At 41.9% G+C, this 144,179-nt stretch overlaps 3 protein-coding genes, 1 long non-coding RNA gene and 2 pseudogenes across 9 annotated transcripts; 2 read left to right on the top strand and 4 right to left on the bottom strand.

Annotated features, from left to right (window-relative positions):
• Positions 1 to 18,969: 18,969 nt before the first annotated feature.
• On the bottom strand, positions 18,970 to 38,941 carry LOC140498840 (uncharacterized). Its single transcript, XM_072599629.1, has 4 exons — positions 38,750 to 38,941; positions 29,188 to 29,314; positions 28,649 to 28,741; positions 18,970 to 24,099 (listed from the first exon to the last, which is right to left on the bottom strand). Exons 1-4 carry the CDS (start codon positions 38,771 to 38,773, stop codon positions 21,911 to 21,913), a joined length of 2,433 nt encoding a protein of 810 aa, XP_072455730.1. The 5' UTR covers positions 38,774 to 38,941; the 3' UTR covers positions 18,970 to 21,910.
• Positions 38,912 to 61,379, top strand: LOC140498842 (uncharacterized). 2 transcript variants are annotated; one of them, XR_011965189.1, is made up of 4 exons: positions 38,912 to 39,415; positions 39,583 to 39,771; positions 40,154 to 40,341; positions 56,867 to 61,379. It is a non-coding gene; the product is annotated as an uncharacterized lncRNA (long non-coding RNA). The 2 variants fall into 2 exon arrangements; XR_011965190.1 differs by having other exon boundaries at positions 58,823 to 61,379.
• Positions 53,307 to 66,010, bottom strand: LOC140498839 (uncharacterized). 4 transcript variants are annotated; one of them, XM_072599626.1, is made up of 5 exons: positions 65,912 to 66,010; positions 65,192 to 65,373; positions 61,908 to 62,034; positions 61,374 to 61,466; positions 53,307 to 55,959 (listed from the first exon to the last, which is right to left on the bottom strand). In XM_072599626.1, the coding sequence occupies exons 2-5, from the start codon at positions 65,225 to 65,227 to the stop codon at positions 53,726 to 53,728; spliced, it is 2,490 nt and encodes an 829-aa protein (XP_072455727.1). In that variant the 5' UTR covers positions 65,228 to 65,373; positions 65,912 to 66,010; the 3' UTR covers positions 53,307 to 53,725. The 4 variants fall into 4 exon arrangements, with proteins under 4 accessions (XP_072455727.1, XP_072455726.1, XP_072455728.1 ...); XM_072599625.1 differs by having other exon boundaries at positions 65,192 to 65,253; positions 65,912 to 66,004; XM_072599627.1 differs by having other exon boundaries at positions 65,192 to 65,253; positions 65,895 to 65,972.
• Positions 66,011 to 72,030: 6,020 nt separating this feature from the next.
• LOC140498838 (uncharacterized) lies at positions 72,031 to 104,570 on the bottom strand. 2 transcript variants are annotated; one of them, XM_072599622.1, is made up of 5 exons: positions 101,392 to 104,570; positions 101,033 to 101,095; positions 87,117 to 87,243; positions 86,509 to 86,601; positions 72,031 to 76,246 (listed from the first exon to the last, which is right to left on the bottom strand). In XM_072599622.1, the coding sequence occupies exons 2-5, from the start codon at positions 101,066 to 101,068 to the stop codon at positions 73,497 to 73,499; spliced, it is 3,006 nt and encodes a 1,001-aa protein (XP_072455723.1). In that variant the 5' UTR covers positions 101,069 to 101,095; positions 101,392 to 104,570; the 3' UTR covers positions 72,031 to 73,496. The 2 variants fall into 2 exon arrangements, with proteins under 2 accessions (XP_072455723.1, XP_072455724.1); XM_072599623.1 differs by having other exon boundaries at positions 101,784 to 101,953.
• A 10,572-nt stretch (positions 104,571 to 115,142) lies between these two features.
• LOC140498841 (uncharacterized) lies at positions 115,143 to 133,136 on the bottom strand (annotated as a pseudogene).
• Positions 133,137 to 139,716: 6,580 nt separating this feature from the next.
• Positions 139,717 to 140,236, top strand: LOC140498035 (translationally-controlled tumor protein homolog pseudogene; annotated as a pseudogene).
• Positions 140,237 to 144,179: the final 3,943 nt, after the last annotated feature.

A 144,179-nucleotide genomic window follows, 5' to 3' on the forward strand; every position in this document is an offset into this window, starting at 1 on the left:
GTTTTTGAGTCTTTCTATCTGAAAGAAATTAAAAAAGTCAGTATCATTTGCCTCTTGAGCCCTCCCTGCCCCCATTATACAGATAGTTTTTCCTTCTGCTTTCTAAAAAGAACAATTACCTTCTAAGCCTATTTTCTGAATATTCTGCAATTTTCATCAAATAAAAAAAATCCCTACCCCAAGTTTATATAAATTATTACTAATAAAAACTACCCCTCATTTATATTTTGGGGTTGATACCCTGGATTATGGTATACATAACTTATTCCAGCCATATTGTGAATCTCTCTTTTCTACTTTTTTAGCAAAAACTAATTTTATTTTAACCTTTAACATCTATATTCATCAAGAATCCTCCACACAAAGGCATCCTCTGATGCCCCATTTTGAAGGTTATGGAAGTGAAGCACCAACTCTGGCAAGATGTACAGCACTGGAAAGATGTCACCTACGGTGTCAGTGACAGACCAAATCTGTGATCCAAAGACCAACCTCACTGATCACTGCCAGGTGTATCTCCATGCAGCTGGTATTTATTTTGGCCACAGCACTGACTGAGACAAGAAACAGAAGAAGTGGTTCTCAGTCTCATAAGTCCACTTTCACTTTGGCACTGACATCAAAGGAAAGGGCACAATGTGGGCTAACAGTCACAGTTTTTAGGCTATCAGCAAACTTCAATTTGATGTAAGTATGCTAAAGGTGAGATTCTTATGTAACTAACAGGGAGTGAACATACTTCTGGAGAAGCTGACTCATATCAGTCTGGGTATTCTTGCTATAAACAAGATAAAAGAATGAAAAAAATTACAGTTGGATGAAATGATGGTTTCAAAGGTACTACCTGAATGGGCAAAAAAATGTGGTGGAGTGGGTTTTAGAATGTAGTCCCAAATGACGGAAAACATAATTCAACACATATTAGAGTACTAAGTATTTGCAAAGAGTTCATCATGAAAATAATTGCAGCTTACACATCAACATCGGTTTCTAAAGATAAAGCGATAGGAAAAGTCTATGAAGAACTTGGTAATACCCTTCATATGCTGATACTTAGGGACTTCCATGCAAAGGTAGAAAAAGGTGAGGCTTGGAAGAAATCTAGGGGAAAGTATGATTCAGGAATGGAATAGGATACAATACATATTTCTATATTGCCTACTGTGCACCAAGTACTGTGATAAGGACATTTGCAGGTATTATATCATTTTATCCTCACAACAATATTGAGAGAGGCAGGGGCTATTATTGTTCCCATTTTAAAGTTAAATAAATAAACTGAGACAAATGGAATTTAGGTTACTTGCCCAGGATTACACAGCTAGATAGTGTCTGAGGTTGGATTTGACCAGAGGTCTTCCTGACTCCAGGTCCAGCTGTTTATCTAGTCTGCCACCAGGGGATAGACACTGCCTTGTAGTTGACAAAGAAGCCTCTTCTCATGTATCTTCATAATGAATCCTTTCTTCACATAAGAAACAGGACATGAAGGGCACCAAATATCATCAAGAATGAAACTGCTTATGTTTTAACAGACAGAACAACTGTTATAGACATAAAAGCCATCCCTGAGTCAGATATCTGAGCACAGCTAGACCACTGACTTGTCAGATCGAAGATCAGAATTTATAACAGAGAATAATGAGAAATAAGATGTGGTGTATTATTTAAACATTTAATCCTGAATTATTTCAATGAGTTATTAAAAATAAAAATGGGAAATGGACAATAGAAATAATATTAAAATTACCACAATAATTTCATCTAGAGATTAGAACAATGTAAATTAATTTATACGTAATAAAACTGGAAGAGCCGAGATATAGCACCTTTATAAGCAAAAATCTGAATAACTTTCCAAATGGACAAAAATGGCTCTAAAAGTAAACCTGAGGACAGGATATAAATTTATTTTTAAAATCTTACAAAGAAAGATGATGGATAATTATGAACAGTATTGTCACATAAAGGAGAGAAGTGGTGGAGGGTAAAACTAGACAAAAAAAACTTGGAAAGATATCCAACTGAGCAAAGTCATCCCAAAGACATTAAAGGATGATAATGAAAAGACTGCAAGCAGGAATAAAAGGAAAAATATCTGAAAAAAATAATTTCAATGAATTGTTTTCTCTACCAAGGACAGTGGAACTACTACACTTGGACCCCAACATCATGATCTTGAGGTCTTTAGAGAGGAAGCAAATTGAGATGAGGAAAGCAGCCACATTAGACCAAGTACTAAAGGGATCCATGTTATAAGGGAATATGATTTTGAAGTCATTGAGGAACCAATATGTAAAAGATTTGAAGGAGAACAAAGGCATAGAAAAAAATCTGGACTCATTAATATAAAAAAAAATGATTCAGAAAACCATTAATACAGAATCAATCCGTACAAAATCTTTACGAGGATCTACATACAAATTGAGGGCATCCTCTATGATGATACCAGGGAACACGCAGGCTTACACAAGAATGCATTATATTTATTGTTTATTGATTACAAAAATGGTTTTAATTTGATAAAACAAAATGCCACCTTAAAGAGCTTTTTCACAGCAAGATGCTTCCAATCTACATATTAAAGCCATTCAAGATTACTTGGAACATATGATAACAAATAATAAGAACTAATTTTACAGTTAATTAAAATAGTAATATAAATGATATAACTGAATAACAAATAATATGACTGATATAAATAGTAATAAAACAACTATCCAGTGAGTCTTTGTAATAAACATCAGGTGAGGTATAAAATAGGGAGATACATATTCTCCAAAAGTACTCAGCACAGGGATGGAGGAAATCTAGCACAAAGTCCAGCTCAAAGTGGGATTCCCTGGACATGGTGAGGACTTCCAGATGTTCCAGTTTGCAGATGACATTGTGTTGAATGCATCAAGCACTGAGATATTGCAGAGCTTTTGGGAAGAAATCTGTAATCACTAAAGGGAATTTGGCCTCTCCATCCACGTAGGAAAAGACTAACTGGATGAAGAATGTCTACTGCCCACATCTCAACATGTTTCGAATAGACACAATACAGCGTTTGCCCAATAGCATGTACATCTGGCTCAGAGTACAAATGGACTGTTCTGGACCCAGAGCTGATGAGAAGAGAAAGAAGAAAGCAGGAAGACGACTGCTTTGGGAAACTGAAAAGTTCTTTTATAGACTCCAAGTTTCCTATGAAAATAAAGGCACAAGTTTTCAATGCAGACATTTTACTACTGCTGATATTTGGCATCAAAATGTCAAATACCACTGTTTTTGATGAACTAAAAATATAACAGAGGGCAACCACAAAGCATTTTGTAGCTGTAAGTAGGCTAGAATACAAAATCAGTAAGGAAGTGCTCAGGGCCTGCCTTGAGCTGTCGCCTGGAGCTTACCTCTCCAACTGCTTTACCTGTCTTCCAATGGTTCCGGCCCCCTCCTGTGGGGGAGGGGAATGACCAAACAGTGCACTCGAGGAGCTGCTTACTGCACTTTATTGCTTACCCCCGTCCTCCCGACCTTCCTGTGTTCCCCCTTATATACCCTGCCATAGCTCCTCACCCCCAGGCGTCTCCGGGCTCACCGGGGGGCCATGGTCCAGAGCTTGGCCCTCTACAAGGAAGTTGGGAGAACAAGAGTAAAAGATGTCATCAAGGAACTGTATCACCATGAAGAGAAAATGAACTAATCATGTACAAGAGGCAAGGATGACAGGCAGACAACCAAAATGCTCCTCTGCTATCTTTCTGAATCGATGCTAACACAGGTAGATTTGCGTATTAATTAACAATACAGACGTTGTTAATACAGTTCTTTTTTTTCTGTTTTACCCCTTTCTGGGTCAGGCATTAGGATGACATTCGTCTTACAAAATAAGCTTGAAAGAATGCTTTCTTTCTCAATTACTGAAAATAATGTGGAGAGAATAGGAATTAAGTTTTAAATATGTAACAATTCTCCTGTATCTTATTGACTGGGGAAATGATTAAAACACTTGCATATAAATTTAATGCAGGGTTCTCAACCAAGGGTCCATAGACCCAGATATGTCTGTGAACCAGGTTGGGAAAAAAAATTGCATCTTTGTTTTCACTAACCTTTAACTGAAATTTAGCAATTCCACCAATTATTTAAAAGTATTCTGAGACAGGGTCCATTAGTTTCACCAGACTGCCAAAGGACATGACACAAAAAGGTTAAGAATCCATGATATGATAGAATATTATTGTATAAATGGGAAGAGTTTGGAAAGATGTTCTATGAGCTAATGCAGTGAAGCAAACAGTGCCAAGAAAACAATATATGCAATGAATATAACAACACGAACGAAAAGAACAAAAAATATATATAATCCAGCTGACCAAACTTGGCCCTGCAAAAGAGCTGAGGAAATGCACCTCCTTCCCTGAAGTGCAGGACTATTTGTATGATCTCTGTCAAGAAACCCCAAGTGCGATCATGGAAAATTAGACACAACTGAAAAATGACTCAATGACAAATGTTATTACCCTTTCAGAACTAACAATAATAATGGCTAACTTTTGCAAAAACATTTTCGTTTTCAACATTCACTTATATATAAGATTTTGAGTTCTAAACTTTTCCTCCTCTCCAAGGCAGCATGCAATGTGATTTAGGCTATATGTGTATAGTCAGATTAAACATATTTCCACATTGGATGGTTGGTTGTTGTCCTTGGTCTTCAAAGAGGACCAAAATGACATCACCATGATAAAGTGAAATTTCAGTGTGTCTGACTGTGGCTGATCAGATCAATCTGAGCTCGGAATGCTCTACCCCAGGTTGGGTACAAATGGTCCGTGTGAATATTTGGGGTGGGTATCCCAAATTTGCACATCCTGCATTTATTTTGTGTTGTCTCAATTCTGCTTTGCTCAAAGAGCACAGTACCCTTTCTGACGTGGGCACGCCATGCTGAGCGGTCCTATGCCAGTGTCTTTCATGCTACACAGTCAAATACAAAGTTCCTGAGAGAGACCTTGAGAGTGTCCTTGTATTGTTTCTTCTGCTCACCATGTGATCGCTTGCCCCATGCAAATTCTCCGTAAAATAGTCTTTTTAGCAAGTGTACATGTTGCATTCAAACAATGTGGCCAGCCCTGGAGCTGCACTCTCTAAAGTATAGTTTGAATACTTGGCAGTTCAGCTCAAGGAAGGACTTCAGTGTATGCTACCATATCCTGCCAGGTGATCCTCAGAATCTTCCTAAGACAGTTCAAATGGAAGCAATTCAGTTTCCTGGCATGGCACTGGTAGACTGTCCATGTTTCGCATGCATATAACAATGAGGTCAGCACAACAGCTCTGTAGACCTTCAGTTCCATAGTCATTCTAATACCTCTTCTCTCCCAAACTTTTCTTCAGAGCCTCCCAAACACTGAGCTAGCTCTGGCAATGCGTGCATCAACCTCCTTGTCAATGTGTACATCCCTGGAAAGTACACTACCAAGGTAAGTGAACTTATCCACAGCATTCAAAACTTCTCCATTTGTTGTAACTGATGGTTTTATGTATGGATGGTGTGGTGGTGGCTGATAGAGCACCTGTGTTTTCTTGGTGTTATTAGGCCAAAATGAGCGCAGGCAGCAGAGAATGGATCCACAGTTTGTTGCATCTCAGCTTCAGAGGTTGCACTGAGTGCACAATCATCTGCAAACAGAAAATCATGCACCAACACTCCCTCCATTTTGGTCTTGGCTTGTAGCCTTTTCAAATTGAAGAACTTGCCATCAGGACAGTAGTTGACCTTGATGCCATGTTCATCCTCATTGAAAGCATTTTTCATCATGGCTGAAAACATCATGCTAAAAAAGCATGGGAGCAAGCACACAGCCCTGTTTCATACCACTGGTGACTGGGAAGGCATGAGAGCATTGCCCATTATCCAGAACCCAGGCAAACATGTCATCATGAAATTGCCACATTAGTTATGCTGTGAAAGAAGAATCAGATTAAAAGGGGAAAAAGAAAGAAAAAACAAAAAGACAAAATAATATGCTTTGATCTTCATTCAGATTCCATAGTTTTTTTTTTTTTCTTGATGTGGATAGCATTTTTCATCATGAGTCTTTTGGAGCTGTCTTAGATCCTTGCATTGTTGAGAAGAGCTAAGTCTATCAAAGCTAGTGATCACACTATGTGGCTGTTCTTGTGTACAATGTTCTCCTGGTTCTGTTCACTTCACTCTGCATCAGTTCATGTAGGTCTTTCCAGGTTTTTCTGAAGTCCACCTGCTCGCCATTTCTTATGGAACAATAGTATTCCATTACATTCATATACCACAACTTGTTCAGCCATTCCCCAATGGATGGGCACCCCCTCAATTTCCAGTTCTTTGCCACCACAAAAAGAGCTGCTGTAAATATTTTTGTACATTTGGGTCATTTTCCCTTTTTTAGGCTCTCTGGGATACAGACCTTGTAGCGGAATTGCTGGATCAAAGGGTGTGCAGCGTTGTAGTCCTTTGAACATAGTTCCAAATTTGTGGCTAGCATTTATAAAGTGCTTTACGGTTTGCAAAATGCTTTATGAATACCCCATTTTATCTTGACAACAATGAGGTAGGTGCTATTATATTTCACTATTTTACAGATGAAGAAACTGAGGTAGACAGAGATTAAGTGAATTGCCCAGTCACACAATTAGTGTCTGAGGCTGGATTTGAATTCAGATCTTTGATTCCAGGTCCCATCCCAGCTGTCCCACAAATCTAACTATAAAAACTAGTTAGAAAAACCTAACCAAAAAATAAACAAGAAAAAAGTTAAGAACTTATGCAAACTTTTAGAAAAGTTTGAAAAGAAAAGTTTGAAAAGTTTTAAAAAAATTACCTGAGAGGGCGGAGGCGACCCGAGGGGCCCGAGAGTGGCGGGCGAGACCAGCGGAGCAGGAGATAAGCCAGGCCGAGCCAACGATATCAGCGCAACAGCCTTTGAAATCTTCAGCCTAAAGACGGGACTTCAGTGGGTCACTACTTGAACATCCAGGAGCTGGGATGCCGGAGTGATCAGTAAGTGCTCTCCCCCCCCCCCCCCCCCCCCATGACCGTGAGGGAACCATAAAATTCTTCCCCAGATTGATCCCGGATCAGTGGGAGCAGCAGAAGGGGGCGGGTGGTCTCATAACACCAGAGGCTGGAGAGGTGGCAAAGGGGGATTCTTCCCACCGTGGTGGAGGCTGTCTGGAGGGACAGACGACCCAGGGCAGAGAAAAATTCGCACTGAGACCCAAGCAAGCCTCAGCCCGGGAGACGAGCCCCAGGAGGGGCGGGAACACGCATTAGCCTCTAGGCGTGCCCCAGCCCTCCAGGGGAAAAGGGAAGACAATAGGGAAGCTGGGATCACCATCCCCTGACCTTGCCTTTGCCTCAGGCCAGCTGAGGAGATATCCTGAGACCAGACCACCCCTCCCACACAGCTATCAAGCTAAACCCAGGGTTGATCTGGGAAACAACAACAACAACAAAAAAAAAAGCCTGCTTTTAGCCTAGACAAACATCAACTCAACTTAAAAGATCTGTATCTTCTGACTGAAAGAACCAGAAGCTACAACACTCAGCCAACATCATGAATCGGAAAAAGCAGACGAAAAGTGAAAAAACCATAGAATCTTTCTATGGGGATAAGGACCAAAACACAAACACCAAAGAGGTCAGAGCTGAGACTGTACTTCCATCTGAAACCTCAGATGGGACTATGAATTTCTCGCAAGCACAACTAGATTACCTGGAACGTCTGAAGAAGGATATAAAAGAAAAACTGGCCAATGATTTTAAAACCATAAAAAAAGAATTCACTGATGAGAACATCAATCTGAAAAAGAAAATTGAAGAAATGGAAAAGGAAGTTCAAAAATTAACTGGAGAGAATAATTCCCTAAAAGGAAGAGTTAATCAAACGGAAAAGGAAACTCAAAACCTAATAGGGAAAATTGATCAGATGGAAAAGGAAACCCAAAACCTAACTGGGAAAAAAAAAAAATTACCTGAATGGTAACTGAAAGGAACATACATATTTCTTAGCTCTTCATGGCATCTTTACAAAAACTGACCATGTCTTGGGGCAAAGTCAGATACAGTAAACATACCCTTTACTGACCATAATGCAATAAAAATTACATTCAGTGAAAAAATGAATAAAAATTTACTGAAGCGTAATTATCTGACATTCAATGAGACTGATATAAATTGATGTAGGGTGTAGTAAGCAGAACCAGGAAACACTGAAAAAAAATCTTGGAAAAACTTGAGCAGTCTGCTGACTACAATGCCCAAGGCCGCCTCCAGGGATGATGAATCACGCTACCAACCCTCCCGACAAAGGACTCCGGGTACAAAATGAGACAGAAATTTTCGGACACGGCAAATGCGTGAATTCCTTTTGCTTGGCTACTTCCTTGTTAAAGGGTTTTTTTATTTGGAGGGGGTGAGCAGAGGGAAGGACAGAAGGGAACGAGAGAAGACAGAGGGTCAGGGAAGCATTTAGAAATGATCAGAACAGAAGGAAGTTCAGAATAATTTTGAAAAGAAATATGTTGAATTTATTGTACACTTTCAAAAAAGCAAAGTGTGCATAGCAGGAACTTGTGGTGTTACCCGAACCCTCCTTCTCTCTTCTCTGTCCACGGATACGTTCCGGTTTTCTTCATATTCATGACGTTCGGAATAAGACAAGTTAACACTGTAAAAGATACCCCTTCCTCTTTCCCCACAATTGCACGCACAAACGATTTTTAACGTTGCTCGCTGTTTCTGAGTCATGAGTCCCAAACTCCGTGCCTCCCTCCTTCCCTCCATCTCCGTCTGACCTACGTGACACGCACGTGTGCAGCCCTAAGTCACCCGTGCAAGGAGCCAGAGGAGGGCGGGCGGGAGGGAGGGCCCGGCGGCCTGCCCCGTCCGCGCTCCGCCCCCCTTTGCGCTCCGCCCCCCTTTGCGCTCCGCCCCCCTTTGCGCTCCGCCCCCTTTGCGCTCCGCCCCCTCCGCGCTCCGCCCCCCTCTGCGCTCCGCCCCCCTCTGCGCTCCGCCCCCGTCCGCGCTCCGCCCCCGTCCACGCTCCGCCCCCGTCCGCAGCCGGGCTTCCCTCCGAGTCATCGGAACCGGCCCCCCACCACGCCGCTGCCCCTGTGGGCAGTGACTGCTCTTCCAGACCTGCTCGAAGAGGTCACGTTTTAGACTCGGTGTCCGTGTCTGTGTTTCCTTCGGCCGGTCCGCGTGGGGCGTGACCGCGCCTCGGAGCTGTCTAACACTAACACGCGTGCGCTTTCAGCGATCCGCGGCGTTCTTCCACAGGTGCGTGGGCCCCACGGAACGTCTCTTCGGAAGCCTGTTTTCTGCCATTCTTCGTCCCGTCTCCACAAACACCTAGGCTCGGGGACGGGACTAGGACCGTGATGTCGGCGGTAGAGAGGGCTTGGGCTGAGCGGACTCTGGACCGCCGCACAGAACTGGAGTCAGCCGGGGAAAGACTGGACTGCCGCGATCCCTGGCTGTGACGGAGCGATGCCCGGGCACTGGCGTCAGAAAGACGTGCCGAGACTTAGAGGAGCCCCCAGCTGGGTGCCCCCGGCAGCCATTGGCCACGTGCGCCTCTGAGAGCGAGGGGCGGGCACGGAGAAGCAGACGTTACCGAACAGCAGCAGGAGACGGCAGGCACAGAGGACGGACACTCGAAGGGAAAGGGCATGGTTTAGGAATAACGGGAGAGGACTAAAGACTGAAGAAGGCATCCCACAGGCGCCCAGTCCGAGCCAGCAGCGGCGCCCGGGCCGCGGGGCCGGCGAGGACGGGAAGCCTTCACCAGCCTGCCCTCACAGACGGAAAGGACCCGAAGCACAGGACAGGCCGGGGAGCCCAGCCAAGCACGTGCTGCACGCGGGAACGCAGGCCGGGCGTCGGGTTCCAAGGGCCAGTTTGGAAGGAAGTCTGGGGAGGGTCAGCCGCACGTGGAGCAGCAGGGCTGGAGCCGGGCGGCAGCGAGGCCAAGGCACGGAAAGGCCACGTGACTGAAGAGACCCGAGCCGTCAGTATCGCGCACGTGCGCCCAGCGACCAGACACGCGTTACAGGGAAGCCGCCACACGGTGAGGCCGTGACGTCAGCGACATCACCCCCCCCGTCCCCCCCCCCCCCGGCGGAGCCCCTCGGATCGAGCAAAGGTACATGAGGAGTACCACGTGTGCGCACACCGCGCCTGCAGAGCTGAAGGCCCCCTGGGGCCCAGGATGTCTGGTGGTCAGCTTGTCAGGGGACGTAAGAAAGGCGGAGGGCGGCCCCGCCCGCAAGGGGCTCGGGGCACCCCAGGAGACAAGCGTGCTCTGCACTGAGAGGCCGGGTCCTGGAAGGCTCGGGGTAGAAGGGACCCCCTGGGGATCACCGAGTGGCGGTGACGGGGCCGCACCCGTGCTCTAGAAAAGCCGCTCTCGTGGCGGCTGAGGCAGGAACACAAAGTGCCTGCTGAGCTGCGGGCGGTGGGCACGGGGAATGCCCACAGAGGACACTGTCCCACAGCATGCTGGGCAAACAGAGCCCAGAGAGGGGCACCGGCGGGCAGCACTCCCAGGGGGCACGGCCCCTGGAACCAAGATGCCGAGGAGGGCGAGGCCGGCGGAGGGAGGCCAGCCCGGGCAGTGACCAGTGCGGACGCGGCTCCCCCAGGGTCAAACCCGGCCAGGATCTGCAGGGTCTCCATCGGCCTAGGTCGGTGTCGGGGGGAGGGTGTCTACACCCCTAGAGCCCGGCAGCGCCTCAGAAGACGCCCCGGGACGAGCGCCGAGGCCCGGGCCTCTGTGCCAGGCCGCTGCCCCCGGGATCGAAGTTTGCCTCAGTTTCCTCATCTGTCAAATGCGCTGGAGGAGAGGGAAAGCACCGCGGTGCCTCTGCCAGGAAGGGTCGGACGACTGAAATGACGGAACGGAGGAGAGGGCATCCTGGAGGGTGACGAGATGCCATGGGAAGCTGGCAGAAGGTGGCAAAGACCGAGGGGAATGCGCGGTACAACGAGGTGCAGGCCCAGAGAAAGAGGGGGTTGGGCGGGACCAGGCAGGGGAGCAGAGGGAGGGGGAGGGGGGCAAGGCCAACAGAAGAGCGGGGCGGGACCTGTCCTCCCACCCCGCCCCCATGACAACCAATAGGAAGGTGCGCTGCTGGAGGGGGCGGGGTCGGGGGAGGCCTCTTGTCCACGTTTCATCCTTCCTTCGCCTCCCGGGACTCTGCCTCCTCGACCCCGACCCCCAACCCACCGTGCCGCTGGACGTGAGGTTCGACTCACACAGTGAGGCGGCTGCGAGCGCATGCCCAACAAAGTGGGCGGGAGCGGAACCGGGAAAGACTCCTGGCCAGGGGAGGCAAAGCTTTCTGGGAAGGGTAGTTCTCTGGTGGTCTACGCACGCGCGCATGTGCACCTGCCTCCCTCCACCTGAGGCTGGTGACTCCACACAGCCCTCCCGAAGTCGGGTCCTCTCCCAAAGGACAAACTCCTCCTCTCCCCCCAACCGGCTGTTCAGCCCTCCCCCCAATCTGGTGCACTTCACCCCCTTCTGACCCGGACCCTGGATTACAGCCGCTGCTGCCGCTGGGTCGGGGCTGCGAGGGGCCGGGCCGGGAACACCCGAGTTCAAGTAAAGGGTCTCGGACACCTGCTAGCTGTGTGTGACCCTGGACAAGTCACTTCGCCCTGTTTGCCTCGGTTTCCTCACCTGTCAAAGGAGCTGGAGAAGGAAATGCAAACCCCTCCAGGATCTTTGCCAAGCAAACCCCAAAGGGGATCCCCGCGTCCGACACAAGGAACAGCAAAGCTGGGGGGCTGGCGGGGGTCCCTCTCCCTCCATTCAGCCACTAGTTATTTTCCTAGAGCACGGGTGCAACCGCCTCACCTCTCACCCACCGAACCCCCTATTGCCTCCAGGAGCAAACCCCAAATTCTGTCTGGCGTTCAAGGCCGCCAGTGAGGTGGCCTTCTGGCTGTCCCACGGACAAGACCAGCTCTCCTCTGCCCCGGGGAGTCGGTGCCATCCTCCATGCCTGCACCGCTCTCTGTCCTCTGACCTCCCTCCTCAGCTGAAGTGCCCACGAAACGCCACCTCCTCCAGGAAGCCTTCTCCGCTTCGTCTACTGCCTTCTCTGCGTTCCTTATTTCCTATCGATCCTGTGTAAAACTGGCTTTGATTTCAGCTGGGACTTGAAGGAAGCCAGGAGGGCGGAGAGGTGGCTGGGAGGAGGGAGATGCAGGATGGGAATGCAGTGAGGGGATGGTCTATCACATGCAAAGACAATCAGGGAGGGTCACTGCACTGAAGGAGAGCACTGGGAGGGAAGGAAAGGGTAAAGGACCGGAAAGGCAGGAAGGGACCTGATTACAAAGGGGTGCCAAGGTCCAGCTGAGGATTTAATATTCGTCCCTGGAGGTGACAGGAGGCTACTGGAGTTTACTGAATGAAAGACTGCCAGGAGACATTTAGGAAGTTTGCACTAGCCTAGCTGTGAAGTGATGAGGGTCAGAGAGAGAAAGTCGTGTCCTTGAAAGGTGTTACAAAAGTAAGACATGGAGAGGAGAGGGAGGAAAGACGGTGGTGAAAATTAAGAAGCCAGGAGGGCTCATGGAGAAAGATGACCAGTTTCTCTCTGTACATGTTGAGGTTGAGATGTCTGTGGGACATCCAGCTGTAGACATTCCACAGAGAGCTGGATATACAAAAGAGAGATGAAGGCTGGTTAAATATACTGGTTGAATCCATGGGAACTGATAACACAATATAGATGGAGAAGAAAAGAGGACCCAGGGCAGCATTAGGGGACCCCCATGGTAGCAGGGGTAATCTGGGTAAGGATCAAGAAAATGATGCTTAGAGGGAACAGTAAAGAGTTAGGAAGAGAACCAGAAGAGAGCAGTGTTACAAAATCTAGAGAGAAGTGGATGATCGACACTGTCCAAGGATGAAGACTGGGAAAAGGCCATCACATTCGGTGAGTAAGAGATCCTTGGTGGTACAATCATTTTGGGAAGTAATCTGTCATTATGCAAAGTGACTAAAATGTCCATACCCTTTGAACCAGAAACTCCATTACTTGGTTAATACCCAAAGGAAGCCATTGAAAACAACAAAAACGTCCCCATATACTCCAAAATATTTCTAGAATCACGTTTTATGCCAGCTAAAAAATGGAAACAAAGTCAATGCCCATAGGGTGGGGAATGGCTAAACAAATTGTGGTGCAGGAATGTAATGGAATCTTACTGTGCTATAAGAAATGCATTTGATGGACACTGAGAAGCAAGGAAAAATATGCAGAGTGAAGTGGTCGGAGCCAATAAAACAATATCACAGTTACTATCACACACCAAACCCACACCAGAATATCAAAATGTAACAAAATTATCAAGATCGAATGGGATGCAAGCAAAGGCAGATGAGATTCCCTCCAACTCACGCCTTGGGCAAGCTGGAAGGTTCACAGGTATCACACAGGACACGTTTTCAGACTTTGTCAATGGATTGAACAGTTATGATGACTTTTTTTCTCTCTAAAAACTACGATTTGTCATATGGGATGGCTCATGGAGAGGGAAAGGGATGGGATAGCATGGCGATATAAGAAACAGAAAATGCTGGCTGGCCCTAGAAAACATTATCAGGCAAGTGCTCCATACATTACCAGCACCCCCATTTTGTAGAAGAGAAAACTGACGCCTGATGAGGTTAAGTGGCTTGCCTAGGGTCACGCAGCTAGCAAATTTGGACAGCAGAGCATAAATCCAGATCTCTGCCTTGGGAGTCAAGCACTCTTTCTACCACACCACACTGCCCTACCTCCTACAAATGGTGGCAGTGGGCAGAGAGAGCAGGGAGGGGCACGTGAAGGAAACAACCAAAAGATAGCTTACAGATGAGTAAACCAAGGCTTTTAAGTTACGGAGTCTGGTCCAAAGTGGGTTCAGACACAAGTTACTCTGTATTTGTCAGTCTTTTCAATCTGTTCACAATCACCAGGTGGTGACAACTAGGAGCGAATCTCAAGTCTTCAGCAGCCTTTCCCACTGCATCTACCCTAAAAGACAAATAACAGGATTGAGTTTCCTTGTGTAAAACAGGATTCCTGAGTGACCTACCCCAAAGGTTCTCATAAATCTGAAATCATGACATAAATTGAGTTATTTCTACAAACCCAGACCAAGAAAGGCAAGTAGGCAAATGGCTAAGGTGCTCACCAATGACCAACCCTTCATGAAGGGTAGAGGAGCATGACAGAAGAGAAAGTCGTGGCATTTGGCCACTAGCAGGTTGCTGGTGATCTTCCAGAAAGCAGAGTGAATGTCACTGGAGGTGAGCTCTAAGGAATGAAGGTGCTGAACCAGGGAAATTGGGCGCAGGTGGCTTTGTCAAGAAGTTTGGTAGTGGGGGGAAGGTGGGCAAGAAAGAAAGTGGTCAAGTATATGCCTTCAAACAAATCTGACAATGGAGGAGATCTATGATTTGCAGTGAGCATCCTGCTGGATGGAAAATTACCTTGCCCAGCTTCCTTACTCCTATCCAAGGATAACCCTCTCCAATCCCATATGGCTGCATTTACACCTTTTAGTTTGCCCTCTGCATCCCCTCTCACTGCTCCCAGCTCACTCACTCACCCTCTGATCTCTGCCTTCAGGTGCCTCCATTTATCTGCACCTACTCTCTTGAAGACAGCCATTTGTCTACTAGTCACTCAATTTAATGTCTTTCTCCTGCCTCCACTCTCTGAGCTAAGGCCCCACTTCATATTTTAACAGGAAAGTCAAGGTCATTCACTTTGCCTCATGTCTCATGGCCCTGACTGTTAATGCCCACGACCTCTTCCTCTAATCCTCTTTGTATTCGCCAAGACCTGCCCCCCACTACGCTTCCCATAATCTCATCACTCCCCATCCCATTTTCAGTCTCTTCCTATTTGCTGGGTCTTTTACTCTTGCCTAGAAACAAGTCTGCTCTCTGTCTTTAGACAACCCTTACCAGATCCTACCATCCAACTCAACTCCTTGAAATTACCCTCTGTACCAGGTGTCTCCACTCACTTTTATCAGACTTCAAAACCTTCTGCAGTCTAATTTCTAACCTCATCACTCAGCAGAAACTGATCGATTCAAGGTTATCAATGATAAATTAATTGCCAAGTCAAATGTAGTTTTCTCAATCCTCATCCTTGACTTCTCCGCAGCATCTGCCAGTGTGTGGAGACTCTTGGGGTTCTCAGGACATTGTTCTCTAGGTTCCCTCATCTCTGAAACAGTTCTCAGTTTCCTTTGCTGGATCCTCCTAGACATGTGACTGTCCCCTCTCCCACATGATCACCCTAGCCTCTCTTGTGAGCTCCAGCCTTGCATCACCAACTGTTTACTCAAAGTGGGTGTCTTCAGTGGCATCTCAAACTATGTGTCAGAAACAGAACTCCTATTTTCCCCCAAAGTCACAACTTTTTAAAATGTCTCTATTACTCAGTCAGTCAACACACATTAAATGCCTACTATGTGCCAGGTACTGTGCTAAGAGCAGGGGATACAAAGAAAGGCAAAGGCAGTCCCTATTCTCAAAGAGCTCAGAATGTAAGAAACAACTACAAACAAACAAGGTATATGCAGAATGAATCTGAGGTAGTCAGCAGAGGTGTTCTGGTATCTGGTCGCCATTTTCTCAGTCACCAGTTGCACAACCTTGGTAGCAAATTCAACTGAGCTTGTTCTTGAACATCCCTGAAATCCGATGAGTTACCAAAGCATCCATTTCTATCTCTGGGAACAAGTTACATTCAAAGTAGTTTTACAATAGTGTGCAAATTACTCAGGACAAAATAAGACAATTAAGTTTATTGACATATATACAATAAACCTTTACAATTTTTTACATCTTAAGGAACCTCTTAATATGCAACATCATTTTGCTACAATTACTTGTTTTAAGGACTTTCACATCCAGTTTATGAGATTTCAGAAGAATCTTTAGGTCTTCATCAGGAAATCATGTTTTTTCATCTCACAGCATCTTTGATGAATGTCTTAATTACAGCCTCGTTTTCCAGAACACTGAAGCATGCATATCTTCATCTCTTGGAAGAATGTCTGAATCCTTTGAGAGCTGTGCCGTGGTGCGAGGCCACATTCCTTTTGCACTTATGAATTTCACAAATTCCACAATAATTCTGTTTCTCAGGATTCAGCATTCATCATTCCTTTCATTTGGACAAGATTTCCAAGGTGCACTCAGAGTGGAAAAAATATTCCCAAAGATGTTTTTGCGTAGATGCTTTATGGCCTGATGAAGATAATCAAACCTGACAGTGTCACCTAGCTTTCTTAAGACAAAGTTTTGAATGAAAACTCGAGGTGAGTTTAATCTGTAAAAGTCACCTCTTTGGAATCTTCTCTCCAGTCTCTAAATATCTCACAAGCAGGGGTTGTTTTTTGACATTTTTGGTGACTTTTTTGCTGTTCTTCCACCACTGAGAAGCCATCCTGCAGAGGAATCAGTCAGAGTCCCTTTGGCTCCCAGCTCACTGTTTGCTATGGGTTCATGAGCTTTGATGGGATGGCTCCTAGTCACTGTGAGCTTGAATGTGGCCTGAAATGCTTCAAATTCCCCAAACACCCTCTGCCATATCTTGAAGAGCCACTGAAGTATCTTCTCTATGAGCTACGAATTTTGCACATGTCCACTCTTAAAAACCACAGAATTAAAAACACAACAAAAGAGCAAGAGACGTGTATGGCATGAAACTCAGAAGTCAACCAAGAACACTCCAAAAGCTAGGAAACAGTTCAATACAGCTCCTTTGACAGAGATCAGAAATTCTGATGCAGCCTGCTGTCAGATACACAGAAGTGGGACCACTGCTGGCTCAAGGAATTCACACACCATGGAGGCTTTGACGAGTAACAGCATCTAACATCACACCCTGCCATCCCCAGTGCCACAATGAGCACATTAGGAACACAGAACTGAACGAAAATCCTCAGGAGAGTCAACATGTGTTATTTGTAGTATACTTGTACTATGCCCCCAGGAACAATGGCAGAGGTTTTACACAACACTTGCTTATGTCTGGGCAAGTACCATTCTTACTACCCACAGGCAGCTCAGCGGATAGCCTGCTAGATCTGGAGTCAGAAACACTTGGGTTCCAAACTGGCCTCAGGCAGTTACTAGCTGTGTGATCTGGGCAAGTCACTTCACCCTGATTTGGCTCAGTTCAACAGTAAAATAGGTGTAATAATGGTACCTACCTTGTAAAATCATTGTGAGGATCGAATGAGATAATAATTGTAAAGTGCTCTGCAAGCCTTACAATGCTATAGCAGGGCTTGCTATTAGTACTTCACTGATTTTGCACTTTGAAGTCTCAGAAGCTAGAGAGAATGCAAATACTCACAACTGTGTATCCATTAGGTGAGAGAGAGGCTGAAAGAACAACTAGAAAGATGTCCTACTACCAACTAGCAGTGATATTGGCTCTGAAGAACCCCTCAAACAGACAAAGGACTGCAGTGAGGAGAGAGCACTACTATGGAACCTTGGTGTTCAAGAAATACCAAGCTTTATTTCATCATTATTAAAAACGTGGCTCACATGAAGAGAAATGAGACGATACCCCCGATCCACCCATTTCAGAGGTGCAAGGTGCACAGGTGTTAATCATGGCTGATACTTTCAGACTTTGCCAACGTAGTAATCAGTTATGCTGAGTTTTCCCCCTTTTTTCCTTAAAAAACAAAACGAACCATTTGTTATTTATAGGGTGGTTCTCTGGGAGGGGAAGGGATGCTGGGGAAACTAGGATATAAAAACACACATCAGTAAACTATTTTTAATAAAACGTTCATTGAGAATAGTTTCAGGCAGAGCTCACATGACTGTCAAGAAAAACTCAAGGTCTTGTTCTCTCTGAAGTTGCTTCCATCACAAACAAGTGTCTCTGACAGACTTTTACGAAGCAGAATAAAGCTCATTCTTTTTCTTCCCCCACAAAAGGATCACAGATTTAGAGCAGTCCTTAGAGGTCACATAGTGTACATCTCTGATCTTCCTCATTAGGACACTGGCCCACAGGGTGGACTTGCCCAAGGCCCCAAAGGTACTAAGGGGCAGAGCCAGCTTGGCAGCCAGATCTTCAAAGATCACCAGGGTGGGCATATTCACTTCGACAATCTCTCTGGCATCTGTCCTACTCTCTCCACTCACATTGCCATGACCCTAATTTAAGCCCCCTTACTTTCCTACCTAGACTACTGCAATAGCTTCCAGTTTCTCTCTTCTCAAATTCATTTTCTGTAGAGATACCAGTTAGATGGCACTGTAGAAAGTGCCAGGCCTGGATTCAGGAAGAGCTGAGTTCAAATATGGCCTCAGATATTTACTGTGTGACCCTAGAAAAGTCATTTAACCTTGTTGGTCTCAGTTTCCTCAACTGTAAAGTGAGCTGGAGAAGGAAATGGCAAAGCATTCTAGTATCTTTGCCATAAAACCCCAAAAGGGTCATGAGGAGTTGGACATAGCTGAAAAACTACAAGACATGCCAAAGCCACCTTTCTAAATAACAGGGCTAATCCCTCTACCTGAAAACATTCTGTGATTCCCTGGTGGTCCTTGGCCAAAACACATCTGAATACATTTCTTGCAGACTTCTCCCAGACCCCAGGAACCTCCTCATCCTGTAAGACTCAATCAGCCTTGGAAGTGACACCTCCTCAGTACCCTCTGCCCCTCAGACTGGAGGGCAGAGCCCTGAATTCCCCAACAGCCATGTAAGGAGGGGGCCCAAGGCAGCCACCTCATTTCCCAGCTGTTTCCCTTTTCAACTCTCCATCCCAGACCCTTTTCAGCTTCCTTTCGTATTTTGTTTCCCCCCAGTAGGTTTTAAGTTCCTTGACGGCAGGACCTGTGTTTTCCATATTTGTATCCCCAGTACTCAGCAGTAACTGACCACACAGTAGGTGCTTAATAAATATTTATTAATTGGGAAGTTCTTTAAAGTCATCTTTAAAGTCTTCTATAGTATGACTCCAACCTATTTACTAACTTTGCTGCATATCATTCTCGCCAAAGTACCCAGTTAGCTGTTTCCTGAACTTAACATTCATCTTTCCTCTGTATCACTGACTCTGTTGCCTCCAGTGCCGTCCCCTTGTCCCCTCAGAATCGTTAACTTCCTCCAAGTTTCCACTGTGTGTGATGATGAGCACTTTCATCTTGAAGTGATCTTGAATTTCTGTGTCTGCTTAGATATCCTCTCCCTCAGTGAAGTGAGGGGGCAGGGAAAATTCTTCAGTTTGCCTTTATACTGGACAAACATTTATCAAGAACCTGCTACATGCTGAGAACTGGGGACAAAAAGCCAACCAAATCAAACCAATCCGAACCAGGAATTTTTGCTTTTATCTGGTTTAGTTTTTATTGGGGGTGAGGAGAAAGGGAAGGATCGATCACCACAGCTACACATCACAGTGAATACCATATCTTCAGCTCATAGATTAATGCCATTTACATACAAGGGGCTTTAAAATGCTGTCTAACTAAATAATAAATACAAGCAGCAGGGAAGCGGCCATTTGAGAGAGAGAGAGTGAAGATGTAGGAGGGGATGAGATCAAGACTGCAGGACAATAACTTAGCTTCAGCAAGGAAAAAGGATATTTCTGTGACCAGAAGGCAGAAAAAATGGCCAATAATTTTAACAAATTTTAATTAGAGCAGTAGGGGGCAAATGTTTTGTCTTTATTCCTTCATTCAAGCATTAGGAACCTACCATGTGCTAGAGACTAATTCTAAGTTGGAAATAAAATGACCAAAATCAAATAGGACCTCCCTTGAAGGAGATTACATTTCACTGGGCAGAAACAATATGGACAGAGATAAACAAAAAGAAAGAATACATACAATCTAAATACCAAACAATGCAAGAGGTAGTTTTTAAGCCAAAACTTGAAGAAAACTACGGATATTATGAACTAGAAATAAGGAGACAGGCCTGGCATTGCAGACCAGTGAACAGCTGATGCAAAGCCATAAAGATGGGAGATAAAAGTCATCTATGAAGATCACTAAGAAGTCCTGTCTGAGTAAAAAGTAGAGTGTATAAAAGGAAAGTAATGTGATAGAAGTCTGAAAGCTCTGGTGATAAAGGAGTCTGTATTTGAAACTGGAAGGAAAAGGGAGCCACCAGAGGTTCTTGACAGGGGAGTGACAATGGCAGTCCTATGCTTTGGGATTTGGGCAACTGTATTGAGGACAGGAGGGGCTATATGCAGAGATATCAATTTAAGAGACTCCATCAAGACTTCATGAGAGAGGGGATGATCTGAACTAGGGTATGAGTTCAGAGAAGAAAAAGGATTTGAAAAATGTCATAGAGCTAGCAAAGCCAAAATGGATTAAGTGACTCAGTGTGCAGGGTGAGGGGGCAAATCAAGGATGACTCTAGAATTGTACACTTGGGGTTACTCTAAAAATGGTGCTCTCTGAGGCAGCGAGATGGCACAGTGGGTAGAGCAATAGGCTCAGAATTGGGGAGGCTCATCTTCATGAGTTCCAATATGGCTTCAGACCTTTACTGGCTTGTGTGACCCCAAGTAAAGTCACTTTACCCTGTTTGCCTCAGTTTCCTCATCTGTAAAATGAACTGCAAAAGGAAATGGCAAACCACTCTAGTATTTTTGTCAAGAAAATCCCAAATGGGGCCATGAAGAGTTGGACAAAACAGAATAACAACAAAGCATGGAGATACTCTCAATGGAAATAGGGAGCTTAGGAAGGGGAGTTTTAGGGGGAAGATAATGAAATCTTGTTTTGGACATGTTCACGAATTTATGATGTCAACCGGGAATCCAATAAGAAATGTGTGATATATAGTTGGAGATATGGTATTGGAATTCAAGAGATATGTAGGAGTCATATACACTGATTTACTATTTCAACATGCAAGAGACAAGAAATCCAAGAGAGAGAGTGTAGATGGGTGGCAGCCCAGGACAGATCTCTGGTATACTCTCATAAAGATAGGGTGGGATACGGATGGTGATGCACAAAATGAGACTGAGGAACAGCAGCCTGATATGTAGGAAAACCAGGAGAGTGCAGGGTCACAAAGACCCAGGGAGTAGAAAGTATCCATTAGGTTAGTGGTCAACAGAATTAAATACTGCAGAGAGTTAAGAACTCAGAGAATTGAGGAAAGGCCAAGTTAACAAATGAGAGATCACTAGTAACCTTGGAATCAGCCAGACCTATTGGGTTGGAAGCAACAACAAAAGAGGCAAGAGTAAGAGGAGAAGAAATGGAGGCAGTAAAGGGTTTTTGAGCTTTTCTGAGCAGGTTTAGCTGTCAAAGGGAGGAGAGATACAGGGCAACAGCTATCAGGGGCAGTAAACCTAGTGAAGCTTTTCAATGATGCAGGAGATTTGAGAGTTTGTAGGCAACAAGTAGATAGGTTGAAGTTAGACAGGTAGAGGGGAAAGAGGAGAAAGAGAAAAGAATTAAGTTAGAATCCACATTTCCTGAACAAAGCTAAGATTAGGTAATTTAAATTTATTAAGCATCTAAATCAACTGCAGTAAGCACTGGGATTTGGAAGGAAGGTGATAAGAAACTTCAGGAAGGAAGAAAAAGCTTTAGGAAACCTTCTAGAAAGTAGACAGACATCTGCCTCCAATTCTAAACCTTTAAGTTCTTTAATTTTCAGCAAAAGTTTGTACTCCAGCTATAATCCTCACATTCATTATATGCACATGGCTGTTCAATATGAAATACTTGACATTTTCTAAGTTCTATGCTGTGGCTCCATATTTGTTATATAGACAAGTCTTCTCTACTCAGTATTAACTGATGTGAGAAAGGCATTTGTTCTGGGGGACACCCTTTCCTCAACAACTCTCCTAAATGTTCTCTCCAGCGTGAATTCTCTGATGATGAGTAAGCTGTGCCCTCAGGCGGAAGGCCATCTCACATTCATTACATTCATAGGGTTTCTCACCAGTATGAATTCTCTTATGCCGTGTAAGGTGTGTGCTCAGGCGGAAGGCCCTTCCACATTCATTACATTCATAACGTTTCTCTCCAGTATGAATTCTATAATGTCGATTACGTTCTGTCCTGTGACTGAAAGCCTTCCCACATACATTACATTCATATGGTTTCTCCCCAGTATGAATTATGTGATGTTGAGTAAGCTGTGTTCTCAAGCGGAAGGCCTTCCCACATTCATTACATTCAAAGGGTTTCTCACCACTATGAATGGATAGATGTTCGGTAAGATGTGTCTTCTGGCGGAATGCCTTCCCACACTCACTACATTCAAAGCGTTTTTCACCAGTATGAACTGTCTGATGTTCATTAAGACGTGTCTTTAAGCGAAAGGCTTTCCCACATTCATTACACTCATAAGGTTTTTCTCCACTATGAATTCTCTGATGTTGAATAAGGATTCTACTCTGGCAGAAGATCATCCCACACTGATCACATTCGTAATGCTTCTCACCCCTATGAAGCTTTTGATGTTGAGTAAGCTGTCTTTTCAAGTGGAAGGCACTCTTACATTCAGTACACCCATATTGTTTTTCTCCAGTGTGAATTTTCTGATGTTGAGTAAGTCCTTTGCTTAATCTGTAGGCCTTCCCACATACATCACATTTATAAGGTTTCTCTCCAGTATGAATTCTCTGATGTTGGATAAGTCCTGTTCTCCAGCGGAAAGCCTTGCTACACTCATTACAGCTATAAATTTTCTCTCCAGTATGAATTATCTTGTGTTCAACAACTCCTGATCTTCGTCGGAAGGCCTTCCCACATTCATCACATTCATATGGTTTCTCTCCAGCATGAATTCTTTTATGCAATGCAAGTCCTGCATTGTGGGTAAAGGCTTTCCCACAGTCATTACATGTAAAAGGTTTCTCTCCAGTATGAATTCTCTGATGCCGTATGAGATATGCACTCAGTCGGAAGGTCTTCCCACACTCATGACATTCATAAGGTTTTTCTCCAGTATGGATTGTCTGATGTTGAGTAAGGCATGTGCTATTTCGGAAGGCCTTCCCACATTCATTACATTCATAAGGCTTTTCCCCACTGTGAATTGTCTGATGCTGAGTAAGTAAGGTTCTCTGATGAAAAGATTTTCCACATACAGTACATACATAAGGTTTCTTTTCGGTATGAATTGTCTGATGTTGAATAAGCTGTGAACTGAGGCGGAAGGCCTTCCCACAGTCATTACATCTATAAGGTTTCTTTCCAGTATGAATTTTATGATGTTGAATAAGCAATGATCTTAGGCGGAAGGTCTTGCCACATTCAGTACATTCATAAGGTTTTTCTCCAGTATGAATTGTTTGGTGTTGAGTAAGTTGTGCACTCTGGCGGAAAGTCTTCCCACAGTCATTACATTCATATGGTTTCTCGCCAGTGTGAATTCTATAATGTTGAATAAGCTGTGTTCTCAGACGGAAAGCTTTCCCACATTGGTTACACTCATAACGTTTCTCTCCTGTATGAATTGTCCAATGTTGCTTAAGTCCTGTGCTCTGGCGGAAAGCCTTTCCACACACATTACATTCATATGGCTTCTCTCCAGTATGAATTCTATGATGTTGAGTAAGACTGGCTTTCTGGCTGAAGGCCTTCCCACATTCATTACACTGATAGCGTTTCTCTCCATTACGTAGCCTACCATTTTCAATAAAGTGTGAATTATACTTAAAGAATTTCATATATTCACTATACTTGGAAAATATCTTCTTTGAATATATTCTCTTATGTTTTCTTAAGTCTGTAGACAGTCTGAAGTGCTTTCTGTTTTTATCACATTTATGGAGAATCGTTTCAACAGGTAATCTCTGTTGTGCAAAAGGGATGTGCCCTAGACTGAAACTACTGTCCCAGTTGTTATATTTGCGGCCTCCCAATTTATTTGCAGGTTTCTTTTGGGTTATTTTTCCTGTGTGAGGATTTTTCTCCTCACTGTTGTGGTGCCTCTTTAACGTGGCAGCACATTCCCAGGATGATTCTTCTACTGACATGTCCAGCTTTAGAGCTGACTCCTTGGTTTCATGAGTAGCCTCCCAATCTGAATGAAATAAAAAAACATGAATGTCCTCTTTGTTATTCCTGTTGTACAAGTACATCTTCCTGCCTTTTGGATCCTCCATCAAGAAAAATGATTAAATACATCTATTTCTATCAAACTGTTTTATACTTTACTTCGAGGTTCTTGTTTAAATAAGTAGTCCCTCCATTTGGTCTTTATGTTTCTGGGTTCATCAAGTATTAGGGTTCTGGATATTACATGAGTTCTTTCCATTTACTAACTTTTCTATTGTTAACTAGTACTAGGTATTTTTATAATTGTTACTTTACAATTTAACTGAGATCCTATAATGTTATATCCCTTTCACTAAATTCGTTCACTATTTCCTTTGACAGTCTTCACATTGTTACTGTATGAATTTGGTTACTGTTATGTCAATCCATAAAAGATCCCCCTTTATGACTAAATTAGTACAACATCAAATATGTAGATTAATTTAGGAAATATTATCATTTTTAATGCATTGGCCCATCTCATCCACAAGTGTTTTAGCTGTCTCTAATTATTTAGGTCTTCCTTCATTTCAATCAAAATTGTGTTGCATTCCTAATTATGCAAGTCTTATATATCTTGGTGTGTTCACTCCCAAATATTTTAAAGAATTCTGTAGTTATTTAGTATCTTCCAGATGTACCATTTGCACATTACATCAAAGCCTCCTGACAATGCAGAGTATTCCTGAAGAAATTTATAAACTCTTAAGAGTTTGGTCTACCTACTGAAAAAAAGATCACGATGATAAACAACGCCTACTGCTCAGATTTTAATGTATATTCTGAAACTATCCTATAGAGCTTGCTTAACAGTAAAGAGAAAATGAGCTTGGCATTGAGCCAGCTGGATTACTTTGAGGAAATTGTAAAGTGTTTACAGACCCTAAGATTGTCATGAAAGCAAAGGTACATTTTTTTCAATACTAACAATTTCCTTGTATTGTCAAGTGGAAATGAGATGTGGTGTGCCATTGCCTCTGAAGAAGCAAAGACAAACATCATACTGAGGGCAATGAAGAAGCCTTGGTAGGTGTGTGTATTGATAATGCATTTTTGCTTATTTTTAATGTAATTTTGATTCTTAAAAGGAAGATATTTCCCATCCATTAATAGGCCCACGTTACCTGCTTAAGTCACATGGAAGCCTCAGTCACATGAGTCAAGTCATATGCCACAAGAAGGGGTGGAGCAGAAAGGGTGGAACAGGAGACGGAGCTAGATTAGAGCTGAAAAGAAGTTGGTCAGAGAGCAATCAGGCTAGGAAAGGCAGCTTGATAGCCTGAGTGAGAGAGCTTGTTTATGATTTGTGGAAGAGAGCTGGTTTGTGGGAAGCCTAACAGAAGGAAGGCTTGGGGACAGTGTTGTTCTCTGCATTGTTACTGTGTATAGATTTTTGTTGCTATGATGGATTTGGCTTTCTGGTGTCTGAATAAAGGTTTTGGTTCTGTCTTCCATGTGGAGAGTCTGTGGTATCTTGTAATTCAGAATTGCACCAGGATATTCATGGCTGCTTTGAGTGCTCTGAATATTGCATTGGTGCTACAGTATGATTAGGCTATGACATATAACCAATAAGAAACTTTCGTTAGTAAAGGTTTTTGTCAAGGAATTACATGACAGGAAAGATGTACAGCTTACATGACAAGGCATGATGTATAGAAAGCAAGACGGCTTTAATGGGGCCCTTGTCCCCTAACGTGGGGAAGGTGCTCTGTGGGGCACAGCATGGGCGGGCACAGACAGGTCTTAATTTGTGTCTCAGAAGAAGCTCCTGAAAGGAGTCTGGAAGATCTCCCAGGTAGCACAAGAAGCTCTGAATGGAGAAAAGGCCACATTACAGACAGATTAAAGGAGTATGGAAGAAGATATAGATGCAGAGAAGACAGAAGAGAAAATGGACAATTGTGATCACATAAACTGAAATCTTTTTGCAAAAAAAACAAAACTAATGTCATTAACTATGAAGGAAAACAATTAAGTGGGGAAAAAAATTTGTGCAGCAAGTTTCTCTGATAAACCTCTTACACCTGACACATACAAGAAAATGACTCAAGTCTATAAGTACAAGAACTACATTTCATTAAATAGATAGTTGAAGGAAATTTTCTCAAAGGAAAAATAGTCCAAACTATCAACACACACACACACACACACACACACACACACACACACACACACACTCACAAATGTTCAGCATCTGAAATAACCAGAGGAATGTGAGTTAAAGCGAGCCTCAGGGTCCACCTCATACTGAGAGTGGCAGAAAGGGAAATGATAACTGATAAAAGGGAATCCAGGCTCAGCAATGCAATGAAAGTGGAGCTATGGAGTGGGCCCACCAAGATGGAAAGCAACATGGAACCATGCCCACTGTGAAATTTGGAATAGCCTCTACATTTCAAAAAACAATAAGGACTTATTTATAGAAAAATATTGACAGAATCACATTTTGTTATAGCAAATATCTAGAAATAAGGTTGGTGCCCATCAACTGAGCAATGGCTGAACAAATTACAGTTTGTTATTGTTGTACAGTATATTGTTACATCATAAGAAAAGAGGAGAAAGGATGCATTCAGAGACAGCTAGGAAAACTTAAGTGACATGGAAACCAACGAAGAAGCATTTTGTACATTGTCTGAAAGAAAGGTGAAGACTGGAAGTGCAAACTGAGATCCCATTTCCAGATATGATCAATAAAGGGCTATGTTTTACTTAATTATGCTTACTTGGTACAAGTGTTAGTTTTGAATTGAGAAGGGATTTCAGAGAAGGGGTTGGGGAAAGGAAAACAGCAAGTAAAGCCAAAAAAAAGGGAGTAAAGAAAAGAGAGGCATGGCAAATTCCAAAACCAGAAGTGAGCAGAGAGAGATTCAGAAGAAGGTAAAGACAAGCACGATGGCTTTAAAATTAATATGTTGAATTTATTCTCTAATTTTGACGAAAAATACAAGCTGTACACAGTATAGAATGTACGCACTACTTTAGGTTTTTCTTTGAGTTTTAAAATGCTCATGTTTGTTGCTGTTTGTCAAATTCAGAATGATTTAAAAAATGAAAATTACATGTTAAAAAAAAAAGAAACAGATCACAAGCCTGGCAGAGGCATGCTACGGTAATGATAAAAGGATTTCCAGGTGGAGTTCTAACTAAAATGTAGGAGCTAATGATGTCTTGACTTACCTTGATAATTTTATGCTTCAAAACATGGAAGGTACCAAACAAATGAAACACTATTCGAGACTGATTCTCACAAACAAGGCAGAGCTAAGTGTTGGGATAGAAAACGTGGGAATATAGCGAAGAGGAGAATGCTCCATTTTGGAGTTTATAACAAGGAAGTCAGACTATCCCGGACTTTCATGAACCTGTGACATTGAGAGAACAAAATGTCCTGGGCACTCCTGAATACAGAACAACAAAAACGCGGCTTGTTTTAAGTTAGCTTGGGCAAAAGAAGATCCAAAAGGAGGTTGGACTATTCCAAGGTTGGATGGCAAAAGATAAAGCAGCTCTTCTTCAGCTTCCTTGGTCAAGAAGGACCTTGGGGCTGGAGAGGACTGAACTAGAGGGACTAAAAGGAAGAGATATCTAAGATAAGTACTGAGATCTTAAGACAGCCCTGGCTTCTTTGGGAGGAGTACACGTCATCTGGCACAGGTGTATTACATCCCACTGAAAAAGCTGGAAGGTGTGATTACTGAGCCGCTGCCAGTGGCCTCGGAAACATCAAGTTGAATGGCAGAGATACTGCTGGGTTGGAAGAAGAGAAATGTCCCAATATAAAAACAAAAATGGCAGCGAGTGGATCCTGCAAAGTAGAGGGCAGTGACCTGGCCTCTGAATCCTGCCACCAGAAGCCAACACTCCAGATGGATCTGATCAGGGCTGGGCACAAGGAGACTCACCTACCCCTTCTCAGAGATGCTTCCCTTAATGATACCACAGCCCAGTGCTGACTCATCTGAGCCTGCAGTCCACTAAAAGCCCCAGATCATTTTCCAGTTATCTTCTGATACCAGGGAAGTTGTTTGTGTGCATGGTCATTTCTGGGCATCTCAGTAAAGAAACATTCAAAGATAGGAAACCAGAAGGTTGGGGGGGTCTTAAGTTCCTGCCATCAAACAGCTCAATGAAGCAACTGGGAGTATTCAGTGGCAAGAGAAGACCTGGGGCAGGGACAACACCATGTTGTTGAGTTTGTGAAAGGCTGACACACTAGACAGAGATGAACTCAACTAGTTCCTGTGTGGTGAAAACAGCAGAGCATCAGGAATGGGGGCAGAAGGGGAGGAGAAGTCCTATCCCTGCTGAGACATCCTCTTCTCTGACAATGGAAGGACATTAGGAAGGGAGAGATGTCAGGACCCTGAGCTGTGGACATCAAGATGAGTCTCCAGGAAGGAGCCAAGGCCGTACAATCTCAGCTCTTCTCCCAAGGCCTGGGCAGCCAAGAGGAGAAATCCACATTCAAAGTTTTACTAGAACTTCCCTAGACTGACCAAGTGAATGGTTGTTTACAGTGACTCACTCACCTGGACAGCTACTTCTCTGGATCTCTCCTGGCATCCAGGGTGCTTCCCTTCTCTCTAGCTGGGAGATCACATCTGGCTTGGAAACTGTAAGTCCTATTTGTTGGAAAAGGGAAATTATTGGGGACACAGAACCATTTGGGAATTTAATCCTATTTCTTCTTTTTGGAGGAAAAGCAGGTGAATCTCAGGACAGTGCCACAAATGACCTTTAAAGCATGCTAAGGATGAAGAAACAGGTCACACAATATATTTGGTGTCAGAAAAATAAATTCATTTCCAGTTATGAGAGGGAACCTTTTTATCAGTCCTGGACTTCAGAGTACAAAGAGCATGAAAGTCTAACCTTGGAGCAACACAGCTCAGTTACCAGTTTCTAGTTGCATAAAGCAAAGCATTCCACACATCCCCATCTCTTGAGCACAAATGGGTTCATCATGTCTGGTCTCTGCATTCTTTCCAAACAAACCCTGACTCTCACTAAGGAAGACCCCTCTCACCTAGTGAACAGATTCTGAATCAGTGCAGGAGCCCGTCCTTACCGAGGCACACCAGGTTCCTGTAGTTCTCCAGCATCACGTCTCTGTACAGCTCCTTCTGAAAAGGGGCCAAGTGTCGCCATTCTGTCCGGGTGAACTCCACAGCAACATCCCTGAATGTCACTGATCCCTGAAACAGAACATACATTTGCGCTTATTCAGGAAAGACCTGAAAGGATCAGTGGCATACTCAGGAACTTAGGGAGGACTGCCCAAGAGACTACAGGCTCAGCTGGGTTCAACTGAAATTTGCTCAATTCTGAAACATATGGAGAGAAGGGAGTGAATCAGCATTTTTTAAGTGCCTACTGTGTGCCAGGCACTTGCTACACACTTTACAAACATCTCATCTGACCGATCAGCAGGCATCTGTTAAGTGCCTATTATACACCAGACACTGTTAAATAATGGGAATCAAGAGAAAAAATGAAAACAATTGATGCTAAATCTAAGAAAAATCCCCAAGTGACAAACAGTAAAAGGGAGTGGACAGTTTTCAAAGATGGAAATCCAAATGATCACAAGCCTTATTAAAAAATGGCTCAAATCACAGACATGTCAATCAAAGGAACTCAAAGTTTCAACCTCACACTTATCAGGTGGGCAGAGTTGCCAGAGTATTAAAAGGAAGAATACTGTCAAGGCTGCAGAAAAACAGGCATATTACTGCACTGCTGGTGGATCTGTCAACTGGTCCGGCCATTCTGCAAAGCAATTTGGAACCATGGGCCCCAAACTGTGCATAGTCTTTGACCCAGTTATACCACGACTTGATCTATACTTCAAATAAGATTTAAAAAAAAGAAAAGGACCCACAAGTACAAACACACATGTTGTTCATCTAAAACAAGAAATAGGAGGCAGAGCTAAGATGGCAGAAAAAAGGCAGGGACTTGCCTGAGTTGTCCCTAAATACCTTTAAAATAATGCCTCAAAACAAGTTCTAGAGCAGCAGAACCCACAAAAGTTTGAAGTGAAAAATCTTCCAGCCCAAGACAACATGGAAGGTCAGCAGGAAAGGTCTCTTGCATCAGGGTGATAGTGGAGCACAAGGCTCTGTGCTTACCAGTGTACCAGCACACACCACATATCACCAGCACACACCAGGCCCCAGCAAATCAGGAGCAGGCTTTGGGGTGATTGAATCCATGGCAGCAATGGTGGTTTCCAGATTGCTCAGCCCACAGACGGTAAGGAGGTATGACAAATGGTCAGGAGGGGATTACAGGGCTCCCTTTGCTGGCACAGGGGCAGGACTGTGTTGCATTGCCTATATTTGGATATGGGTCACATTCCTGGGTCTCGGTCCTAGGGTGAGGAGGAGCACCTGCACAGCAGAGCTTGTGGTTTCAGGGGAGCCGAGACTCTGGTTATAGTTCCAGGGTTGCAAAGAGTGCTTGGAGTCACTCATAGACCAGGGGCACAATACAGCAGAGTAGTAAACATCTCTCCTTAGATCACACCCCCTCAGAAGAACTGAAAACTTACAGGTCCCCAGAATGACCTCTGAAAACAGATGCACCAAAAATGTGAAGCTTGGGATAGTGCCTCCTCTACTGCAAAAGCAGAACCTCACTTGAGCATAGAGTTAAAAGTTAAGAAACAGGCTGGAAAATGAGCAAACAGCAGAAAAAGATCCTGACTACAGAGTTACTACAGTGACAAGGAAGATCAAAACACACACTCAGAAGAAGACAACAAAGTCAAAGCTCCTCCATCCAAAGCCTCAAAGAAAAATATGATTTGGTCTTAGGGCATGGAAGAGCTCAAAAAGGATTTTAAAAATCAGGTAAGAGAGGTAGAGGGAAAATTAGGAAGAAAAATAAAAGGGATGCAAGAAAGTCATGAAAAAGAGTCAACAAGCTGGGTAAAGGAGGCACAAAAAATTACTAAAGAAAAGAATTCCTTAAAAGCCAGATGAGGCTAAGTGGTAAAAGAGGCACAAAAATTCAACAAAGAGAATGCCTTAAAAAGCAAAACTGGCCAAATGGAAAAATACATACAAAAAAGTATGAAGAGAATTCCTTAAAGAAGCAGAATTGATTAAATGGAAAAAGAAGGAAAAGAAAAAAGTGCATGTGTTCATCCTTCATTGCTGAAGAAGACCATGCCATCAGAGAAATGATGACATGACCTGCACTTGACTTTGTTTTGAGTGAGGGAGGGCTGCGCAGGTCACCAGCCTCACTTCTCCTCCAGAGCCATCTGGATCCAGTGACCAGATATTCATCAGGATGCCTGGAGATGACCCAGGATGAGGTAATTGGAGTTAAGTGACTTGCCCAAGAAAAAAGTAGCCCAAGGAGAAAAGGCTGGTGGACAGGATGAACTCAGAGATCATCATACACTCTGTGTCTTCTTTCTGTGGGCACATAAAGTACTTCTCATGCTGACTTCTTTGGGAAATCACACAGAACTGCCAAACAGAACAAATGTTCATCAGTGATCCTTTGTCTTCTTTGGTCTTGGGCCAGAAGAGAGAGAGAATGGCCATAATTAGAAAACACGTTGCACGGTTTTGGAATCATGGCGTCCAGCTACCTGTCCAAAGTTCCTACCTGTCAGGGCCTTTCTTTTGCACTAACACTTTAGGCAAAATGTATGGGTACTCGACCAATACTCCCACCCACCCCCCACAATGTTCTACTCCCCCAAACAATGATAAACATACTCAATAAATTATACAACCATCACATCAGAGAGGGCAGAAACCTTTACATGAACAAACTCACGGGAAGACTAACAAAAAACTTAAATAAAGGAACTAAAAGCTCCCAAAGAATAGTTTAGAATAAAAATAAAAATGAAAGAAGAAGAAGAAAGAAAGCATGGTAATCAGACAAGCATCTTGCCTATGACAGGAAGATATCTACAAGAAGGATCATCACCAATCAGCCTGGCTCTTATTGCCTCCTATGTCTGGTCACCAAAAGGTCGCCCAGATGCCTTCACTGCCCAACAGGCTCAAGGTCATTCTTCTAGCCTTGATGCCCTGGCAGAGAGAGGCACCTGCCAGGGCAGCCTGCTCCAGCACCATCTGGACCTGAAGGGAAGGGGTTTCTGGGAGGAAAGCTGAATTACAAATTGTATATACACTTACCACTCTTCAGGACCTCCAACTAGCTAGGAATGTAAGCTTAAGAAAAACCCCAACAACCCACAATAATAATAACCTAAAAGGTATCAATTTCTTACAAGGAAATCTTTACAGGAGGGGAAAAAGCCTATAGAGACTCAGGAAACAAGCAAGCAAAGGAAAACTAACACAATGAAGATGCTCCATAGCCACAGAATGCTAGGACAACATTCCAGTCTGAGTCTTCATGACCCCATTTAGGCTTTTCCTGGCAGACATCGGAGTGGTTGAAAGGGTGAAGAAACAGGGTGAAGTCACTTGCCCAGGGTCACAGAGCTAGTGAGTGAGGCCAGATTTGAACTCAAGAAGATGAATCTTCCTGATTCCAGGCTTGGCACCCTATCTACTGTGAAACCTAGCTTCCCCATAGATACTGGAGTGGTTTGCCATTTCCTTCTTCAGCTCATTTTACAGATGAGGAAACTGAGGCAAACAGAATTAAATGACTTGCCCAGGGTCACACACCTAGCATCTGAGGTCTGACACCACCCTGGTGCCAGAGCAAAATTCTAGAGCAAAATAATAGAGTCGTAAGTGTAATCAAATATAACCAAAAGAATGGAACTGTTTAAAGGAGTGTAGGAAGAGATAAAGGATGACATCAGATCTCTTAATGAAAACTGTAGAGAAGATACTGAAAAACTTTAATCAGAAAAGGGAAACTAGGAATAAAATGATGGAAGAAACAGAACTTAAATAGTGAGATGCCAAGTAATATGACAGCAAACTCAAAAGACAGCAAATTTTAAGTTTAAATGACAAGTTTAAAAATTTTTTAAATTGACCTTGAAAAGTTTTTGTAGAAATGATTTGAGAATACATGTAAGAGATACAATAAAAAACACTTAATTGTATATATAACATATATATGTGTGTGTATGTGTCTATATATACATATATATGTGCTTTATAAATGATAAAAGAAAATTGCCTATTAATACTGGAGCTAAAATATCAGATAAAGTATAGACTGATGTGGTCCACAGGTTGTCACTGGAGAGGAACCTGAGTTTTAACTCATCTACAAATGTGATTATTATTGTTAAATTTGCATCCTTAGTGCCTGACACAGAGTAAGAGTTTAATAAATTATTATTGAGTTCCTGAGTTAAAAAAAAAAAACTATTATAAGCAGCTAGCAAGAAAGGTAAATCAATGTCCCAAGAAACCCCAGCCAGAAATACAATGGGCATTTAGGGTTAGGGTTACGTTTAGGAACTGGAAAGGAAAATCTGGAATAAAATTTACCTAAGAAAAGAAAATAACCTGTGTTCAAGAATAACTTGTTGAGCATAAACATACAAGAATTAATAAGTATTTTAAAAAACAGATAACTTTTAAGTATTCTTACAGGGAAATAAGACATTTGTAAGAAGATCGCGAGTTGGGTTTTCTTTGACATGGAAACTGGGCAGATAAGATGAACTTAAAAAACACCTTTGAAAAGCTTTATGGGCTGAGTAATGATACAGTCCTCTCCAATAACTTTCTTGTCTGAGAGTCACTAAGGGGGCAGAAGGATGGGGCTTAGGCATTTCAGCAACAAACAAAATAAATACAGTGGGGGAACAGAAGGAATTCTGGAAAAGCTTGGGGGTACCACCAATATTGCTACCCAACAGAGATGTCATGGGGGGAATTGGGTATTCTGAGAACTCTCCTGTGTTTTTGGGTCACTCATTTCTTTGAGGACATCTGTGTCTTCATTTGTCACATGTGCCTCCACTGTACTGTGGCATATCCTCAACTAAAATTCTTCAGTCTCTAGCACTGCATGATTCATTGCCATGTGTCACTGAAAGAATACTGGGTGTTAAAAAAAGGGTCCCTTAAAAAAACTGCTTACTTTCCCAAAGGTAACCCAGTCCATTCTATTCCTCCTATACAATTCTGTACTCAGCTCATTTGCAATATCCATCCACCCATCCACCCACCCATCCATCCATCCATCCATCCATCCATCCATCCATCCATCCATCCACCCAAGATACATGTACTGATGGGCAATTTCTAAGGACTCTTCATCCAACTGCATCTAAACAGGTGTTCATCATCAATTTTTTTTCCTCCTATGCAGAGAGTTCAGTCAAATCCTTTTGAATGACTAGAGATCTGCAATATTCTGGGTGTTGATGCATTCAGCATCAGGTCACATGCAAACAGGAGCATCAGGAGGACCTCCTCACTTACTGGGCATTCTTCTTCCATCTGGACCCCACTGAGCATCTGCCAAGACGGGGCCAAACATTTCTAGTAAGTGATCACCTCCCCTTTTATCCTTTACTGATTATTAACAATCACAGGGTCATGAACAAAGTCATTCTTGGGGGTATAACTTTCAAGGAATCTTGATGCTTTCCACACATGCACTGGAAGTGAATTGTTAGTGGAGAGATGACATGTTATGACAAAGAGAAACCAAGCAAGCCATAAATGAAATCCCAAAGAAATATTCCTCTGGAGCACATGGTTTTATAAGCGAATTCTATCAAACACTCAAAGAACTAATAGCTACTACGGTACATAAACTACTGGTAAAAATAGAAAGAAGGCATTTCAAACTCCCAATAAGCAAAACAAACAAAAATAAAGCAGAGGAAGGAAATGAGAAACAAAATAACTAATTCTGATATAAAATTACTAAACAAATTATTAGGAATGTGTTGGGGGTGTAAGCTCAGTTTTATGTGGACAGTCTCGGGCAGGTAAAGGTGAGAACTTCTAAACCTCACAGTTCTCATGAGGCCCCCCAGGGAACAGCGGGGAATTGAGGTGTGAGACACGGCTATCTCGTGCATTTCCGCCTCTTCTCTGTGGGAAACTTGCTGGGGAGAGCATCCCACCCTTGAGATTAACCCATGGTCTGAGCACACCTGTTGTTGACTAGCTAAAGGCTGAGAGCAGGTACGGTATTCAGCTGCAAACTATGCCGCAGGAGAGCTTAAGTAGAGTCAGGAAAGCCTGAAGGCGCTCTTAGCGCTGAGGGGCCCTTAGAGGGCAGAGGGTCCCCCCCTCTCCCACTCCCACTCTCTTGCTGTATGATCTGTGCCTCCTTGGGAGGAGGAGGATTCCTCTCTCCTGAGGAAGAATTCACCCTGCACATGTAACTAAGATCCTGAATAAAGCCTAACCCTTGTTCGACTCTGGAAAGTCTGTTCTCTCAACACATTTATCCGGTTTGGCCACCGAAGACCTGCAACAGGTAAGAAAAGGCTTGGGTAGCCCATCGGCCTCAAGGCCGAACAGGAATGAGGCTACAAAAAATGTGTGGAATTATTCACTATGACTAACCTGTACTTCTGTCAAGTATGCATGGTTGGCCCAACATAATAAAAACAACAAGCATTCTAAATCCTATTCATAGGATTATAGATCTAGATGTGGAAATGACCATGAAGATATTAATAACAGATAATTTAAGAGTCACATACATATCAAGATGAAGAAAATGAATCATTTATGTTAAACACAACAAGCACAGAAATGACTTTTCTTTAATATAAAAATATCCACTTTGATACCAAAGCTAGCCCTCTTTGTAATAGTTAAAAGAGACTTAAATAACATCTAAGAACAGCTTTAGGGTTGAACTTCCAATAAGATCCAGGTAAAGCAGAGATGCTCACTTCTGTTTGAAACAATGCTTGAAAAAACAGAGCCATAAAGCTGGAAAATTAAGTGAACAGTATAAGTACAGGCCAAGAGGAAAGAAAATGATGTCTATCTGTAAATATGATCTGTGAGAGAATCAAAAAAAACGTTTTTCAAGGCAACAGCAAAGTAGTAGGAGATAACTTAAATACACCAAAATCATCAGTGTTTCAATATAGTATTGACAAAAATCAAGAGGAAACAGAACTCCCAATATAAATAATTACAAAATACATGAAATATCTTGGAAGTGATAAGACACAGACAGGTCTTTTATACATAGAACTAAAAAACACCCTTTAAAGAAACAAAGTGTAGCAACTATGTGGGGCCGTGGATAGGGCACCAGCCCTGGAATCAGGTCCTCCTGAGTCCAAATCTGGCCTCAGACACTTAACACTTACTAGTTGTGTGATCCTGGGCAAGTTACTTAACTCAGATTGCCTAAAAATAACAACAAAAGAGAGAAACAAAGGAAGACTTAAATAAACAGAGAGATATTAACTGATTGTGATTGGTCCCCACCAATATATAATGAAAATGGTAGTACTACTTTCTAAATACATTTCCAGATTTAGTGATATGCTAATCAGCTTAAAAAGGTGTTACTTTATATAACAAGAGAAAGTAACAAAATTGATTTGGAGAAAAAAAAATGTCTAGAAATTCAAAGGAATGAAGATGAAAAAAAGTGGACAGCGGCCAAGAGTACTTCCAGATTCCAAACTACAACACATGTACAGCAATTGTTATCAAAACCATTTTGTCCTGGCTAGAAACCTGAAAAGTAAATCAGTAGAACAAAGAAGTGAGCAAGAATAAAAACAAGGAAACAGGTTACCGCAGAGTTCCCGAAACCCCATCGACTAGTTGGGGAAGAAATTTCTATTTGACAAGAACTGCCAGGAAAACTGGAAAACAGTTTGGCAAAAAGTCGATTCTGTCAGCATCTCATACCTTATGTTGAAATAAGATCTAAATAACCTAAATATTAAATAATGGCAGAAAGTGGATAGAAGTACCTTTAATGATGATGGGTAGGGGGAAATTTTTTAAAAAGCAGGGGTGGGGTCATCACAAAAGATCAAATAGATCATTTCAATGACATGAAACAAAAGTTTTTTTCGCATCCATGGTTGGTGGAGGAACAACTTAGCATTTAGCAATAAAAGTTACTGGGTTGACCACACCCTCTGATGCAGTGATTCCACTTGGGTTATCTGTGAGGCTTCCTAGGAAAGGTTCCAAATATACCAAAATGTTGAGGCAAACCTTACAACAGCAAAAATCTGAAAATAGATTCTGTGTCCAATGATTAGTAATGACTGAAGAAACTGTAGAACATGAATACTAAAATCTGTGCTATAATACCAAATAGGAAAAATTTCAGAGAACCAGGAAAAACTCACATGAAGTGATAAAAGAAGTAAAGGAATGAAATATATTATGTCCACAATGGCATAAATGAATACATTTCTAAGAGATACCCGGCTTTAGGGCAAACATACAAGCTAGGGTAGGGGTCATAGGGGCAGCTAGGTGGTTGTGTGGATAGAGTTCCGAACTTGTCTTTCTCCTAAGTTCAAATCTGACCTCAGACACTTGCTAGCTATGTGATCCCAGGCAAGTCACGTAACTATGCTTTCCTCAATTTCTTCATTTATGAACTGAGCTGGAGAAGGAAATGGCAAACGACTCTAATATCTTTGACAAGAAAACCCCCACTGGGGTCACAAAGACTTGGATCTGACGGAACCACACAAAGGCAGACGCGGCTATACATTCTTCTCCATCACACACACTACAGTCCAGCCAAACTGGTCTTTTCTTTCCCATACACTCCACTCCATTTCCCGCCTCCACAGTGGACATGCCACTGCCTGGAACATATGCTCCCATCAGCATCCCTCCCTTCCTTTAAGGCTCAGCTCGAACGCCCCTTCCCTCCTCCCTAATGGCCTGGTAACTATTTTGTGTAACTGCATCGTATGCATCTGCTAACGTTACTCGGCTCGAGTCGCTCAATGCTGACTTCGCTCTTGTAGCTCAGCAGGGGATCTGACAAAAACAGGGAGTAAATAAATGTGTGTTCAGGAACCCAAAGTCAGAGAACAATACAGGACAGGAAACAACCCCAAAAGGCAAAAAAACCTCAGGTGAAACTCACTGGTTTTTACAAAGTTAAGAAATAAAATCATTCTTCCAGTTAAGCACAAAATGGAAAAACGTAAAACTCTAAGTTCTAAGGGTTGCAACGAACAGTTGGGCAGGATTGACTTAAAAATGGAGACGGGGATGGGGAAGAGAACCAGCCATAGGCAATGAAATATGGAAACACAGGCATTGACTGACGCCACTACAGGCCTAACATCCCGCCAAGGCTGGTAACACAGGGAATTTCCATTAAAGAAGGAGAGAAAATGAATCGATAACTGGAACACCTGGCCTGGGGCCTCCACGATGTTAGGCCGTTTTAAAACGAGAAGGCTGACCGTTAACGGGCCGAATTCACCGGTAAAGAAAGCAGACGGAACCCCACGATCACGAAGCCAACGTCCGCGCCCCGGGAAGGACAATGCCGGCGCCGGCACGTGCGCGGCCCGCTCGAGGCACACATGCACAGACCCAAGCGCCACTTGGTCCCGGAGGCGCAGCCCGGTCCGCCCCAGGCTCCTCACGGGCCCCCCTGGGAGGCGAGCGCAGCGATGGGGAGTCCCCGGAGCCCTCGCTCCCAGTGCCAGGTCAGGGGCAGCTCCCCCTCCCCCCGCCCCCCCTCACCTGGCGGCGGGGCAAGGGGTCCATGGTCCGGCGGGGTTTGGACGCAGAGGTAGGACTCGAAGTCCGCTTCCGCAGCCCGGCGGGCCGGTCCCGGTCAGGCCTCCTCGTCCACGCTGGCGGCGCTCCGGTCTCCGGACCGTATCCACTCCAACAATCAAGCAGGGGTCGGCTCCGCTTCGGACAGCTCCAGGGCTGCCCCGACAATGCGGAAGGAACGCCAGAGCCCACCCCTTCCGGCCCCGCCTCCCTCTCCCCACCAATCCTCGAGAGACGCTGCGCGCGCCCCTTCACGTTACCGGCCGGTTCCGTCTCCATGGCCACCGCACAGGAGCTTCACGCTTGAAGTCGCAGAGCCCGCTGGGAAAAGTAGTTCGCCAGGCGAGCGCGACGTCTGCGCATGCCCAGCGTCGGCCCCCCGCCCCGCCCCCTGGTGGTGGATTTTGGTCTGGATCCCGGACGGAGAGCACGTGCTCCCAGAGGGACAGGGAGACCTTGGAGCCTGAGGGCCAAGCGGGCGAGGCGGCGGGCCCCCAGCCCCAACGAGCGGCCTGATCGCTGGCCCCTTGGCAGCGCGGCCGCCCCACGAGGAGGCGGAGGAAGGCTTACGTCAGAAGGGCAGGATCTGACTCAACACGGTCATGTTAGATAATCACCTCTTTGTTATCGGTACGCACTGTCTTGGGGCAGGGCTCTGGAGCTGCCAGGCTTCGGCTGTGGGTGCAAGATGGGCTGCGTCTTCACGCTCCCTGGGATGGAGCTGTCCAAGCATTCACTGCTAGCGGCGGCTACCAGTCATTTTTATCAAAAAGCAGGCTTTTATTATATTCTTGCAGCACAGAGTCGGGTTCCACTAAGACAAAATTCTTCTGAAGCTAAAGCGAATTTCCAGTTTCATCCGAAAAACGAATATACAACTAGGATTTACCTTCAAAGATAGCTTGGAAAACGGATTGGAGCAAATAGGGAAGGGGTCTACACGTCAAACATCGAAGGGGAAAGCTGCGTCTGGGAAACTGATATGAGTGAGTCTAACAGAAGCTTATCTTAAAACAGAGATGAGAGTTCTTTTACCCCTAACCAGTTAATAATCATCATGAGTTAATTATTGGAACTTTCTGCCAAATTCTGTAGCCTCAGCTGGCTACATGATTTTCCCTACAAATTAAATAGCCTTGCTCAAGGCAATAGAAAAGGTGATTTAAAAATAACAACAAAATCCTCTTATAATACACCAGATAGAGAAAGTTTTTTCCACAGCACCCAGAGAGGTCAAAGTCTAGTTCACCTATGTACTGAGGGCAGGGGGAAAAGACTACATTGGGACAATAAAATGCGCTCTCCTTTTTACCCTGTAGTTGAAAGAATCAGACTTTGGGTTTTGTTTTGGTGTGTTATCTGTTCCAGGAGCAGGCAGTACTCCCCAGAATGCCCAGATCATGGAGACTTTGCAGGCAGAATTCCAGACCAGATGTTGTAACCAGGTCAGCAGGAAGATCCGGAGAAACCAGGGCACTACAATCCAAGTGGACTGTGCTATTCAGAAAGTGGGCTAAACTGAGAACCTAATCCTCCTCTCTTCCCCAGAGATTAAGGTGAATTTAAGGGTGAATGTTCCTATGTTTATTCTTGTTAGACTTTTGACGTAAATATCCCTTTTGTAAAAGCTATTCTGACTGAAGTAGTTAAATGGAACTGAAGTGCAGGAAACCTCCTAGAATTCAGGAAATGCCATTGGTGAGACCTAGAGCCAAAGACAAAGAGACTAGAAGCCTGTAAGCCCCCTTCAAAGGTACTAAGGAACCCTGGGAAAGGTGTAAATTGTAACATCCTTGGTCCTTAGACAGAGTGGAGGCCTGGGGGATTTTAGCTGTCATTATTGTTGTTCAGTCATTCAGTGTGTCCAATTCTTCATGACTCCAGGACCATAGCACACCAGGCCCTTCTATCCTCCACTCTCTCCAAGTGTGGCCAAGTTCATGTTCATGTGATGCTATCACTCCATCTCATCCTCTGCCATCCCATTTTCATTTTGCTTTCAATCTTTCCCAACACCAGGGTCTTTTCCAATGAGTCCCATCTTCTCATTATGTAGCCAAAGTATTTAAGCTTCAGCTTCTATATTTGACCTTTCAGGAAATGACCTGAATTAAGTGTTGATTGATATGACCTCCTTGATGTGCAAGGGACTCTCAAAAGGTTTCTCCAGCAACACACTTTGAAACCATTGATTCTGCGGTATTCAACTTTCCTTACAGTCTAACTCTCACAGCAAGATATTGCTTTGATTAGATGGACATTTGTTGGCAAGGCAATGTCTCTGCTTTTTAGTATGCTGTCCAGATTTGTCACAACTGTCCTTCCAAGGAGGAACATCTTTGAATTTCATGGCCACAGTCTCAGTTTGCAGTGATCTTTGAGCCCAAGAATATAGACTCTACCACTGCTTCCATTTCTTTTCCTTGTAGTATTTTCTCCTTCACTTGATAGCTCTGGAATTTGGCAACTATATTTCTTGGGGTTTTGAGTTTGGGATCCCTTTCGGGAGGGGAACGGTGGATTCTTTCGATGACTATTTTGCCCTCTGAGTCTAGTACTTCTGGACAGTTTTCCTTGATGATTTCCTGGAAGATATTGTCCAGACTCTTTTCTTCATCATGGGTTTCTGGCAGGCCAATAATTCTTAGATTTTCTCTCCTGGATCTATTTTCCAGGTCAGTTGTTTTTCCAATTAAATATTTTACATTTTCTTCTATCTTTTCATTCTTTAGATTTTGTTTGACTGATTCTTGTTGCCTCATTGAGTCATTAGTTTCTACTTGCCCAATTCTAATCTTCATCGTAGTGTTTTCTTCAGTTAGCTTTTCCATCTCCTTTTCCATCTGACCAATTTTTCCCTTTAAGGAGCTATTTTCTCCATTTAATTTTTGTACTTCTTTTTCCATTCGACCGATTTTCCCAGTTAGGTTTTGGGTTTCCTTTTCCATTTGATTAGCTCTTCCTTTTAGGGAATTATTCTCTCCAGTTAATTTTTGAACTTCCTTTTCCATTTCTTCAATTTTCTTTTTCAGGGTGATGTTCTCATCAGTGAATTCCTTTTTTATAGTTTTAAAATCATTGGCCAGTTTTTCTTTTATGTCCTTCTTCAGACGTTCCAGGTAATCTAGTTGTGCTTGCGAGAAATTCATAGTCCCATCTGAGGTTTCAGATGGAAGTACAGTCTCAGCTCTAACCTCTTTGGTGTTTGTGTTTTGGTCCTTATCCCCATAGAAAGATTCTATGGTTTTTTCACTTTTCGTCTGCTTTTTCCGATTCATGATGTTGGCTGAGTGTTGTAGCTTTTGGTTCTTTCAGTCAGAAGGTACTGATCTTTAAGTTGAGCTGATGTGTGTCTGGGCTAAAAGCAGGCTTTTGTTTTTTGTTTCCCAGATCAACCCTGGAGTTAGCTTGTTAGGTGTGTGGGAGGTGTGGTCTGGTCTCAGGATATCTCCTCAGCTGACTTGAGGCAAAAGCAAGGTCAGGGGATGGTGATCCCAGCTTCCCTATTGTCTTCCCTTTTCCCCTGGAGGGCTGGGGCACGCCTAGAAGCTAACGCGTGTTCCCGCCCCTCCTGGGGCTCGTCTCCCGGCTCTGAGGCTTGCCTGGGTCTCAGTGCGAATTTTCTCTGCCCTGGGTCATCTGCCCCTCCAGATCGCCTCCACCACAGTAGGAAGAATCCCCCTTTGCCACTTTTCCAGCCTCTGGTGTTATGAGACCACCCGCCCCCTTCTGCTGTTCCCGCTGATCCAGGATTAATCTGGGGAAGAATTTTATGGTTCCCTCACGGTCATCAGGGGGGAGGAGAGAGCACTTACTGATCACTCTGCCATCCCAGTTCCTGGAAGTTCAAGTAGTGACCCACCGAAATCCGTCTTCAGGCTGAAGATTTCAAGGGCTGCTGCGCTGATGTCTGGCACTCAGTGGCTCTCACCGGCTTGGCCTGGCTTATCTCCTGCTCTGCTGGTCTCGCCCGCCACTCTTGGGCTCCTCTGGTCCCCTCCGCCCTGCCGCGCTGACCGCGCTGTGCTGTGTGCTGGGGTCTTACCCCCGCGGAACAGATCCTTCCCGTGGACCCTCCGGTCCAGCCTGGGCTCCGAATCCGTCAAAGTCCGTCACCCACTGGATTCTACACCTCCAAAGTCTGGTCAGACTCTCCCCCCGGAGATATCCAGAGGAGTTTTTCCAGGAGCTTAGGTGAGTCGTTGCTTTCACTCCGCCATCTTGGCTCCGCCCCTTCCATTTCTTTTCCCTCTATGTGCCAGGAAGTGATGGGACCAGTTGCCAAGATCTTAGTATTTTTGTAATAAGCTTCAAGTCAGCTTATACACTCTCCTCGTTTACTCTTTTCAAGAAGCTTCTTAATTCTTCACTTTATGTTCATCAGAGTGGTATCATCTGCACATCTGAGATGGTTGATATTTCCCCCAGCAACCTTAATTCCAGCTTTTGATTTATCAAGCCTGGCATTCCACATGATGTACTCTACTTATAAGTAAATAAATAAGATGACAATATACAGCCTTGTTCTTTTCCAATCTTAAATCAATCAGTTGTTCCATGACTAATTCTAACTGTGCTTCTTGGCCTGCATAAAGGTTCTTTGAGAGAGAAGTAAGATGATCTGGTTCTCCTATCTCTTTGAGGACTTGCCATATTTTGTTGTGATCCAACACAGTCAAGGATTTTAGTGTAGTCAATGCAGCAAAAGTAGATATTTTTCTAGAATTCCCTTGCTTTCTCCATAATCCAGTGAATGTTGGCAATTTGGTTTCTAGTTCCTCTACCTCTTTGAAGGCTAGCCTGCTCTTCTGGTAATTCTTGGTTCATATATTGCTGAAACCTAGCTTGCAGGATGTTAAACATAATCTTGCTGGTGTGTGAAATGAAAACAAATGTTCGGTAGTTTGAACATTGAACTTGGCATTGCCCTTCTTTAGGAAGGGGACAAACTGATCTTTTCCAATCCAGTGGCCACTGGTGTGTTTTCCAAATTTGCTGACATTGAATGCAGTCATCTTTTAGGATTGTAAATAGCTCAGCTAGAATTCCTTCACCTCCACCAGTCTTCTTGTGAGCAATGCTTCCAGAAGCTCATTTGACTTCATTCCCCAAAACGTCTGACTCTAGATCGGTAACCACAACACTGGGGTGACAGGTGATGTTAAGATCTTTATTGTATAGTTCTTTTGTGTATTCTTGACACTTCTTCTGCTTCTGTTAAGTCCCTACCATTTTTATCTTTTATCATGCCTATTTTTGCATGAAATTTTCCCTGGCTATCTCTAATTTTCTTGAAGGTAACTCGCTTTCCCTGTTTTATTTTCTTCTATTTCTTTGCCTTGCTCATTTAAGAAAATCTTATTTTTTCCTTGTTATTCTCTGGAATTCTACATTCACTAGGGTATATCTTTCCCTTTCTCCTTTCCCTTTTGCTTTCCTTTTTTTTTTCAATTATAAAGCCTCATCAAGACAGCCATTTTGCTTTCCTATCTTTCTTTTTTCTTTGGAATGTTTTTTTGTTTTCTGCCTCCTATGGAATATTGAGAACCTCCATCTATAGTTCTTCAGGCACTTTGTCTACCAGATCTCATCTCTTAAATCTATTCATCACCTCCATTTCATTTTCACAAGGGATGTTGTTTAGGTCACACCTATATGGTCTGATGGTTCCCCTACTTTCTTCAATTTAAGTCTGAATTTTGCAAGAAGAAGCCGATGCTGTGAGCCACAGTCAGCTTCAGGTCTTCTTTTAACTGACTGCATAGAGCTTCTCCAACCTTTGACTGCAAAGTATATAATCAAATCTGATTATATTGACCCTCTATAGTGACCATTTGGTGATGTCCACATGTGGAATCACCTTTTGGACTGTTGAAAAAGTGTTTGATGTGACCCACGAGTTATCTTGACAAAACTCTATTGGTATCTGCCCTGCTTTGTTACAGATATATCAATAAATGCTTTAAAGACTTTTAGAAAAATCTAACACCCATTTCTGTATAAAATAGCCTTTCCTTAATATAAGCAATATCTGTCTAAAATCTGGAGCACACATTGGATGTAATGGAGAAGTGCTCACTATAGCCATAAGACAAGGCATTGTTTTTTGTATGGTGTCTCCACTATAGGCTTGTAAGCTCCTTGAAGGCAAGGATTGTTTTTTACTTTATTTCAAACCCCAGGGTAGGTGGGTGGCAGAATCTTGATGTCAAAGTGAACTGAGCAATTTTTCTAGCTTTCTCAATATAATCCTCTGAACAACTCCCTGTGACATACTGAATTCTGAGCAGGAAAATCAACAATCATAATGTGTAATTTTTTTCCAGCCCAGGCAGATAGAAACACCTTCTCCCTCCTTCTCTTTCTCTCCTCAGTGTCTACCCATATATATGTATGTGTGTGTATGTATATACATATATATTATATATGTATGCATATTATATAACATATGTGTGTTATGTATGTATGTATATAATATTATCTCTATATAGGTGAGTACTTGAAAAGGTCTTAGCCTAAAATGGCCAATTGCATACTGGGTCATCTACAGTCTTCCTGATGAATATTTGGCCACTGGACCCCTATGGCTCTGGAGGAGAAAGTGAGGCTGGTGATCTTGCAGAGCCTTCTCTCACTTGAATCAAAGTCAACTGCAAGTCATGTCATCATTTCCCTGAAATCACAGTTCTCTTCAAAAATGAAGGACAAGTACACAACAACCCTTATATTATGGAACTTCAACATACATACTGTGATTCCCTTAAACACCCTTATCTCCTCAGTTCCTCAGCATAAGCATTTTCCATGATCTATTCCTCCACCCTATATCAGCTGCACAGAGATGGTACACCCTCAAATATACCACTTTCGCATTCATGCGCTCTGATATCCCTTATCTGATCATAATATGTTATTGTTCCACCTTTCCCTCTGCTTTGCAAACCCTAACAGTGTTCTTCATTCTCATCAGGACCTCCAACCCCTCCGTCCCAGAGTATCACTCTTGCACTGGCTACACTCTCCTCCATCTTGACCCTTTGGTGAATCAGTTCAATTCTATACTATCCTTTTCTCTTGAATCCCTTGCCCGTTGCACTGCTGATCCTGCCCTGACAAATTGCAGCCTTGGATTAGTTCCACTATCCAGAGTCTTCCTTCTCCTATTCATTCTGCCAAACAAAGGTGGAGAAGATTCTGAAATCACATTGAATGGATGCACTACAGATTTGTCACATCAGCTGAACTATGCCATTACTGCAACCTTTGACAGTTGATCACTCTCTCCTCCTTGAGACTCTTTTCTCTAGTTTTTTGGGACACCCACTCTCTCCTGGTGCTCCTGTTTGCTCCTTCTTTGTCTCCTTTGCTGGATCTTCCTCCAGATCATGTCCTCTTATCATAGGTGTCCCTCAGGGCTTTGTCCTGGACCCCCTTTTCTTCTCTCTTTATAGTACTTCACTTGGTAGTCTCATTAGCTCTTATGGATTTAATTACCATCTTTATGGTGATGATTCTACAAAGAGTTTATAAGCATTTGCATATAAGTATATAAGCATTTGTTAAGTGCCTATGTGCTAAGCATTGTGCTAAGCACTTTTTATAAATATTATTTCTTCATTAATGGGAATTGTTCTTTGAATGTTCAGAGAATTCACTTGGTCTCAAGTTTTTTTAAGAGCTCATTTTTTGGATTGTTTGATTTCTTTTTCTGATACTAGGTTATTTAAGTAATCATTCTTTTGTTAATCTTGGTATTTTATATTTTGTAAGTTATTTGTCTATTTCTTTTAGGTGTCCATTTTGCTTAGCACTTGATTGGGTACAGTATTCTCTGATAATTTTATTTTTTAATTGTTTTGAGTTCTCCTTTATCATTTTGATATGACCAGTTTGGTTTTCCACCCTTTTCTTCAAGCAGTAACTAACTTTATGAGTTTTCTTAAAAACAGTTCCTATTTTTATGAGTTCAACAGTCATTTTGCTTTCAAGTTTTATTCATCTTTAATTTTCAGAATTTCTTTATTACTTAGTTGAGGGCTTTCAATTTGTTACTAGTAACACTTTAAAAACTACACCTTCAAATTGTTGATTTATTTTTGTTGTTGATGAAATTATTTACCCCATAAAACTACTTCACCTGCATTTCATAAGTTTTGATAAGCTATCTTAGTATTTTATTTTTTGATGAAATTTCATATTTCTATAATTTGTTCTTTAACTTATCAGATTTTTGAATTGTCTTCAGTCTGTTATTGAATATTGTCAATTAATGAGCATTTATTAAATACCTATCATGTGCCAGTCACTTTTACATTGTGATCAGTAATATGTATAGTATTTCTGCTTTTCTACATTTTGGGGAGGTACAAGTTTTTTGATTAGATATGGCTCAGTACATGGCATATGTAGCTGAGAACACGTAAATGCCTTTCTATTCACATTAATTACTAGAAATCTATCATCTCTATTTTTCTTTTATTCAGGTCTTTTATCTTGGTTAATTTGTCTAGGTCTGGAAGGAGTATAATAAAGTCCCACCACTTAGAGTAGAACTATTTCCCCCTAGATTTTGGTTGCTTTTTCCTTTAAGTATTTTGATTCAGTGTTATTAGGTAAATATATATATATATTATTAATACTGATTCATTATCTGCTGCCTTTCAAGCATATTGCAAATTCCCCCCTTATCTCATTTTATCTTGTCTATATGTACTGCTGCTTCATCTGAAATTATGGTTGACTGCTTTTCTTTACAAGAAGCATAACACAATGCCCATGAGCTACTCTCTCTGGTTGGGCAAAGGCTGGAGCTGGTTTATCTTAAGAGCTGTTGTTCTCAATAAGGGAGTCATGTACTGGACTTGTCCCATATCACCTTGAGAATGCTTTCTTTGGCTTGGCTCCTGCAGCCACAGGGTACATGGAAGACTCAGCCTGGAGTCACTAACGCCCTTACTTTTTATAGACACTGTTACCTCTAATCAGGGTGCTCAGGTTACCAGAAGAGGGTCCAAGATTAAGCATGTGGCTATCACATTTGCTATTTTCGTTCTTTCATACTATCCTTAGGCAGTGGCCTTTAGCATCATACAACTGATTCTCAGGGTTGAAGGCAGGAGGGCTCTCTGGTCCTGTACTCTCTTAGACCTCACCTTCAGGAAGTCACCTACAAAGGAGGACTGCTTTGAGATATGAAGCCACTGAACCATTTCCAGCTCTTCCTTACTCATTCCCATGTAGTCCTGCAGGCTTGAGGCTATTGTCATCTCACAAGATTTTATAAAACCTATGGAAAAGGATGTCACCCTGCCTTAATTTTCACCTATTTGACTTCTTCCCTCCCCTAAATCGGTAACTTAGACAACTTCCTAGAAATGCTCTGGACAACAAAGGAGTGGAATTATTGGAAGGTGCCTTGCTTTTGAAAGCTATGGGGGAGATGAAATTGTTTTCATAATCATAATGGGAAATGGCCTGTAAAAAGTGATTACCAAATTCTTGGTAATTTCCACACAAGTGCCACAGGAACATGTAAAGGGATGAAAGTTTGTTATCCTCAAAAAGGGTCTTCCAAACAGGGATGGTTGTGGGGCAGGGGTTCAGCATAAGTGCTGTCTGAAGTCAGGGTGCACGTATGAGACTCAGGACAGGTAAGTATTTGTGAGGGAAACAATTGGAGCACTTAAGTTATGCTCCTGATCTGGCTGTGACCTGGATATTCCTGACGTTGCTCCTGGTCATCACTGCTTTTGTAATGAGACATTCTTCTAACTGCCTTTCGTGTTGCCTCCACTCCAGCAACTGTACTTTCTAGATAATTATTTATTTGTATTGTCATCTCCAAAGCTGCTTATGCTAGGTTTCATCCTGAATTCAAAATTGTTACTTTAATGGCGAAAGATCCTCTCGGGAATTTTTCTGACCTTACCCACAAGTAGAGTATAGAAGGGCCATTGTTTTTTTTTTTGCCTGAAGCATAAGAGACTTTGTCTGTGGGGATATGGTGCCAAAAATTTAAGAGAACTCATTGTCTTTCACAGATGTCTTTGACTTAGCACAATCACTGCCATGATGGAGGCAGAGGGGTGTATTGTCATTTCATTTGAATTGTATCCTTCTAAATCTTAAAAGTGTTAATTGCATTCATGGTTCATAAGTTTTTCAACATATTTGAACCCCAAGCTTACTTAGACTAAACTAGCCCTGACCCAAATCAAAAAAAAAAAACAAGTAAGAATGATATCAGGAAATTATAAAGATGCAACTTCAACTTTGAAATAAAAACTTTCTAACAGACCAATTGAAAAATAGGAAGGGTTGCCTATTGATAAGAGGTCTTCAAGTAATAGCTGGATGACCACATGTTGGGAGGTGTCATAAACAGTCTTGTTCAGGGAGAAAATATGGTGGAGCAGAAAAGCACTCAGCTGAGCTCTCCCAAATTCCTCTCTAAATAATTCTAAGGGCTCAACTTGAATTCTGGAACAACAGAACCAACAAAAGGTCAGGTGAAACAACTGTCCAGCCCAGGACAACTGAGGAGGTCGACAGGAAAGGTCTATTTCACCAGGTGGTGGTCAGGCCTAAAGGGCAGCAGCACAGACCACTCAGCACAGGCAACACCAGATGGCCAATAGCAGGCCTTGGAGATGGTCACACTGGTGGTAGCAACATCTTCAGATTTCAGCCTATGGAGTGTGTGTGTGTGTGTGTGTGTGTGTGTGTGTGTGTGTGTGTGTGTGTGTGAGGTTGGACAACCAGTCAGTAGGAGGTTGCCAGGGATCCTTTGTAACCACTGATTTCAGGACCCTGTTGCAATACCCATGTGCAGTTCTAGGTCACTGTCCACATCATTCAAAAGGAATGATAGCACTTGAGGCTTCAGGGCAGAAGGGGCCCTGAGGGTCTCGGTTACAGGGTGGGAAGGTGTGCTTATGGTTTCTCTCAGGGGAAGAGGGACCCTGTTCTCACTTCAAAGACAGAGGGGAGCACTAGCAATTGTGGCTGTAGGAGAGTGGAGACCCTGGGCCTCCATGGTCCCAGAGCCAGGAGAAGGGCTACCAATGGTGACTACAGGGAAACAAGGTCCTCTCCTGGGTAAAGGCCAAAAGAGCATGACCACATCTCTCCTTAGATCACACTGCCTTGAAAGCACCAAAAATCTACAGACCCCCCGGATTAACTCTGAAGAGAGTACCATTAAAAGACCTAAAGGTTGGGATAGTGTCCCCTCCACCCCAGGAGCAGAGCCCAACTTTAACATCAAGTTAAAACTCAAGAAATAGGCTGGAAAATGAGCAAACAACAACAAAAAGAAACCTGACCATAACAAATTACTACAATGACAGGGAAGATCAAGATACAAACCCAGAAGACAATGTCAAAGCTGCTACAAGAAAAGCCTCAAAGAAAATAGTGTCAATTGGATACATACATGTCCAAGAATTTCTGGAAGAGCTCAAATCAGATTTTAAAAATCAAGAGAGGGAGAGGAAAAACTGGGAAAAGAAATGAAAGTGACACAAGAAAATGATGAAGAGACAGTCAACAGCTTGGTAAAAGAGGCAAAAAAAATACTAAAGAAAATAACACCTTAAAAAACAGATTTTGGCAAATGGCAAAAGAGGCACAAAAATCCAGGGAAGAAAAGAAATCCTTAAAAATTAGAATTGGGCAAGAGGGAGCTCATGACTCTAGGAGACACCAAAAAACAATAAAACAAAACCACACAAGTGAAAAAAAAAGAAAATGTGAAATATCTCAAAGGAAAAACAACTGACCTAGAAAAGTAGAAAAGATAAATTTAAGTATTATTGAACTACTTGAAACCCATTATCAAAAAGAAAAAAAGCCAGACATCATCCTTTCAAGAAATTATCAAAGAAAACTGCCCTGATATTCTAGAACCAGTGGGTAAAAGAGAAATTGAAAGAATTTATTGATCAATACCTGAAGGAGATCCAAAAATTAAAACTCCCAGGAATATTATGGCCAAATTCCCAAGTTCTCAAGTCAAGGAAAAAATATTGCCAGCAGTCAAAAAGAAACAAGTGAAATATTGTGGAGCCACTAGCAGGATCACACAAGATTCAGCAGCTGTCATGTTAAAGGATCAGAGCGCTTGAAATATGTTCTCCTAGAAGGGAAAGGAGCTAAGATTACAACCAAGAGCAATTTACCCAGCAAAATTGAGTATAATCCTTCAGGGGAAAAAATGGACATTCAATGAAGCTGAGGGCTTTCAGGCATTCCTGATGAAAAGACTAGAGCAAAATAGAAAATTTGACTTTCAAATAATAAGATTCAAGAGAAGCATAAAATGGTAAACATGAAAAAAATCATAAGGGAATCAATAAGATTAAATTGTTCACATTTTTATATTGGCAGATGATAATTATAATTGCTAGGACCTTTATTGTTATTACGGCAGAAGGAGTATACATAGACATGAATATGAGTTGACTATGATGGGATAATTTAAAAAAAAGTAAAATTAAGGGATAAGAAAGATGCATTGTGAGAAGGGGAATGGGAGAGGAAAAATGGAGAAAATTATCTCACGTAAAAGAGGCACAAAAGAGCTTTTACAAAGGAGGGGAAGATGGGAGAGAGGTGGTGGGCAATGCTCACATTTCTCTCATCAGAAATGGCTCAAAAAGAGAATAATATATTTAACTGGCAATAAAAACCTATCTTACCCAACAGGGAAGTAGGAAAAGGGGAGAAGAGAAGGGGAGGAAGACTGATAGAAGGGAGGGTAGATTAAGGTGGATTAGTCAGAAACAAAACAGATTTTTGAGGAGGGACAGGGTAAAAAGAGAGAGGATAGAAAGATAAGAAAATAGGATGGAAGGAAAGAAATATAAATAGGATGAACTCACCCTTAAAACAGAAGTGGTCAGAACAGATTAGAATCCAGCAATATGTTGTTTACAAGAAACACATTTGAAACAGATATATACAGAATAAAAATAAGAGGCTGAAGCATAATCTATTGTACTTCAGATGAGGTAAAAAAAAGCAGCGTTAATAATCATCACCTTACACAAAGCAAAAGTAGACCTAATTAAAAGAGATAAGCAGGAAAACTACATTTTGCTGGAAAGTATCATAGACAATGAAGTAATATCAATAGTAAACAAATATACACCAGATGGAGTAGCATCCAAATTCTTAAAGGAAAAGTTAAATGAGTTAAAGAAGAAAATAGTAAAACTAATACTAGGAGGGGAACCTCAACTCCCCACTCTCAGAACTAGATAAATTTAACTATAAGGTAAACAAGAAAATGGTTAAAGAGATGAATAAAAATTTAGGAAAGTTAGATATGATACACCACTGGAAGAAATTGGGTAAGAATAAAGAGAAATATGCCTTCTTCTCTGCTGTACATGGCACCTTCACAAAAGCTGACTACGTATTAGGGCACAAAAACCTCATAACCAAATACAGAAAAGCAGAAATATTAAATGCATCCTTTTGAGACCATAATGCAACAAAAAGTATGTTCAATAAAGGGCCATGGAAACAAACTTAAAATAATTGGAAACTAAATAATCTAATCCTAAAGAATAAATGTGTCAAAAGAACAAATCATAGAATAAATAATTTCATTAAATGATTAGACAACATACCAAAATTTAAAGGATGCTCCCAAAGCGGTACTTAGTGGACATTTTATATTTCTTTATGCTTACATCAATAAGATAAAGAGCAGATCAGTGAATTGGACATGCAATTCCCATCTATTCCCGAACTAAGGAAAAAGAGGTCAGTAGAAAACATGGACCCTGAGGGGTCCCTTCCTTAAGACCGAGAAATTATATCATACTCACAATTCAGAACCCATGTTCCTAAGAGTACAGCTTCCCACAGTCCAAAGGAAGAGCTGAGGATCCTCAAGTTTTTTTATTCCCTCTCTACATATCTTCATGTAATTAGGATTAGAAACAGAATTATGATTGTAAAAGAACTGCTAAGTGAGAGAATGAGCAAATGCTTACGTCTGGCCCCCTGGCAGCACTGGATCCAGTGTTCACAATAAAGGACCTAGAGAACTAGGATCCACTTGGAGGTGTCTACTCATCCCCATCCCTCCTAACACTGGCAGATCAAGAGCCCATGTTGTCACATGCTGATTCAACTATAATTTTCCAAGGTCAAGGCACAGTAGCACTATTCTGAAACAAAGTTTGATCTGAGGGTAAACATACCCATACTTAGGGAGCTTCAGATAATTATTTTAGAATATATTTTTAGACTGAATTTTATAAACTCTTACAATATTTTGAGGGAAGCTAGGTGTTGCAGTGGATAGTACCAGGCCTCAAATCAGGAAGACCTGAGTTCAAATCAGGATGCAGACACTAGCAAATCATTTATTCCTGTTTGCCTCAGTTTCCTCATCTGTAAACTAAGCTGCAGAAGGGAATGGCATACCACTCCAGAATCTTTGCCAAGAATATATGAAATGGGGTTACAGAGAACGTGACTGAAATGACTGAACAACAATAACAAACTATTTCCAGTGGAAAATGGACCTTTTTATTCTAAATAAACCTTTGCAGGGAGTTTGACAGAAAGTGAAGAATCCATACTTCCTGAATTGTAGATGAAGCTGAGGTTCCATGATATAACTGTCTACGTCAATTAAAAATCTAAATCAATCGCTGGGGTATGGGAAGTTGGAGAGGGCTTTGACGAGAAAGAAAAAGGGCCCACTACTGAGGGAAAAACAGAAAACAATCTGTTTCACCTATGAGGTTTCCCTTTTGTTCAATCCTTTAACTTATTCCTTTGCTTAAATTCATATGGCTTCTCAGCAAGAAATTCTTACTATTTCATAAAAAACATTCTGTATTTATAATATAGACAAGCTTTTTTTGTCCTGTATTAATATTGTTTGTTCCAGAAGAAAGTTTTTTCTAAGTGATAACCTTGTTAAAGGTTCTCTCTAGTATGAATCCTCTGATGATGAGTAAGTTGTGCTTTCAGGCGGAAGGCCATCTCACATTCATTACATTCATAAGGTTTCTCACCAGTATGAATTCTCTTATGCCGTGTAAGGTGTGTGCTCAAGCGGAAGGCCCTCCCGCATTCATTACATTCATAACGTTTCTCTCCCGTATGAATTCTATAATGTCTATTACGTTCTGTCCTGTGACTGAAAGCCTTCCCACATACATTACACTCAAATGGTTTCTCACCGGTATGAATTCGATGATGTTGAATAAGCTGTGTTCTCAAGCGGAAGGCCTTCTCACATACATTACATTCAAAGGGTTTTTCACCACTGTGAATTGTCTGATGTTCAGTAAGATGTGTCTTCTGGCGGAAGGCCTTCCCACACTCACTACATTCAAAATGTTTCTCACCAGTATGAACTGTCAGATGTTTGGTAAGACGTGCCTTCAAACGAAAAGCCTTCCCACATTCGTTACATTCATACGGTTTTTCTCCACTATGGATTCTCTGATGTCGAATAAGGTTTCTGCTCTGGCTAAATACCATCCCACACTGATCACATTCACAAAGTTTGTCACCAGTATGAAGCCTTTGATGTTGAGTAAGTTGTCTTTTCAGGCGGAAGGCACTGCCACATTCATTACATTCATATTGCTTTTCTCCACTATGAATTTTCTGATGAATAGTAAGTCCTGTCTTCCAGCGAAAGGCCTTCCCACATTCGTTACATCTATGAGTTTTCTCTCCAGTATGAATTATTTTATGCTCAACAAGTCCTGCTTTCCGGCGGAAAGCCTTCCCACATTCATTACATTCATAAGGTTTCTCTCCAGTATGAATTGTCTGATGCCTAGTAAGTTCTGTTTTCTGACTAAAGGCCTTCCCACATTCATGACATGCATAAGGCTTCTCTCCAGTATGAATTGTCTGATGTTGAGTGAGCTGTGAGCTCTGGCAGAAAGCCTTCCCACACTGATCACATTTATAAGGCTTCTCTCCAGTATGAATTCTCTGATGCCGTGTAAGATAAGAGCTCAATCTGAAGGCTTTTCCACACTCACGACATTCATAAGGTTTCTCTCCGGTATGAATTGTCTGATGTTGAATAAGGCATGTACTATTGCGAAAGGTTTTCCCACATTCATGACATTCATAAGGCTTCTCCCCAAAATGGACTGTCTGGTGTTGATTAAGTTGGGCTCTCTGATGAAAGGCTTTTCCACATACATTACATGCATAAGGGTCTTTTCCATTATGAACTGTCTGATGCTGAATAAGCTGTGAACTGAGGCGGAAGGCCTTCCCACACTCATGACATCTATAAGGTTTCTTTCCAGTATGAATTTTATGATGTTGAATAAGTAATGTCCTCAGGCGGAAGGCCTTTCCACATTCAGCACATTCATAAGGCTTCTCTCCAGTATGAATTGTCTGATGTTGAGTAAGCTGTGAACTCTGGCGGAAGGCTTTCCCACATTCATTACACTCATAAGGTTTTTCTCCAGTATGAATTCTATAATGCTGAATTAGTTGTTTTCTCAGGCGGAAGGCCTTTCCACATTGATTACACTCATAACGTTTCTCTCCAGTATGAACTGTCTGGTGCTGATTAAGTCCAGTGCTCTGGCGGAAGGTCTTCCCACACACGTTACATTCAAAAGGTTTCTCTCCAGTATGAATTCTATGATGTTGAATAAGACTGGCCCTCTGGCTGAAGGCTTTTCCACATTCATTACATTGATAACGTTTTTCTTCATTATACATCCTATGATTTTCTGTAAAGTCTGAATTATGTTTAAAGAATTTCCCGTAGTCATTATATTTGGAAAATATCTTCTTTGAATACATTCTATTATATTTTCTTGGGTCTGTAGAAAGCCTGAAGTGCTTTCTTTTTGTATCTCGTTTAAGGAGGCTTGATCCTAAAGATGATCTCTGTCGCACGAAAGAAATGTGACCCAGACCAAAGCTTCTATCATATTTGTAGCTTCTTGCCTTATTTGCACCTTTCTTTTGAGTTATTTTTACATGCCAAAAATGTTTTTCCTCATTTTTCTGCTCCTTTTCTAATGTAGCATCATCAGTTTCCCAGGTTTCTTGTAAGGTGGATAAATGGAGAACCTCCTCCATGCCTCTTTCCTGGGATGATTCTTCTACTGCAATCCCCAGCTTTAGCGCAAACTCTTGAGCTTCACGAGTAGCCTCCCAATCTGAATGAGAAAAAAATGTAATTGTGCTGTTACTCCTGCAGTACATATACAGGGACCTGCCTTGCATATTCCCCATGACAAGAAATTACTTTCTAAATATTCTTTATCAAACTTTCTATTTTTCCCAGTATTGTCTCTAAAACAATCCTCCCCTAGGAGTGTGTGTTCTTCAGCTTCTAGACACATTGGATTATGAGTCTTACTTACTGGACTTCACTATTTTATTTTAAACAGTATTTCAGAGTTCTGATAATTATCTCTTTACAATGTAATTCTGATAATGCTAGACCCCATTTATTACAATCTTTATTATTTCTCTTGCCATTCTCGATCTTCTGTTCTTCCAAATGACATCTGTTATTGTTTTATTCAAATCTACATAATATCTTAAAGGTAATCTGACTATTATATAACATCAAATCTGTAAATCATTTTAGGAAGCATTGTCATTTTTATTAAAGTTGGCATATTCTACCCACAAAATTACTTATTAATTATTTAGGACTTCCTTTATTTCTGCCAAAATTGTTTTCAAGTCCTAATTATGGGCCCTATATATATCTTGGTACGTGTACATCTAGTTATTTTAAGAACTGTGGAAGTAACATTGTGATGCTGTATGCAAGCCTTGTGGAAGAGATTTAAAAATCACTTAAAGTCTGACCTATCCATCCACAAAAGACCAAGAGAATGAATGAAGGCATACTGCCAGATTTAACATGCATTTGGATGTTGCCTTATAGAGCTTGTCCAAAAGGATGTATTATCAGTGATAGCACAAAAAATGAACTTGTCCCACAGCTGAAAAGCTGAACAATATGGATGGCCTTTGGCAAACAATAAAGCTTCCCGTAAAAACAAAGGCACTTTAATAAATTAGCATTTTGCTGATATTGCTTTATGGCAGGGAAATATGGATCACCATTGCCTCAGACGAACCAAAGGTGAATATCACACAAAGAAAAATGCAGAGGAACCAAAGAAGAACTCTGAAAAACCTGAGTAAAGGGCTTCATCAAGATATTTTGTTATAGTTAATCACATGGCAAGAGTGAGTATGACAGAGACAGAGTACTGCATTGGTCCATTCATGAAGTTGGGAGAAAGCAAGAAATACATCTGGCATTTTGGCAGCACTAGGTGGTGAACATATGATAGAGCATGAACCATGGTTTCACACAGAGAGTAGGAATAAATTGGTTATGATCTGCATTGGTGGGAGGATGATTTGCAAAAAATGCCAGGAAAACTGGAGAAGTAATTCTAGCAGAAATTACATTTGGATGAAGCACTCATACCATATGGCACAATAAGCTTCAAATAAATCCATTATCTCAATAGGTCGTGTACTAAACAAATTAGAGCAGCAAAAATGGAAATGCCCTTATCAACTAAGGCTAGGGGAAGAGTTCATGACCAAATGAGACCAAATGGCTCAGAAGATAAAATAGGCAATATGGAAAAGCTTCTGCTGAAAGAAAATCAATGCGACTACCCTTAGAAGAACAGAATGGGGAAAAATCTGCAGCAAATTTCTCTAGTAAAATTCTCATACCCAAGATATATAATGAAGTGATCAAATATCTAAAAATAAGAGCTATTACCCAACAGAGAAGTGATTAAAGGAACGAACAGGCAAGGTGGTGCAGTGGATAGAGCACTGGACCTGGAGGGAGGAGGACTCAAATTTGAATCCAGTCTCAGACAATAACTAACTGTGTGAACTTAGGCTAATCACTTTAACTCCCTCTGGCTCAGTTTCCTCCTTTGCAAAAGAAGATAATAACAGAGTCTGCTTCTCAGGTTTTGTGAGGACATTATTTGTGAAGCACTTTGAAAACCTTGAAAAACGCTATAAAATACAATTATTTTTTGCTATTTTTCAAAGGAAGAAATCTAAGCTGTCAACAACCTTATGAGAAAATATAAGTAATTCTGAAACAACTCTAGAGATTTAGAAAACGGATTTTCCCACAAAGACTACATGACAATCTAGAAATTAAGCCATAGATAAAAAAGTGAAATATAAGTTCTGATGAAATGAATAGGAGAATAAATAGCTTAGAAAAGTAGTAAACTCTGCCAAAGTAAAGGACTTCCTGAAAATTAGACTTACCCAAATATAAACCAATGACTTCATAAAATAGCAAGAAATAGAAAAAAATCAAAACGCTGAAAAAATAAAAATGTAAACTGATACGTAACAAACCTCCAACAACCTAGAAAACAGGTCAAAGACAGAAAATTTAAAAAGCACTCGAATCCCTGAAAAACCACAGGGGAAAAAAAAAGGGCCTGGATACTATTTTGAGATACAATAAAAAAAAAAAACTGCAGATATCCATTAAAACTAGAGGCAAAGTAAAGACAGGATCCACAATCATCCCCTTAAGCAAGCCACAAGTCTCAGACATGTCACTGTCAAGATCTATTGTCCTCAAACAAATAAAAAATATGACAGATATTGTAAATTGAGTTCAAGTAGCTAAGAAGTAGAGTTAAGATTCTACAAGCTCGGGAGTCCTCTAATATGAATATGGGAAGAGATCTTGTAACGTACACAAAACTCTACAAGGGAGGGCTACACCCAAGAACTGCTTACCCTACAACAAAGATTTTCAAGGGAGGAAAAAATGGAACAGAAGACTTGCAAATACTATTGATGAAAAGGCCAGAGCTGAGTATGGACTGTCCTCTCCATCTGGGTTTATGGAGAAATGGTCATGCTTGTCATGTTAAAAATAACAAGAATTCCACTTTAGAAAATGAGACAGATGGCAAGCCTGGCAGGATGTAGTCATGACAAAAGGACTTTAATTATCTGGACATCTGCTGATGCTCTCTCTCTCTCTCTCTAAAACAGAATACAGCTAATGACTTCTAGACCACCTCCAAAATTCCATCCTTCAAAACATGGAGGTACCAACTACACTTGGATTCTTGCCAACAAGGCAGAACTGGGTTCTGGAATGGAAATGATGAGAATCTTGGGAAGAAAAGAATACTCTACACTGGAACTTGTAGTAGAAGAGTCTACTCCTACCTTTCATGAACCTTAGACTTTGGGAGAACAGATTTTAACAGGTTCAAAAAAAACCACAAGTATCACATGGGTCAAAATTGTCCAAGATGAAATTATTCATCAAAGACAGAAAGCTTTCAAGGATGACATTCTCAAGGCACAGCTAGGTAGAGCAGTGCACAGACTTGCTGGATCTGGAATCAGAAAGGCATGAATACAAATCCAGCCTCAAACATTTACTAGCATGTGAACCTGGGTAAATCACTTAGCCTCTGTCAGTCTTAGTTTCCTCATCTGTAACATGGGGATAATAAGAGCTCCTACTTCTCAGAGTTGAGAGGATAAAATGAGAGAATGTTTATAGAGCACTCTGTGAACCTCAAAGCACCCTATCAGTGCTAATGGTTATTACTTATTACAAAATGAACAAGTGTGATGGGAAGCTTTTAAAAGAGATGGTTATGCATGCACATGGAACTCACCACCCCACTGACATTTGTAAAACACATGAAAAGGGAAACAGAGACAGGCAACACGATGATAGCATGAAAGCTGTAGAGGACAGCATTGGAATAAATAAAATGAGGGATTGTTTTAAGTTAAGTCAGAGAAAGAAAGATCCAAAAGAAGATAGGAGTATTCTAAGATTAGAAGGGAAAAAAGAGAAAGCAGCTCTTCTTCACCTTTCTTGGCCAAGAAGAATGACCTTGGGTCTGGAAAGGACTGAACTAGACTGACTAAAAGGAAGAGATACTTCATATAACTACTGAGAACTTAAGAGAGCCTCGGCTGCCTTGGAAGAAGTGCATGGGTATATTATATCCTGGCCGAGGTGTATTACATCCCATGGGGAGAGGCAGCAGGTGGGATGACTAAGCCCCTTCCACAGTCCTCTGAAATAGCAAGGAAATGGGTCAACAGTGGATTTGATCTCAGAAAAAGTCATTTCCTTTGACTTATTAAGAGGGTGAAATTCTTCATGCAATTATCTGACCTTGGACTTTAGGGAAATAAGAGAGGGAGATAAAAACCTCAGGGGTAACACATTCCAGAGGCCAGTTTCTAGTCACATAAAGCAAAACATTTCCCAAGTATTCTGTCTTTCGGCTACAAAAAAACCAACATTACGAATAAATATCAGGTTGAATGGGAGAGATATTACTGGATTAGAAAAGGATAAATGTCCCAATTAAAAACAGAAAAGGCAGCGAGTGGATCCTGCAAAGTAGAGGGCAGTGACTTGGCCTCTGAATCTCGCCACCAGAAGCCAACACTCCAGAGGGATTTGATCAGGGCTGGGCACAAGGAGACTCCCCTCCCCCTTCTCAGCGATGCTCCCTTAATGGCACCACAGCCCAGTACTGACTCATCTGAGCTTGCAATCCACTAAAAGCCCCAGATCATTTTCCAGTTATCTTCTGATACCAAGGAAGCTGTTTGTGTGCACAGTCATTTCTGGGCATCTCAGTAAAGAAGTGTCCAGAGATGGGAAACTGTAATGTTAAAGGAATTTGAAGATCTTCCCTGGCCCTTAATGGGCCCATGTGACCTGCTCTGAGCTTTGGCTCAGCCCACAGCCTGAGTCACATGGAGCCTATGGTGGGAGGAGCTTGCTGAATGGATGGAGCAGGAAGAGAGAGGGGGAGGTTGAGCTGAGACAGAGGCAGCAGGCAGAGCACAGCAGCAAGTTTGGGTAAGAGAAGGGCATTTTGCCTGAGGAAGCTTATTTGTGTGGAGGCCTGACATAGGGATGACTTAGTGATGGCCGTCCTCCTTCTACTCGTAATGTGTACAAACTTCCTTGTTACCATAGTGGAATTGGCTTTCTGGTATGTAAATAAATATTTTGGTTTGTCTTTGGGGAAGAGTTTATATTTTGCTAAATTTCCTTGAAAACATGCCTGCATATTCATGGCGGCTAGTGTGGATATCGCTTTAGCACTATAGAAATCAGAAGGTTGGGGGGCCTTAAGTGCCTGCCATCAAACAGCTCAATGAAGCAACTTCTTCAGTGGGAAGAAAAGACTAGGGGCAAGGACAACACCACGTTGTTGGGTTTGTGAAAGGCCAACACACTAGAGAGAGATGAACTCAACTAGTTCTTGTGTGGTGAAAACAGCAGAGAATCAAGAAAGGGGGCAGAAGGGGAGAAGAAGCCCTATCCCTGCTGAGAAATCCCCTTCTCTGGCACTAGAAGGACATTAGGAGGGTAGAGATGTCAAGACCCTGAGCTGTGGACGTCAGGATGAGTCTTCAGGAGGGAGCCAAGGCCATACAATCCCAGCTTTTCTCCCAAGGCCTGGGCAGCCAAGGGGAGATGTCCACATTTAAAGTTTTACTAGCACTTTCCTAAACTGACCGAGTGAATGGTTGTTTACAGTGACTCACTCACCTGGACAGCTACTTCTCTGGATCTCTCCTGGCATCCAGGGTGCTTCCCTTCGCTCCAACTGGGAGATCACATCTGGCTTGGAAACTGTAAGTCCTATTTATTGGAAAAGGGAAATTATTGGAAACACAGAATCATTTGATAATTTAATGCTTTTCTTTGCGAAAAAGTAGGTACGATAGTAAGGTCCAGAAAGTGCTACAAAAGACCTTCACAACATGCAGAAAATGGGGGAAACCTCACAGAGTAGATCTGGTCCCAGAAAAAGTAATTTCCTTTGACTTGAGGGCATGGAAACTTTCATGCAATTATCTGACCTTGGACTTCAGGGAATAAAAAGGAGATAAAACTTCAGGGAAAATACACCCCAGTGCCAGCTTGTGGTTGTACAAAACAAAACATTTCATAACTACACTGCTTCCTGGCTACCAAAGATGAACATTTGTGGTTTCTGCACACAGTGGCTGCTCAAATTTATTTTCCCCTCTCCCCCCTCCACAAGGCAGATTCTGGATCACTGCAGAAAGTTGTCCTTACCAAGGCGGACTAGATTCCTGTAGTTCTCCAGCATCACATCCCTGTACAACTCCTTCTGAGGAGGGGCCAGGTGTCTCCATTCCTCACAAGTAAATTCCACAGCAACATCATCGAACGTAACTGATTCCTTGAAGAGAAAACAAGTTAACATGCACCCAAGGCTCAGCCTCCAGCGGAATCCAGCCCTGTCACCAGAGAACCCAGTGGGCCTCTAGTTTACTACATTCTGACCATACCAATAAATATTTATTAAGTGCTCCCTATGTGCAAGACGTGGTGTTCAGTGTCAGATACAAACCTTCTAATGAGAGAGACAACAAAATCACAGGGGTCACACTTTGTAATCATATGGCACTTTTGTGCTACTATGGCCTCTGCTGGGCATTATCCAGAGTGTGAGCAGGGTCCTAGCTTTCCCCTTCACCCACCAGCTTCTCGGTGGTCCACAGTACCCAGATGCCCTAGCGTTCTCCAACTGGAACCTCATAATCTCTGCTGGGCTCGCTGAATCTTTTCATCTCTCTTTAAGTCTTCCAAGCTCCCTTCTTCCCCACCCCTCTGCTGAGAATCTGGCCTCCTACTTCCCTGGAGGCCATTCACTAAAAGCTCCCTCTTCCTCCCCTGTATCTCGTTTCAGTTAGCTGCCCCCACCCCACCCTTCTCGTTGTCAAGGTGAACTCCTCTAGATGCCCAAAGATCTCACTCCATCCTGTCTTCTCCAGAAGATTCCCCCCGTCACTGCCACTCTCGCCCACCTTAATTTCTCCATCTACTAGCTTTCCCCCTGCTGCCTACAAAGATCTCCATCATCTTCAAACAATCCTCAACTGGTCCACACATCTTTGCTCGCTCCATCCCATCTCTCTTCTCTTTTTATGGTGAAACTCCCTGAGGAGGCTGTGCCTCCCTTCATCTCCTCTTAATGTTTTGCAGTCTGGCTTCTAAACTCCCTCAACTGAAACTTGTCTCCAAGGCTACCAACGGGCATGGACTCTTCAATGTTCAATTTCATGTCATTTCCTCAATTCTCATCCTTCCTGACTTCTCTACACTATCAATCACCCTCCTCTCCTGGACCCTCCTTTCTCTCTAGGCTTTTGAGGCACGCTCTCTTCCTCCCTCTATGAGTGCTCCTTCTCTGTGTGCTTTGCAGAATCCTCCTCCAGACCATGCCCTCTAACCATATGTGTCCCTGAGGGTTCTGTTCTGAGCCCTCTCCTCTTCTCCCTCATCCTACTTCATTTGGTGATCTCATCAGCTCCCAGGGGTCTCATGGATTATCATCTCTATGCTGATGATTCTCTGATCAATTTATCCAGCCCTATCCTCTCCTCCTCCTCTCTAGTCTCAAGTTTTCAACTGCATATGGGACATCTCCAACCGGATGACTCATAGAAATCTTAAATGCTTCAGGTCCGAAACTGGATTCATTCTCTTTCCCCCAAAGTCTCTTCTCTTCTTACCTTCCCTAGTAATGTCGAGGGCACCACCATACTCCTGGCTCCTCAGGAATTATCCTCCATGGCTCCCTCCCATCCAACCTGCTGCCAAGGTCTGTTCTCTCATCTCTTGCCTATCTGGGTCTCTGACACTTCTGCCTCTCCTGGGCAGAAAGAATAAATGAAGCAAGAGATGACAACATTCTCTTGATACATACTGTACTTCCTGTAGTGATTTATTTGGGAAATTTCTATGTTGAAGATCAACATTCACCAGTTATCGTCTCCTTTAGTTTTAGATGGGAAGGGGGAGAAACTGGGAATAAAAAAATTAGAAATCACTTCTAATACTGACTTATCTGGGCAATTAATATTCAGAAATCCAAGACCAACAAATATCCACCAGCTATTCTCTTTCTCGTCTGGCCTTGGAGTGGAAGGGGGAGAAGTTGGACAGAATCAGAACCCTACTTCTTGCAGGATTTGGAATCTTACAGCCCACCCACAAAGTGGACCTGGGATACACTCATCTGGAAAACAACTTAGCATTCTAAAACACAAGTCACTCAACTGATCATATCCTTTTGACACTGAGGTGGCTCAGTGGACAGAGCACTCAGTCTGAAGTCATAATAGACCCGAGTTCAAATCCAGCCTCAGACACTTACTAGCTATATGACCCTGGGTCAAACCAATTGACTTTTGCCTCAGTTTTCTAGACTGTGAAAATGGGACAACAACAGCACCTCTTGCTAGGGTTGTTGTGAGGATCCAAGGAGATAATATTTGTAAAGGGTTCAGCACAATGCTTGGCACGTCGTAGGTATTACACAAATGCTTACTTTCTTCTACCCTTTCCCTTTTAATCCAGTGATCCCATTCTCAGATTTATTCCCAACTACATTAATGGCAGAGAGGTTCCATAAATAACCAATACTTTTAAATACAACATTTGCAGCAGCAAAAAGCTGGGAATCTACTATGCGTGCAAAGGCAAGGGACTGACTAAAAAGCTGTGGAATGTAAATGCAATGGTATAGTGCCATGAGAAATGACAAACACAGAAATTCAGAGAAGTAATGCAGAGGAAAAGAGGAAAGAAAGCAGAAGAAAGAGTCTACCTCCACCCTTGGCCCAGCCAAGGTCCCACCTTCTCCAGAAACCCTCCCCAGGCCCCCCTCATGCTAGCACCTTCCTTCCGCTCCTCAGTTCCCATTCATCCCACAGAAAACCTGTCCGCTCATCTTGGCTTTCTCGGTCGCCCTCGTTAGAGGGCGAGCTCCCTGAGGGCAGGGGCTGGCTTTTGGATCCTCGGTGCTGAGAACAGCACACACCTACTGACTAATGGATGCCAATGGATCTCAGCCTCACTGAAGCTACAAGAAAGTCAAGCCAAACCAAAGAGATCCCTGGGAGAATGATTTCAGACTGGAGCAAAGAAGATTCTAGAAGCCAATCCACGTGTGACCGTGAAGACAAAGGAGGAAAAGCAAGCAGAGGGAGCGATCTCACACTGAAAGGAAAAAGCAAAATGCACGTAGCGTCTAAGGGAACAAGAATCGATCTTAAAAACTATCCTCTTGAAGGTTAAAGGGGCGAATTCCCCAACACGAAGGTGAGTCAGAGGAGAAACAAACGAAATCAAAGCATTTGTGGCTTTAAAAACCCCAAAGAAAGCGCAGGGAAGGCTGGAATGGAGCCGGACCCAGCCCGGCCAGGTAAGCCGCCTGCCCCACAGCTGCCGGCAGCCTCATGCAGTGTCACCACGGGGCAGCTGGGCGGCCTGAAGCCACACGGACTCAGGGCACGAGGGGGTCAAGGATGAAGGACGGAGGTCCGGCTCACCTGCTGGGTCCTGGCCGTCACGAGCACGGGGGCCATGCCCTCCCTCTGGTCCCGAGGCAGAGCTGCAGACAAAGGGGGCACCGTGAGCAGGACCCGGCCTCGGCCCCTCCTGGGGGAGACCCCGAGGGCCTGTCCTCTGCCTGGCTAAAGGGGCGCTCCAAGGTTCGCGGAACACCTCGGACCTGCGGGGTGGGGGGCACCGGGGTTACCGGGGTCCGAGGCAGAACTCCAACCCCTGCCCTGCACCCATTAGTCAGAGCTCCGCGAGGGGAGCGTGTATATGCAGTGGGGGCTGAATAAATGCTGGCAGGTTTGGCTGGACGCTAGCCATGGCACTGCCCATCTGCCCCTGCTCCAGGCTGGGCACACAGTAGGTGCTCAATGAATGCTGCTGGGGGCAGGCAGGAAGCAGCCCCGGGAGGAGAGTCACAGGAGGTGGGGTTAGGGGAACTCGTCCCGGGGGTCAGACAGCCCGCGGGGCGGGGCCGGGGGCGGGGCGACGGCGCTGGCCTAGCCTATCAGATCATCCGTTCGCTCAAGGGGCGTGGCCACACCAAGGCGCGCGGGCTCTGCGCACGCGCGACTCTTCTGGGCCGCTCCCCCTTCTCTTTCTCCTTCCCCAGCCACATCCCCGGGGGCTCCGAAACTAGACGCAAGCGCATTCTGGTCTCCCGTCCGCCCAGCCCGGCCCGGCCCTCCCGACCTTCGGGTCCCACTCACTCCGCCGGGGACGCGGGGCTCTAGTCCCGTGGTGGCTGAAACCGGAGAGGAGGCAAAGCAGAGGCAAGCGCGTCCGAGACGCTAGCGTCACATGGAAGCGGAAGTGACGCTACGTTTCTGTCTGAACGGATCCTTCCTCTTCCGGCCTCGCCTCTCCCACCCACCAATCCTCTGAAGCTCTTCTGCGGAGCCCGCCTCTCTGCGTTTCCATGGCCACCGCTTGGCGCCGGGCGGCCGCAGAGAACCCTGGAAGTCGTAGTCCGCGCACCCGGCACGGCTTCCCCGGCCGTGGAACAGCGAGGCCCTTGTCCAGCGGCCGCTTGTGCCCAGCAGCCCCGACCCCCCAGGAAGCCTGGACAGCCGGAGGTTTGTAAAGGCCTGCGCCTGCCCGCGGAGCTTCAGGACCGACTGCACCTCCTACGTTTGGCCGCAGGCCCTCCAGCCCCTGGGGCCATGCCGTCTCTCTGGGCTCGTCTGCCCCTAGGTGACCTTACCCGATCATCAGCCCCGACCCTGGGTTCTAGACAGAGGCACCTTGGCCATCCTGCCTCCCCCAAGCCGGACCTTGGCTCTGCTTGGCACGCCCTCCCACCTTGGGGCTCTGCTGAGGGGCCCAAGCCTACCCACCTCCCAGGTGGGCGAGCCCCGTGCGCTTGACCCACATGGGACTCTTCCTGTGCCCAGGGGTGCCAGGCCCTTCCCTCCGTCTGCCCCAGTGCATGCCCTTGTTTCCATGAAATAACCCCAATTAATTTAAGCATCAGCTGATTTGATCTTGAGGTCCAGGGGATTCTCAAAAGGCTTCTCCAGCACCACAGCGTGAAGGTGTGGATTCTGCGGGGCTCAGCTTGAAGTCCAACTTTCACAGCCATGTGTTTAGAGCTTTATAGCTTAACAGCAGGGGAAATAAGAAAGAGAAGATAATCGACTTGTCCAGGGGTTGTGAGGGGAAGCTTCCTGAATATCAGTGCTAGTTGGAGCTCACACTGGGGGCAGCTCCTTGGTGGAGTGCAGAGTCCTGGGCTGGAATCAGAAGGCTCATCTTTCTGAGTTCAGATCTTGCTGTGTGACCAGGACAAGTCACTTAATCCTCAGTTTGCTTCGGTTCCTCATCTGTAAAATGAGCTGGAGAAGGAAATGGCAAACCAGTCCAGCGTCTCTGCCAAGAATACCCCAAAGGGGGTCACAGAGAGTTGGATGCTACTGAAAAACTATGGAACTGAACTGGAATTCACATGAACAATTTAATAGGATAATACATTACGAGCAGGAAGTTCCCTCATCAGTCATTTAGTCAATCAATCAACAAGCATTTCCAGAGTCTACCATTTGCAAATACAAAAGTGTGACTCTCTGCTGACAGAGTTTACGCTGTATTAAGGAGGCCTGTATTGTATTTAAGGGGTACCTGACTTCTGGAATGTGAAAAGCCTGCTGTAGGTATCAATGGGGGAAAATGCCAATAAGAAGTACAGAATGAACCCCTAAAGACCAGAGAGACCAGCTTTTCCCACTTCTCAAGGAATATGCCCTAGATTTCAATGGGCTGTGTGTGAGAGACGTAAAGGGCAGTTCCCATGGGACCTCCAGATAACAACGTGAAAATGATGGGCAGGAACAGCCTTGGGTTAATCAGAGGTACAACACTGATACTTTCTGAACAGTCATTGATGCTCATCATGGGTCACCACTGTCTATAGTAAAGGCATAAACTATAGTTCATGGGCCAGATCTAGCCACCTGTTTTTAGGGTGTCAGCTAAGAATGGTTTTCCTAAAGGCCATAATTTGCTGCCTCTGATCTGTAATAACTCTTTGCATACAAGTCATGCTGGGGTGATACTGAGTTACATTCAGTGTTCTAGAACGCACTAGCCAGAAACTCCCAATGCCTGGGAGCCCCTTGGGCATGTGTGTGAAATGTAATAACAAATCTTTGCCCCTTTAGGTGCCTCTGCTGAGGAACTGACTCTTGTTGGGGCTATGAAGACTCTCCCTCATTCTTGTCTAGGAACTCAGCATTACCACAAAGTTGGTAAGGTATCTCTTTTCTTTTGGATAAATTCACACTCAGTGTAGTTTTGAAACTATACTCTACTACTAAACATATAAACAACTCTCTCGTGGTTAGAAAGCAAGACTATCCTCAGCCCTCACCCTTCTCCATCTTTCCATCCCTCAAAAAAATTCACCCCTTGATTCTTTAAGTCTTCTATGGGAAGGTGTCCAAACCATCTCTTGGGAAAAACTTGCCAATTGAGTAGGGCACCTGAACCACTTCCTGGAGTATGTAGAGCTCTTTAAAGGAGCAGGGACCTCAAAGTTCAGGCAACTCTGCACTGTAGATGGGTCAGAAAGGGTTAATTGAAATTATGTCTCAAAGTTCATAATTATCAGATAAGTTCTCCTCAAAGGCATATCCAAAAAACAGCTGAAGCTGAAAGCCTTCCCCCTTCCTGGCATGTTGTTGAATCATTGCAGAGATGGCAGTTCTTGGAAAAGGGATCCTAGTATCTGGTCATGAAGATGAAATGATGGTTTAAAGAATCCATTTGACTATCAACCTCTTGAGGAGTATATGGAAATGTAAGTAAGTTTCAGCTGCAAGGTCCCATGCCGTGGCAAAATGTCATTTACACTTGTAAAACCATATCCATTTCTGATTTGGGCAGTACCAAAGAACCAGTTGAATGTGCCACTTACAGTGGAACAGAGATCTTAATGAACTGGGCAAAACTATGGTCTTTAGAAACTGGATCCTTGTAGGCCAGGGCCAGTTGTATCAGCAAATGAGGCAGGATCTTGGGACAAAACTGGAGAGGTAAGCTTTGAGCAGAATTAGTCTATAAGTGAACACATCCTCAATGCTATGCACTGTCAAGGGCCATGACATTGTTCATTCTGTGCCTGCTACCCAGGTCCATTATACTACTCGCTGTGCTGGGCACCTGAAGTTGTCAATGCTGCTTGTGTTCATCCAGACTTTTATATCAACATACCCCAAGCTTCCCTTGACGTCACACACTGTAGGAATTATACTTTTTAGAAGATTGTACTGTCATTTCTATTAAGTGCCCCATCCAGTGTTACTTATATTAGCCTTCTTTCTGAGGTCAGAATTGTTTAAATTTTCGTGGTGGAAGATGATCTAGAAAACTTTGGGGACCTTGCTACTGAGGGTTGTGATGTCATGTACGCTGGGCTGGTTTCTCTTTGGGGGAAGAGAAGGTATAACAGCAAACAAAGTAGGATCTTTTGCTGTTTTTCTGGATTGAATTTTAGCCAACCAGATATGTACATGTGGGCTCTAACCAATCAAATGCTGAGTAGAACTGTATATAGAGAGCTGGGGTTGACAAAGCAGACATGAAGAGAGCCAGTATTGAAGGGGTGAGCCAGCATTGAGAAGAAGAGAGCTGAGAGGAGACCTCTGTGAGCTCCTCTGAGGGCTGAGGGAGGAGACCTCTGATGGCAGAGACTTGCCGAAGGAGCCTCTGAACTTTGAAAGGGAATAGAGCTGTAGGGCAAACGCACATCCATGAGAAGGAGGCTTAGTCCCTTTTCTATTAAAGTGAACTGAGCTGTTATCACAGAGCCTTTGGACTTTGGAGGTGAATTGAGATGATGGTGCTGGTGGTATGTGGCAGTATTATTGGTGGCTTGTTGAGTTTTGTTTTCCCAGAGGCAGAAGCTGTGGAGTGGAACAGTCCTCCTGAACTGAGACATGGAAGAGGAGCAGAGCTGCCTATGTGTGAATCTAGGTGAAAGTCAGGAGTGGCAGCTCTGGGACTTGGAAGTCAACTGTGAATCATGATGAAAGAGGACTTTACTTGGACATGTGGTATCGATTAAGAAGACTGTTCTTACTGTGACCTAGGGGTGGATGGTGTGGTGTTTTGAAAAAGGACTTTACTTGGATACTTGCTATTAAGGATGTTGCTATTGTTATATATACATATGTATGCATATGTAATGATATGTTTTACTGACAATATTGCTATGAATGCTATGCTTTACTTTATTGAACGTTTAGTTTGTTGCTGAATAAATAGAGTTCATTATACTATGCTATTAGACCCTTGACATGATTCACAGCAGCAGTCCTCAGGTGTGCCGCCATGACTGGCTTTACAGAAGGCTCTTCTGGGGATTATCAGTGATTCTGAGTCCTTGGGTACCTGAGGTTTAAGAGGCCTACCTTGCTGGGAGTTAGTGTGAAAGTCTTAGTTTAACTCCTATTCTGCTCTGCAAGGAAATCTGTCAGATATAGCATGGCCACTGCTATGGTTAAAGCAGAGAGGAAAAGGGTAATGCTTTCTCTTGGGTTTTTGGACAACAAAGGGTCCCTGCCCAACTTCCACTCTGTGGCTGGTTTTGGACCCTCCTGGCTTAGAGTGAACGTCAATAGTAACAGTTTCTCTCCCAAACAACAACCCTGAGCCTCCTGCCCCTCCCAGAGTGATTTATCTATTTACTTTTTCTTTTCTATTAAAGGGGCCATCCCCCTGACTACCTTTTAAACAGGCCTTTTCACTGAATGGGCATTACCTCACTTTAAGTAAGTACCTGAAAAGGCCAGGGTCTCCCATTGCATCCTGAGGCTGGTGACCTTGCACAGCCCTCCCTCACTCAAAACAAAGTCAAGTGCAAGTCATGTCATCATTTTTCTGATGTCATGGTCCTCTTTGAAAGCAAAGGACAAACACAACAATAGTTGTTTTGACTGTAGGATGTAGTCCATGATCCTCTCGTTGCATTCCATTCCCAAGCCAGAATCACTAGATTATCCTTAAGCTAGGTCTGTTCCAGAATAGTCCTAGAAGGGCATAAATAGTAACAATGGGAGGAAACTAACTTCAAAGAGGGAGCTTTAGTTTGATGGAAGGAAAAAGCTTCCTAAAAAGTAGAACCATTGAAAAATGGAATGGGCTAATACTGATAGTAGGTCTTCAAGCAAAGTTGGATGACCCCTTGCTGGGAATGTGATAGAGATTATTGTTCAAGTATGAGGACCATGATGATGTCAGAGATCTGTTCCAACTCTTAAGGTTGTGATTCATAGCCAGAGCTATGTTCAGTCATTTTGGGATTACACTGAAGCTGGTGTCACTCTGGCTTTCCATATGGGGTCTAATCTTGAATCCATCCTGCACACAATGGCAAGGGGTATCTTCCACAATCTGGTTCCTTATTGCCCTAATTAACCCGAGGGTCTAACTTTGGCCTCTCCCCCAAGCTTGGCCAATCTTACTACCATCCGTTGAACCTTTGTTATCCATAACACTCCTACCAACTCAGCTACTTTGTAAACCTTTTGTTACTTGACTTCTTGGCTGGGCTTCTGACATTTCAGTCTGTCCTTCTCCCTTTTTTCCTCCCTCAGTCAGGATAAGCTCTGCCCTGCTGCAAAAAGAGTAGTCTTTGTTTTCATATCCACCAATGAAGCTGGGACCTCTAGAGGCCAAAGTCTACACCTGGCCTTCCTCCAGTTAATGCAGAGGTCTGGACAGGGTTTTGCCCACAGGGAAAATCATTTGTTAAACTATGGTTTGTCCTCCATGGCATCAAAGGTGTTGAGTGATTCACTCCGTATGCCTCGTACCGTTGTCATTGAATTGCAATGACTAATCATCTCTTTTTCCGACTTTAAAGGCCAGGACAGTCAGGATGTTAGCATTGGCTGAATTGTCTTAGGGCCAGAAAATCAACCCGAAGATTAGCTAGTCTAGTCACATTTATAGATTCTGGGGCCCTCCCTCAATGTTGCTGTATCATTTGAATGCTCAATTATTTATCAGTTGTGTCCGACTTTTTGTAACACCTCTTAGGGGTTTCTGGGCAAAGGCACTGGACTGGTTTCCCATTGTCTACGACAGCTTGTTTTAGTGATGAAGAAACTGAAGCAAACAGGGTCACGTGACTTGCTCAGGGTCACCCAGCGAGTAAAGTGAGGTCACATGTGAACTCAGACAGATGAGTCTTCCTGACTCCAGGCCTGACACTCCAGCCATTGTGCCACCTAGCCAGCCCTACATTTGAATGTACTTGGAATACTATTCTGCTTTAGAAAGTGACAAAAGGGATGATTTCAGAGAAACTTGTAAAGGCGTATGAACAGACTGAAGGGCGAACAATAATTTATATACTAACAATCTCATAACTTAAGAACTCTGATCAATGCAATGACCAACCAGAATTTCAGCAAATCAGTGACGAAACATGCTGCCTGCCTTCTAACAGGCAGGTGATGGACTCAAGATGCAGAACAGACACACATTTGTGGATGTGGCCACTGGATGATCTGCCTGACTGCATATGTATTACAACAGTTTTATTCTTCTCCCCCTCCCCCAACTACCCCCAGCCTCCCACACCTTCTTCCAATTCCCACATTCCAACTGAGGAGGGTGTAGGAGGGGAGAGAAAGTGCTTCTTAATGGAGAAAAAAAAAATAACTTGATAGTCCTACTTTAAATGCATAAGACTTTGAAAACCTACTGCTTCAGAGGCACCCACATTTAATTAAGCACAACTGAGGCCCAAGTATTTGCAAAATAGAAGACTCCCAGTAAATGTTAATTATGGGACCAGATATCCTGTCACCCTTAATCCACCTAAGGAGGAGACAGAGCAATGCAGTGTGAAGGGCCTTCCCTTGTGACCATGAGAATTTATATCCCATACACAGTAAAAAAGCATGAGAAAAGTGTAGGCTAAAGGATGATGTCCCCAAGAGATCAGCTTTCTATACCTCCTAATTAATGATGGGTAACCTTGTCTTTTATTTTCTCCCATAGTCCTTTCAGGAAATTAGCTATCTGTGGCTTGAGTTTATAACTGGATTGCTGACAAAGTGAGATCTAAGGGGCAAAGGCTCCTAGTCTACCCCTTAAGAGTGGTTGGTGAAGAAATTTCTCAAAGTCAGGCCTGCACTACATTGTGGGCTGCTTACGGTCCAAGAGCGATTGCAGTCTGCCCAAGAAAAATGTACAGAATGTAAAATATACTGGCTCCGGGACAAGTATTCACAATACAAGACCTAGAGAAGTAGGATCTCCTTAGAGAGTGGGAAACCTCAACTAATAAACCTTACTTTTCAGACTGAAGATTATTATAATATATTTGTGAAAGGCTCCTTTTAGTCTAAAGCCATTTTGAGGAGTAAGAAACTAATTAGGGGAAAGAGCCCACACTTACTGATGTGTCTATTAAGTTGAAATTGGATTAAGCAAAAGCTTTCTAAGAGAACTCTGTCGATCTCAGAGTACTGAGGTCTGTGGAGAAAGAAGGCTGGGAATTCAAAGAGGAAGAAAAAAGTATGAAATAGCTATGGGAAAGTAGATAGGCTCTACTTCAGATGTGGGATTTCCTTTAGTTCAAATTCTTTAATTTTCACTGAAGTAGTATATATCTGGCAATAATCCTTGGGGTAGTTACTTTTATGGCTTCTCAGAATTTATTACTTGGCATTTCCTAAGTCCTGTGCTGTTGCTAAAAGTCATTTCCTATTTACTACATACAGTTTTCTTTATTTAGTATTAAATGACGAATTTGTTCTGGAGGATACCCTTTCCTCAATAACTCTCCTAAATGTTCTCTCCAGTGTGAATTCTCTGATGATGAGTAAGCTGTGCCCTCAGGCGGAAGGCCATCTCACATTCATTACATTCATAAGGTTTCTCACCAGTATGAATTCTCTTATGCCGTGTAAGGTGTGTGCTCAGGCGGAAAGCCCTTCCACATTCATTACATTCATAACGTTTCTCTCCAGTATGAATTCTATGATGCCGATTTCGTTCTGTCCTTTGACTAAATGCCTTCCCACATACATTACATTCATATGGTTTCTCCCCAGTATGAATTATGTGATGTTGAGTAAGCTGTGTTCTCAAGCGGAAGGCCTTCCCACATTCATTACATTCAAAGGGTTTCTCACCACTGTGAATGGACAGATGTTCAGTAAGATGTGTCTTCTGGCGGAATGCCTTCCCACACTCACTACATTCAAAGCGTTTTTCACCAGTATGAACTGTCTGATGTTCATTAAGACGTGTCTTTAAGCGAAACGCCTTCCCACATTCATTACATTCATAAGGTTTCTTTCCAGTATGAATTCTATGATGCCGAGTAAGCTGTGTACTCAGACGGAAGGCTTTCCCACATTCACTACATTCATAAGGTTTCTCACCAGTATGAATTCTATGATGTCGAATAAGATCTGCCCTCTGACTAAAGGCACTTGCACATTCATTACATTCATACTGTTTTTTTCCAGTATGAACTGCCTGATGTTGAGCAAGTCCTGTGCTCTGGCGGAAAGCCTTCCCACATTCATTACATTCATAAGGTTTTTCACCAGTATGAATTCTATAATGTTGGGTAAGAACTGCCCTCTGAACAAAGGTTTTTCCACATTCGTTACACTTAAAATGTTTTTCTCCAGCATGAATTTTCTGATGTTGAGTAAGATATGCACTCTTACGGAAGGTCTTCCCACATTCATTACATTCATAAGGCTTCTCTCCACTATGGATTTTCTGATGTTGAATAAGCTGTGAATTCAGCCGGAAGGCCTTTCCACATTCATTACATCCATAAGATTTTTTCCCAGTATGAATTTTATGATGTTGGGCAAGCTCTATTCTTAGGCGGAAGGACTTTCCACATTCATTACATTCATAAGGTTTCTCTCCGGTATGAACAGTCTGATGCTGAGTTAGCTGTGAGTTCTGGCGGAAAGCCTTCCCACATTCACTGCATTTGTAAGGTTTTTCTCCAGAATGAATTCTATAATGCTGAATAAGTTGAGATCTCAGGCGGAAGGCTTTTTTACACTCATTACACTCATACTGTTTCTCTCCAGTATGGATTGTCTGGTGTTGAGTAAGTCCTGTACTCTGGCGGAAAGCCTTACCACAATGATTACATTCATAAGGCTTCTCCCCACTATGGATTGTCTGATGGCGAATAAGCTGTGAACTGAGGCGGAAGACCTTTCCACATTCATTACACCTGTAAGGTTTCTTTCCAGTATGAATATTATGATGCTGAGTAAGTTCTATTCTCAGGCGGAAGGCCTTTCCACATTCATTACATTCATAAGGCTTCTCTCCAGTATGAATTGTCTGATGCTGAATAAGCTGTGAGTTCTGGTGGAAAGCCTTCCCACATTCATTGCATTCATAAGGTTTCTCTCCAGTATGGATTCTATAATGTTGAATAAGTTGTGTTCTCAGGCGGAAGGCCTTCTCACATTCATCACACTTATAACATTTCTCTCCAGTATGGATTGTCTGGTGTTGAGTAAGTCCTGTACTCTGGCGGAAAGCCTTACCACACTGATTACATTCATAAGGTTTCTCTCCACTGTGCATTGTCTGATGCTGAATAAGTTGTGAACTGAGTCGGAAGACCTTTTCACAATCATTACATTTATAAGGTTTCTTTCCTGTATGAATTTTATTATGCTGAGTAAGTTCTATTTTCAGGCGGAAAGCTTTTCCACATTCATCACATTCATAAGGTTTCTCTCCAGTATGAATTGTCTGATGTTGAATAAGCTGTGAGTTCTGGCGGAATGTCTTCCCACATTCATTACATTCATAAGGTTTTTCTCCAGTATGAATTCTATAATGTTGAATAAGCTGTGATCTCAGGCGAAAGGCTTTTTTACACTTGTTACATTCATAATATTTCTCTCCTGTATGAATTGTCTGATGTTGAGTAAGTCCAGTGCTCTGTCGGAACGTCTTCCCACACACATCACATTCATAAGGTTTCTCCCCAGTATGAATTCTATGATGTTGAATAAGACTGACCCTTTGGTTGAAGGCTTTATCACATTCATTACATTGATAACGTTTTTCTCCATTTTGTAGCCTAGGGTTTTCAGTAAGGTATGAATTGTACTTAAAGCATCTCCTGTATTCATTATACTTCGAAAATATCTTCTCTGAATATATTTTCTTACATTTCCTTAGTTTTTGAGATTGTTTTATACCCTTTCTTTGGGCCTCATGTTTACAAAGATTTGTTTTTAGAGATATTTGTTGTGCCAAAAAAATGTGTCCTTGAGTGAAGCTTCTATAACATTTATTATATTTGTGACTTTTAGATTTATCTGTAGGTTTCTTTTTGGTTATTATTTCTTTCTGACAATGTTTTTGTTTATTGCTCTGATGCCTTCCTACTGTGGCATTGCAATTCCAGACTTTTTTTAATGTGGAGAAACCTTTTTTTAATAGGTTCTTCTTTGTGCCTCCTTTCTGGGATAAGTCTTTTACTGAAATGCCCAGCTTCAGAAGTGACTGCTTGGTTTCTGGAGTAGCTTCCCAATCTGAAATGAGATGAAAAACAATGCAAATGCTTTCTTTGTTACTCTTGGTATATACATACATAGTATTGTCTGTGTTTTGCATTCTTTGTATTCCCCATCAGGAAAAATTATTTTCTAAATCTGTTTTCTATTAAACTACTTTTTATTTTTCTTAGAATTCCTTATCAATAAATAAATAAATAAAAAGTCTTAGAAGCAGCTTATGTTCTTCAATTTGTCAAAGATTACAGTTCTGAGTTTTATCTAGTCCATTCCACTTTTATGCTTTTCTACTTCAGATTCAGTACTAAATATTTTGATTACTACTTTACAATATAATTTTGAGATTTTTGGAAACCTAGACCTCCTTTAGTCATTATTTCCATTGATATTCTTAAAAATTTTCACCTTCATATGAATTGTTATTATTCTACCTAAATATACAAGTATCCCCTTGGTAATTCAAATCATCAAATTTGCAGATTAATTTAGAAGCATTACCATTTGTATTATTCCAGAACATCCCATTCACACACATTTAGTTGTTTTCTAATCAATTCTTTTTTTTTTACTCCTAAATATAAGTTTTATATATGTCTTGATGAGTTTACTTATTGATATCAGCTTTTTTACTTAATTTACATACTCCAGATATTTCTACTTGCAGATAACAACATCAAATCCCAGATATTTCAGAGCCTCTTAGAAGAGATATGTAATATTTCAAGAGAGTTTGGCCTGTTCATCCATACAAGAAAAACCAAATGGATGAAGAATTCTGTTGACTAGATTTGAACACCTACTGTGTTCCACTGAGACCCTTGTGATGTTGGGAGAACCTACCATAGTAAACATTTGTAAAGACAGGAATAAAAGTTGAAATGGATGGACTAGTATAGATGGGTTGTGATTTATTAGAGCAATCTGGCAGAAAGTAGATGAACACCTCACACTATGTACCACAACAAGTTTCAAATGAATACATGACCCTGGATTGAAAAAGCTGTATGGAGTTACTTTTTTAAAAAAATTTATTTATTAGTTTACAACATTCAGTTCCACAAGTTTTTGAGTTTTAAATTTTCTTCTCCTCCTCCTCCCCTCTCCTCAAGATGGCATGCAATCTGATGTAGGCTCTAAGTATGTATTCATATTAAACGTATTTTCACACTAGTCATGTCGTAAAGAGGAATTAAAACCAATTCAATGAACCATGAGAAAGAAAAAACAAAACAAAACAAAAAAGAGAGCAAATAGTCTGCTTTGAACTATATTCAGACTCTGGAATTCTTTCTCTGGGTGTGGATGGCATTTTCCATCATGAGTGAGTTGTCTTAGAACCTTGCATTGCTGAGAACCAAGTCTATCAAAGTTCATCGTCACATAATGTGGCTGTAACTGTGTACAATGTTCTGGTTCAGCTCCCCTCAATCAGCATCATTTCACATGAGTCTTTCTATGTTTTTCTGAAGTCTGCCTGCTCATCATTTCTTATAGCACAATAGTATTCCATTCCATTCATATACCACAACTTGTTCAGCCATTCCCCAAATGATGAGCATCCCCTTGATTTCTAGTCTTGGCCACCACAAAAACAAAAAAACAACTGCTATAATTATTTTAGTACATGTGGTTCCTTTTGCCCTTTGTATGATATTTTTGGGATATAGCCCTAGAAGTAGTATTGCTGGGTGAAAGACTATGTACATTTTTATAGCACTTTTGGTATATTTCAAAATTGCTCTCCAAAGTGGTTGTATCCTTTCACAAGTCCACTAACAATACATTAGTGTTCCTATTTTCCCACATTTTCTCCAGCATTTATAGTTTCCCTGTTTTCTCATGTTAGCCAATCTAACAGGTGTGATGTGGTACCTAAGATTTTTTTTGATTTGTATTTCTCTAACGAATAGTAATTTAAAGCATTTTTTCATATGACTATAGATAACTTTAATTTCTTTCTCTGAAAACTTGCCTGTTCTTATCCTTTGACCATTTATCAATTGGGGAATGAGTTGTATTCTTACAAATTTGACCCAGTTCTCTATATATTTTAGAAATGAGGTCTTTATCAGACACATTGCTTGTAAAAATTCTTTCCCAGTTGTCTGTTTCCCTCCTAATCTTGGTTGCATTGGCTTTGTTTGTACAAAACCTTTTCAATTTACTATAATCAAAATGATGCATTTTGCATTTCATAATGGTCTCTATCTCTTGTTTGGTCATAAATTCTTCCCTTCTGCATAGATCCGACAGGCAAACTATTCCATGCTCTCCCAGTTTGCTTATAGTATCAGCCTTTATATCTAAATTGTGTTCCCATTTTGACTTTGATATACAGTGTAAGATATTGCCCTGTTTCTGCCATACTATTTTTCAGTTTTTCCAGCAGTTTTTGTTGAATAGTGAGTTCTTATTCCAGAAGATGGAGTCTTTTGGTGGATTTACCTTTCTAAACTATGGAGAGGGAAATACCAAATAAGGGTGAGTAAGAATGACAGAAGATAAAACGGACAATTTTGATTAAATAAAACTGAAAAGCTTCCTTTTAAACAAAATCAATGCAGATCAACTCAGAAGGGAAATAGTTAACTGGGGAAAAATCTCTGCACTACATTTCTTTGATAAAGATCCAAGAAATATAAAGAACTAATTCAAATTTATAAGAATAAGAACCATTCTGTAATAGATAGTGATCAAAAGGCATGGACAGGCAATTGCCAAAAAACAGTCCAAGCTATAAAGAACCCTATGGAAAAACTGCTCCATATCTTCAATAATTGGAAAAATATAAATTTATAAAGAACTCTGAGGCTACATCTCACACTCAGGTAGAAGAGCTGATTAAAAACTGAAAATGTCAATTACTGGAGAGGCTGGAGGAGAACAGGTACATTAATGCACTGAAAGCAGAGCTGTGAAACCATCTGCCATTCTGAAAGACAATTCGGCACCATAGCCAGAAAGTCATTAAAATATACATAATCTTCTAAGCACTATTTGGTTAATATAAAGAGATGAAAAAAATAGGAAGGACCCATATGCACAAAATATTAATATAATCACTTTTTATGTAGAAATGAACAATAAAGTGTCAATCCACTGAGGAATGTGAGGAAATGATGATATTATGTTAAGAAATGAAAGGGACAGATCATCAAAAATCTGGAAAAGACATAAATGAAGAACTGACGACAAAAGACGAAGCAGCTACCTGATGCCTGACAGATGTATTGTGTCTCAAGATACACAGTGATTCATGTTTTTAGACATGGTCTAATGTTTGAATACATTCTGCTCAGCTGTGTTTACTTTCTACAAGGCTTATAGTGGAATTTGGGAGGAGAGGGAACTAGAAATAATAAAATTAACATGAAGAAAGTTAAGGAAGTAAGGCAATTGCACTATTTTGTTAAATGCACAAGAGATGAGACAGAGAGGGAAGCACAGACAAGGACAACTTTGAAACTTAAATCTATTATGTTATTTTATTTTTTTTATTTAACTTTTAACATTTATTTTCACAAAATTTTGGGTTACAAATTTTCTCCCCTTTTCTCCCCTCCCCCCCCCCAAACCCAAGCATTCTTATTGCCCCTGTGACCAATCTGCTCTCTCCTCTATCCTCCCTCCCTGCCCTTGTCTCCGTCTTCTCTTTTGTCCTGTAGGGCCCGATAGCTTTCTTGACCCCTTAACCTGTATTTCTTATTTCCCAGTGGTAAGAACATTACATTTGATCCTAACACTTTCAGTTCCAACTTCTTTAGCTCCCTCCCTCTCCACCCCTTCCCCTTGGAAGACAAGCAATTCAACATAGGCCAAATCTGTGTAGTTTTGCAAATGATTTCCATACTAGTTGTGTTGTATAGGACTAACTATATTTCCCTTCATCCTATCCTGTTCCCCATTACTTCTATTCTCTTATGATCCTTTCCCTCCCCATGAGTGTCGACCTCGGATTGCATTCTCCTCCCCATGCCCTCCCCTCCATCTTCCCCCCCACCCTGCTTGTGCCCCTGTCCCCCACTCTCCTGTATTATGAGATAGGTTTTCCTATCAAAATGAGTGTGTATTTTATTCTTTCCTTTCGTGGAATGTGATGAGATAGACCTCATGTTTTTCTCTTGCCTCCCCTCTTTATCTCTCCACTAATAAGTCTTTTGCTTGCCTCTTTTATGAGAGATAATTTGCCCCATTCAACTTCTCCCTTTCTCCTCCCAATATTTCTCTCTCACTGCTTGATTCCATTTTTTTTTAAGATATGATCCCATCCTCTTCAATTCACTCTGTGCACTCTGTCTCTATGTGTGCGTGCGTGTGTGCATGTGTGTGTGTGTGTACTCCCACCCAGTACCCAGATACTGAAATGTTTCAAGAGTTACAAATATTGTCTTTCCATGTAGGAATGTAAACAGTTCAACTTTAGTAAGTCCCTTATGACTTCTCTTTGCTGTTCACCTTTTTATGGTTCTCTTCATTCTTGTGTTAGAAAGTCAAATTTTCTTTCCAGCTCTGGTCTTTTCATCAAGAAAATTTGAAAATCCTCTATTTCATTGAAAGACCATTTTTTCTCCTGAAGTATTATACTCAGTTTTGCTGGGTAGGTGATTCTTGGTTTTAGTCCTAGTTCCTTTGACTTCTGGGATATCCTATTCCATTCCCTTCGATCCCTTAATGTAGAGGGTGCTAGATCTTGTGTTATCCTGATTGTATTTCCACAATACTTGAATTGTTTCTTTCTAGCTGCTTGCAATATTTTCTCTTTCACCTGGGAATTCTGGAATTTGGCCACAATGTTCCTAGGAGTTTTTCTTTTTGGATTTCTTTCATGTGGTGTTCTGCGGATTCCTTGAATATTTATTTTGCCCTCTGGTTCTAGAATCTCAGGGCAGTTTTCCTTGATAATTTCATGGAAGATGATGTCTAGGCTCTTCTTTTGATCATGGTTTTCAGGTAGTCCCAGAATTTTTACATTATCTCTCCTGATTCTATTTTCCAGGTCAGTTGTTTTTCCAATAAGATATTTCACATTATCTTCCATTTTTCGAATCTTCTCGCTATGTTCTGTGATATCTGTCTTTCTCATAAAGTCCTTAGCGTCCATCTGTGCCATTCCAGTTTTGAAAGATCTATTTTCTTCAGTGAGCTTTTGAATCTCCTTTTCCATTTGGCTAATCCTGTTTTTGAAAGCATTCTTCTCCTCATTGGCCTTTTGAACCTCTTTTGCCAATTGAGTTAGGCTAGTTTTCAAGGTGTTAATTTCTTCAACATTTTTTTGGTTCTCCTTTAGCAGGGAGCTGATCTGCTTTTCATGCTTCTCTTTTATCCCTCTCATTTCTCTTCCCAGTTTTTCCTCCACCTCTCTAACTTGATTTTCAAAATTCCTCTTGAGCTCTTCCATGGCCCGAGCCCATTGAGTGGGCTGGGACACAGAATCCTTGATTTCTGTGTCTTTGCCTGATGGTAAGCATTGTTCTTCCTCGTCAGAAAGGAAGGGAGGAAGTGTCTTTTCTCCGAGAAAGTACCCTTCAATAGTTTTATTTCTTTTCCCTTTTCTGGGCATTCTCCCCAGCCAGTGGCTTGACCTCTGAATATTCTCCTCACACCCACCTCGCCTCCTGGTCCTCCCAGCCAGCGTTTGGGGACTGAGATTCAAATGCTGCTTCCCGCCTTAGGGCTTTTGGCGGGGGCAGGGCTGCTATTCAGGGTGAGAATTAAGTTCAGATGGTCAGGTCGGGGCAGGGCTGCCTCTCAGGCACAGTTCCCTCAGGGGGTTTATGCACAGACCTTCCACAATGGATCCAGGCTCCCGCCCGCTTGGGGAGCCCCTGTCTGCAGCTGCCTCTGAGCTTCTATCTCCCGGGGGAGCCCGAGCCATGGGGGCACCCCACTCCCCTCTCGACCCGCCAAAGAGACTCTCTCACTGACTCTCGTCACCTGTGGGTGGGGGGGCTTGTACGGCCGCTGGAGATCCCGTCTCTGAAGCCTGCTCGGATCTGTACCTCTTGGAGCCGCGGCCGCAGGGCTGGGCTCCGCGTCTGCAGCGCGATGGACCTTTTGTGAGAGGTTTGCAGGTCCCTCTGTGGGTGGAGGGACCTGCGTGGCCGCTGGAGATCCCGTCCCCGTAGCCCACTCGGATCTTTTCCTCACGGTGTTGCGGCTGCTGCAGGGCTGCACTCAGCTCCCAGTCCCGGCGCCCAGTCCACAGCGCGAAGGACCCCCCGTGAGAGGTTTGCAGGTCTCTCCGGAACAGAAATCTCCCTCGCTCCAATATTCCGTGGCCTCTGGGTGCAGAATTCACCGTGAGTTGGTCCCCTCTAGCCGTTCTGTGGGTTGTGGGTTCGGAGCTATGTGTATGTGCGTCTTTCTACTCCGCCATCTTGGCTCTGCCCCCTATTATGTTATTTTAAATGAAATTCAAACTGCATGAGGCATAAGAAAGATTTAGGGTTTTAGATGCAATCCTCTTTTTCCATCCTTTCCAGTATATGGAAATGCTCATGATTTGCATTTTCCATTTAAGAAGGTGCCTGGGGTGGTCACCTCTTCATTTCCTACTCAGCTGCATTTACTTCTCTGGACTTTCCTTATGCTTGCTGGTACCTCATGATACTGCAAGATCACATCAACATGGACACTCGCTTCTCTCCTCAGTACCCCCTGCCTTTGGGGCCCTTCCTCCTTCTAACTGATGAGGGTGAAAACTCTTCCCAGATCCTCCATTACAAAAAGGTACCCAGGGCAACCATCTCTTCATTTCCCACCTGGCTAGCTGCACTTTTCTGGACTTCCTTAGGCTTCCTCCCCCTCCTCCTCTCTTTTCAGCTTCTTTTTATGACCTGTCTCTCCCCCATTAGATTGTGAGCTCCTTAAGGGAAAGGGCTGTTTTTTGCCTTTCTTTTTATCCCTAGTCTTTAGCACAGTTCCTTGTACATAGTAGCCACTTAATAAACGCTTACGGACTTTTAAAACAGAACAGGAAAACTACACTTGACTTGCATTAATAATTTGATTCTTCAAAAGTTGGAAGTATCAACAAGGGGAAATGCTCCTCTATATGTGGTTCTCCCCAACAAGGCAGAACTGATTGCTAGGGCGTAAATAATGGGAACAATGGGAAGAAGGAATATTCCAACTTCCAAGTCATACTATTCCTGGCTTCCATACTGCCTAGACTTCGCAAAAGCAGATTTCAGGGACTGGGTAGGATAGGAAGGGTTAAAGATAGAAAACTCTGAAAATGACCTTCTCCAGACACAAAGGGAACAACTTGGAAGTAGAAAGAGGAGAGCTGTCTAAAGAGGCCTGGAGCTCACCCATCAACCTTGGTTTTTAAATGACACCAAAAAGGGAAAAAGCCAAAGTAAACTGAAAGAAGACAAAACATAAAAACGCGGCAGCAGCTGAAAGGAACGCTATGTCAATACTTTTGATTTTTAATTTAAGTTCCAAACTCTCTCCTTCTCTTCTCCCTTACCCTTACTGGAGAAGGCTACCATCTGATGCAGATATATACCTACATAAAACCATATGACATCCTTCTAGTGGTCAGTCCTTTCTCTGGAGGTGGCTAACATTGTTCTTCCTGGGTCTTTCGTAGTTGGTTTGAGTATTTAGAATCCTCAGAATAACTTACTCTTTCACAGCTATTCTTTGAATAATATCGTCATTACTTTATACAACATTCTTTTGGTTCTGTCCATACAGCTAATTCGCTGAATGCACTGAAACTGCTGACAAAAGCTATGCAAACAAGAAATATGTTTCTTTAAAAGCTACAGTGGGAAAAAGAAAATCAGAAAAGACAGATTTGCTGTTCAGTCTGCATGGGAAGAATGTAAAATCGGTCAACTACTATTCTGCCTCCACTCTGTCTACCAAAGTGAATGAACTTTGGGCTAGAAAGGCCAGAATAAGAGTAATTAATGGGGAATTGATACCTAAGAGACATAAGGATGTCCTAAGAGAACTCTGAGTTGTTACCCCTGCTGAATTCAAGTCACCTGGGCCAGAAAAATCACTCCTCAGGTAACAAAAGAACCAGCAGATGTGCTTACTGCGCCATAAACAATGACTTCTGAAATGTGCTAAATGGGTGGTAATTTTGTAAAGATTCATCCACTTATTGGTTGTTTTCCTTTATGCTCCAAAAAGACCAAAAGGACATCACTATGTCAGGGTCAAAGTACAAGTGTGTATGGCTGATCAGACCAAGATAACTTTGAAAGACTCTAATCCAGGTTGGGCACAAACAGTCCATAGGAATATCTGGATTAGATCTGTTTTTAAATTTGTGCATCTCACATTTCTTTTAAGCTGCTGCAATTCTGCTTTGCTCAAGAGTATAGTGCCCTCTTTGATGAACGCACACCATGCTGGGAAGTCCTGTCCCATGTCTCACAATCAATACCAAAGTTCTTCAGAGAGACCTTGAGAGTGTCTTTGTATTGCTTCTTCTGACCTTCATGTGAGTGACTGTCTTGTGTGAATTCTCTCTAAAAGTCTTTTGGGCAAATGTATATTTGGCATTCAAATGCAGCCAGCCCATTGAAATTGACTGTCTGCAGTAGGATTTGAGTGCTTGGCAGTTCAGGTCAGAGAAGTGTTCCAGTCTGTTGATATTAAGTGCCTTGGAGCTGCCATTTTTGCTGAATTCGAATGTTAACTTGGAGAGGATAAGTCTTGGATCAGTCCAGCACTCTGTACCACACATCATCTCTGTTACTCTCACATCTTGTCAGCTTCTTTTTCTTACAATGATATACTCTATTAAATGCCAATATTTTCTGGGAGGGTGTATCCAGTTTTATTGGATAATGCATATACAGGATAATAATATATATTATAGTTTTATTTTATTTAGGTAAACAAAAGACAGCATGGGGGATGAGGTCATGAGACACACAAGTCTTCAGTAGTAAAGGACTGCACTGATATTTTCAACTGTTTCTTCAAAGGACTCCATGCCATGTCTAGTGGTCTGTGCCTATTCTCACACTAGAGTCACCCAGAATTAGAAGCTTGTCCCCTTCCAGCACGTTGATGATGCGGATTTCCTGATCTTCATAAAAATTTTCTTTGACTTCATCAGGGTTTATCATGGTGGGAATATATACACGGATGAAGGTGGTGTGGTGCTTTTCTCTAAGTGGCATTCGCATTGCCATTCACTTGTTTTGGGAGGCATACAAACTTGTTGAAATCAGTTTTGACTTCAGAATACATGCCCAACTGCATGGCATCCCCCATCATGGTGGCCACTCTAGAAAAATGTGTATCTAGCTATGACTTCAGTAAGCTGGCCTTCATTTGTCAGCCTGGTTTTACTCAGGGCTGTTGCTGGGATGTGATACCTACTGAGTTCTCTCACAACAAGAGCCATTCCTCTTTCAAGTCTTCTGGATTTCATGTTGTCTATCAGCATGCACACATTCCACATACCAATGGTGAATGGAATTATCTTTACCAAAGTTTTTGTTTCCCAACCATCTCCTGGTTTGCCAGGCTCCCTGTCTGATATTAAGGATGCTGTTCATTTGTGCATGTTCATTTCTGGGCAGTTCAGTAAAGAAGTGTCCAGAGGTGGGAAAGCAGAAGGTTGGAGGACCTTAAGTTCCTGACATCAAAAAACTCAATGAAGCAACTGGGAGTGTTTAGTCGGAATAGAAGACCTGGGCCAGGGACAACACCATGTTGTTGGGTTTGTGGAAGGTTGACACACTAGAGAGAAATGAATTCAACTAGTTCTGTTTGGTCCCGGGGCAAAACTAGAAGCAATGGGTAGCTGTTGGAAAGAGGTAAATCAAGGCTTAACATTACACAAAACTACCCAACAATTACAACCATCTTCTAGGGAGGGCAGGTATGAGAGGCCTGGGATAAGCCCAGATGAGTATGGAGAGGCTGGTCACCACAAGGCTGATCACTTGGTCATGAACTAGCAGCTATAAAAAAAGAAACTACACACAGGCTCTCCTCCTCTGCAGCCCCCTTCTACTTGTGAAAAGAAAGCATCAGGAAAAGGGGCAGAAAGGGAGGAGAGGAAGTTGTATCCCCTGTTTAGGCATCCCCTTGTCTGACACTGGAGGGACATTAGAAGGGGAGAGATGTCAGTACCCTGAGATATGGGCATCAAGATGAGTCTCCAAGAGGCAGCCAAGGCCATACAATCTCAGTTCTTCTCCCCAAACCCAGGCAGCCAAGAGAAGACATCCACGTTCAAAGTTTTACTAGCGCTTTCCTAGACTGACAAAGTGAACAATTGTTTACAGAGACCCACTCACCTGAACATCTGCTTCTCTGGATCTCTCCTGGTGTCCAGGGTTCTTTCCTTCGCTCCAACTGGGAGATCACATCTGGCTTGGAAACTGCAAGTCCTATTCATTGGAAAAGGGAAATTATTGGGAACAGAGCCATTCTAGAATTTAATTTTACTTCCCCCCTCACCCCACTTTTTGGGGAAGAACATATTAGTTAAGGCCCAAACAGTGACTTTGGAAACAGGCTACCAGGATATTTAAGAGAGTGGGAAGATGGGTCACATGGTAGACTAGATGTCAGAGAAAAGACATTTCCTATTTCCTGTGATTTGTTCAGAGGTGGGAGCTCTTCATGGGTTCAACTAATGGACCCTGCATTACAGGGGACGGAGAGTGGAAAGACTCATCAATAAATCCAGAAGCCGGTTTCAACCAGCATAAAGCAAAACATCTCACAATTATCCCATCTCTTAGAAAAGGGTTAATGATCTCAGGTCTCTGCAATCCCAACAATGCTTGTCTGACACTAAAGAGAACCCTCAACATTTACTAAGGCAGATCCCACTGCCCCCATCCACATCCCCACCATCCCAACAGGCAGAATCTGAATCACTGCAGGAAGTTGTCTTTACCCAAGTGGACCAGATTCCCATAGTTTTCTAACATCACATCTCTGTATAACTCCTTCTGAAAAGGGGTTAGGTGCTGCCACTCTGTCCTGGTGAATTCCACAGCAATATCCTTGAATGTCACCGATTCCTGAAAGAGAGAATAAATTTGTTCTTAATCATGGACTAGCCCTCAGAATTGGATGAAAAGAGTAGGGTAGTGCCCTGGAATTGGAGGGTGTGGTTCTGAAGAATATTGATTCTAGTGTGTTTCATGTCAATTGTATGAGTAATTACTGTATGACAGAAATGTTCTAGATTTTGAACTATACAACTAATAGGTGTGAAATGTTTCCTGTCAAACACTGTTAAATGGTAGGGGAGATACAAGGGTTAGGATTGGGATTTTATATTCATATGAGTGAGACAACAGTTGCCCTTTCTCTTTTCAAATTTCAATTTTTAGTTTTCAACATTCACTTCAGTAAAATTTTGAGTTCTAAATTTTCTCCCCCACTTCCCCTCCCCAAGACAGCAAGCAATCTGATATAGGCTCTACTTATACATTCGTATTCAACATATTTTCACATTAATCATGTAAAGAAGAACTGGAGCCAATGGGAGGAACCACAAGAAAGAAGAAACAAAACAAAACACCAACAACAAAGAAATCAAATGGTCTGCTTTGATCTCCTTTCAGACTCCAAGTTCTTTCTCTGGATGTGGACAGCATTTTCCATCATGAGTCTTTGGGAGTTGTCAGATCCTTGCATTTCTGAGAAGAGTTAAGTCTATCAAAGTTAGTTATTGTACAATGTGGCTATTCCTGTGTACAATATTCTGGTTCTGCTCACTTCACTCAGCATCAACTCATAAGTCTTTCCAGGTTTTTCTCAAGTCCTCCTGCTTATCATTTCTTATAGCACAATTGTATTCCATTACATTCATATACCACAATTTGTTCGGCCATTTCCCAGCTGATGGGCATCCCCTCAATTTCCCAATTCTTGGCCACCACCAAAGAGCTGCTATAAATATTTTTGTACATGTGGGTCCTGTTCCCATTTGTATGATCTCTTTGGGATACAGCCCTAGACGTGCTGGGTCAAAGAGTATGCACATTTTTATAGCCCTTTGGGCATACTTCAAAATTACTCTCCAGAATGGTTGGACCAGTTCACAACTCTACCAACAATGCATTAGTGTTCCAGTTTTCTCACATCTTCTCCAACATTTATCATTTTCTTGTTTTGTCATGTTAGCCAATCTGATAGGTGTGATGTGGTAACTCCGAGTTGTTTTGATTTGTATTTCTCTAATCAAGAGTGATTTATAGCATTTTTTCATAACTACAGATACCTTTAATTTCTTTCTCTGAAAATTGCCTGTTCATATCCTTTGACCATTTATCAATTGAGTAATGACTTGTATTCTTATAAATTTGACACAGTTCTCTATATATTTCAGAAATGAGGTCTATATCAGAGACACTGCTTGGAAAAATTCTTTCCCAGTTTTCTGTTTCCCTCCTAATTTTGGTTGCATTGGCTTTGTTTGTACAAAACCTTTTCAATTCAATATAATCAAAATTATCTGTTTTGCATTTCATAATGTTCTCTATCTCTTGTTTGGTCATAAATTCTTCCCTTCTGCATAAATCTGATAGGGAAACTATTCCTTGTCCTTTTTTGCTTATAGCATCAGCCTTTCTGTTTAAATTGTGGACTCATTTTTACTTTGTCTTGGTTTGTGGTGTAAGATGTTGGCCCATGCCTAGTTTCTGCCATATTATTTTCTAGTTTTCCCAGCAGTTTTTGTGAAATAGTGATTTCTTATCCCAGAAGCTGGAGTCTTTGGGTTTCTTGAGCAGCACATTACTCTAGTCATTGACTAACAGTTGCCCTTTTTGCTCTGCAGAGGGCATAACTCAGGACAATTCGGTTATATGGGGTGTAAAATGACTCATTTCATCCTCAATTTACATATGACAAAGCTCAATCCAGAAAAAGCTAGATGGGAACAATATGGGCCACAACCCATAAGCACTTAAGGGCTGATTCACATGTGATACACACCATTGGGAGGGGCTTGGCTATCAATACAAAGAAAGACATAGCCCCTGTATTTATGGAACCAGTATTCCAACAGGGGAAAGAACATTTACCCGTAGGAGTAAACACAAAATATATGCAAAGTAACTAAAAAATATAATTGGAGGTTGGGGCGGGAAGATCCTGAAAGACATCATGTTTCAGGTGGGAAATGAGCTGAGATCTGAAGGAAGCTGGGGATTCTAAGAGGTGGAGATGCAGAGAAGTGGACTCACATGGCTAATAAGAACCAGAAACAAGCCTGGAATTGTGGTCCTGCCTCTTTGCCTAAATCATGTTGCCTATTGCTTGACAGCTCAAGTTCATGCAAATGAGCCATCTCACCAATGTAGCGCAAATGACAAGACACTAATACCTCTCCCATTTTACTCCAAAGAGCATCATGGACACACTAAGTGATGGAGGTGGGAATAAAAATGGGGTGGCTCCTGAACTTGAGTATGGAACTATTTCCTGGAGACCAACTTATGTAGCAATAGTTTGCTTTGGTTTCCATTCCCAACCAGCCCAATTCAATGTTGGTTGTGTTGTCCATTTAGGTCTTACCTTGATTTTCCGAATACCCATTTTACAAACTGGCTTTTTTGAATTAAGTTCCAACCCTGATGACAGCTCTCCTTCCTACATTTTTCCACCAACTCCAATCTCAAACCCTTTTCCCTCTCCCTCCTCCACTTAATCCTTAAACTAGCTCAAGAACTAGAAAAGATTGGGGAAAAAAAATGTTGAATGTTCTACATATTTTTTTCTCTGAACAATATTTTTTTTACTGACTTATATGGGAAATTATTGTGAAGAACTATAAGAGTAAAAAATATCCATCAGGTATTTTTTGTTCTCTGATTTTAGATTAGAAGGGAAGGAAATGGGTAATATGTCATTTGTCAATTGGACATTGCAGAGTTTTATTATCCACTCAAAATTCTAACCTGTCAGTACCTTATACTTTATTCAGTGGGACTTTCTGCAAATAGTGGAGTGATCATGACTAAATCTAGCCCCAAGGACACACCCAAAAACAATGTCAAAAGTATTAATTTACAATAAACACAAACTAGGGGAAAGGAAATTACATTTAAAAATGAAAAATCAGCAGAACACCTAAAGAAGTGAATGATTAAAAACCAGGTCCAATATTTCTAGAGAAACCTCTAGAAAAAAGGAACAAAAGTGGGGCAATAACAACTCCACCCCTGGAAGAGATAATAGTGATAGGTTAAGAACCTTCCTGGCATTTACAATCACGCTGCTGTTTGTCCTTCATGCTCAAAGAAGACCAAGAGGGCATTAACATGGCAGGGTCAACATGCAGTGCATCTGGCTAAGGCTGATCATACCAATATGAGTTCTACTACAGGTCAGGCACAAATAGTCTTTATGACCATTTGGGAAGGAGATGTCTCTAAATCTGTGCATCTCACATTTCTTTTGGGCTACTGCAATTCTGTTTTGTTCATGGAGTACAGTGCCTTCTTTGATGTGAGCCTACCATGCTGGGGCAACTAGGTGGCACAGTGGATAAAGAGCTCAACCTGAAGGCAGGAAGACTCTTCTTCTTGTGTTCAAATCTGGCCTCAGGTACTTATTAGCTGTGTGACCCTGGGCAATTCACTTAACCCTGTTTGCCTCAGTTTCCTCATCTGCAAAATGAACTGGAGAAGGAAATGGCAAACCACTTTAGTATCTTTACCAAGAAAACTCCAAATGGGGTCATGAAAAATCAACACAACTGAAACAGCTGAAAGTAATTAAGTAAATAATGCCATGCTGGATGACCCTGTGCCCATGTCTCCCCTGTCTCACAATCAATACCAAAGTTCCTGAGAGAGACTTTGAGGGTGCCCTGGTATCACTTCTTCTGACTACAATGTGAGTGCCTGCCTTGTGTGAGTTCTCTGTAAAAGTCTTTTAGGTAAATGGATGTTTGGCATTCAAAGATGTCCAGTACATCAGAGCTGTGCTCTCTGCAGGGGAGTCTGAATGTCTGACAGTTCGGCTCAAGAAATGACCTCAGTATCTGGTACCTCATCTTCCCAGGTGATCTTCAGTACCATCCTAAGACAAATGAAATGGAAGCAGTTCAATTTTGCTGGTATGGTGTTACGCCCAGGTTTCACAGGCGGACAGCAAAGAGGTCAGCTCAACAGCTCTGTAGACCTTCAGTTTTGTAGGCAGCCTAATACCTCTTCTCTCCCACACATTCTTTCGGAGCCTCTCAAACACTGAGCCAGATCTGGCAATAAGTGCATCAACCTCATCTTCTATGTGGACATCCCTGGAAAGAGCAGTGAATGACTTTGGTGTCCTCATTTCTGATCAAGCTCTAAGCACTCTGCAGTGCCTGCTTCTGCTGCCAGGGAAGTCTTCTTATGCTTAGAGTACATACCTCACTAACTCAATGACAGGATTTGAGGCCCCTCAGTTACCATCAACTTGGTTTAGCTGTCTAAGGAGATCATTTTACTGGGGTGTGACCACTGCAAATGTTATGGCTTCTTGGAGCCTGATGAGAGTTGGGTGACAAGTGGATACCAAAAGTGAATGAGCAGCCCTGAAAAGGGCTCAGTAGCCCTCCCACCAGAGGTGCCACTCCTCCCTGAGCACTCCATATATCCATCACAATCATGTAAGAAACACATATAAGTTTGGAACAACGATTTCTGATGGGAGATGTAAAGGAAACAAAGATGACAGCTGGACTATCACCAACATATCTGGCCCTGGATGCCCAAAATTTCTTGTTGGCAGACATTCAACCAGACTCAAATTCACTATCTGCCTAGCCCAATAACCTGGGAAGGAGAGAGCAGGAAGTTTCAGGGGACTGGGTAGATGTGCTGTCAACAAAATCTACACAATTTCAACTGATGTAGGAAAGGTCTTCCACAAGATACCAGTTCTTCCTTATTCTAAGATATTAAAAAGCAGTAAAATAAAATTACTTTCCCTTAAAATAATTAAAAACATTACTGTCTCCAAAAGCTAAGTGTAACAGAAACGCTAAAAACGATCCCAATAATAGCCCATTGAGTAAATTTTTATTTTGAAAGAGCACTAGAAAAGATAGCTATAGCACTCTGACTTGAGAAAGAAAGGCCAAGAAGAAACAAAATGATATCTGCAAAAGGGAGAGTAGTTTTTGTGGTTGTTCAGTCATTTCAGCCATATTTGACTCTCTGTGACTCCACTGGGGGTTTTCTTGACAAGAATACTGAAGTGGTTTGCCATTTCCTTCTCCAGCTCATGTTACAGATGAGGAACCTGAGGCAGAGTTAAGTGACTTGCCCAGAATCACAGCTAATAAGTGTATGAGGCCAAATTTGAACTCAAGATGAATCTTCCCGATTCCAGGTCTGGCACTCTAACGACTGCACCAACTAGCTGCCCAAGGGGTAGTTTTCCAGAGAACGAATAAAACAGATTTTCCAGGAAATAGCTTCAGTAATAAAAGGTTAAATCATTCGTCCAGGGCCACACAGCTAACGTCTGATACTGGATCTAAATTCAGGTCTTCATGACCTTAGGTCCAGTGCTCTCTCTCTAGTTACCAGATGCATAAAGTAAAAGTAGCAGGACACAAAATAAAACTACAAAAATCATCAGTATTTCTATATAGCAATAACAAAAATCTGGAGGAAATAAAAGAGATTTTATTCAAGATGATAAAATGCATAAATATTAGGAAGACACTACACCAAAACACATACAAGACTTGTTTACACAAAGACAAAACACTTTCTGAAGAAACAAAAAACATGAAATAATTGGTAGGTTACTGTGATCATGACAGGGCTACATTAATGTAATGAAAATGACCCTACTCCCTAAGTCATTTACATATTTAGTGCTTATCAAGGTATTACTTTACAGAGACAAAATTACAAAAATTTGGGAAGTGAAAAAAATGACTTCCAAATTAGTATCGATAACTTATTTTATTTTGATTGTAGGATTAAGTTTCCCTCCTTTAGAAGAGCTAACTAACAGTTAAGCTAGCATAAATATTCTTTTATGCCTAAATTATCTATACATTTAGTGAATACATATATTGATAAGATTTGATAACAGATAAGTTAGAATGAGAAAGATATTTTTGTAGGAATAAAATATTCATCGGATTAAGTTAGACATTGTAGGATTCTTTCCCCCTTCTTATTCTGAAATTTATTTTTTAAAGTTTTATTAATGTGTGAATTTTTATATCAGTTATCCCCATATATACTCTTCTCTCTGCCCCTCACCAGGGGCCATCATTTGTAATTAAAAAAAAAAATCAGTTAAGCAAAACCAATGACAATCATTTGAGAAAGTGTGCCATGCTCCATACCCATGGTTCCCCTACCTTTTCTTTTTAATTTTTTTTCTTTTAGACCAATACTAAAACTTAAATATATAATAAGAAAAGAAAAAGAAACATTATAAACTTAAATATAAAATAAGAAAAACGTGCCCAGCAGAATGTAGGCGAGGATTCAGAATATAGAGCGATAACTTATCATTTCAAGAACTCCTAGATATTAAATACTGTGTGTCACGTTGAAAGTGGTCCATGTTTTCTCTGCTTCTTTGACCTGAGATGGGGACAGGAGGGAAAAAGACCAAAAGCAAGGGAATATAGATCAAGAGAAAGATTAGTCCTAAGACAAAGGAATTCTAACCAATGAGAGTGAAAGGGTGACATCATCAGCAAATTAGAGAAGCAAGGAAATTACCCAGTTAAATCTGTGGAGGGGGGAAAAATTCATGTTGGTAAAGACTGTTAAGGGGTCCCCTGAACTTGTCTTTTTGAGTTGCCATATGTTCCAGAAACACTGGACTTAGAGCATGTCAGAGGCTCTGAACGTGTCGAGGATGAAGTCCTCTGCCCCACAAAGCCGACATGATTTGCTGTTTGCATCCCAAACTGGACTCTCTCTGTGTCCCTCGGAGTCAAGATAGGCATTAGTCTGTTTGTGCCAGACTGGGAAACCTGCTTGTGAATGGGAATCCTATTGAAACGCAGACCATCCTAGCTTCATAGTCTGGAAGTTCCCAGGGGAAGTGGCTTTTGCCAATGCTTTGCTCCTCCCATTTGGGAGGGGTTTTGTCCTTTTTCTACCTTTACTACACTTTTTCTCTCCCATGTCACACCTCTTTAGTGGAGTTCTGCATTTCCTCCTCCTCCCTTTGTCCTGATATCATAAATATGGAAACTTATGTATGAATTGTGAACTCTTTGGGTTCCACATGCATATGTATTTCTCTTATAATAAATATAGTTTGCACATAAATTTTGTGAAAGTTCTGACTGTCTATCGACAATGTCCAAACAAGAGAATACTACATAAAATGGACATGTGAAAGATTAAACATAACATTATACATAAGATTAAAAAGTTTTTGCACAAATAAATCCAATGACGCTAAAAAAGAAACAAGTAAATAAGAGAAAAATCTTTGCAGAAAGTATCTCTGATGTGATGTTCAAAAAGTACGAGAGACATAGTTTCTGGGTAACGTAATCATTTTATTAATAAGGTTAGCATGGTATTAATAAAAGAGGTCAGTGGCAGTCTTGAATGTCAAAGATCCCTCATGGTAGTGGGCTCACAATTTGCATGCTTTTGGAAAAGTGGGTGTTCCTGAGGAGGACAATCAACTCTGATTGGCTAACAATTAATGAAAGAATGAATATTACAATGAAAGGTGGGCTATATTACAATGAGGGTCTTGGGGCACATGACACTGAGTACCCAAATCTTGGTCAGAGACTTCTCAATTTCCCTATCACCTGTCAGACAAAAAGGAGAATCCACACTTTCCCAGACCTGAGTAAAGCCAATGAGCAGGAATCCACCCATTTGCCTAAACTTAGAATTTCTTGTACTGTCTTTCATTAGATCTTAGCCTGGGTAAGTCTCTGAGAAAGATTTCCCACACTGGTTAATTTTTGGAGGAGGAAGGAGAAAAGGGAGAAAATCTTGGTTCTGATTCAATAATTAGTTAGTAAAACAATAGAGAAATAATAATTTCTTTCATTAGGGACTCAGTTTTGAGATGTATTGGGAAACCATTCAAACAGCTACTTTCCAAGCATGTTTGGCCTTCTTTGCCAAAGAAGACTGACCATTCCATCAGAGAAATGATGACATGACTTGCACTTGACTTTGTTTTGAGTGAGGGAGGGCTGTGTAGGTCACCAGCCTCACTTCTCCTCCAGAGCCATCTGAATCCAGTGACCAGATATTCATCACGATGACCAGAGATGACCCAGGATGACGCAACTGGGGTTAAGTGACTTGGCCAAGGTCAGACAGTTAATGAATGTCAAGTGTCTGAGGTGAGATTTGAACTCAGGTCCTCCTGACTCCTGCACTGGTGCTCTATCCACTGCACCACCTCCTCGGAACTGTGGTGGTAGGAACCCCATCTGCTGAGGGGAGCTGGGTAGTGGTGTCCAGCTGCCTTTTCTCCCGAAAGACAGAGAGACTTGAGAGTGAGAAGAAAGGAACCCCTCTTCCCCTCGGGGGGGCTTTCTTCTTCTTTTGCTGGTTTTGGGTTGCTCATTTCTTTCTTACTTTCAAAGTGATAAATAGTCAAAGGAAAGGAGAAGGCAGTTTACAGGTTCTACTATCCCCTATAATTCTAGTGCCTCATTTCTATTAATTATTCCCTATTTATCTTGCATGTAGCCTGCTTTGTATATAGTTGCTTGCATGTTGTCTCCCCAGTTAGATTGTGAGCTATTTGTGGTGGGCTGTGTTTTGCTTTCTTTTTTATCCCCAGTGCTCAGCACAGTACCTGGCACACAGGTGATGACTGATAAACATTTCATACCCAATGGACTGGCAATGTTGAAAAAAACAGCAAATATTGACTGGCTGTGGAAAGCTAGGCATATTAATGCACTGTTGGTGGACTTGTAAATGGTGCAGCCATTTTGGAAAGATATATGGAAGTATGTCCGCAAAAACTCTAAAAGTTATTAAACCCCTTAATCTAGTGTTATCACTACTAGTTCCATACCCCAAAGAGAACAAAGAAATAGGAAAAGAACCCATATGTACAAAAATATTTGCAGCAGCTATTTTTGTGGTGGCAAAAAACTAGAAAAGTTAAGGGGTGATCATCAACTGGGGAAAAGCTGAACAAGATATGGTATAGGAATGTGATGGTATATTACTGGGCTATAAGAAATGATGAAAGGGATGGTTTCAGAGAAACCTGGGAAGGCTTGGATGAACTGAGACAGAATGAAGTCAGTAAAACAATGGGAAGAATTTATAAGATAATAATGACATATGAACAACTCTTAAAGACAACACAGTGAACTTTCTATGAATTCCAGAGGATTCACGATAAAACATACTACCCATTTCCGAACAGAGAGCTGATGAATTCAGTGTATAGATGGAAACATTCCTTTTTTGGCCATGGCTACTGTGGGATTTCTTTGTTTGTTTGACTATACATTTGTATAACAAGGGTATTGTTTTTTTTTGGTTTCTCACTGGAGGAAGTGGATGAGGTGAATAAATTATTCTTTCAAAAACTTTTGATACTAGTAACCTGTGTAGGAAGGCCCAAGGAGTTGAAGTGGATCAAACTGTTGCGATCACCATCAGGCAAAAGCAGTCAGGCTCTTGGGATGACATCCACACAAAGGATGAGTCAATGACAAGAGTTTTTACCACTAGGCTTTCAAAAATTTTTCTTGCTGGAAAAGGCAAAAAGCCTTGGGTTTAAATGCTACAAGGAAAAAATATTAATCTCACTAATGCTGTGAGAATGTAAAAAACAAAACAAAACAAAAAATCAACCAAAGAAATCACTGGGAAAATTATTACAAATTGAAACAAATAAGATTTCTACTGGGAAATAAGTATGTATCAGTGCAAAAACAAAGGAGGAAAAGCAATCAGAGTAGGGTATCTTACACTGAAAGAAGAAAACAAATTAACAACACGATCTAAAAGAACAAAACCTAATTTGAACAATTATCATCTTGAATGTTATGGAGCTGAATTTACCAAAATGAACACTGAAAAAGAAAATGAATGAGAAAACAAGAGTCAAACACTGCGCTGCTTAAAAGAACCCTAAACAAAGCACAGGGTTTCATACAAATTCAAAGTGAAGGAAAGACTGGAATTAATCCTGTTCTGAATTAACCTGATCCACACAAACAGCAGGTGCAACCCTGATTTCAGGGAGGGACCAGAGTGAGAGAGCTATCACAGAAGGCAGACCAAGCAAAACTAGATCAAGACCCTCCTGAATCAATTGATCAGTCCATGTGCACTGATGAAGCATCTGCCGCATATCAGGGAGTTTGCTAAGAAGCCAAAAACCCAAACAGTCCTTACCTGTGAGGAGCTTACACCCCAACAGACAAGGCAGCCCACAAACAAATGTGCACACAAGACTCATACAAACCAGATAAAGGGCAACCTTGGATCAGAAAAGGGCAACAGGTGGGGATGGAGGAGGGAGGAGGAGTCAGCCAGGGTCTCCTGTAGCAGTAGGTGCTTTAGCTAAGTTTTGAAGGAAGCTGGGAATTCTGAGAAGAAGAGGAACAGAAGGAGAATAGTGTGAGGAGGAAAGACAATGTGTGCCAAGTCAAAGAAACTGAAGTGGGTCACTGTGAGGGAGGATCCACGGGACCACAGGCCAGGGACAGGACCAACTGGGAAGAAGACCAGAGTAGTAGGAAGGGGCCTGAATGAGAAAAGCTTTAAATGTCAGAAGATCTGTAACTCCTGGAGTCTACTGACTGGGCAAGTGCAATTCATGGTCAGTCTGTGTGTCTGGAAAATCATTATTGACCCAGCGCAGCCCAGGAAGCGTGGAGTGCACCCTGATTTGGCAGGGACAGGACCCTGAACAGGCTTCAGGGAGCCACCAGGAGCAGCAGTTCCCAGATTGCTCAATTCACAAATGCCACAGACAGCTTCCAAGGTTAGTGGGAGGACTGCTTCACCCAGGGGAGGGAAGCACTGTCTGGACTCCCACCCCTGGCAGCAGCCACTGCAGCAGCAGCTTCCATTTTTCGAGCCCTCCCCTTGAGCCACTGGGGGAACTGAGCAGCTGATCTGAATCTCAGCCCTGAGTGGCAGCTCTGGGGGACCTATGCCTAAAGCCTCTGGGGGAATTGAGTGGATGATTTGAATCTCAGCCCTGAGAAGGGCCCTGACAAAGAAATAAAAATTCAAGTAACTGGCTGGGAAAATGCCCCCAAAAGGGAAAAAGAATAAGACAGGAGAAGATTATTTTCTTGGTAAGCAGGTATTTTCTTCCATCCTTTTGGATGAGGAGGAACAATTTAGGTCTTCAGAGGAAGACCTAAAAATCAAGGCTTCTACATGTAAAACTAAAACCTCCAAAATAAATATGCAATGGTCTCAGGCCATGAAAGAGCTCAAAGAGGATTCTGAAAATCAAGTAAGAGAGGTGGAGGAAAAATTGGGAAGAAAATTGAGAGCGATGCAATAAAATCACAAAAAGTGAGTCAACAGCTTGCTAAAGGAGACCCAAAAAAATGCTGAAGAAAATAACACCTTTAAAAATAGGCTAACTCAACTGACAAAAGAGGTCCAAAAAGTGAAATTAGAGAAGAATGCTGTAAAAAGCAGAATTAGCCAAATGGAAAAAGAGGTTCAAAAGCTCACTGAAGAAAATAGTTCTTTAAAAATTAAAATGGAACAGATGGAAGCTAATGACTTTATGAGAAACCAAGAGATTACAAAACAAAACCAAAAGAATGAAAAAAATGGAAGATAATGTGGAATATCTCATTGGAAAAACAACTGACATGGAAAATAGATCCAGGAGAGACAATTTAAAAATTATGGGACTACCTGAAAGCCATGATCAAAAAAAGAGCCTAGGCATCATCTTTCATGAAATTATCAAGGAAAACTGCCCTGATATTCTAGAACCAGAGGGCAAAATAAATATTGAAAGAATCTACCAATTATCTCCTGAAAGAGACCCAAAAAGAGAAACTCCTAGGAATATTGTAGTCAAATTCCTGCATTCCCAGGTCAAGGAGAAAATATTGCAAACAGCTAGAAAGAAAAAATTCAAGTATTGTGGAAATACAATCAGGATAACATAGCACCTGGCAGCTTCTGCATTAAGGGAAGGAAGGGCTTGGAATATGATATTCCAGAAGTTAAAAGAACTAGGATTAAAACCAAGAATCACCTACCCAGCAAAACTGAGTATAATACTTCAGGGGAAAAAATGGTCATTCAATGATATAGAGGAACTTCAAGCATTCTTGATGAAAAGACCAGACCTGAAAAGAAAATTTTACTTTCAAACACAAGAATCAAGAGAAGCATGAAAAGGTAAACTGCAAAGAGAAGTCATAAGGGACTTTACTAAAGTTGAACTGTTTACATCCCTACATGGAAAGACAATATTTGTAACTCTTGAGACTTTTCTCAGTATTTGGGTAGTTGAAGGGATTATACACATAGACACACACACATATCCATACATATATAATATATACATGTATGTATATATTATATATGTATATATGTGTGTGTATATATGGGTATATGTGTGTGTATAAATATATATATATAGAAAGAGAGCACAGGATGAGTTGAATAAGAAGAGATGATATCTAAAAAAAAAATTAAGGGGAGAGAGAGGAATATATTGGGAGGAGAAAGGGAGAAATGGAATGTGGCAAATTATTTCTCATAAAAGAGGAAAGAATAAGCTTATCCAATGGAGCAGAAAAGGGAAGATGTGAAAGGGGAAAAGTGAAGCTCACTCTCTTCACATTTGGCTTAAGGAGAGAATAACACGCTCACTCAATTTGGTATGAAAATATACCTTACACTACAGGAAAGTAGGGGAGAAGGGGACAAGTGGGGTGAGGGGGGATGATAGGAGGGAGGAATTAGAAGTAAACGCTTTTGGGGGACAAGGTCAAAAGAGAAAATAGAATAAATGGGGGGCAGGAAAGGATGGAGGGAAATATAGTTAGTCTTACACAACATGACTGTTATGGAAGTCTTTTGCATAACTACACACATATAGTCTATATTTTATTGCTTCCCTTCTCAGTGGGGATGAATGGGGAGGGAGGAAGGGAGAGAAGTTGGAACTCAAAGTTTTAGGAACGAATGTTGAGAAATGTTTTTGCATACAACTGGAAAATAAGAAATACAGTTAATGGGGTATAGAACTCTGTCTTGCCCTACAAGAAAAGAGAGAAGATGGGGATAAGGGAAGGGAGGGGTGTGATAGAAGGGAGGGCAGACTGGGGAAAGGGGTAATCACAATGCATGGCATTATGGGGTGGGGGAGGGGAGAGATGGGGAGAAAATTTGGAACTCAAAATTTTGTGGAAATGAATGTTGAAAACGAAAAATAAATAAATAAACATTTAAAATAAAAAAAATAAATCACTATTTAATGCACTGAATTATTATGTCAACTAAGGTCTTTCGGGAAATATGAAAGAGGTGAAAAAAAAAAGACACTAACTCTAGGTAATCTTAAGATCTCTGTCGGACTTGAGGAATCCCAAGGAGAGTTACAGGAGGAGATTGTGGATTTAAATAAAATATTGAGAAAAAACTATTCCACAGACTCAGAGACTTTTTCTCCGGCTGTCACTGCACTCACACAGACTGCTCAGCGGTCAGGAAACCAAAGCCAAACAGGGCAGAAAGACAGATCTTAGACACCAAAACAGGATAAAAAGCGTGACTAATGGTACAGATGATGAAGAGACGCGGCCCAAGCCACAGGGACGGAGACGATCAAGCTCTTCTCACAGAAAATGGATATAAGGGGACGAGGGATGGCGGGGAGGCTGCCACTCACCTGGGGGGCCCTGGCGGGCAGCAGCACGGGGGCCATGCTTCCCTTTCAGGTCCGAAGGCAGAGCTGCGGAGGAAGGGGGGCCGTGAGGGAGACCCGGGCCGGCCCTGGGGCCCCCCGCTGAGCTAAGGGGCCGTCTGGAGATCAATGACATTAACTAACCAGCGCCAGGAACGGGCAAGGCTGGCCCTGATGGGAATGTGCTGCGTGCAGGGTGGGACCCCCGGGGTTGGGGGAGCCCTCAGAGGGGAAGTGGGGGGGCGGCCCCCCGGCCCCCTTGGGTCTGCCCGGCTCCTCGGCCCCCGCCCCTCTGCTGCCCCCCCCGCACCCCTGGGTCCACGCGTGTCCGCACACACACGCACACAGGGCACGAGCTCCGACCCGGGGCCGCTGAGGAAGGTGAGGGACGCGGGGAGGACCAGGGGCTTGGCCGGGGTCCCACCAGCTCTTGTCCGGCACCCCTGAGACAGCGCTGTGAGGCCGGGCACACAGTAGGGGCCGCATGAATGCTTCTGGGGGGGTGAACCCCCGCAGGCTGAGCCAGGGAAGGGTGCGGGACCGCGGCACCGGGGAGCCAGGGCAGGTGCCTCTGAATAGAGAACTGGGAACTGCCAGGAGGGAGCCGCGCACTGCGCACGCGCGGCGCTGGCTCCGCCTCCTCCCGACCCCGCCCCTTTCCCCCGGAAGCACCGAACGCAGGCGCCCCGCCGCTCGCTCCTCCCGGTCTGGGCCCCTGCCCCGACTCCGGCCTCACCCTTCCCGGGGGAGCGGAGCTCGGGCCCTGGCAGCGGCGGCGGCTGCGGAGGAGGCTGAAATCGGAGTGCAGTCGGCACGGTTCCGAACGCGCACCCCAAACAGCAGGTAGAACCCCACGAAAATGCGGAAGTGATGTGTTACCAGGCCGTCTTAGTCCCGCCTGTTCCGGCCGCGCCTCTCGGCTTTCCACCAATCCCCTGAAGGCTCCTCTCTGCTGAGCCCGCTTCTCTCCGTTTCCATAGTTACCGCGGGGAGCCTCGCTGTGGAGCGACTCCGGAAGCTGCAGAGGCCTCTGGGAAATGGAGTTTTTCTGCCTCCTCGCGGTCTCCCCTTTGAGCTGGCTAAGGACAGATTGGAACATTCAAGTCCCAGAGCCGCTCCGGGTGGTTAAGGAGGAGAACAGGCGGTTTCCAGAGGAGGAAACCCAAGCCACCCTTTGCCCTAGGAAATGGTGTTAAATCACAACTCATCAGGGAAATGCCAGTGAGGACAACTCTGACTGGCTCACCCGACATAAAGAACATTGCCTGGGCTGGAGGGGCTGTCCTGCGCTGATGGGGGAGCTGAGACCTGGACCAGTCCTAATGGGAGGAAAGTTGGAGCCCTGCCCCGCAGGCGGGCGGGTCGGCATCGAATCTGCCCCCAGGGCGATCAAAGGAAGCAGAAAAGCCCGGACCTCTGTGCCCACAATCAGAGCAGCTCTTTCCTGGTGGCAAAGACTTGGAGGTTGACAGGGCAATGAAGGCTGACCAAAGGGACGGGCTCCTGTTGTTGCATGCTGCACAACACAGCACGCTTGAGGGCTGCTAGCGCAGGTTCACAGACAGGAGAGACACTAAAAAGGGCTAACAATCTTACTTTATTCTAGTCTGGTTTCTCTGATAATGAGAGCCCAAACTCCTACAGCATTCCTTAATCACCCTTCTCACAGGGGCTGGTGAGAAGCAGGGGCAACTGCCCCTACATCTCCATGGGGTCAATCAAGACAGGCACAACTTGTACTCCTCCTAAATCCCCTCGAGCCTCAATGGGGGCCAGTTGAGGCAAACACGGATTCCCCCCAAGCCTTGATGGGAGCTGATCAAGGCATGCACAGCATTCCAGCTTGTGCACTCAATCCTCAGGGTTCCCCCAAGACTCAATGGGGGCCAGTTGAGGCACATACAACATTTGTGCATTCAGCCCTAAAGGTTTCCCCATTCACGGTCTAGTGACTACTTACTTTATAGCCCAACAGACAAAGAAGGCGTATTGCCAGCAACAGCCTCACAAGTTTACATCACCTCATTCCTGTATCAGCTGCAGTGGATGTTTATGCTATTAACCATTATATAACTACGTGCAAGTGTGGTCGAGATGTTTTGAACCATAGCTGTGGGAACTCGTATCTAATACTTGAGAACTGTTGATTGTTATGACTATATAGATCCTGGGAAACTGAACTCTGAGAAATAACAAAAATTCACTTTACACACACTAAAATTCACCTTACTTACACTAAAATTCTCCTTACATACACTAGCTAAAGCCAGTAAGCTGGAATGTCAGGAGACTTTCAGTGTGGCATTGTCTACCAGCAGTTGACGGTCATTCACAATTCAGGAAGCAACATTATACATTGTATGAACAAAAGAAAAAGAAGTATTCATTAAAATGCAGGTGGGTATACAAAGAAAAATAATATGCTTGGTAAAGGAAAATGTTTTTGCTAGAGGGGATAGAGGAGGGAGTTATGTAGTATAGCTAGTTTCAATAAATCAAAGAGAATTGTCCATTACACCAGACAAGGCAGGAGAACATTTTAAGGACTTTGACATCCTCCACCTTCTGCAGTTAAGTCTTTTTGTACTGACAAGAGAAGGAAAAAAGCCACTAAAGGATACCAGCTGCTGCAACTTGCAGTTCTTGGGGGGCCACATCTAGCAACACAGCTGATACAGAACAAGACGGAGTCAGTTATGTTCTGCCCCAAATTCACTCTCAACACTATTGCTGTAAATATGATGAAGGGCATGGTTTCAGAGAATCCTAGGAAGACTTGTGTGAACGGATGCTGAGAGAATGATCAGAAGGAGGACAACAACTTATATAATTACATCATAAAGAAAAACAATTTTGAAGACTTTTATAGGCTGATTAAAAATGAAATGAGCAAACTAGGAGAGCTTTTGATACTATAACAGCCACACTGGTACTTGAGATTTTTGAAATATATTGTTTGATGTTGAATTACAAATTATAGGACTCCAATATGAAATCACTTAGATAAAATGGTCCTGACCATAAAAATATAAATAATAAGACAGCTCAACTGTTGACTCATTCTGACCCTGGGTCAAGCAGTTAATTGATCAAAGTTCCCGAATAGATAAGCCTTCAAGAGCTTGGATCCATACTCATTCCTGGCTTGTTTGATTGCAAACTCAAACCCTCACCTAATTTCTGATCCCAATAAAGAAACTTCTCCCCACCTGAGTATGGTATTGATCAGTGACTTAGAAACTTCCCCACCACAACTGGGTGTGACTAGGAATCCCACATCACATCCTGATTACCTGATTACCCATTTTTAAGGTATAAAAAAAAATTCTCTGCTCACTCCCCTTATCCCCTACCCATACATACAGTGTCTACTTCCACTGAGATCTTTTGCCACAGCACATATCTCCATCTCCCTCAGGCTGGGTGAGTTCCTTTGCGTCCGTGGACCAAACCTCTGTCTGCATTGCATATATGTATGCTTTTTTTGCTAATGTGGAATAATAATAAAGCTCATATTGTGCTAGCTTCCTAAGTACCTATTTCCTATAAATCCCTGAACCTAGTTCTTTGCCCTAACCTGAGCAGTGAGGCCGAATATGGCAACCACTATAAAGAAAACTGCAGGAATTCATGATCGATACGATCGCCATCCGTGATTCCAAAGGACTGATGATGATGATGATGGTACCTAGGATTTACATAGCAATTTAAACTTTGTGGAGCACTTGACAAACACTTTCTCATTTTATTCTGACAACAACCTAGAAGGAAGGTGCTATCATCATTCTCTTTTAAAAGATGAAGAAAGTGAGGCAGACAAGGGTTGCAATTTGCCCAGGGTTACAGAGCTAATAAGTTTTGAACTCAGATCTTCCTGTTTCCAGGTTCAACTTTGTATCCACTGTGGCGCCACCTAGCTGCCAGAAATAGTATTGATGGGGTGCTTGGGTGCCTGTGCTTGGACCCCAATTCTAAAATCACATTTCTCCCTAAAATCACATTTCTCTCTAGCTTCAAAACACTATCCCAGGTAGTTTCTCCCCAGTCTAAGGACAACCTGCCCTAGCAAAAACCATCATCTCTCTTCCTGATACAATAGGAACTATAGAATTCATTAGTTTAAACCAGCTGTGTACTGGCTGAATGGGTTGTGTACTGGGTCATAAAGACATTTACTACTCACTGATCAATCGTACATATACTCCCTTACATTTACTTGTCTAACAAGACATTGATGGGAGCAACCTGGCTATTAGTTAGTCAGTCCTGACCGTTAGTTGACTTAGCAACATTTCAGGCCTAAAACTACCATGTAGTCCCACCTTGGGCTATTTCCCTATGAACTCTGTGTAAACTTGTTGTTGTTGTGTTCATCCTTCATTTTTGAAAAGGATCATGACATCAGAGCAATGATGACATGACTTGCACTTGACTTTGTTTTGAGGGATGGAGGGCTGTGCAGGTCACCAGCCTCACTCTCTCCTCCTGAGCCATCTGGATCCAGTGACCAGATATTCATCAGGATAACTGGAGATGGCCCAGGATGCAGTGGGAGACCTTGACCTTTTAGGGTAAGGCCTTTTCAGGTACTCACTTAAAGTGAGGTAATGCCCATTCAGTGAATAGGCATCTTTAGAAGGTAGTCATGGGGATGGCCCCTTTAATAGGAAAGAAAAATAAAGAGATACATCACTCTGGGAGGGGCAGGAGCCTCAGGGTTGATGTCAATAGTAATGCTTTCTCTTCATCAGTAAAATAGGGCTAAGAGTAGTTCCTGCCTTAAAAGGAGGAACAAATGGGATGATGTGTAGGGTACATGAACGAGCAAAGAAGAGAATTGATGGGACTGCCGGCACCCTCCAAAACACTGGCCCTACTGGCGGGTCCTAGTGAGAAGAGCTTTGGGGGAGCTGGTCCAAACCCACAGCTCCCATGGCTCATAGGGAGCCGCTCTGACAAACAGGGAGACCAAGGCCCATGGCCACTTGGCTTATTATACAGCAAGGATTCAAACCCAGTTCCTTGGGCTTCCAGTCTTCCTGGCTCTACAGCAAGCTTCTGTCTACACTTATGTCCATGTCCCCAGAGCTCAATGTCAGCTGGAAAAGAGGAGCCTGGTACTCTTCTAGCCAGTGAGATGAAGGGGGAGGCCTGGCCTGCTACCTCCCCCCCCACCCCCACCTACCCCCTGGTGTCAGGGGTAGGGAAGCTTCCCATCAGTCACAGAGCAGTTACTCACTGCGTCTTCCTAAGGTCTCCTTCCCTGGAGCCCCCTCCTTGGCCTCTTCAGTAGCCATGACTGACTGGGGCAGGGTTTCTCTATCAAAGTTAAAGACAAAGGCCACAGAAGCAATCTATGCTTTCTGCATGGGGGTATGGCCAATCCCAAAGACTGGATTCCAACCACAGCTCATCCCTGGTCCAATGTTGTGGGGCCTGTTCTGGGATGGTTTTCTCAGGAAGCTAATGACTCTAAGGAAGTTGGGTTCCAGTTCTGCTCAGGGAAGGACAGAGAGCATGGGGCCACCCAAGCCCAGAGCAGAGCCCTGTGTCTAGCGAAGCAAGGAAATGACATGATATTAAAAGTGCATGTTCTTTTAAGACCGAACCACTCCTTAGCCACTCCCTAATCCCTCCTTGGTTAGCATACTTGGCACACTTGGCTCATGGTATACTATAGAATATCCTATATAAACTTTACCTGTATCCCATTCAAATCACAGGTTCCCTAAGAACTCTTGCCTGCTGAAAAGCATAGTGAATCTTTACCAACTTGATGTCGAGTGCTTGAGTCTGTGAATTCTTTTCCAGACTGCCCATGCAGGGAACTCCAGTCTTGGGGTTTCTCTATCTTTCCTGACCCTCATCAGTATGATCTCCCCCTCCTCCCGAACCCCACCATTTTAGCTCATGGTTACTGAGCTGTGGATGAACTATGATCATCACACTATGGAAGCAGTGTCTCATTCTAGCCAGTGTGAAAGATACAGCCTATTCTGGCTACAAAGCAGGCTACTCCCACCCATGTCAATGGCTACTATCACCCACATGGTAATGGAATTCAGGGAAGTAGTGTGCCTCTGTGTTAGGAAACCTAGGCATTCTAAGGCACAGAGCAAGCCCCTTTTACACTGGTTGGTGGTTGTCCTTCATTCTCAAAGAGGATCAACATGACATCACTATGATAAAGTTAAGGTTCAGTGTGTCCAACTGTGGCTGATCAGACCAATACGAGTTCAAAATGCTCTACCACAGTTTAGTCACAGATAGTTCATGTGAACATTGGGGTGCATACTCTAAATTTGCACATTCTATGTTTCCTTTGAGCTATTTCAATTCTGCTTTGCTCATGGAGCACAGCACCTTCTTTGACGTGGCTGAGCAGTCCTGTCCCAGTGTCTCCCATGTCACACAATCAATTCCAAAGTTCTTGAGAGAGACCTTGAGAGTGTCCTTGTATTGCTTTTTCTGACCACCATGTGATCGCCTGCCCCTTGAGAGTTCTCCATAAAATAGTCTTTTTGGCAAGTGTACATTTTGCATTCGAACAGCATGACCAGACTATCAGAGCTGTGGTCTCTGAAGCATAGTTTGAATTCTTGGCAGTTTAGTTTGAGTAAGGATCTCAGTGTCTGGTACCTTATCCTGCTAGGTGATCTTCAGAATCTTCTTAAGACAATTCAGATGGAAGTGATTCTGTTTCCTGCCATGACACTAGTAGACTGTCCATGTTTCTCAGGTGTACAACAATGGCTCCCCAGACCCTCAGTTTGGTAGTCAGTCTAATACCTCTTCTCTCCCATACTTTTCTTTGGAGCTTCCCAAACACTGAGCTAGCTTTGGCAATGCGTGCATCAGCCCCATTGCTGATGTGTACATCCCTGTGTACACTACCAAGGTAAGTGAACTTATCCACAGCGTTCAGAACTTCTCCATTGGTTGTAACTGATGGTTGCACATATGGACGGTGTGGTGGTGGCTGATGGAGCACCTGTGCTTTCTTGGTGTTGATTATTAGGTCAAAATTAGCACAAGCAGCAGAGAATTGATCCATACTTTGTTGCATCTCAGCTTCAGAGGCTGCATTGAGTGCATAGTCATCTGCAGACAGAAAATCATGCACCAACACTCCCTCCACTTTGGTCTTGGCTTGTGTCCTTTTTAAATGGAAGAACTTGCCATCAGTGTTTCTCATTATACACCATGACATTACAGCACCGGCCGCCTAAGCTTGTGACCCAAGAAGCTTTCATGCTCGGCATTTCCAATGGACAAAGGTACAAGAATCTTCTTGTTCTTTTGTTCATTTGATTTTCTGCCCTCTATTCTTCTGACTAAATGTTTATCAATGTTATTAGGTCTTTCAAAGAACTATCTCTGTTTTATCATTTATATTATGGTGTCCAGTTTATTTATCCTCTAATTTTTAGTATTTCTTTGTCCATGCTTATTGTAGGTTTGTTCACTTTTCAATTTTTAAAATGCATACTTCATCAATCCCCTATTAATGTATGTCTGTAGGGACGTGGCTTTTCCCCAAGGACTGCTATAGGTGCATCCTTACCTTTCAGTATATTATTTCATCATTATAATTTTCTTTTATATATACATGCATACACATATATATACATGCATACACATACATACATGCATGCATACATTCCTTCAGGTAGTCATTTCATTGCTTCTGTCTTGTGAAATTCCTCTGGCTTATGGGAGTCCCTCCTGGGAGGACATGTCTTCTATCACTGGGTTCACATCATCACACCTGTCCAGGGTAGGTGTGGTTGACAATAGATGAAGTCCATGTCCCAGGATCCAGTTTAAGTCTAAGGAAAGGCCCATGGGCCAATCAGATACTTCAGGGAAAACAAACGGGTTTGGATGCCAAGAATAATATATAATTTCAAAGGGGGCCAATTCAATGTTAAGCTTTCTTGGCAAATCAGAAGAGTGGTAAAGAGGGAGGAGAAGGAGAAGAAGGAGGAGGAGGAAGAGAAAGAGAGAGAGGGAGAGAGAGGAGAGAGAGAAGAGAGAGAAAAGAGAGATAGAAGAGAAAGAGGAAAGAGAGGACAGAGAGAGGGAGAGAAAGAGAGAGAATGAGAGAGAGGGACAGAGAGAGACAGAGAGGAGAGAGAGGGAGAAGAGAGAGAGAGAGAAAGAGAGAGAGAGAGAGAGAGAGAGAGAGAGAGAGAGAGAGAGAGAGAGAGAGAGAGAGAGAGAGAGAGAGAGAGAGAGAACCAGAAGTAAAGCTCAGACACACAGAACAAAACTCATGTAAGATTGGCACTGCATTGGGGAACATAGAGACCCAGGTCCATTCTGCTGGGAAGGCTTGTACCCACAGAATTGTGTGCCCTAAGGGAAGGGGAGATGTGTTTCCAAGTGCCCTTTTGAGAGTGGGATACTTAAACATTGATTTTAGTAGCTTACTGGGCTGGCTGATTTGCGTGTCAAAGTTCAGGGTACATGGGATTTGTGAGGTACAGAGGTACGTGGAGGAAACAAACAGGTAGTTGGTTGACAGGATATTATTTTGGGATCTATAGTTGTGTTAACCTTAAAAATATTACTGTTGGTATTTTCCCATGCCTAGAGACTGTCAGGCTAGTCTTACTGCTTCTTACTGATGTTTCATTATCTTTTTCTTTATTTTTCTTTTCATCTTTTGTGCTGCCTATGTCAGGCTTCCTGTGTCCTCAGGTAAGAATTCTCCAGTCATGTCCTTAAAACCATTTAAGTGGTGGAAGATCCTCTAGGGATTTTTAGGTCTTTGCTACCAAAGAGTGAGGTACAGTAGGAGACGTAGCCCAGACTAGTTTTTCGTTAAAATGTACTGAAATCCTCCTAGAGACTTCCTTTGGTCATGGGACTGTCTTGGGCAATGGATACAAAGCCTCTTGACCTTATGTATGAAGCCTAGCCCACGTGGGGCAGGAGTTGTCTTTTCCAAGGCTTGTCAGGCCAAATGGCATAACAGACATTGAGACAGGGATGCTGCTAGACTGAATGGACTGTTTCCAAGCATCCTTTTCATGCTCTAGCTAAGTAAACCTGTTCCACTGACACTTCCACATCTAATTCAGTGCATTACTCAGAACCTAAAGGTTCAAATAAACATTTTTACTAACATCTATATATCTCCATACACACACACACATACACACACACACACATTCTAGTTCTCCCAGTTGGAAGCATTTTTCAATTCAGTTAAAAGCAGTTCAGGAAGAAAAAAAAAATGAAAGAGTTTAAAAGCAGTGGGAAAGAAGGTTCCCCTGAGTTTCAGGAGCTTCGCACAAAGTCCTAAAATCTATTTTTATATTTTCCTTGCCCAAAGGGTCCATAACTGGGTCCTGGATCAATTCACCTGGAAACAAACAACTCCAACTGCCCTAGGCCAGCAACACCCGGCAACAATTCCTTGCTCACAATGGCTCCAACTGGTGTGGGAATATGGGGGAATAAATTCATGCCGCCCCAGTCCCACAGGTATCATATCCCACAAAATCTCCTTTTGTTAACTGTTTCATGGTCTATGAGTGTCTCATTTCCATCCAGTTCCAAACCTGTAGCATCGAACTGGTCTGACCAAAACCCAGCCTGGCCCAGGAAATTTTGAATTATCTTTAGCCTATGGTGATGATTGTTCTGTCTCAGTTCAATTTCTCTAATTAACAACTTCCCATTTTCCTATTGGTCCACGTTGATGATCTGTTTAAACAGATCAGATTGAAATGATTCTTAATTGCCAGTTCTTATTCGTCTTGTTTCTTGTTCGAATTAGATGTTCATTTTCATCTTTACTTTGAGAAGTGGACAATCTTATTGCACAAAAAAAACCCAAAACAAAACCACTTTCTAAAATGAAGAACTGGGAAGCCTCATTTATTAAGACTTTAATGAGTGCCAAACTTGTGCTAAGTACTGAGAATGGAAACGGAATGAGACAGTTCTTGCCCTCAAGGAGAGACAACATGAGTAGAAGTTTCATCCATAGGCAGATCAAGAGGCATAGTGGTCCCTTGGGTGAAGTCACAGGAGGAATGACAAGGCCACGGAGTCTGGAGGGTTCAGTGATTGATCAGATGATAATGGCTGGGGTGCAAAGCGTACCGCAGGAGTCCGAGTTAGTTCTGGTGGTTACTCTTCTGGAAGAAAGAATTCGTGGTATGTAAACATGAAGTTTCTGAATGGATAGTTAGCACATTTATTACACACTTACTATGTATGCTAGTGATACAGACACAAGATGGGCCCTACTCTCAAGGAGGTTGCCTTCTAAAGGGAAAAGACAAAAGCAGGGGCAGGGATCCCCCTCATTGGGGCAAAGTTGCTGGAGAATAGGTGGCACAGACTGGAAAAAAGGGAGGTGAACTCTGTAGCTAGAACTTTATTAATATGGGAGTTCCTAGCAAGGACTCACAAATCATCAAGTTGGCCTCAGGGTAGAGTCATCCTCAGGAGGGGCAAGATATTGTCTTCTTTCATTTCTTGATGCTTAACCACATTTTCCAAAGTTTTCATAAGTGTATGGGAGAAGGGTCAATCAATCAGTGGAATTCCCTGATAAATTTGTTGAGCTTACCAGAAGTAAACTTTGGGACTTTTGCTTGTCTATACCTCTCTTTCTGAAGGACGCAGGAGCACCAATAGGAAGAAAGTGTTGCTTCATCTTCATTTAGGGGGATTTTTTGGTTACAACCTCCATTGGTAGTGGACCACTCCCCAAAACTTCTGCTATTCTGGGAAAGAACATCAACCTGATTCTTCAGCTTAGTAAGGACTGTCTCATATCTCTGATGGGTAATGATATGCCCAGGGCAGGGAGGTGGTGCAGCGGATAGAGCGCCTGGCCTGGAGTCATCTTCGAGTTCAAATCCAGCCTCAGATACTTAGTTGTGTGATCCTGGACAAGCTACTCAACCCTGTTTACCTCAGTTTCCTTATCTGTAAAATGAGCTAGAGAAGGAAATGGCAAACCATGCCTATATCTTTGCCAAGAAAACCCCAAGTGGTGTCATGAAGACTCAGACACGACTGAAATGGCTGAACAACAAACAGCGATATACCCAACAAGAATATATGAGTGACTGGAGGCATCAGCCTCCAAATCCAAAATCAGCTCCAAAATTTCTCCACTAGTAGTGGCATCTAAAGAAAGAATCCTTAGCTGTCAGGTTCTCTTTCTCCCAGGCCACTCAGCTCCACTGGGGCCACCACACAGCATCAGTGTTTACAAATATCATATGTATCTGGTCTTTCAGTGATCTCTCACTGGGTGCCATCTCCAGTCTGATCTATAGCTTGCCACTGGAACCAGAGGACTCTGGAGGAGAAAGTGAGGCTGGTGACTTTGCACAGCCTCCCTCACTTAAATCCAATCCATTTGAAAGTCATGGCATCACCTTCCCGATGTCATGGTCCTCTTCAAGAATGAAGGACAAGCAACACGACACACTGACTATCCAGCTCAGCCCACTAGAAAGAATTACTAGGACATCCTTCTCTAGAGTATCCCCTGTTACTAGATTAATGGTGAGGAGATCCATCCACATGGGCCTCTCTTGGAGAAGACCATGAATCTTAGGAATCAAGTCCCTGTAGGCTATTGCAGCCCATTTTACTGACTCCATGCAGGTCATCAAGACTGAGGTGGAGACCTCAGTCTCCTACAGGCACAACCTATTTGTGAACACTACCAGTAATGCAGTCCATTCCTGGTATCTACAATGCATCTCACTTTTCTGAGTCCTGAACTGTGCTCCCGTTGCCATTGCTTTGGACACTGACCATTCTGCCAAGGTCATCCTTTTTGCCATTGCCTGCTAAAGTCCCTGGTACTGGTGCTACTTAGGCTGCTGATTTAATTCTGTCCTACATCTATGCTGAATCTCCTGGGCCTGTGCTACCTGAAGGTCAGTGTGTAGCTAATCCCAGGTGAACCTGAACTGAGTCCAGAAATGACTGTAGCAAACAGACAACTTTGTTCAGTGTAGTCAACTGTAAACTCCTGGGAGCTAACTTCTTCATCCAAATGCTGAATGGAAGTGATATTCTCAAGAGCATACTCATTCAGCCCACTTTTTCCATATAGCTGCATTCCTGAATTTTCATTATGTCCTCTAGAATCTCCTCATTCTGCAGAAGCATATCAACTCTGAACCTCATACCTCTTTAGTACCCCAAGCCCTTGGGACCCCATCTCCCTTTGGTTGGAGAGAGTGGAGAACTCCTCTCAGATGCTGCTTTTAAGGGCAGCGTCCAGGATGGCCATCTCATTATTTCCCAGCAAGCCCATCCATGGGTGGGGAAGATCCTCCTAAATCACACCATTCAATCAGAGGCACTTATAGTAAAACAAAAGCAGCAAAAGATCCTATTTTCTTTGCCATTACAATAACCTAGCTCTTATTGCTTACCATCTCAGGAAGGGAGGAGGGAAGGATGGAATTTGGATGTCAAAACTTAAAAAACCCCAAATGTTAAAAAATTGCTTTAATGTGTAATTGAGGAAAAATAAGATATTCTAAAAGAAAAAAAAAAGGGAGAGAGCATGGAGCCCATTCTGGGCAATCTGCTACTTCAGGAAGAGCTAGGGGAAAAGCAATTCTGAGGCCCAATGTTCGCAACATAGCATTCTAGTTTCCATCTCTCCTCATACATTGGACTAATTGCAGATTTCAATTCTGACCATAAGTTTAATACGGGATGCCCCATACCAAGAATCACATTAAAAAAAAAGATTTCGATATCTTTTGTTTTTTACCTTCTCCCCTGCATTCCTACCTCTGCCGCACCTGACACATTTTACTTGCAGCAGGGCCTTTTTTCTTCTTCACAGAAAACCAAAATAAAACCAATTACGTATAAAAACAATCTTATCTCAGATACAGTATCCTATGCCTATGGAACTTAACCTCTATAAAGGAGCAGGGATATGTCTTCTCAAAACTCTTCTTTGGGAACCATCTTATTCTTTCTACTTTTTGCAGCACCTAATTTATTTTGTGGTTGCTTTTTCCATGAACACTGCTACAATTCAGTGTATTTTATATTTATGTCTCCGCTTGCATAGCTTTGTATCAATTTATATAATCCTCTGAATTCATCATATTCATAATTTCTTATAAGGCAATATTATTCCATTATATTATGGTACCTAAATTTATTTAGCTATTTCTTGACTATCTGTTTTGTTTCCAGTTCTTTGCTATAACAAAAAGTGCTTCTATAAGTACTTTGGTATATACAAAGTCTTTCTTTTTATCAATGAACTCCTTAGGCTATATGCCTAATAGTGGAATCTCTGAGCAAATGAGCATTTTAGTTGCTTTATGTAATCTACATAACGGTTGCATTCATTTATAGATCAGTGCATTAGTATGTCTATCCTTCCACAGCCTCTACAACCTCGAATGTTCTCATCTTTTGGCAACTTTGCTAATTTTCTGGGTGAAGTGATGGTTGAGGGTTGTTTTGATTTGCATTTTAATTGGTACTGGGTAGGAGATGAATTCTTAAACAGTCAAGGTAATCATTATTAGAAGATTAAACTGATTACATAAAATTGAAGATTTTTTTCTACAAACAAAATTTTAATACATCTAGAGGAGACCTGCACAACCTGTGGCCCACCAAAGGATTTCAGGCAGCCCTCAAAAAATGTAGAGGAAAAAATCAGGAAAACATCCTCTGCATTTTTCGTGGGCCACCCAAAATCCTTTGGTAGGCCACAGGTTGTGCACACCTGATCTAGGATAAGGTAATTGGTTGATTGTACCAAGCATCTTTAAGAAGGGCCACATACTCCCTATATATCTACAAACAACAATCAGATATATGACCCAGCACCATTCCCAACAGAAACGTGATCAAAGGATGTAAACAGTTCTCAAAAAAATTGTAAACTATTAACAACCATATGAGTATTCCAAATTGCTCATTATTAAAAAACTCATGCTTCAAATGAGTGAAAAACATGTTTTTATTGTAAACAAGCAAATGTGGGGAGTACTTGGTAAAAAGTTTGTACTTGCTATATGTGCACAAAATTGGCAACCTATCCATTCTCTAATCGCAACTTTGTCCACACTTCAGCATTTTTATAAAAACCAATTATTTCTATCTTCCCCTAAATTCCAGTACTTATTTCAGATGGCTTATATGTCAATTTTACATAGAAACAAGTGTTGTGTTTAAGTCAAGTGCACTATATATTCAGTTTTGGAAAGGAAGATGGTGCCTAAGTTTAGGAAGAAGGTTTAGAACAGTTTCAGTGGGAAAGGAGAGAAGGACCCACTTCACCTGGGATTTCATGTTTGTTCAGATTCTTTAATTTTCCGTTGATCATTTTCATAAGATTTCTCAGTATGAATTGCCTGATGTTTTCCAAGTCTTGTGCTCTTACAAAAAGGCATTTCACATTCATTATATAGACAAGTTTTCTCTCATTAGTATAAATGATGATTTCAAAGTTCTCCAGAGGAAAGCTTTCCCTCAGTCCCAATTTTCTTAAAGCTTCTCTCCAGTGTGAATTCTCTGATGGTGAGTAAATAGTGCCCTCAGGTGGAAGGTCATTCCACACTCATTACATTCATAGAGTTTCTCACCAGGATGAATTCTCTTATGCCGTGTAAGGTGTGTGCTGAAGTGGAAGGCCCTTCCACATTCATTACACTCGTAACGTTTTTCTCCCATATGTACTCTATAATGACGATTACATTCTGTCCTTTGACTAAATGCCTTCTCACATACATTACAATCATATGGTTTCTCATCAGTATGGATTCTATGATGTTGAATAAGCTGTGTTCTCAAGTGGAAGGCCTTGCCACACTCATTACATTCAAATGATTTCTCATCACTGTGAATTGTCTGATGTTCAGTAAGACTTGTCCTCTGGCAGGAGACCTTCCCACATTTATGACATCCAAGTTGCTTCTCACCAGTGTGAACTGTCTCATGCTTAGTGAGATGAGCCTTGAGGCAGAAGGCTTTTTCACGTTCATGACATTCACAAGGCTTTTCTCCACTCTGAGTCCTTTCTACTCAGGCTAAAAACCATCCCACATTGATTACATTCATATTTCTCACCAGTATGAAGGCTTTGTTGTTGAATAAGTTGTTGTTTTTGTCAGAAGGTGTTACCACATTCCTTATGTTCATAAGGTGTCTCTCCTGTATGAGTTTTCTGATGTTGAGTGAGTTGTGAGCTCTGGTAGAAGGTCTTTCCACGTTCATCACATTCATAAGGTTTTTCTCCAGCATGTATTCTCTTATGCAAAGAAAGTCTTGCATTCTGGGTAAAAGCCTTCCCACATTTGCTACATATAAAAGGTTTCTCTCCAGTATGAATTCTCTGATGTTAAGTAAGGAAGTGCTACTGTGGAAGGCCTTTCCACACATATTACATGCATATGGCTTCTCACCAGTATGAATTCTCTGATGTTGTGTAAGTTGTGAGCTTTGGCAAAAGCCCTTCCCACATTTATCACATTCATAAGGTTTCTCTCCTTCATGAATTCTCTTATGCAAAGAAAGTCCTGTGGGAAAGCCTTCCCACATTCATTACATACATAAGGCTTCTCTCCAGTATGAATTCTTTGATGTTGAGTAAGGTATGTGCTACTGTGGAAGGCTTTGCCATGTGTAGTACATGAATATGATTTCTTGCCAGTGTGAATTTTCTGATGTTGAGTAAGTTGTTCCCTCTAACGAAAGGCCTTCCCACATTCTTCACATTCATAAGTTTTCTCTCCAGCATGAATTCTCTTATACAAAGAGAGGCCTGAATTCTGGGTGAAAGCTTTCCCACACTCCTTACATTCATAAGGCTTCTCTCCAGTCTGAATTCTATGATGTTGAATAAGAATGGCCCTCTGGCTGAAGCCTTTCCCACATTCATGACACTGATAACATTTCTCTTCATTATCTAGCCTCCCATTTTCAAAAAATTCTAAATTATATTTAAAGAATTTCCCATGTTCATTATACTTTGGGAATATCTTCTTTGAATGGAGTCTATTATATTTTCTTAGGTTAGTGGATCGTCTTAAGTACTTTCTATGTGTATCACATTTAAGGAGATTCATTCCTACAGATGTTTTCTCTCCTATAAAAGAGATGTGCCCTAGCCTGAAGCTTCTGCTATATTTGCAGCCTCTCATTTTATTTCCATGTTTCTTTTGGGCTATTTTTATTTTCCAAGAACGTTTTTCCTCATTACTCTGGTGTCTTTTTACTATGGCATCATATTCCCAGGCTTCCTGTACAGTGGAAAAATGAGGACCCTTTTCTGTGACTCTTTCTTGGTACGATCATTCCAATGAAATCCCCAACTTTAGAGTGAACTTCTCCGTTGACTCCCAATCTGAATGAAATAAAAAAAGAAATATCCTCTATTGTTTCTGCTGTAGCCATAAGTAGTTGTATCATCCAGAAGAAAAGTTGTTCTAATCTGCTTTCTTTCTACTTTTCCCATAAGTTCTTATTTCATGAAAAATCCTCCCCCCGTCCCATTAGTTTGTAGGGGTCTGGTTCTCACTGAATCACTTCCATTTATGTACTTTTCTATTTTTTAATTAGCACTGGATGTGTTTGATAATTACTACTTTGTAATACAATTTAGATTTCTTTCATTCATATTTGTATTGCTTTTCCTAATATTCTTAACAATTTATACCCTCCATATGAATTGTTATTTTGTCTAAATCTATTCAGTATCACATTGGCAATCAGATGAGAATAATATCAAATTTATGGACTTACTCATAAAAGTATTGTCCTTTCTTTTATATAAGCATATGTTATTCTAGGTGTGGGGAACCTACGACCTCAAGGTCACATGTGACCCTCTAGGTTCTCAAGTGGGGCCCCTTGACTGAATCCAAACTTCACAGAACAAATTCCCTTACTGAAAGGATTTATTCTGTAAAACTTGAACGCAGTCAAAAGACAGCACCCAAGGACCTAGGAGGCCACATGTGGCCTTGAGGTCATAGGTTCCCCCTCCCTCTATTCAAACAAATTTAATCCCTTTCCAATTACTTAGATCTTTCTGTTAATCTGGTCTTAATTATTTAGGTCAGATTTATTTATGTCTTTGGTTTTTCACTCCCAATTATTTTAAGCATTTTGTTGTCACTTTGTGCACTTCAAATCAGAGGAATCAAATATGCAACTTGCTGGCCACAAGCAGCCTACAACACTCCTGAGTGGAACCTCAATCAGATTAAAATGTAATTGAGAAACATGAAAAGAAAAGCACATTTACCGATAACACTTTACCAGCACTGCTATGACACCAACATATGGGAAACCAAATTGTCTATAACTCAGCAAACAGAGAGGCATGTAATGGGTGTAAAGAGGTTAAAATACATAACCAACTATGAAATATAAGAATAAAGGGCACTACATGGAGGAATTTGAGCTTGTCCTGCAGCAAGGTGGAAGGATGATAAGAGAGTGCTGTGACGGTACCTCTGTGATGTTAGGACAAAGCAAGGATTGACTTAGAATTAGGGTTAGTGTTAGATGACCCTTTGTGTTGAACTTCTAGGAGAACAAGGATAAAAACTGCACAAAATTAACTTCAGTAGCCTTCAAATAGATACATGACCCAGAAATAAAAGGTCATAACACATGAAAGATAGAGATTTACAGCTATGGCTTGAAGAAAAAAGCATTTGTGGCCAAAGAAAGGGTAGAGAAGATCACAGAAGAAAAATGGATAGTTTTGATTATACAGAATTGAAAAGCTTCTGCACAAACAAAAGCAATATAGTTAAACTTAGGAAACAGTTCACTGGATAAAAATCTTTGCAGCAAGTTACTCTGATTAAATTCTGACATTCAGTCTCCCTCTCCCCCAACTTGCAGCCTAGGAGTCACCCGGACTCCACACTTGGCTATTCCCCTCTCCTTCCTCGCCCAGGTCCAATCTATTGCCAATACTGGTAGATTTAACGTCTACAACATCTCTCCCATCTACCCTCTGACACCCCCACCCCTGGTGCAGGTCCTTGTCTGCCAGGCCTAGAGGCCTGTGTGGGCTACCCGAGTCTTTCTTACCTCACCTCCGAGGTCTTTGGTTGGCCAAAACCGGATGCACATATGAGAGAAAGGACGTTCCAGAGTCGAACAAGGGTTGAGCTTTATTACAGGGTCTAGTTACAAGTGCAGGGGGGTCTTCCTTAGGAGGAAGAGGGGGAGATTTCCTAAGGAGGCTAGGATCTTAAGGGCTTGGAAATAGAAGTACAAGCGGGGAGAGAGGGGGAGGGGAGAGAGAAGAGAAGAAAAGCGGAGCCTACTGTCCTCTTGGCTCCTTACGTGCTAAGAGAGCTTTCAGGCTTCCTCAATCCTACTTAACCTTCAGCCGCACAGTTTGCATCTCAATACTGTGCTGTTAGGTAACTAGGTGTGCTCCAATCCGGGACAATCTCGAGGGCAGGGAGACTCCACCCATCACGTATCTCCCGGGGAGAGGCGGAAATACCCGAGCTAGCCGAGCTAGCTCAGTCTGACCTTCTCGAATCCCCGCTGTTCATGGAGGGCCTTGTAAGACTCTAAGATTTAGAAGTCCCACTTTTACCCGCCCGAGACCGTCCACACGGAATTGAGCTTCCAATCCTCATACTTGTCACCTCATGCCTAGAGTACTGTAACAGCCTGAAGGTGGGTCTTCCTGCCTCAAGTCTCTTCCTACTCCAATCCACTCTCCATTCAACTACTAAAGTGATTTTCGTAAAATGTGATCCAGTCCTGTTACCTCCCTACTCCATGAACTCCAGTGACTATATATTGCCTCCAGGACTGAATACCAGATACTTAGTTTGCCATTCAAAGCACTTTGTAACCTCTTTCCCTCCTTTTTAGCCTTCTTCTTTTTTTTTTTTTCATTTTTTTTTTATTTAGCTTTTAACATTCATTTTCACAAAATTTTGGGTTACAAATTTTCTCCCCTTTTCTCCCCTCCCCCCCAAATGCCAAGCATTCTAATTGCCCCTATGACCAATCTGCTCTCTCTTCTATCATCCCTCTCTGCCCTTGTCTCTGTCTTCTCTTTTGTCCTGTAGGGCCAGATAGCTTTCTATACCCCTTTACCTGTATTTCTTATTTCCTAGTGGTAAGAACATTACAGTTGATCCTAACACTTTGAGTTCCAACTTCTTTACCTCCCTCCCTCTCCACCCCTTCCCTTTGGAAGGCAAGCAATTCAATATAGGCCAAATCTGTGTAGTTTTGCAAATGACTTCCATAATAGTTGTGTTGTATAGGACTAACTATATTTCCCTCCATCCTATCCTGTCCCCCATTACTTCTATTCTCTTTTGATCCTATCCCTCCCCATGAGTGTTGACCTCAAATTGCACTCTCCTCCCCATGCCCTCCCTTCTATCATCCCCCGCCACTCTGCTTATCCCCTTATCCTCCACTTTCCTGTATTGTAAGATAGGTTTTCATACCAAAATGAGTAGGCATTTTATTCTTTCCTTTAGTGGAATGTGATGAGAGTAGACTTCATGTTTTTCTCTCACCTCCCCTCTTTATCCCTCCACTAATGAGTCTTTTGCTTGCCTCTTTTATGAGAGATAATTTGCCCCATTCAATTCTCCCTTTCTCCTCCCAATATCTTTCTCTCTCACTGCTTGATTTCATTTTTTTTTTTAAGATATGATCCCATCCTCTTCAATTCACTCTGTGCACTCTGTCTCTATGTGTGTGTGCGTGTGTGCATGTGTGTGTGTGTAATCCCACCCAGTACCCAGATACTGAAATGTTTCAAGAGTTACAAATATTGTCTTTCCATGTATGAATGTAAACAGTTCAACTTTAGTAAGTCCCTTATGACTTCTCTTTGCTGTTCACCTTTTCATGGTTCTCTTCATTCTTGTGTTTGGAAGTCAAATTTTCTTTTCAGCTCTGGTCTTTTCATCAAGAATGCTTGAAAATCCTCTATTTCATTGAAAGACCAATTTTTCCCCTGAAGTATTATACTCAGTTTTGCTGGGTAGGTGATTCTTGGTTTTAGTCCTAGTTCCTTTGACTTCTGGAATATCCTATTCCATGCCCTTCGATCCCTTAATGTAGAAGCTGCTAGATCTTGTGTTATCCTGATTGTATTTCCACAATACTTGAATTGTTTCTTTCTAGCTGCTTGCAATATTTTCTCTTTCACCTGGGAGTTCTGGAATTTGGCCACAATGTTCCTAGGAGTTTCTCTTTTTGGATCTCTTTCAGGAGGTGTTCTGTGGATTCCTTGAATATTTATTTTGCCCTCTGGTTCTAGAATCTCAGGGCAGTTTTCATTGATAATTTCATGAAAGATGATGTCTAGGCTCTTCTTTTGATCATGGCTTTCAGGTAGTCCCATAATTTTTAAGTTGTCTCTCCTGGATCTATTTTCAAGGTCAGTTGTTTTTCCAATGAGATATTTCACATTATCTTCCATTTTTCCATTCCTCTGGCTTTGTTCTGTGATTTCTTGCTTTCTCATAAAGTCCTTAGCCTCCATCTGTGCCATCCTAATTTTGAAAGAACTATTTTCTTCAGTGAGCTTTTGAATCTCCTTTTCCATTTGGCTAATTCTGCTTTTGAAAGCATTCTTCTCCTCGTTGGCTTTTTGAACCTCTTTTGCCAATTGAGTTAGGCTAGTTTTCAAGGTGTTATTTTCTTCAACATTTTTTTGGGTCTCCTTTAGCAGGGAGCTGATTTGCTGTTCATGTTTTGACTTCATGTCTCTCATTTCTCTTCCCAGCTTTTCCTCCACCTCTCTAACTTGATTTTCAAAATTCTTTTTAAGCTCTTCCATGGCCTGAGCCCATTGAGTGGGCTGGGACACAGAAGCCTTGATTTCTGTGTCTTTGCCTGATGGTAAGCATTGTTCTTCCTCATCAGAAAGGAAGGGAGGAAATGCCTGTTCACCAAGAAAGTAACCTTCTATAGTCTTATTTCTTTTCCCTTTTCTGGGCATTTTCCCAGCCAGTGACTTGACCTCTGAATATTTTCCTCACACCCACCTCACCTCCTGATCCTCCCAGCCAGTGTTTGGGGTCTGAGATTCAAATGCTGCTTCCAGCCTCAGGGCTTTGGGCGGGGGCAGGGCTGCTATTCAGTGTGAGATTAAATTCAGATGCTCAGGTGAGGGCAGGGCTGCCTCTCAGGCTCAGTTCCCTCAGGGAGTTTATGCACAGACCTTCAACAATGGATCCAGGCTCCTGCCTGCTTGGAGAGCCCTGGTCTGCCGCTGCCCCTCAGCTTCTGTCTCCCGAGGGGGCCCGAGCCATGGGGGCACCCCACTCCCCCCTCGACCCGCCAAAGGGACTCTCTCACCGACCCCCGTCACCTGTGGGTGGAGGTACTTGTGCGGCCGCTGGAGATCCCGTCCCTGAAGCCCGCTTGGATCTGTTCCTCTCGGTGCCGCGGCCACGGCAGGGCTGTACTCAGCTCCCAGTCCCGGCGCCCAGTCTGCAGCACGAAGGACCTTTTACGAGAGGTTTGCAGGTCTCTCCGGAACAGAAATCTCCCTCGCTCCAATGTTCTGTGGCCTCTGGGTGCAGAATTCGCCATGAGTTACTTCTTTATAGTTGTTCTATGGGTTGTGGGTTCGGAGCTATGTGTATGTGCGTCTTTCTACTACGCCATCTTGGCTCCGCCCCTCTAGCCCCTTTTAGCCTTCTTGCATTTTACTTTCTGACCAGTATGTATTCTTTGATCCAATGAAATCAGCTTCCTCACTATTATACAAACCAAATGCTCCATCTGGGGTCTTTGGGCCTTCTCTGTCCTCCTTACCTGGAGCACTCTGTCTCTTCCTCTCCACCTACTCACCTCTCTGGTTTCCTTTAAGTTCCAACTAAAATTTTATCTTTTACAGGAAGCCCTATCTAACCCCTCTTAATTCTGGCACCTTCTGTTAATTACTTCCCATGTATTCTGTATACAGCTGGCTTTGTATATATTTGTTTGCATGTTAGCTCTCCATTAGATTGTGAGCTTCCTGAGGGGACTGTCTCTTGTCTTTCTTTTGTATCCTTAGTGCTTAGTACAGTGCCTGACAAATAACAGGTACTTAATAAATGTTTATTGATTGACTGATCACTTTCAAAGAAGGAAATCCATGCAATTAAAAGCTCTATGAAAATATGCTCCTAAACACTATTAGAAAAATGCTGACTTGACATCCATCAGATTGGCAGAAATGATTAAAAAAGGGAAAATGACAACTGTCAAGGGACTGTGGGAAAACCAGCTCACTAGTGCACTGTGGGTCTGTCTTTTCTGCAAAGTAATCAAGAGCTAAAGCAGGAAGTTCTTAGATTTAATAGCCTCTGATCTAGTGGTAGTGACTACTGGGTTCATACTGTCAAGAGATCAGAAAAAGAAAGAAAGAACCCTTATGTGCAAAAATACTTATAGCAGCACTTTTTCTCATACCAAAGAACTAGAAACAGTGGGTGCTCAAGAATGACTGAACAAACTCTGGTATCAGAATGTAATGGATTATTAGTGCCATAAGAAATGATGGAATTGTAGATTCAGAGACACCTGAATTATAAAAGCTGACGCAGAGTACAGTGATTGGAAATGGAAATTTATTTTATAGTATAAAGAAAACAATTTCAAAGAACTCTGATCAATGCAGACTGACAAGGAAGTCTGCCACCACCCACTGCCTTGAAGGGCAGATTTAATGAGCCAAACAACCCTACTGTGACATATAAAAAGTTTGAGAGATATAATCTCTGAGTAATTAATAACTTCATTAATCATGCCAGTAATAATTAGGAAAAGGGGTCCGGGACACTCTTAAATGCCAAAGACCCTTCAAGTAACCCACTCAACGCTTACAGTGCCTTTGGAAGAGTGGATATTCCTAAGGGTGGCAACTGTTTTAACTATTAATGAAAAGAGTAAATATTGTAATGACAGGTGGACCTATTCTAATGAGGGGTTGGGGGATGTGACTATGATCACTCAGTGTTGGTCAAAGAGACCTGTCTATACTCCCATCACCTGTCTAGACATCGTGTGCCCTTAGATTCAATTCTTTGTGAGGTCCTCTACTGGCAATAACTCCACCTAGGTAAGATAGTCTACATGGGATAAATTTTGGGGAAAGGTCAGAGATTTCTCCAATAATTTGTTATTTAATAATCATTTATCTCACTATGCAGAGTCAATAAATGCATTTGTTTGGCTTAGCTAGGATTATGAAATTGGACAGGATAGAATTTGGGGAGGAAAGAAGAATCAGTAATAGTGATGCAAAAGGAGATGAGAATGAAAACGTACTGGGAAGAATAAAGAAGATTCAGAGGCAAATTCAATTCTAACAAGAAAACACACTTCCCAACAATGAACGTTCATCCTCCAGAGGTGTCCCTGGCACAAGTCTTGCTGAACACAGACAGGCCAGCTGCCACTAGGCTGATTAGTTATGGCAGCCCATAAAAAAGAAAGTGCACAATGGCTCTGAGCTGTGTGTGATCCCATTCCAATTATGTGCAGGATGAGGTAGAAGAGAAAGTTCTATCTTCTGACAATAGAGGAAAGTAATGAGGAAAAGATGACAGGGTACTGAATTGTTAATGATAAGGAAGGGGCTAATGCCATATACTCTTAACTTTTTTCCCAAGTCCAAGATGTAAGCGAGATAGATCAAGGTCCATCCAACATTTTAGAACTGGCCAAGTGAACGGTTGTTTACAGTGAGCCACTCACCTGGACAGCAGTTTCTCTGGATCCCTCCCAGCATCCAGGGTGATTCCCTTTGTTCCAACTGGGAGATTACATCTGGTTTGGAAACTGTAAGTCCTATTCATTGGAAAAGAAAAATTACTGGGTTCAGAGCCATTCCAGAATTTAATGGTACTCTCGTTCTTCTAGGAGGCACACAAGATCATGCAAGGTAGCACCATGAATTGTATCAGAAGTAGACTGAGGATCATGGTGTTTAGAATGGAAGTATTGGTCATGTAGTGGATTTGATATCAGAAAATATTCATTTCTTTTGATCTACAAACTGCTAAGATGGGGGAACCTCATATGTCTTCAATTATTTGACTTTTGATTTCAGAAAACAGAACAGGGAGGTAAAACTTCAGGGCCCCAGTTTTTAACAGTATGAAGAAAAACTTTTCAAAAGCATTGTATCTCTTGGACAGAAGAGGATTAACAATTTCTGGTCTTTGCATTCCAAAAAGAGGAGCTCAACCCTCAAGATAACCCTCAGTGGTTACCTGCCACCCCCTCAGCTCTGCACTGAACCCTGTGCTATTTCTCCCTCCCCTCAAAAAAGGGCAGATCTGAATTATTACAGAAAGTTGTCCTTACCCAGGTGGACTAGATTCCTGTAGTTTTCCAGCATCACATCTCTGTACAGTTCCTTCTGAGAAGGGGTCAGGTGCCGCCATTCTGTCCGGGCAACAGCAACATCCTTGAAAGTCACTGATTCCTGAAAATGTCAATGAAATGTTTATTCAGGGAGCAGCCCTCATATAAGTCCTAGGTGCAAGCAATGGTCAGGTATTCCAAAACTGGAGGAAACCGTTCTCTAGGAAACTAAGGCTCCAGTGCGCTTAATGTCAATTATTGGAGTAACTGATATTTCTGAAAAACACTAGATTCTGAGCCACACAATCAGTCAACAAGTTTTGTTAAGTGCTTACACTGAGCCAAGCAGTGGTAAGTGTCTAGGGGTACACACAAAAGTGATTGTGATCTATCTGATTGCTTAGCATCTCAGGGAGGAGGGAGAGAAGAAAAGAATTTGAAACTCAGAACTTAATTTTTTTTTTTAAATTAAATTATTTTATTTGTTTTCAGTGTTCAACAATCACTTCCATATATCTTAGATTTTCCCCCCTCCTTCCCCACTTCCTCCCTGAGATGGCGTACAATCTTATATAGGTTCTACATATGCATTCCTATTAAATACATGTTGCATAGAAGAATTAAAATGAATGGGAGAAATCACAAAACAAAACACAATACAAAAGAAAATGATCTGCTTCTCTCTGTGATCCAATTCTATAGTTCTTTCTCTGGATGTGGAAGGCGCTTTGCCTCAAGAGTCCACTGGAAATTTTTTAAGTCCTTGCATTGCAATGAAGTACTAAATCTACCAGAAAAATTCCTTGCACACTGTGGTTATTATTGTGTACAAAGTTCTCCTGGTTCTGCTCCTTTCACTCAGCATCAGTTCATATAAGTCTTTCCAGGCTTCTCTGAAGTCTTCCTGTTCAGAATTTAATGTTAAAAAATTTTTTTTAACATGTAATTGGGGAAAAAATCATGTGTGTGTGTATTTAAAAGTTAAAAAAATCAAAACTGAAGATATTTGGGAATTACACACACGCACACACACACACACACACGCACACACACACACGCACACACACACACGCACACACACGCACACACACGCACACACACACACACGCACACACACGCACACACACATGCACACACACACACACGCACACACACACACGCACACACACACACACGTTCTTGCCCCATAAACTCTTACATCATCATCTAATTGTTCCCATAACATTTTGAAAAGTTGATCTTACACATGAATATATAATTACAAACAGATGACAAATACTCATTTACTTAGTTGTTCAGAGTATGGAATCTCAGGCTGAAAACAGCTGCAGTGCTAAGATATTACAATAGCAGTTATGTGAAGGGCTTGCCTCACTTATAGAGATTTTGGGATGACAGGAAGAAGCAGGTTGGCACCACTACAGTCGCTTCTAGGCTGAAACCCAAGGGTACAGAATGATTCAAGCATCCTTAGTCCCAACTGATTTCCAGTAAGAACTGCATAAGCAGCCAAGAGCATGACAGGGTACCACCTAGTTGCCCACAACTAACAAATTTCCATATCCAGACTTTTTTTTAAACACTTTGTCTCAATGCCAAACAGTACAATAAATCCTGACTTATTGAAAGCATCTTATCTAGAGGTATACTTCACTTAAAATGAGACCAGAATAAATTCATTTACTCCTGGATCTATTTCCCAAATGTATCACACAGAATCTCAAGGTATAATTTTAATTATCTTGTATTATATGTTTCACAAAGTATTTCATGGCATAGACCCACTATTTACGGTTAATCTGTTGCCTAAGATTTTTAAAGTGGCAGTCTGGTGTTAAGCTTTAATCTATTTCAATCATCTTACTTAAAAAGCACAATTTAATTTAGTTCCAACCTGGGTTTTAAAATCACTAATGGCAATGTTTAAAATCTCAGTCAGAACTCACTGCTTTCAGTTTACTTACAGCTCTCTGTCTGCTTTCAAACCAAGTAGTTTCTAAAGTTTTATACAAACTTTCCACTTAAACAAATTCAAAACTTTCCTCAAATCATTCTTTCAGAGTCTTCTCTTGTGTTTACATCTCTCCCAAAGTCGGAAAACCATGTCTTTCTTACTTATTCCAATAGTATTTCAGACTATTATTCTCTAATCTTTACTGAATTCCTGTGTTGTTAAGTAAAACCAATAACTTGTTAAAGACTTTTACTTTGTGTGGAATCCAACCAGTTACAATTTTATTATTTCCCAAAAGACAGAAGTACCAAAAATACTTTGCGATTTTTTTAGAAATTATAAAAACTTTAACACCTTGCAAAAATTCTCTTCAAAGAACAATTAAGTTCTAGTATGTTAATCTGGCATATTATAAGTAATATAAAGCATTCTCCAAATAAATTTCAAGTTGCTTTCTTAATAAGCTTGACAAGAAGCAAATGAGTCCTCAAAAATTCAAATACAAAATCTATTATAGATTCCATAGTATTTCAAATCCATAATCTATTATAAATTCAAAACACACACCAATTCAAAAATTATTTCTAAATTGACTTCTACTTCACTTTTGATTTGTAAAACTCCCAACTAGATTTTCTAATCAAATCTTACTTTACCTTTTGGTTGGTACCCAACTCATGAAAACTTTTCTCTTTTCCATGAGTTAACGCTTAAAACTGTTTGGTGACAAAGAAGCCAGATTATTCCTCAGATTCAAAATGAGCATAATCTATAAACATTAATTTTAGGGTTCAATTTAACCTGGATTTAAAATTTCTACAATTTTACTAATTCAAGATCAACTAAAATTTTAATTAGTTCAAAACAAAGTATCCAAATTATTTGGGTAAATAAAAAGCAGGTAAAAATTAAGCTGTAATCACATTCTAACTGATTCTCTGCATAAAATACCTTTCCATAAATTCTCCTACAGTGGCAGAGAGATTTCCATAGCTCCAGGAGCAACATTATGGAGGGAAAGGGGCTTATTCAAACTAATTGTTGGGGAAGAGAAAGCGAAGCATCTGGAGAAAAGGCCATCAAATGCTTGTCTCAAAAGGTTTCTTTCTCACTACTTTTGGCTCCCGTTATCTGTAATAATTCTTAAAGGTTACCCAGGCTTAACCCTTTCAGTTTCCACAACAGCTAGAACAAGGCAAGCATACAGCATTATCACACCATTTTCCCTTATTGTTTGGACCAAGAAGGTGAGAATATAAAAGCAAGCACCCTGGCACACACAGGAGGACCTGCTGCACAGGTTCTTAGATATGCTGTTCTAAGGAAAACAACCTCAAAAGGGGTAAACAATCTTACTTTAATCAAGCATTCACTTATTATCACTTATCATTCACTTAATTCAGGGGAAGAGTCAGCACCCTGAACGTCAGAGAAAATACAAACAGAAAGACCAACAGACCGGGCTTCCAACTGTCTAACCATAGACAATTACATACATCATTACCAGACAGAAAAGCACCATCATCTGGGTTTTCAAAGCTGGAGGGCTCTTTAACAGCTACCAAGAGTCTCTTCTGGCCTAATGACACAAACACTCTTCCAGTGATTTCATCCTCAAAGCAAAACCTCACCTCAGAGTATATATACACTTTTTGATGCCTCATAAGCATTTAACAGAAGGTGTGAGCCTTCATACAAAACAAGCCTCCTCTAATCAAGCTTCCCTTAATAACCCCACCTAAGGCCTATTAATGGGCAGGGAAGATTTTTAACTCCCATTGAAGAGAGGAAAAAAAATTGGTTTGCTTTTTACTCAAGGACACACATAGCACACCCCACAAATGGCACTCCACAAAGACAGACAAAAGAATAGAACATAGACCTAGGAGCTGTTCCATTTTTGTGGGTTCCTGCTGGAATGGATCCAGAAGTGCCCATGGGTCTTCTAAGAAACCTTACATCAAGAAGTCAGGAACTCAACCAAAAAAGTGATGGGAGTTCAGGAATTGGAGAGATCACTTACCCAAGCTGAATCGCCAAATCCAGTCTGAACTGTGCATAAGGGGCCCCTGCTGGTACCAGGTGTTTGAGGTTGAAACCAGCAGCAGTCTTCGAATCCCTCTTCTGACACCATATGTCAAAATGAAATAAAGAAGACTTTGAAGTAGCAAAAACTAGCATCTTTAATTGAGGCAAGAAAATTGCAATTTCGGGCACCACGCAGCACCGAAGTACTGGATTGTCCAAGAGAGGCAGAGAGGTGCAGAGTTAAATACATTTCAATAGGAGAGAGAATCTCGTGAGCCTCAAGAAGTTGTTATGTAGGTTGTTTTGCACAACAACCAAAAGGCCATAGAAAAGGCTAGGGAGGCTAGGGAGCAGCAACATCTTGGCAGAAAGCCCCTGACCCCCATTTTTCTTTTTAAGTTGGCAATTTGTAGCTGTGGGTTCAGGCAAGATCAGCTCATGGTCATCTCAGTTCAACATCCTTTTTAAAACACTTATTGAAAATAGTCTCTCCTTATTTCTGCAGTTTCTTTCCATTTCCCTCTTTGATATATGGCTGTTAGGTGTATTTGTCATTGTTGGCAAACATTTATTAAATGTTTTAAATTAAATCAAATGATGGTTGAATGAGGGATGGATTTTCTGGGAGTAAGGTGTAAGAGGACCAAGATTGTTAGAGGGAAAAGCCACAGGAGACACCTGATAAATTCCTGAAGCCTCAAACAACTTAATAAGATTTATTCTTGTGGAGAAAGGGACGTATTTCCAGAGTACATGCATCCAGGCAGTCTGTCAGTGACTACAAGGAATACTTGAAGCAGTGATCCAGTTATACAGGCATAATCACTCCCAAACAATTTCTGCTTATGGTAATCATTTTCCAGAACTCAGGCATTTCCTTAATAAGACAATATTTTGGGAACAGAGGTTGATATGTGTCAGTAGCTCTGGAAGGACAATCTGCAGTTTACAAGTACAGTCTGTTTTGTTCTATGAAAACATAAACCTGTTTTCTAAACATTCACAGGAATATTTAAAGGGTGCACTAATTCAGTACATAAATAATTTGCTAATGGCTTCTGAAAACAAAGAACAAATTAAGACCAATACTCTTGCCTTGTTTAAACTTTTGGCTGTGCAAGGACATAAGGGTATCTTTAGACAAACTGCAGTATCACTTATCTGACATAAAATATGTAGGACATCTCCTTTCAGCAGACAGGAGGACAGTATGCCTTAGCTGAATGAACCAGTGCTGAATGAGGCTTTCCCATACTAAAAAACACACCTAGCACACCATTTTCTTCACTTAGGCTACTGTAAGCCGTGGATTCTTACCTTAACTTTTTAAAATGGGGAATGTTTTTGTTGGGGGCAGAGTGTTTACTGTTAAGTAACTGCTGAGTCAAAACAAAACATATCAATTCACCCCTCAAACCTTTGCTCCTTCTAAGAATTTGAAGGGAAAAGCCTTTAAAAATGGACAGTGGGTAGAAAAGAAATAAAATAGTTCTAATATTTAACTTCTGCCCTCTTCAATGTGTTAGTCCTTCGTTGCCAAAGAAGACCATGTCATCAGAGAAACGATGACATGACTTGCATTTGACTTTGTTTTGACTGAGGGAGGGCTGTGCAGATCACCAGCCTCACTTCTTCTCCACAGCCATCTGAATCCATTGACCAGATATTCATCAAGATCACTGGAGATGACCCAGGATGAGGCAATTGGGGTTAAGTGACTTGCCCAAGGTCACACAGTTAGTGAGTATCAAGTGTCTGAGGTAAGATTTGAACTCAGGTCCTCCTGACTCCTGCACTGGTGCTCTATCCACTGCACCACCTAGCTGCCCTGCCCACTTCAGGTAAGGAAGTGAATGGTCAATATTGCCAAGTATCAACAAAGCCTAGCTATCTCTGTCTGTTGGTGGTCAGAGCAATTTACCCCATGTTAGCTCCATGTTACAGTATTAAACTGGAAGTGACAGGTGAACTCCCCAAATTCTAAGCCCATTTTAAAGGTGCCACTTACTTTAGTAGGTCACCTGCAAAAGATGGCTTTTGAGTTCCAAGATCAAAATTTGCTTAATATATATGCTTTAGGTTTAGGGCAGATGCTTGATGCATTTGTATGAAGAATACCAACGATAATGGCCTGCCACTAGCCTTTGGTTCCATTATAGGCAAAGGTAACCAGCCTTGCCAGGGTAAGACTCTCAAATTTTACTAGGGCTGGATTTGGAAAGAAATGATGTAACAAGAGACAATACAGGTCCTGGCAGCTCATGTAGAATGGATAAATGATTATAGATCTTGGCAGCTATATGGCGCCATAGTGCCCAGAGGTCTGGGCCTAGAGTCAGGGAGTTGTCATGTGGCTGTTTCCTCGTGTCCAATTCTTCATGACCCCATTCTGGGGTTTTCTTAGCAAAGATACTGTTTTGCTATTTCCTTCTCCAGCTCATTTTACAGATGAGGAAACTGAGGCAAACAGGCTGAAGTGACTTGCCCAGAGTCATTATGTCTGAAGCTAGATTTGAACTCAGGAAGATGAGTTTTCCTAACTCCAGGTTCAGTACTCTATCCACTGTGCCACCTAAATGGGCAGAGTCAGGAAGACCTGAATTCAAATTCAGACTTAGGCACTGACTAGCTGTGTGACAATGGGCAGTTCACTTAACCCCTGCTTGCCTCAGTTTCCTCATCTGTAAAACAGGGATAATAATAGCACCTACCTCCCAAGGTTGTTGTGAGATAATATTTGTAAATTTCTTAGCAGTGCCTAGCACATAGTAAGAATTAGATAAACGTTAGTCATTATTATTAGTAATCAGAAAAAACAGGATTCTATACTCAAAAGATTAACAATGCAAATACAAGCTAACCGCTTACCTCATTCTGAAATTAGAAGAAAACAATGCAATCTAAAGTAACAAAAACCTATTTTAAAAATTAGAACTTTGAATATCAGTGGATTGAATTCACCAATAAAAAGTAAAGAGAAAAATCCTAACAATTTGTTGCTTAAAAGAAAACATCTAAGGTATACTTTCAAAAACATTCAAAGTGAAGGGGTGTATAAAAACTATTATGAATTAGCTGAATCTCTCAAAGTAGGAGCTGCGATCTTGATTTTAGAAAAGGCAAGAAGAGAGACAAACAACTTATGAATCAAGTAATCACTTATTAAGTGTCAGGTAGCACCGGGGATACAAAGTTAAAAAATAAAAAGTCTCTACCCCCAAGGAGTTTACAATGTAACCGTGGAGACACATAACAGATATTACAGGACACGGACAAATGAGACTTATCCTTAGATGAGAAGGCTCCAGCAGCTGGGGAGAGGGGGAGGGAGGCACTATTTCTTCCTGACTCCAGGCCCAGTGCCTTATGCACCACCTAGCTGCCAGATCTTACTATATATACATGTGCCCCCTCAGAGCCTGATGGATTAAACACCAAGTTAAAGAAGCAGAACTTGGACTGAACAGGACCCTGGAGACTTCTGGATGGGAACCTCAGCAAACATGCATAGTGCTCAGCAAGCTGTGGTATTCACACAAGCACTGCTTGTTTAACATTTACCAAGAAGACTTACCTCAAACCCCTCCTTTAAAAACACAATGAAAACTGTACTCATTGAAGGGAATGAGAATAATAGGCACAGCCCCATGCTTCGGAAAGAAGCCTTTTAAAAATACAATCTTAATTTCCATGTTCAACTCGAAAGGGTTAAGATGGCACACTGCCACTGCCCTGCTGGGTGATGGCATTCAGGAGCACAGGGGCCATGCCCTCCTTTGGTCTGGGAAGCAGAGCAGCTGAAGAGCCTGCCCTACCCATCCAGACCCTACCTTGGGAGGGTGAGACAAGGTGGAGAGCAAGGATCTTCTATGATCTGTTTAGATCATAGGTCTGTTTAGAGCTGGGGAAACTGAGGCACGGATGTTGAGTTTTGCCCAGGGTCCAAACGCCCACAGCTGGCCCAGCTGGGTAGCAGGTGACCAGTGGATGCTTCCAAGGACACAGGGCAGTGTGGGGCCTGGAAGGGAGGGCAGGGCAAAGGTGCAGAGAATGAAGTAGGAGAGGGGGCACTGGGGAGCCTCTGAAGACGCAATGAGCACGCGCCCTCCCCTCCCTCCTCTTCCCGGAGGGCTCAGAACTAGACGCCCGGTGGCCTGCCCGCCCCTCCCCTCGCCCGGAACGGCCCCACAGGGTTGGGGTGGGGGTGGGGGTGGGGTAGGGAGCTCTTTGGCTTTCCTCTAGTGGGCCTAGGATGATGTTCCAGGACCCGCAGAGGCCTCAGGATCAAACCCCAGTGTCTTCGGCCCCGCCCTTCCCTCTCCACCAATCCCCGGACCGCATGTGGTCCGCGGCTTGTGCCTGTCACTGTTTCCATGACTACCATGGGGCAGCCTTTGAGGACTTGGAGCTTTCTGGGAAACGTAGTTCGGTGAGCTGGCGGAGGTTTCTGTGCAGGCTTAGTGCCGGGAAAGTGAAAACAGGCTTCCTGGTCAACCTCCCTGGCAGCCTTCTCTGCACCGTGGCCCGAGGCCACGTGCTGGCGGGACCAGCTCCCTGCCTCCTGAAATGCTTCTATCACTTAACCAATGAATCAACTAAATTACGCAGGGTCTAGCTAGGGATGTGACTCGCTCCCTTATTGATTATACAGCCAATACAGGGAGTTCTCTTGCCACTGATAGATCACGTGACATGTGCACGTCCACAATAGTCTGGTACATCCTATCAAACTCTTCTCTGGATGCCTTAATGCAAATGTTTTAACAAGCATTTCCACAGCCAGATAGACATGTCGGGAAGCACTGCATACAACTGCAAAGCAAAATCGATATGATAAGTTATTAGTATTATGTAACAGAATTACCTAACTTCCTTGATTCAACCTGTTACTGGTAGCCAACCCCAAATGCTTCAGTCAGATATCGCTTATATTACATACAATTAACACTATTTCCTGAGGCCTAACCCTAAAATAATAGGCTGACCTACCACAGACATACCAGGCTAAAATCCCTATATTTCTGTCAGATTTCAGGCCAAATTCATAAATACATTCTGAAACAACCAATCATACTACAAAATTCCATGTCATTTACAGGGTATTATAGCCAGGCTCAGAATCAGTCAGGTGGGAAAATTCCAGTTAAGAAAGAAGATAGAGCAGTGGGGAAACTGAGTCAAGAGGATCCTGTCATTACAATCATAAGGCCATTTTCTCAAACTTCCCAGTCATTAACATTCGCCAACAGAAGTTTTCAGTAGGTACCTTCTCGGAGTAGATTATAGCATTTCTCTTGAATGGTGGAATACTGGTTTAAGAAAATAGTTACAACTGAATTGAAAAACTTAGAACAAGTAAAATTACAGTTCTATCCCACATATCAAGTTCCAGTTCTTATAGTTCTTATAGAGAAAGATTCAATTGTTTTTCATGTTACAATATGTTTGGTTAACAGTAAATAACAATGAAAAAAACATTCTTAGACAGTACTTATTGAATATATACAAGGGTTTTCCAAAAGCATTCATTAATCATTTTGTTTTTCTAAACACATCTTGATATAAAAACCAATTAAGAAGAAATTGAGAAATATTTACATTCTGGAGGTTTATACCCATGAATACACAATATTTCTAAATATAAAGTATAAAATTTAAAGTGAATATGAAATAATTTGCTAATAATGTGTGTAGAATTTAGCCACTAACTACCACAAAGTTAAATTTGAGTGAGAAAATGACATCCCATTGTCCCCTTTCCTAATTGTACTTGCCAGCTCTCTCATAAAGGGTAAAACAAATGACCTGGACAATAGATCCAGCAGAGATAATTTTAAAATTATTGGATTACCTGAAAGCCATAATTAAAAAAAAGCCTAGACATCATCTTTCAGAAATTATCAAGGAAAACTGCCCTGATATTCTAGAACCAGAGCGTTAAATAGAAATGGAAAGAATTCATAGATCATGTTCTGAAAGAGATCCCCAAAGGAAAACTACCAGGAATATTATAGCCAGATTCCAGAGTTCTCAGGTCAAGGAGAAAATATTGTAAGCAGACAGAAAGAAACAATTTAAGTACTGTGGAAACACAATCAGGATAACACAAGATTTAGCAGCTTCTACATTATGGGATTGGAGGACTTGGAATATGATATTCCAGAGGTCACAAGAACTAGGATTAAAACCAAGAATCACCTACCCAGCCAAACTGAGTATAATCAGCAAGGGGGAAAAATTGATATTCAATGACACAGAGGAATTTAATGCACTCTTGAGAAGCCAGAGCCAAATAGAAAAATTGACTTTCACATACAATACTCAAGAGAAGCATAAAAAGGTAAACAGGAAAGAGAAATCATAAGGAACTTATTAAAGGTGAACTTTTTACATTACATACATGGATAGATATCTGTAATTCATGAGACCTTTCTCATTATTAGGGTAGTTGGAGGGAGTATATATAGTATATATAGAGGGCACAGGGTGAGTTGAATATGAACAGATGATATCTAAAATATAAAATCAATGGATGAGAAAGGAATGTACTGGGAAGAGAAAGAGAGGGGTAGAATTGGGTAAAATATCTCACATAAAAGAGACAAGAAAAAGCTTTTACAGTGGACAGGAAGATTGAGGAAGTAAGAAGGAATGAGTGAATCTTACAGTCATCAGGTTTGGCTTAAGGGGAGAATAATACACACACTCAATTGGGTATGGAAATCTATCTTACCCTACAGGAAAGTAGGGAGGAAAGGGATAAGAGGGGGGTGATAGAAAGGAGGGCAGATTGCAGGAGGGGGCAATCAGAAGCAAATACTTTTGAGGAAGAATAGGGTCAAAGGAGAGAATAGAATAAATGGGGGCAGGATAGGATGGAGGGAAATATAATTAGTCTTTCACAACATGACTATTATGGAAGTGTTTTGCATGACTATCCATGTATAACCTATATCAAATTGCTTTCCCTCTCAATAAGGGTGGATGGGGAGGGAGGAAGGGAGAGAATTTGGAACTCAAAGTTTTAAAGTGAATGTTAAAAATTATTTTTACAAGTAACTTGGGAAATAAAATACACAGGCAATGGGGTATAGAAATCTAGTTTACCCTCCAGGAAAATAGAAGGGGAAGAGGATAAGAGAAAAGGGGTGATAGAAGGGAGAGCAGAGTGGTAATCAGAATGTCATAAGGGTAGGGATAAGGGAGAGATGGGGAGAAAATTGGGAACTCACAATCTTGTGGAAGTGAATGTTGAAAATGAAAATAAATAAATAAATAAATAGAAATGTAAAAAAAAATACCCTAGAGCAAGATGCTCAACAACAAACAGATTGGAAAAATTTCCATGAAATTCTGATGAACACCTTGTTGCTTTTGATATCTATCTGAATGCTGTTGTTCAGAAGTTTGTTCACTTAGATCCAATAAAGGAGTATACTCTAAAATCCATTGCTTTGGCTTATGTTGGTGGCTTGATTGTTGTCCTTCATGCTCAAAGAGGACCAAAATGATGTCATTATATTGGAGTTACGGTACGGTGCGTCTGAGTGTGTGACTCATTAGATCAATATGACCTCAGAGGGGTCTACCACAGGTCAGGCACAAATAGTACATATGAATATTTGGTGTGGAGGTGTCTCTAAATTTGCACATCTCACTTTTCTTTTGAGTTACTGCAATTCTGCTCTGCTCATAGAACACAGCGCCTACTTTGATGCAGGCATGCCATGCTCGTGCCTCACAACTGATTTCAAAGTTTTTCAGAGAGACCTTGACAATGTCTTTGTATTGCTTCTTCTTACCTTTGTTTGATTACTTAATTTATGTGAGTTCTTAGACAAATGCACGTTTGACATTTGAGCAACATGACCAGTCCATTGGAATTGTGTTTTCTGTGCTAAGGTTTGAGGGCTCAACAGCTCACACTGAGAAAGAACTTCAGCATCTGGTAGTTTATCTTGCCAGGTGATTTTTAGAATTTTCCTAAGACAATTCAAATGGAAGTGGATCAGTTTCCTGGGATGGCACTGGTAGATTGTCCAGATTTCACAGGTGTACAATAATGGGGTCAGCACAATGACTTTGTAGATGTTCAATTCACAAATAACTTAAAATAATTCTTCAAATTGAACTTTGAGTGGCAGAAATAATTAAAAGTTGAGGGAAATAGCTGTCTGCCTAAGACAATTTGAGAGGATGTTAGGAAAGACTTGACCTCCCAGTGTATGGCATGATTGCCATAGCGTAGCTACCTCCAGGCTGGTAATGATGAGTCAACAAATAACAAGCCTGGGATCATCTGTGGTAAGCAACAGCCTCACTTTCAGGAACTTTTGACCCACTGACAGTGTGGAGGTCAGATAGTTGATCAGGGGAAGACCTTTACTGGTGCTAGATGCAGAGCCCAGGTACACTGACCAGACAAGGTCCTGGGCTCTGTCTGTGGGCAAGAAGGACTGAGTACAATTTGTGAGGATGGTTGCAGAGAGGAGGGAGCCCTGTTGTCTGTGGGCACCTGCAGGAGAGTGGAGTCCCTGGTTTTGGTTCCAGGGCAGAAGGGTGAACTGAAGTTTGTAGCCTAGGGAGTCCTCGGGGACAAAGAGCATTTGTGGTGATGACAGCATTGCTGGAAGCCCTGGTTGTGGCCCTCTCAGTACCTGCTGAGATGTTATCTCCATACCTCAGGACTAGAGCACAACTGAAACTCAAAGAAAACAGAAAACCAAAAAATAAGCTGCTTAAAAAATTGAATAAGTAGAAAGAGAAAGGCCCCTATCATTGGTAGCTACTGTTGTGATAGAGAAGATCTCAGTTCAAACTCCAGAAGATGGGGTAGTTAAAACAATTACTTCTGCTTCAAAGAAAAATGTTAAATGGTTACAAAAAGAATTCTTGGAAAAATTTAAAAAGGAAATATATCAAGTAACAGAGGTTGAGAAAAATTAGGAAATAAATTAAGAGCAAGAAAATCAAGAAAATTATGACAAGAATGTCAGCCAATTGGAAAAAGAAATCCAAAAACTTACATAAGAAAACACTTCAAGGAAGAAAACTTTTTAAAAATTAGAATTGGTCAAGGGAAAGCCAACAACTTCATGAGACACCAAGAAATAACAAAAACAAAATCAACAAAATCGAACAAAAAAATAGAAGGAAATGTGAACCATCTCATTAGAAAAACAACTGAGCTGGAAAACAGATGAAGGAAAGATTCCTTTTACCAGATTGCTGCAAGTGGTTGAGTCTCATGATCAAATCACATTCTCAGCAGGAGGAGCTGAAGATTTCCAGTCCACTTCCTCATTAATATGTCCATTCAATTATTCACTCATTAATTGTAATTTAATTTTCATCTGTCAGTAACACCTCCTTTTCCGAAGGTATTTAAGTGTTCAGAGATCTCTATGGTTTTGTCTTTGGTTACCAATAGAGACCACCAACCATCAATTTATCGATTATTTGCTAACCTATTTAATAAATTGATTATTAATTATCCAGAAACTCTTTCTCAGACTTTTCATTCATCACAAGAGGAAATAACATATACATCTATCATGGCATAAAAGTATTTTTAACTTACAAAGATATAAGAGGAATGGGGGGGGTAATAGGATATAGAATGGACTTCTAGAAAGATGTATAGATCAAGAAATAGAAAGGTAAAGGCAGAAGACATGGGAGGGGCTCTTAGATGGGGTGTGAATTTATGTAGTGTTTACTTATGCAAGTGTTTCCATAATTTTTTTTACAAGAAACATTCTTAAAAATGAGTGATACACACAGAGAAAAAAAAGGCTAAAGTAGAATCTATTATGCATAGGTATAAATGGATGTCTTTTTTTCTTAAAATGTAAGAAGCATCTACCTAAAACCTTCACCAAGCATTGTTTGTTATAGGGATAAGCTAGAAGCCTTCCCAGTAATATCAGGAGTGAAACAAGGATGTCCACTGTCATCAGTATTATTTAATATTGTACTAGAAATGCTAGCAATAGTAATAAAAGAGGACAAAGAAATAGAAGGAATCAGAATGGGCAATGAGGTAATAAAACTATTTCTTTTTGCAGACATGTTGATATACTCAAAAATACTAAAGATTCAACTATAAAGTTGGTTGAAATAATTCAAAATTTTAGCAAAGTAGCAGGATATAAAATAAAAACATCAACATTTTTATATATCACCAACAAAACCCTGCAAAAAGAGATAGTAAGAGATATCCCATTTAAAATGACTGCAGCTTTTCTGCCGGCTCTCCCTTCCACCCCTAAGGGTCACTCAGGCTGCCTTGTGCTCACACTAAGCTCTGGACTCCAGCCGCTATGGCACCCTCCCTCCTTATGCCATCATGATCATCTAGTAAGATCTCATCAGTCCTGATGAGATGTTCTCTGACAATTACAAGATCTAGGACATCTTGAACAGACTGTGTCTGGAGGTGGAAGGGAAAATGGTCAGTAGGAGGGAGGGTACCATTGATTATTCATTCATTCAGCCTCCTGAGGCTGAGGGCTAAGGTCCTGAGGGTGTAGGAACAGATGCCACTGTAATCACAGGAGTTGACATAGTAATAAACCATCATCTGCAAGAAACCAGTTTCACAAAATAATCCCACAAAAGTTACACCAAAGACTACATGAAATCAATTAAAGGCAGACTTGAAGTACACAAACCAGGTAGAGTAAAACCTTTTATGACAGGACCTCAGAGCAAATCAAATATATCCTTGCTAATTTTAAAAACTAGCAGTTCTTCATAGGTAAAAACGTGAAACCAGATGGCATGGTGACTCTCTTGGACTTCTGTGAGGATGGTGTGACCCCATATGTGATTTTCTTTAAGGTGGTTTAGAAATGGAGAAATGCTAACACATTCAGTTAATTACTTTGAATCACCTGTATTCATAACTGGTTGTTACAGTCCTACACAATACCAGGACTTGGACAAACTTGGACTGATGTCATCTTTAACTTTATTCATTTATTTTTGTTTAATTTGAAGCAGAGGCACTTTTAAAAAAAGTCATGCAGTTTGTCTAAGATAAAATGCATTTAACTCCTCCTCCAAAAAACCCCCAAACAAATTGTAGATGGCATAAAATACCTGGCAGTATGCCTACCAAAACAAACTGAGAAACTAGATGAGTGTAATTATGAAGTACTTTTTATCCAATTAAAGTCAGATTTAAATAATTGGAGAAATATTAACTGTGCATGGATGGACAGAGCCAATATAATAAAAAATATAATTTCATCTACAGGAATCTACTTATTCAATGCCATCCCAATGACATTACCAAAAATTATTTTATTAAACTTGAAAAAAATAAAGCAAAATTATTTGGAAGGACAACAGATCAAGAATAACAAAGGAATCAATGAAAATAAAGTAAAGGATGTTGATCATTCATTGAGTTGTCTCTCACTCTTTGTGACCCCATGGATCACAGTATGCCAATCCTCTATCCTCCATTATCTCTCGAAGTCTGCCCAAGTTTGTGTTTATTGTTTCCATGACACTATCTATCCATCTCATCATTTTCCATACTCATTTCTTTTTGTCTTTAATCTTTCTCAGCATCAGGGACTTTTCCATTGAATCGTCTTCTCATTATGTGGTCAAAGTATTTAAACTTCAGCTTCAGTATTTGACCTTCCAGTGAATAGCTTGAGTAAATTTGTTTAAGAATTGACTGACGACTTCCTAGGGACTCTCAAAAGTCTTCTCCACCACCATAATTTTAAAGTATGGATTCCGAAGTACAAAATTTTACTTACAATCCAACTCTAACAGCAGCACATTGCTCCTGGAAAAAAATATAGATTTTTTTTCTAATTAATTAATTAATTAATTGATTTTTAGTTTTCAACATTCATTTCCACAAGATTTTGAGTTCCAAATTTTCTCTCCATCTCCCCCCTCCACCCACCCCAAGACAGTGTGCATTCTGATGATCCTTTCTCCTCAATTTGCTCTCCTTTCTATCACAACCCTTCCTTCTCTTATGCACATTCCCTCTATTTTCTTGGAGGGCAAGATAGATTTCTATACCCCATTGCCTGTATATCTTATTTTTCAGTTGCATGTAAAAACAATTTTTAACATTCGCTTTTAAAACTTTGAGTTCCAACTTATCTTCCTTCCTCCCTCCCCATCCACCCTTATTGAGAGGGAAAGCAATTTGATATAGGTTATACATGGATAGTCATGCAAAGCACTTCCATAAAAGTCATGTTGTGGAAGACTAGTTATATTTCTCTCCATCCTATCCTGGCCCCCATTCATTCTATTCTCTCTTTTGACCCTATCTCTCCTCAAAAGTATTTACTTCTAATTAATCCCTCCTTCCCATTTGCTCTCCCTTCTATCATCCTCCCACCCCCTTCTACACTACTTTTCTGTAGTGTAAGATAGATTTTCATAGCAAATTGAATATGCATGTTATTCCCTCCTTATGTCAAATGTGATGAGAGTAAGATTCACTTTTTTCCTCTCATCTCCCCTCTCTTCCCTTCCATTGAAAAAGCTTTTTCTTGCCTCTTTTATGTGAGAGATAATTTGCCCCATTCTATTTTTCCCTTTCTCCTCCCAATATATTCCTCTCTCATTCCATAATTTTATTTTTTTAGGTATCATTTCTTCCTATTCAACTCACCTTGTATCCTCTGTCTATATGTATATAATCCCTCCAACTACCCTAATAGTGATAAAAGTCTCAAGAGTTATACATATTATCTTTCCATGTAGGAATGCAAACAGTTTAACTTTAGTAAGTCTTTTATGATTTTTCTCTCTTGTTTACCTTTTCATGCTTCTCTTGATTCTTTTGTTTGAAAATCAAATTTTCTATTTAGCTCTGGTCTTTTCTTCAAGAATGCTTGAAAGTCCTCTATTTCATTGAAAGACCATTTCCCCCCTGAAGTATTATACTCAGCTTTGCTGGATAGGTGATTCTTGGTTTTAATCCTAGTTTCTCTGACTTCTGGAATATCATATTCCAAGCCCTGCATTCCATTAATGTGAAAGTTACTAGATCTTGTGTTATTCTGATTGTATTTCCACAATACTTGAATTGTTTCTTTCTGGCTGCATACAATATCTTCTCCTTGACCTGGGAACTCTGGAATATAACTACAGTATTCCTAGGTGTTTTCCTTTTGGGATCTCTTTCAGAAGGTGATCGGTGGATTCTTTCAATATTTATTTTACCCTCTGGTTCTAGAATATCAGGGCAGTTTTCCTTGACAATTTCTTGAAAGATGATGTCTAGGCTCATTTTTGATCATGGCTTTCAGGTAGTTCCATAATTTTTAAATTGCCTCTCCTGGATCTATTTTCCAGGTCAGTTGTTTTTCTAATGAGATATTTCACATTGTCTGCTATTTTTTCATTCATTTGGTTTTGTTTTATCATTTCTTGATTTTTCATAAAGTTCTTAGCTTCCATTTGCTCCATTCTTATCTTTGAGGAACTATTTTATTCAGTGAGCTTTTGGACCTCCTTTTCCATCTGGTCAATTTTGCTTTTAAGGATATTATTCCTTTCATTGACTTTTTGGATCTCTTTTGTCATTTGGGTTAGTTTATATTTAAAGGTGCTATTTTCTTCAGCATTGTTTTGGGTCTCCTTTAGCAAGCAGTTGACTTATTTTTCATAATTTTCTATTATCACTCTCATCTTTCTTCCTAGTTTTTGCTCTACTTCTCTTACTTAATTTTAAAAATCCTTTTTGAGCTCTTCCATGGCCTGAGATCAAATTCACATTTTTCTTGGAGGTTTTGGATGGAGGAGTTTTGACTTTGTTGTCTTCTGTTTGCATGTTCTCATCCTCCTTGTCACCAAAGTAAGATTCTATAGTCTGATTCTTTTTTTGTTTTGTTTGTTTTTTTCACTTCCCCAGCCATTTACTTGACTTTTGAGCTCTTTGTCAAGGTAGATCTCTGTTTACAGTGGGGGTTGGGAGGGAGGTGGACTGTCAACTGCTCAACCCCCCCACAATCTGTGGCTCTAGAGCTCCAGAAGCAGTTACTGTCTCTGTCCTTGCTCCTGCTGTGGCTATTGTAGTTTCCTCTGTCTTCTTCCTCTTCTGCTGCCCTGGGGCTGGGGTCACACTACTCCACTCTCCTACACTGGTCCCACAGGCTTTTTCCATTGACCTTCCAATTGTACTTGACATTTTGGGGTCCTGAAGTCTGGAAACTTCCACAGGTGCAAGAGATTCAGTCTCTCCAAGGCCTACTCAGGTCCCGTCTGTGCTGGGGCGACCCATGCTGGATTGTGTCCTGTCCCCATCGTGGCTTGATAGACACTTCTCAGCGCCCTTCCAGGCTGTCTTGGGCTTCACTCCATCATTCTGTGGGTTCTGAAGCTCCAGATATTGTTTCTAGCCATTTTTACAGATATTTGGCTGGGCTTGGTGGGAGTGCTCTAGAAAGTGCATGCTGTTACTCTGCCATCTTGGCTCTACTCCTCTTGTTTTTACATTTTTAAATGAAAACCATAGATTTTTACCACACAGACCTTTGTTGGCAAGCTCATGTTTCTGCTTTTTAGTATTCTGTCCAGTTTTGTCATGACTTTCCTTCCAAAGAGCAAAGATCTATTAATTTTATGGCTATAGTTGCCATCTGCAGTGATTTTTGAGCCAACAAATTAAAAATCTGATACTGCTTCCATTTCTTCTTCATTTATTTGCCAAGAGGTGATGGGAGCAGTTGCCAAGATCTTAATTATTCTGATGTTAAGTTTCAAACCAGATGAGGATTATTTGAAGATTCTGGGAATGTTTAGCTGGAGAAGAGAAGACAAGGG

Source organism: Notamacropus eugenii, chromosome 4, assembly GCF_028372415.1.
Source record: "Notamacropus eugenii isolate mMacEug1 chromosome 4, mMacEug1.pri_v2, whole genome shotgun sequence".
NCBI lineage: Eukaryota > Metazoa > Chordata > Mammalia > Diprotodontia > Macropodidae > Notamacropus > Notamacropus eugenii.

Bases quoted from the DNA above. Each gene is read 5' to 3' on its own strand.
- LOC140498840 (XM_072599629.1), bottom strand. From the start codon at position 38,773: ATGGACCCCTTGCCCCGCCGCCAG. The intron at 29,315-38,749 runs GTGAGGGGGGGC...GTTCTGTTTCAG, and splicing joins ACCCCTTGCCCCGCCGCCAG to GGATCAGTGACATTCAGGGA. The intron at 24,100-28,648 runs GTGAGTGAGTCA...TATTTCATTCAG, and splicing joins CCAGAGAAGTAGCTGTCCAG to ATTGGGAGGCTACTCATGAA.
- LOC140498839 (XM_072599626.1), bottom strand. From the start codon at position 65,227: ATGGCCCCCGTGCTCGTGACGGCCAGGACCCAGCAG. The intron at 62,035-65,191 runs GTGAGCCGGACC...TTTCTCTTCAAG, and splicing joins TGACGGCCAGGACCCAGCAG to GAATCAGTTACGTTCGATGA. The intron at 61,467-61,907 runs GTAAGGACAACT...TCCAATAAATAG, and splicing joins CAGGAATCTAGTCCGCCTTG to GACTTACAGTTTCCAAGCCA.
- LOC140498838 (XM_072599622.1), bottom strand. From the start codon at position 101,068: ATGGCCCCCGTGCTGCTGCCCGCCAGGGCCCCCCAG. The intron at 86,602-87,116 runs GTAAAGACAACT...TCCAATGAATAG, and splicing joins TGGGAATCTGGTCCACTTGG to GACTTGCAGTTTCCAAGCCA. The intron at 76,247-86,508 runs GTGAGTGGGTCT...ATCTCATTTCAG, and splicing joins CCAGAGAAGCAGATGTTCAG to ATTGGGAAGCTACTCCAGAA.